The sequence below is a fragment of the Patella vulgata genome, chromosome 4, assembly GCF_932274485.2.
Source record: "Patella vulgata chromosome 4, xgPatVulg1.2, whole genome shotgun sequence".
NCBI lineage: Eukaryota > Metazoa > Mollusca > Gastropoda > Patellidae > Patella > Patella vulgata.
In genome coordinates this window covers 78,901,448-79,033,085 of record NC_065882.2, presented here as the reverse complement: position 1 = coordinate 79,033,085, position 131,638 = coordinate 78,901,448, and the positions used below count along the sequence as shown (strand labels likewise).

The 131,638-nt window shown below is 35.6% G+C and overlaps 4 protein-coding genes across 7 annotated transcripts; 3 read left to right on the top strand and 1 right to left on the bottom strand.

Moving 5' to 3' along the window:
- Nucleotides 1-35,494: 35,494 nt before the first annotated feature.
- Nucleotides 35,495-43,091, top strand: LOC126819363 (N-acetyllactosaminide beta-1,6-N-acetylglucosaminyl-transferase). Its single transcript, XM_050547367.2, has 4 exons — nt 35,495-35,723; nt 37,899-38,668; nt 40,172-40,413; nt 41,220-43,091. Exons 1-4 carry the CDS (start codon nt 35,697-35,699, stop codon nt 41,537-41,539), a joined length of 1,359 nt encoding a protein of 452 aa, XP_050403324.1. The 5' UTR covers nt 35,495-35,696; the 3' UTR covers nt 41,540-43,091.
- Nucleotides 43,092-44,426: 1,335 nt separating this feature from the next.
- LOC126819377 (nucleotide sugar transporter SLC35D1) lies at nt 44,427-73,999 on the top strand. Of its 2 annotated transcripts, XM_050547388.2 has the most exons (13): nt 44,427-44,676; nt 47,041-47,074; nt 52,285-52,371; nt 53,024-53,091; nt 56,898-56,969; nt 57,597-57,665; nt 58,257-58,359; nt 59,413-59,505; nt 61,108-61,254; nt 62,584-62,666; nt 62,878-62,969; nt 65,524-65,551; nt 70,849-73,999. In XM_050547388.2, the coding sequence occupies exons 1-13, from the start codon at nt 44,555-44,557 to the stop codon at nt 70,877-70,879; spliced, it is 1,029 nt and encodes a 342-aa protein (XP_050403345.1). In that variant the 5' UTR covers nt 44,427-44,554; the 3' UTR covers nt 70,880-73,999. The 2 variants fall into 2 exon arrangements, with proteins under 2 accessions (XP_050403345.1, XP_050403346.1); XM_050547389.2 differs by lacking the exons at nt 65,524-65,551; nt 70,849-73,999 and having other exon boundaries at nt 62,878-63,717.
- A 4,632-nt stretch (nt 74,000-78,631) lies between these two features.
- Nucleotides 78,632-92,978, bottom strand: LOC126819359 (mesoderm induction early response protein 1). Of its 2 annotated transcripts, XM_050547360.2 has the most exons (11): nt 92,957-92,978; nt 92,606-92,633; nt 90,975-91,102; nt 88,751-88,994; nt 88,158-88,258; nt 86,603-86,672; nt 85,180-85,245; nt 84,504-84,601; nt 83,758-83,934; nt 83,493-83,620; nt 78,633-82,936 (listed from the first exon to the last, which is right to left on the bottom strand). In XM_050547360.2, the coding sequence occupies exons 1-11, from the start codon at nt 92,960-92,962 to the stop codon at nt 82,450-82,452; spliced, it is 1,533 nt and encodes a 510-aa protein (XP_050403317.1). In that variant the 5' UTR covers nt 92,963-92,978; the 3' UTR covers nt 78,633-82,449. The 2 variants fall into 2 exon arrangements, with proteins under 2 accessions (XP_050403318.1, XP_050403317.1); XM_050547361.1 differs by lacking the exons at nt 92,606-92,633; nt 92,957-92,978 and adding an exon at nt 91,365-91,459 and having other exon boundaries at nt 78,632-82,936.
- A 339-nt stretch (nt 92,979-93,317) lies between these two features.
- On the top strand, nt 93,318-130,925 carry LOC126819350 (dynein axonemal intermediate chain 4). Of its 2 annotated transcripts, XM_050547339.2 has the most exons (24): nt 93,318-93,458; nt 96,287-96,479; nt 97,054-97,164; nt 97,661-97,734; nt 99,024-99,106; nt 100,640-100,821; nt 102,554-102,661; nt 103,324-103,393; nt 104,190-104,318; nt 105,366-105,392; nt 108,891-109,015; nt 110,420-110,522; nt 110,962-111,101; nt 112,191-112,277; nt 112,878-112,955; nt 113,933-114,006; nt 117,329-117,483; nt 120,336-120,462; nt 121,670-121,757; nt 122,894-123,022; nt 124,001-124,098; nt 124,621-124,696; nt 127,151-127,228; nt 128,758-130,925. In XM_050547339.2, exons 1-24 carry the CDS (start codon nt 93,421-93,423, stop codon nt 128,878-128,880), a joined length of 2,496 nt encoding a protein of 831 aa, XP_050403296.1. In that variant the 5' UTR covers nt 93,318-93,420; the 3' UTR covers nt 128,881-130,925. The 2 variants fall into 2 exon arrangements, with proteins under 2 accessions (XP_050403296.1, XP_050403297.1); XM_050547340.2 differs by lacking the exon at nt 105,366-105,392.
- Nucleotides 130,926-131,638: the final 713 nt, after the last annotated feature.

Here is a 131,638-nt window from a genome sequence, read left to right as displayed (position 1 = left end):
GTCCCGAAATGACCTAGTTTGTGTCGAGTGGACGTTAAACACACACTCTCTCTCTCTCTCTATCTCTCTCTCTCTCTCTCTCTCTCTCTATCTCTCTCTCTCTCTGTATCTCTTTAGCTGGAATGGTACGAACTCAAAACTACGTCACGGACGATATTATGAAATCATACAAACGTAATAAGAATGTCATACACTGTTTTATTGTAGCATATAACAAATTGCAATTTTTAGTTCGCATTGTTGTGGGCTTTCTAAAAATCTAGATTACACTCCCAACCCCCACTCCACATTTTCAAAAATCCTCTAATCGGCCCTATCCATTATTATATCAAACATTAAAAGTATATTAGTATATCAAGCTTCCAAGAGCTAGAATGTATCTATTTAATTTTCAAAGCTCGACTCTCTTTTAATTGACTTCGCTGTGGTTTTGTTCTCGGGAAAACTCACTAGAAAATCTCCCTAAACAGTGTGAGAAAGAAGCACGCCAATCAAATATGGAAGACCAAACAGCTCTTTATTCAGTGTTCTTATAGTTCTTTATTCATAGTCCTTAATTTTATTTCTCCATTTATTGCCGTGTTTCGATATGTGTACACTAAAATTGACCTTTTTATCTTAAAATTAATATTTGTTTTACAAATCAGACATTAGTCATATTATCAGATTTGTAAATTGGATCCAAGGGTGGGGGGGGGCGAGAGGCGCGCACCACCAACACCCCCCCCCCCCCCTAATTTTCGACAGTGCCCTTTTTTACTTGAAAATGCCTTTTCTCAGACCCAAACACTTGGTTTACGGACCACATCGGTCACTTATTTCCAAACGTAACGCGAGTTCTAAGCATCATGTTGACTACATGCGCCACTAGTGCTACCAGGAAAGGTCGAATTCTGCGCTCTGTTTTGTGAAGTCAGATTACCGTTCAATGATGTCCGAGGAGTGATTCGATGCCCTTGTACTTCTTTATGTACACCAGGATATAAAACTCGATTACCAAAAAATAATCGACAGTTATGCGTCGAAATTTGTACGCGGGAATGTATCTTTAAGTACCAACTTTATATATTCCGTATTTAAGGAGTGAAATATACCATTTTAACAATGTTCAACTGGCTTTTTTGCTCGATTTTAAGGCTCTTTTTCAACGATTTCCGAACGTTTACTTAGACGAAAATATCAGCCAAATAGCTCTTGGAATGGCTAAAGACGCAAGGAAATGACGGATAATTTTCTTGGGGGAACCCCCCCTCACCCCCCCTCGCCCCCTCAGCGACCAGTTCCCTCATTTTGCGGCGCCCCCCCCCCCCCTTTTCAAAATTCCTAGATCCGCCCCTGATGAAGACATGAGCGGAAATCAACCTGGCCTCAAATCAGAAACATACAATAATGGGGAATCGAGCAAGTATATATACAATAAGAAAAATCGCTCGATGACCGTGGCTACAGTGCAACTACGTGACGTACGTGGTATAGCTAACCGGGCCAGGCCTTCGATAAAGGAAACGAATTGAAATTGGTCTATTTTCTGTAATTTGGTTATTGTCTGATAGCAACATATTTCTTTGCTCAAACGAGTTTCCTTTTACTTCTTAATTATGTAATCATGAATGTGCCAGGGAATAACTAATATATTGAAAGGGCGATAGAAAAATAATTTCATGCGATGAATTAAACGATTACCTGTATTTTAACTTTTACCCCCCCACACACACACACACACACTGAATAGTGTTCAGTGCGATATGAATTGTATCAGTTCAAGGTACCGTACGTTAATGTGCCAGAAAATAATTTACAATTTTGAAAAGAACAATAAAAATACTTTCCTGTAGTAAATGAAAAATCATCAGGAATTTCGTATGAAGACCTGAATTTGCTCCTAGCAATAACCTCAAATGCCAGAAAATGCCTGATATTTTGAAAATTTTCCCAGGCAATTTTAAACACATGGCAATATCCCTTTAAAGATGGATTTTGTTACAATTAGATAAATAGCTGGCAAATCTCGCTGTAATAGTTTAAAATTCGATGTTAAAAAGGGGGTTTATTGGAAAATATTAGTCAAATTACGTTATTCTGAGCGACATTATGAATGTCTCGATTTGCATTGCTACCATTGTTACGATAATAAACTAAGTTTTAAATTAAATCGCATTTCAATCCATTGAAAATCACGAGCACCCAATGCTATAGGGTTTATTTTATAGACTTGTCATGTGAATAAATGGAATAATCCATGGAGCCAACAGAAAGACCTGCAAATGGCAAATATAGCTCTTACATAATGTCAATCTGTTTCACAGAGTATTATGAAATATCTCTGTAAAAGATGACTGCCTTCAAATTATTACATCATATCACCCGGCGTCAATCATTGGCTCAATGGAGCGTGCATTGTTTACATAAGGCGTTACTGATTCGAGCAGAAAGGCGCCCTTTACTCATTTTAATACCCATTAAATACACTAAAACAGGAAATAATTTTACCTAAAAATACTTCAAACGTCTTTATTTATTTTTGTAATAAATAAAAAAAAATGTTTTGGAATTTAATTTGTCAGAGGAAAAAAGTTAATATTTGGGGCTCATTAATTCGCATCGATGTCATCCCTATTAGTGATCAGGGATGATCAGTGTGACATAATCTTTAATTAGTTTTTGAAAGAGAAAATCGTCCTTTACAGGAAGTCAAATGGACAAAACAGTGGAAGAAGTTAGCATGGGAATATATGTAAGATACGAACTTTTATTTAAATAAAGTTGCTAATATTTATTTGAAGGGTATTTTATTATGATAATTATTTGACGGGTAGTTTTCTATTATTTGCAAATTACAGTATTGTGAAAATTCGGTCATTAAACGGAACATCAGTGCAAAATGGATCAATTCTGTTCAGGGGGATTGGATGGCGTGGTTTCGAATCCCCGGTTGTACGTGACAAGGAGTAGGGTGGCCTGTCCAACCTCGTGGGTTTTCTCCGGTTTCTCCGGTTTCCTCCCACTGCTAAAAGACTCCTACGCGCAAGCAAATTAATGAAATAAAATTAAACCATGTTAGTCCCGAAATGACCTAGTTTGTGTCCTGTGGGCGTATAACCCCTCTCTCTCTCTCTCTCTCTCTCTCTCTCTCTCTCTGTTCAGTATTTACAAATATATTATGGACATTGTGTAACATTCGACATCTATGCAGCCACTGCTATGTTGGTTACACCTTTTGATAATTCCGATTGAATCCAAGCTGGCAGATTTTATACATCTGTGAAAATTTATGATGATTAATCGTAGAAAAGATCCAGTCGTCGAAAGACTAAAGACATCCAATTTTCTGACACCAGAATAAATTTACCCTTCAATCGTGTTTTTCTTTAAAATCATTATTATAACAGGTCAGAATAAAAAAATATTATATGTTATACCACCCACACAAAACTTATCTAATTTCCTGACACCCGGGCTAAAATGACCCTTCCGCGGTTTCTTTAAAACTTTTATCATGATATAATGGAATAAAAAAAAATATTATTTATACTTCAAGAAACTCAAACAAAAACTGTCTAATTTTCTGAAACCCGGGTAAAATTTAAAAAACAAAGTTATTTTTCTGATTTTCTGAAGGGGGGGGGGGTAGCCGAATGGTTAGCACGTGCGCGCTGTATCATAAGGACTGTCATTGAGTCAACTGGCGTTGTTTCGAATCCCCGGTTGTACGTGACAAGGCGTAAGGTCGCCTGTCCAACCTCGTGGGTTTTCTCCGGGTCCTCCGATTTGCTCCCACTGCTAAAAAGACCCCTACGCGCAAGCGAATTATTGACATAATTAAACCATATGTTAGTACCGAAATGACCTAGTTTGTGTTGAGTGGACGTTAAACCCCATTTCTCTCTCGCTCTCTGATTTTCTGAAGCCCAAGTTAAAATCACCAATCTACTGTCTTTTTAAAATCCATGGAATAAAAAACAATGTTACTTGTCTAATTTTCTGGCACCCGCGTTAAATTGACCTTACTTAGGTTTTCTTTAAAACTATTATTATGAAATGAAATTGGGTTTAACGTCCTACTGTTCTGGGCTAATGAAGACGACTTTTATGCATAAAAATATAAAAGTTTTTGAAAAAAGAACTACATTATTTGTCGATCTTTTTTCAAAAACTTTTATATTTATGTGTATCTAATACCTAAGAGTAGTTATATATATATATAGTAGAATAAAAACATCTCTGTCTGTAACTTCTTAATAAGGCATATTAAAAAATATATAACATTGTTTGGACAAATGTCATACATCGTAGGTCCCCACACTTGGATACACGGGGTACCGAAATATCAGAATCAAACTTTGATGATGTTAATATTCTTCTAAGATTTTGAGGTTGTTTTAGACTATTTATAATATTTGAATTATTTAGGATATATTAGAAGGAACATTTGTCCAAATTATTAAAGATGTTATATATATATATATATAATAATTAATACTAATGGTACTTGTCACCCCTCACACATACGTGGTTTCCCCTTGTCAGTGATGCAGGACGGAGGGTCTGACAAGGACAGCTGTCTAGTCCTTCGGATTGGAATGCACGTAAAAGATCCCTTGACAATTGGAATTCGATATAAGAGAAGGCGATAGTGCCGCTGCCCGGGCAAAATTTCCCTCATAGCACACTGTATGGCGTATGCCCGTCTTCATTAGCCCAGTATAGGAGCAGAACAGTAGGACGTTAAACCCCATTTCATTCCATTTCATTTCCCCTCACACATAAAAATGTCTACGTTTCTAACACCAGATTAAATTTAAAACCGGATTAATATGTGCAAATAACTGAACAAAAATGTCCCCGTTTCCCACACCAGATTAAATTTATAAACCGCATTAATATGTGCAAATAATTGAACAAAAAAAGCGAGATATGTACAACCCAACTTACCCACTGCGTCGGCCAGTAAAACAAGGATTTAAAATTGTCTAGTATATACAACCGAGTGTAAGTAGAATACTTCCGTTAGAAGTTAAATTTGGTATTCCTACATTACTCATATAGGTTACATTTAATGTCTTGTTATAGAAGAGTCCTGGTTAGATCATAGGGTTTGTCATTGAGTCAAGTGGTATAGTTTGTGTAGAATGAACATGAAACCTCATTTCTCTATCTCTAGCTTATTCGTTTCTGTTTCCCTGTATATGATGATTAATATAATGTTTAAATAAACTACAGACGAATATACGACGAGCATGGGATGGAGTGGGGTGGCGTGTATCCGATCGTTACTACAGCTTTAGATGAGCTGTAAAGCGAACAAATGAATATCTTTATTCTGCAAGTTTATCATTAAATATTGCACACAATTATACAACTTAAAACATCTCGAGCGCTGGACTTATTATCTCGAGCGCTCAACTTTATCATCTCAGTCGCTCGACTTAATTATCTCAAGCGCCCGACTTAGTATCTCCAGGGCTCGACTTAGTATCTCCAGGGCTCGACTTAGTATCTCCAGGGCTCGACTTAGTATCTCCAGGGCTCGACTTAGCGTTGTTTGGGGTTTTTTGGGGGGGTATTGTAAATCAGCCATCGTAAAATAAAGATACAAGTAGAGAGATATTATTTTCTTTTGGAGTTCCTAATGCTTCGGTAGTTAGACCCCTAGCCTTTTCAATATCTATCTTACTAACCCCAATCGGATATTTATTTATTTTTTTTTTTTTTAAAAAATGGATCTCAATTCATCAAGTCGCCGAATTCTGAGATCTTCGTCTATAACTATGGTGCATAGTTTTCTGGTAAGAGAAAAGTGTATATTATTTTTAAAACGACTAGTATGACATCGCTTGTTAGATAAATAATTTTTAGCATCCGTCTAGTTTGAGTACATATCTGTAAAGATTCGATTATTAAGTCTCTTAATGAGAACATCTAAAATTGCAATTTCCTTATAACTTGTTTCAATAGTGAAATTAATATTAATATTCAGGTAATTTTAAAATCTGTTATTTGGCCAAGACAAGTTTTCTAATTGATAAATAAGTCGTCTAAATATCTTTTTTTTAAATTTCTCTTCGATGTAGTTTCTATAGTTAATACCACTTCTGTTTTCATTTATTTATATAATTTTACTTCTAAAAATCCCACAACGAGGTTACTAAGATCTGGTGAAGAAACCGAGTCCATAGCATAGCCTCTAATTTGTATAAAATTACGTTTTCCAAATTCTAAAGTATTATTCCTAAGAATAATATTGATAGCTTTTAGAATAAAAGTTTTAAAAGTAGCGGTAATCTATCTATCCAAACACTAACTATGTGTGATATAGAGACTACAGACATCTAACGTTATAAATATTTCATCATCGTTTATTTCCTGAGGCAGTTCATTGAGGAAATCAATGTCGAATCTCATCCGTTCTATATGATATAGGTTAGCGATGCCATTGAGAGTTGATTATTATCTGGATAAATTAATAATTAATGTCTAATTAATAATTAAGATAACATTCAGGCCTAAAGAAAGACCTGCAATGCATGTTTAAATGAACTTATAAACCTGTAACGGTAAATCTCTTTGATCTTTGGGGTATATTCTATGCCCTGAATAACTTGCGGTCTGAAAATATACAGGGAAATTTGGGGTCATTCTTCTGAAAGTTTTTCTTTAAACCTGTACCGGTTTATTCTTCCAGGGTAGGTTTTTTTTCCATAAGAAAACGTGATATAAGGTTTTTCTTACGGGAATTCTGGGATATTCTCATTTTGCGTACATGTAAACATAGACGGTTTATAAGCAAGATAAAGTCCTCGGTTTTCTTTTTCTGGTTTTTTTTTTCTGGTTTTTTTTTTCTCCAGTCTTTCTTTCCCCAGCATAACCCCAGTCTCGTGCTTTATCCTACGCAGAACTGTCGTCTCAAATCTGATTTTATCAAATTCTCGGATAACCTCCCCAAACGTCGCGCAAAAATTGTAGTAATGTCGCGTAAAAAAATGTCGTTTTATCGTGTTAAAATGTCGAGATGTGGGGTTGTCGTGATATCGGGTTAAAATGTCATAATATCGGGTTGTCGGCCATACTCCTGGTGTCGGTGAAGAAAGTTCCCCGGAATTCTACGCCAATCGGACTATGGAAGATAGGCATAAGCTATGCAGAGTGCTATGACGGAAATTGTCTATTGACTGACATTTCTTCATCGAATTCCAAATGTGTAGGGTTCTTTTATGTGCACACCAATTTGTACACAGAAGTTTGTGTTTTGGTCCCATCTACACAACTAGACACTGTTCTTTTCCAGACCCTTTGTTCTGCACTACCCACAGTGAGAAAGCACGCTGCAACATAACGGGTAATTGTCTTGACCAACACCAGGATCAGTGTATATAATCATATTGTATAGTGTGAGAGAAGCATGACCGACAACCCGACAACCCGACAACTCGAAAATACGACATTTTAAACCGAAAATACGACATTTTAAACCGAAAATACGACATTTTAAACCAAAAATACGACATTTTTACGCGACATTATGACATATTTTATGTCATGGTGTTGGGTGGAAATGTCGTATTTTCGGGTTAAAATATCCTGATGTCGGGTTGTCGTGGTGTCAAGTTGTCGAGTTGTCGCCTTATGAAGGACGACACCACGACATGATACCAATCAGCCACCATAGTAACATGTTATATTTTATTATTGCTTGATAATGACGAGAGAAGCCTAGTCGAAACGGCACTCAGTTATAAGAAGTAATTGTATTCCATAGAACTGTGACCCGTATATTCCAATTCAATTACTAAAAGTCATGGAAACAATTTACATAAAAGAAGTAGGGGAGTTGTCTTGATTGTTATTTATTGATGTATTAATATATTGTACTTTAGCTCGTTACCGTGGAAACGAGGGCTGTATGTGTAAAATGAGTTTAAAGTCGCAATACGGCGGAAAGGCGGTGAACATCCGCGTAAAATAATATTGTAATTGTATACATAGCATAAATACTATTCATCAACGATGATATCAGTTGACAACTGAATGGTTTTCATATTAAACAGCATTTTGCAGTCATGAAAAAAGAAGTAGGTTTAATATGAACAGTGTTCACTGCATTCTATCTTATTTTGTGTGTAATTATAGTGTTCTTCCTATATTCTACTTGTGTAATGTATATGTTTTGTAGTTTGGGAGTGACTTCCCTAACTTCCCACTTTAAAATGCTATTGTATTTCAAATGATTTTGAACTTATCCTGATATTACATGTATATATGTCTTTGTAGCTTACGAGGGGCCTATGGAAGATTAGTTTTTCTTGCAAACTAAATACGTTTTTGTTATTATTATTATTATTTTCAATTAGCAATTTCTTCTCGTTTTGAAGGGGTGGGCTACGGGGGAATGTGTATGTCTTTACTCTGTTATGGGGACGCCTTTTAGGACTTAACATTAGGATGAGCAATAAATGTTTACGAAATTATCATGATATTATTGTACCCATTAACTTGTAATATCACCATGCTTTCTATAAAATAGGGACGCTTTTCAGGATTAAGATTAGGATTAGCAATAACTTTTTTCAAAATGAAGACGAGCAAATTTGTTTTGTGAATATAACTTCACTACAAGAGAAACGCCTCCGAGGATTAACAATGTTTACAATAATATCCTCATCAATCTGTTTATCAACTCGCTATAAACTTACATTGTCCCTATTCTGCATTTATTTATCTTCTTTAGCCCACATATTTCTTGTTTAGGTTTGCTGGAATTTTATGTACGACTCAAAAATGACTTTCGGCGTCGAAAAATTATTTGGATTTTATATATACTATTCAAAAAAAGTAGGGGATATTTGATTTTGGGGGCATAATACTAAAATATGCAAATGACTACGAAAAAAGTCACTATAGAACCTAACAGAAGAAACATTTCCAGTTACATGTGACGCCCAAACGCACCAATAGCTACCGCATGGAATGCAGGTGATGCTTGGGATCATCATGGGGGTCCAACCCAAGATTTGCACGACTCTGACTTTGAATGTTACAGTCATTGTGGCATTGAATTCCAGGGTGGAAACATCAGTTTAATTGTTTTAGTGACCAGAAAACAAATTTTGATATGCGTCGGCTTACCCAAAATGAAAGGTTACGTGCCCTTGGCATGCTACAGATCGGCACAACACAGGCGGTTGTGGCGCGGACGATGAATGTTTCTCAGTCTGTCATAAGCAGGTCCAGATACCGTGATACACAATCTGTACAGGACAGACCACGCTCAGGTCGACCAAGGGCGACAACTCAAGCCCAGGATCGATTTATCCGTACCTTGGCCTTGAGAAATCGTGTCATCACAGCAAATCAGATCAGCGCTCGTCTTCAAACAGACACTGGTGTGAGAGTGAGTGGCCAGACGATTCGGAATCGACTGCATAGGGGTCACCTTCGCGCCCGACGTCATCGCGTGATCCCTTGTTTGAGAGATCATCACATTCAGGCAAGACGTCGTTGGTGTAGGGATCGTCAACACTGGGATAATCGACGCTGGAGCAATGTGATGTTTTCAGATGAGTCAAGGTTCACTGTTGATTTTTTGGACAGACGTAGGAGGGTGTGGCGTCGTCGAAACGAGCGCTTCCAAGACGTTAACGTCATCAGACATGATCGATTTGGGGGTGGTTCTGTTATGGTGTGGGGAGGCATCACTGTTGCTGGAAGAACGGCTTTACATGTTGTTGCAGGGCGTGTTACAGGCCAGTACTACCGGGACAACATCTTGGCAGTCCATGTTGTGCCGTTCGCACGACGTCATGGCCGCCGTTTCATCTTCCAGGATGACAACGTAAGATGTCACAGGGCCAGGATCGTTACAGGTTACCTCCAACAACAGAACATCACCACATTACCTTGGCCAGCACTGAGTCCCGACCTCTCCACCATCGAGCATGTCTGGGACATGCTTGGACAGAGGTTACGTCAACGTCAACAACGTCCTGCCAATGTCCAAGAACTTGCTGCTGCGTTGCAACAGGAATGGGACAATCTGGACCAAAATGACCTTAGACGTCTCATTAGGAGTATGCCACGTCGGATCAATGCTTGTTTGGCAAACAGAGGAGGATTTACCCGTTACTGACTTGGTTGTGATGCTGTGGTAACTTTGCTGTTTGACCCCGGGTATCATTTTACCCTTATAATGGTCAGTCTGTGCCTTACTTAGTCTAACGATCATTTAGAATAAATCGATGAATGTGAACTTCATTTCATTTTGTCATTTGTTTCTTCGTCAGTTTCATTAGGTGACTTTAATAACACTTAAAAATCGAATATCCCCTACTTTTTTTGAATAGTATATATATATATATATATATATACAACAATAATAAAGAAAATTGTTTGGCATCATTGCTGGAATTTTATGTACTACTCAAAAAGGGTTTTGGGTGTCAAACAAATAATTGGATTTTTTTTTTTTTTTTTTTGATATACAACAATTAAAAAAAAAAATGTTTGACATCATTTACATTTACTATACCTGTGCTTGGTCTATTGGGGCAGAAGAAATATGCAGTACTACTGATTGGCCAAGATATTATATAAAATGTTATAAAATCTCAAAACGCACAATTAACATTTTGTTTATAATATAAAAAGTTAAAAAGGATATTTGCATGTCAAGCTTCAAAGAAGTAGGATAAATACATTTCTCCGGATCAGTTCGTGGTTCTTTATATTCTGTTGTCGCTTTGCCTGGAATTATTTTTTTTTTTTTTTAAACAACATTTTATTTCATTTGAAAATGGATTGGAGAATATGCTGAGCCTATGTTGACTCCTCTCCAGAATTTACAAAAATAAGTTTAATTTATGTACACAGAACTTATATACAAGAACATATAAAAATACAAAATATAAAATTATTTGAGATTTAAATATAAACTAAACATTTATACATATATACAGTTGCCTGGAATTATTGATGTTTCCACATATCATAGCTACGGCACGGCAGATATTGGGGAACAATATAATATATTTCAATAATTCGCTTGCGCGTAGGGGTCTTTAGCAGTGGGAGGAAACCGGGGGAGCCGGAGAAAACCCACGAGGTTGGACAGGCGACCCTACTACTGGTCACGTACAACCGGGGATTCGAAAACACGCCAGTTGACTCAATGACAGGCCTTATGATACAGCACGTACCTGCTGTCGGAAATATTTCAGAAACATACACAAAGGCAATAGCATTTTATTGTCCTTTTAGTTGAATTTGCTGTAGGTAAGGTCCCTATAAAGCGTAAAAAAAAAGGTTTTTTTATGGGTTTTTTTATTTTTTTGTTTTCGTTTTTTTTTTGTTTTGTTTTGGGTTTTTTAATAAACAATATATTCTTATATATTATTAGTGTGTAATGACATTATTATTTCCTTCGATGTTCACCTGCTTTGATACTTATAGTTTTAAAAATTGCAACTGGAATAGGTTTTGGAAATCATTACTTTTAGCAATTGTTACGATAGTGGGTGGGAGGCTGTGGGGCTCCGCGACGGCATTATGTCCTTCGGTATTCACCTGCTTTAATACAAATTCTTACAATTTGAGTGAATCCCTGAAAAATGCATCATCATAAACTACGTTTCGAAAAAAACCCTTAAAACCGTCCTTTTTCCGGAGTGTTTTATATGTGCCATAATCGCTTGTCTCTATGTGCAAAATGTGTAAATTGTATTATGTTTGTGTATTTTATTATTTTTTTTTATCGATTTTACAAATTGTGTTTGTAATGCGCCACTGAGCAACACCTGTGTTGGATATTCGGCGTTATATAAATGATAAATCATTATTATTAATTACAATTTGAATAGGTTTTGGAAATTATTACTTTTAAGAACTCTTACGAGGGGTGGGTGCTCCCCGCTATAATATTGCTATGCAATCTAAACGAAAACATTTAAAATTCTGTCATGTACCTAGCTCCATATTATTGTAGCTGGTTATGTGATATAAAACAGATAGAATTATGTCGTGTATGAGGCTCCATATTATTATATCTGGCTATGTACTCTAAACTAAAGTCGTTAGAATTAAATCGTGTATCTCGCTCCATGCTATTATAGCTGGCTATGGAATCTAAACGATAACAGTCAGAATTTATATCTTACACTCCGCTCCACGTTATAGTTGGTTATATATAACTAAAACAGAATTATGCCGTGCATCTCGCTCCATATTATTACAGCTGGTAATAAACAGTTAGAATCGTCTCCATAGATTTTTATGTGATAAACTAACACAATTAGACTTATGTTGCACATACCGCTTCATAATATTGTACCTATAGCTTTCGAACTACAGCAGTTAGGAGCCACGGTGGCTAGGTGGTACGCTGGCTCGCTAGCCTGGAGGTCGGGTGTTCGATCCCTGTATTGGCCGCGAAAGTTCATCGGGATTTTCCGACGTGATTCCCCCTTGTCAGTAGTGCAGAACGGAGGGCCTGACAAGGACAGCTGTCTAGTCCTTCGTATGAGACAAAAAACGAGGTCCCGTGTATACATTGGAATGAACGCAAAAGATCCCTTGGCAGTTGGAATTCGATATAAGAGTAGGCGATGGTGCCACTTCCCGGGCAACATTTTTCTCATCGCACACTGTATGGCGTATGCCCGGCTTCATTAGCCCAGTATAGGAGCAAAACAGTAAGACGTTAAACCCCATTTCATTTCATTTCACTACGGCAGTTAGAATTGTGTCGCACGTGCCGCTCCATATTATTATAGCTGGCTTTGTAATTTGAACTACAACAGTTCAACCTGTGTCGTGCATACTGCTCCATATTATTATAGATGGCCTTGTAATTTGAACTACAACAGTTCAACCTGTGTCGTGCATACTGCTCCATATTATTATAGATGGCCTTGTAATTTGAACTAAAACATTTGGAATTATGTCGTGCACATCGCTCCATATTATTACAGACGGCCATATAATCTAAACGAAAACAGTTAGAATTATATATAACTGGCTATATATTTAATCTAAATGAAAACATTTAGGATTTTGTCGTGAAAACCGCTCCACATTATTATAGGTGCTTATGAAATCTAAACGAAAAAAGTTAGAATTATAATGCCTGCGACATCACTTCGGAGGAAGCGGGCGTTAAATAAGCTATTTCGCACACAAAATTATGTCGTACATACCGCTCCATATTGTTCTAGCTGCGTATGAAATCTAAAAAAAAAAGGAACAGATGGGCTTCCAATTTAATGATAGTATTTAATAGGCTATACCTTTTTACAACAAATGAAATGTAACTGTTTCATATATTTATAGAAAATCGTTATATTTGTTTGTACAGTAAATAAAGGTTGTGATGAGCATATTGTACAGCTGACAGAGAGTAGACTATATTTTACAAACTTTATTAAACAACCGAAGTAACCTGTTTTGCGTGACTTGCCCTTTGAGCTGAATAGGACCGAGGTGATTTATATTATACGGTACGTGTATTGTATTGATTTATTTCATTTAGAAATCTCCACTTTCAGTGGGGTATGGCGGGTGGTCTAGCAGCTGAAAGTGCCTAGTCGTTCGCATGGGACGACAAACCGAGGTCCCGTGTAGACATTGGCGTGCACATGACAGTTGGAATTCAAAAGAAGAATAGATCGTAGCGCCCACCCCCAGTCCATATTGTCATCATAGCACACTGTTTCAGTTCCATTATCCAAACTGCTAAAATATTTAAATAATATTTCTACTACATATTTTCTTTCTAGCATCTGTATATAAAGCCATTGCCATAATTTCAGTGGAAGTTCTTGCTTATATATATCCATTTAAAGTCTATTGACATCACTCTCCAATCGTAAACGACTACCACTCCACTGAAAATAAGGGCCATGTCTTTACCGATTGGTCTGCTTTAGATCTTCCCTCATGCGATTTTTCAACCCCATACACGGATTTTAAATCCTGTATAAATATGTTCATTGATGGCAGCTGACAAATGGTCTTGACATTTTGCCGACACAAACAAACTTCATCACCTTAAACCTCTCTTTAAATGAAATGAAATGAAATGGAGTTTAACGTCCTACTGTTCTGCTCCTAACCTGGGCTAATGAAGACGGGCATACGCCATACAGTGTGCTATGAGGGAAATTTTGCCCGGACAGCGGCACACGGCCTACTCTTATATCGAATTCCAACTGCCAAGGGATATTTTACGTGCACGCCAATGTGTACACGGGACCTCGGTTTTTCGTCCCATCCGAACGACAAGACAGCTTTCCTTGTCAGCCCCTCCGTCCTGCATCACTGACAAGGGAGAACCACGCCGGAAAATCTGGATGAACTTTCTCGGCCAATGCAGGGATCGAACACCCGACCTCCAGGCTAGCGAGCAAACCTCTCTTTAAAGACTACCCAACAAAGTCTGTATTGTAACATACTAGATTGTCGCATTGTAATTGAGGATATATTTTTCTTTGTTCATTGATTTTGTGTCCGAAACGATATGGTACACGAATCGTGTACAACATTTTAAAGCGTACATTGTGTCTTAAATATTGGATATTAGGATCCCACATTTTCACGGCAACATAACAACATCAATATGGATTATATTCTAATTTGTCTTTTTAATTTCGAATATTATTTAAAATATTAAGTGAGAGACTTAGCTCCTTTAAACATTTGTATGCATTTCATGTTGTGATATTTATTTCTATTTGTTTTTATTATGGATATAATTATATTTGCTTTGTCGTATGATATACCCTGTCTTATAACCCAGATAATATTTGGCCCAATTAATTCCATTTCATTTATTTATTCTTCACAGATTGGATTGTTGATAAAAGCTATTGTTTTGCTGATTAGAATTGCTTTTCTATTTAGTTGTGCCGGTTAACTTGATGATTGCGAATCAGTGTGTTTGGGACTAGTAAACGTTAAGGAAGGGCACTACCCCATATCCAGTGAACATAATTACTATGACGCAGTCTTGCTTGAAATGTTTCACATATTTTGTACTTTTAATAATGGCATTTATAAGTAAGTATAATTCATAGATAAATTCTCATAAAGGAGAGAGAGAGAGAGAGAGAGAGAGAGAGAGAGAGAGAGAGAGAGAGAGAGAGAGATGTGGTTTAAGGTCCACATCACACAAACTACCGGTAGGTCATTTCGGGACTAACATATGGTTCAATTTTATTTCAATAATTCACATGCCTGCTGAGGTCTTTAGCAGTGGGAGCAAAGCAGATGACCCAGAGAAAACACATGAGATTGGGAAGGCCACGTTACTCCTTATCATGTACAAACCTGGTATCGAAATCAGGCCAGTCAAATCACTCGACCACCCCCGATCCCACCCATCCCATCTCGATATCAATAAAATAGTAAGTCAAATGTGAGGTTTTGTTACTTGGGTTTTGATGTTTTTAGCATTTTTCAAAAACTATTTTTCGAATTGTGTATTTTTATTAATTTGATAGCTATGACACCAGGTCCGGTGATGGATCTAGCAATTAGGCACATGACTTGCATCGAGTTGCTATATTTCTTAATCGCCGGTCTCCTAATAACGGGCGTTCGTCCCATACGAACGACTAGACAGCTGTCCTTGTCAGGCCCTCCGTCCTGCATCACTGACAAGGGGAGTCAGATTATAAGGACTTCTTTTAACCGAAGTACAATGTAGTAGCAGGCCCGTAATGGCGATTTTAAAAGTAAGGGGATTGAGATTAAAACAAAGACAATGTAGCTGAGCATTGCTGACCGCAAACTTTTTTTCATTATCAGCTTTGATTTTGTGAGCCATGATGGTGTATATAAGAATACTACCACCGAAATGATCAAGGGCTTTTTTCCCGATCATTTATCATGTTCGTATTGCTTAACCATTCATGTTTTCCAGGACTGTCATATAACAAAGTTTGATGCGTTAAATTTATTTGTAAATTTGACATCGCGATGACATTCAGTTGTAGATTTCAGCAAATATTAATACGACCGCAAGAAGCAAGGCACGGTTTTATTTTACAATTCATTCCCATATACATATTTGAAGTTGTGACTGCTACATGTTCTTGTCTTCGTTTGTATTAATTTACAAATATATGATGATGACTGCTGACCAAAGCGTGTCACCAATGATTTACAATTAATTTCTTGTGTTACCTATTGCGTTTTAATCGGTAGTATTCATTCGAGAAGAAAAAAAGCGCCACGTGCATCTTTTGTACACGCAATATACCGTCATGGCCAGGCTTTTGGGATTAAAGGACTCTATATTTAGAACCTTGAAATAGAAAAAAATGGTTCTAAAAGCACTTATTAATGTAATATGAATGTATGTAAAAGGATTTATATTCAATTTTTGAAAACAATATTGCAATTTCTAATCAATTATGTTTGGTGAGATACGTGAACAGTTCAAACTGAACGGCAGTCGTTTACGCCTGCTTAAATTATTATTTTGTCGTTTGTGAATCAGCCTTTACTAATTACTTCCACATTGTGTTGTAGGATATGTTTTTATTTATTCATTTTAAAATAGGTACACGACTCGTGTAGTGATTATAAAATGTTAATTGCGTCTTAAATATTGGATATTACGATCCTATAGTTTCAAGGCAAGATAACGACGTCGATATTGATTGAAACTGGTCAAGCTTCCCCTGCACACCGGGTAACCCGTTCCCTGTTCGGGATCATCAATTTCCATCGGTAGTATATCGCCGATGAAAACAATGCCCAGTAGGACTTAGGCATAAGTGCCGACGATATGCCACCACGCTAAAGACTGAGATCTCCCTACATGAATATTCACCCGATGATGTTGATTATCGGCGAAGGTACCCCGGAGCTTTCCCGATTATTGGGAGCCATCCCCAATGATTTACGGTCATTGCTCGGGGGTGGGTATGGGGGAGGGGGAGGGGGCATTCCCAGAAGTTTTGTGACGATAGCTAAAGCATCAGTGCTCATTCACCAGACCAAAACGTAGTTGCCATGTTTTTGGAACCAGGTATTTCGTCCAGAACGAGGCAGGGTAAAAATGCCACATTAGCTGTATTTGCTATCAACAAACAGAGCCAAACAAATTATTTTTCGACCATCACGTGACAAATTGCAGATCTACAAATTAGAATATTTATTTCGGACATGATATGGTTCATTATTGTGGTTTACTAACTGGAGTTCTATCGTGTATTTATTTTATTATTTCCATTTCACCATTGGTTTGGCATATTTCACTGTTAAGTTATATACATTTAGTAAGAACCTTAGAACGACATAATTGGGAATAATTTAACATTCATCTTAAACACCTCAATACACACTCTGCTAGCAGTAGGTGCTAGATAAATGATTACAACCCCCAGTTGTATGGTTGTGTAGGCCTCCAAGACGTGCAGTAGAACGGATATGAGCAAAAAAATATAGAATATTTCCGAATGAAACTTTTAACCTCTGTAAATATATACAAAAAGCATTTCGAAATAAAATTTTAAAAAAGTAATTTCGAAAAGTAAAAACCAAAGGTATAGGAACCACCCCAGTTTCAATAAAATCATGCATTATAACTATTTTTATTTATTTATCTTTGCTTTTTCAAATTTAATTTGGTTCTTCGTGTGTAACAAGTTATACATATTTATTTTATATATAGTGCCAATTTTTAAATTAGGGAATAAATGTTTTTACAGCTTTAGATCATAGTTAGTTTTTATATATCTCTGTACCATAAATAATAGCCCGAGCATGTCACCGAATATTATGCATGTTTAGTGCTGGAAGGATTTGAACTATGAAATTATCTTCGCTAGTACGGAGTTGAGAGTGAAGTGCATGTGCATACTTGTTAATGCATAGCAAACACAACCAGAAGAGTAATCATCCTCATTCGCTTTTAATTTTTGCAGACAAATCGTGCCCGACGCTCAATGGTAAGATGCAAGACCCGGCGTCGCTGATGTAGCCTTGCCCCCCCCCCAAAAAAAAATAATTAAATATTAGCAACAGAAGATCACGAATACGAATGCATATGAATGACCTTCACATCGGCTACTTATGTGCATTCAGTGTGGCACGTTTTAATTTGAATTCAATCCAGGCCGGTCTCCGGAATTCGTACTAAATGCGCATGCAGTGTGAACGCAGCTTAAGTCGAATCATCCTATTTTACTGTTTTCGACCTCCATCCATATATAAGTCGAAGCGGTTTAAAGATGAATGCGAATTAAATCATACATTGATATGACAGGAAATAATAACAAAAATTCTGTAAACAATGTTGTGCACTATCATGATATGCCGGTTTGGCGTCGTGATACTCGTACTGATTAACACATACGTAATTCCGCATAATTCAGCTGAACAAAAGCACAGATTTTTCACGATTTTGATAATTATCACAAAGATACATTGCGCCTAATTGTCGTGTTGCACCTGGAATAACACTGAGCGCCATGGAAAACGCATCACTTAGTTTTTCGTATAACAAAATGATCCTGTAAACATATCTTATTTATTTTGCTTCTTATTGTGAACAATATTCAAATGAGAACACATCAATAACAACACATTTGTACACTTATGGATGTTTAATCTGTAATTAACGGTACAAAGTCAGAGGGGTCAAAACCAAAAGTACGACACAGATGTCAGTAGCGCGCGTGTTCTCCTCGGGCTCTTATGCACGTCGCATGGAATTAACCAATGTTTGAAGGAAGGCCTGGGGCAAATTGTTCAATTCTTGGACAAGAGCAGCTTCTAAAGCAGCAATGGTGTGCATCTGTGGTCTCCGATACAGACGGCGTCCAATCTCATCCCAGACATGTTCTATCGGTGCCATGTCCGGAGACATGGCTGGCCAGTCCAAGACATTGATGTTGTTAGCAGCCAGGTCGTCCATACTAAAACGGGCGGTATGCGGACGTGCATTATCCTATTGGAAGTGCTGAAGTTGTGGGTGCGCTCGAAACATCGGAACAACAATTGGTTGAAAGACATCTTCACGGTAGGCTACAGCATTATCGCGACCCCTGCAAATGTATAGGGCGGTCCGTTTCGAAGACGTAGCAGTCTGCACGACGTTCTCCAAGACGTCTCCACACACGTTGACGGCCATCAGCGTGATAAAGATGAAAGCGAATCTCATCACCGAAGAGCACACTTTGCCAGTCTACTCTTCTCCATGTCTGGTGTCCTTGAGCCCATATCAAACGCCGCTGACGGTGATAATCCCTGAGGATAGCTCCAACATAAGGTCGTCGTGCATGGAGTCCTACTTCTCTTAGACGAAGTCTTACGGTGTTGGCACTTACTGGTCCTTGTCTTCCGACGACTGCTGCACCTGAACGCAGATGAGTGACCCGGATGTAGTGGTCTTGAGCCTGGGTTGTAACGCGTTGTGGACCAGGACGTTGACAGTCACGTGTTGATCCAGTAACTCGAACACGTTCCACCAACCTTACAATAGTGGACTGATGACAATTGAAGTGTCTGGCAATAGCACGTGTAGACATGCCAGCCCGGGACATTCCCATAGCTTCATTCCGTTGATTTTCAGTAAGTCTCGGCATCTCTAGCTCGATTCCTTCACACGTCCAACAACAAATTACGACAGATTGACGTTTCACAGTTCATGTACTGCACATTAAGTTGAAAACATGCTTTTAAAGGGCTCACACACAATGCTGCACGTGAATATTGGGTTTTTCATGTGCATCTCGTGCAATTTTTTTCCAACGATGATTTCTACAGAGCTTTGCAAAAATAAAGCCACGTAACTATTGCTACACATATCGATCGCTAGGCCCCTGATTCAAGGAACATAAAAGTGAACAAGAACATTGGTCTGTAATTTATTGTTAATTGTCATAGACCGTGTGTATTGAACGCTTTCTAGGGTATATCCTGATTAGCAAAACTGATCTCGTGGCTATCTTACCAATTCATCAAAAACGAGGTAAATCCAGGACTGAAACACCCCACCCCACCCCTACGGCCGACCCGCTAAAAAAGTTGGAACAATTATCACCACCGAGTCACTCAATTTATTACTTTGTAAGCGCCCACATGGAAATATGGTCGTATATTGCCGTCGATCATATTTGTCATTTGATCGTTTTGTAATTGATAATGTTCTTTACATCAGTTAGGAAAACATAAAGTTGTTTGGACAGGTGTAGAGAGATTGGTGAACCATATTGGGGCTGATATTTTCATTAGAGATTCAATTCTGCAAGGGTTTCCTATATCACTCAAATTACGAGATTTTTAAAGTTTGCAGAATAAAAATATCTGTTTCTTACTAATAACTGCTTACTAAGTCAATCTGGCAGACAATAACTTGCCAAGTCCTCGATTGTTCACATACAGTCTCTAAGACCTCAGTCAGATTGGTTTAGAAAATTAAAAGTTTTTAGAGGCTGAATTAATAAAAAAAAAAAAGTTCTTTTAGTGGGTTGCTTCTGTGGTCAAAGAGGGTCTGTTCTCGGATATAGAGTGTTGAACCCACTCAATTTATATTATTGATATACACTTATAACGTCCTCGGATGTGAGTGTGTGTGTACTCGGTTGCTGGTGTTCACCATACACAAAGTCCCCATTTGTCGATATTAAAACATAATATGCGTCCTCGGATGATCACATTAATAAATGACTGTTGTATCGCGATATTGTGCCATACATTAATTTTAAACAGTTATATTGTATTTTTTCCCATGTGTGGTCAAAGGGGGGGGGGGGGAACGTAGTTATTTGCAGGTCAAAGACCACAATAAGTGTCAAGTCCACAGTATGGTAGTATAGAGCAAATGACCTCGTTTGGCGGCGTTCCCAACTTACACCATGCGTGTCCTCGGTTAGGCGTAACTAGCATAGGGACTCGGTCGGTCGTGTTTCCCCAATTATTTGCAAACTCCTGCGTGTCCGCATTTCTTCCGTAAAAGGCCAAATGCATAAAATATATAAATTGAGGTATAATTTATAACTTTTCATAATCGTTTAATGTAATAGAGTTCGGGAATAACGGTGGTTTTGAGCTACATGCAGTATTTATCAAGACCTCGATTAGGAGGATCCAGTCAAAGTCCTCGATTTACACCATATATGTATGGGTTTGTGTGTAAGGGTGGGGTGCGGGCAGGCCTTTGAAGCTAACTGTATTTTATCTTCAGTTAATTTACAAACCATTGAAAGATTTTCGCCTGTATCCTACATATTTCTCCTTTGATTTTCAGTAATTGTTGTGAGATTTTCTGGTAGTATCATAACCCTAAATCGTCTGACCTTAAAGGTAAATGCTTTAGTATACATATTCAGAGGAGCGTCGTCTTACCAGCATTATTCGTCCCCGAGAAAAGTAGTGCACTGGGGTCCCTACCAACATAACCACTCACAGGAATAAAAATGCAACTGAATGATAAAATTATTGGTATTGGTACTTATAAAATCAATGTATTAAACATGAAAAAAAAATCTTTATTATCTGACAGGATGGTGTCTTAACAGGATAAAACAAGTTTAAACATACATTATGCAAGATCTAAATCTGCCTATTGCAGATCTTTCTTTAGGCCTGAAGTGTTATATAAACTATTAATTAGACATTAATTAACATGAAAATACCTTAATCAACTCTCGATGCTATCTTATGCGCCGGATTTTCACTGGATTTGAATCCGATCTGCTGCTCAACGCTCACTGATGATTAAATCCAAATATGGACAATCGAGGCTATGTTTTACATCGCAATTATGATCAAGGAAATGGACGTAGGTTGGGTTTAACGTATCCTCTATTACAATATTGTCCATGACAATATATGCCCCTAACGATCTGGATAACAGAGACTACCGCAACCTGGCAATGTCCATCTCCGAAGCATGTATATAACAACATGATAGTATTGGGATATTAACATAAGGTTTCAAGTCGGGATAGTTTTTCAAATTAAGAATATTTCCCGGGTAAAAATAATTACTGATTGACTTAAAATCAATTTCTTACTTTCAGAAAAGTAGTGATTTGATGGTAAATTCACGCGGGTCATCATGGACGATATCAGCAGCAGATGAACAAAGGAAGCGTTTACAGCATATTGGTGATATGTGTTCATTAGGAATGATGAAGGGACAAGTGACTAACAAGCTTTTCATGGCTAGAAAAATTGGTCTGTCATATTGTCCAGTGCAGAAATCCGGGTGTACCTTTTGGAAACGAATATTTCGATTTTTCAATAAGGAACGCATGGGTCTGAATATAAAATCACCATTTGAGATTAGTCGTAATTCTGCACATTTCGACAGCTGGCCAGACGATGTGCGGGTTCGATTTGATCCAGTTACCATGAGCAACACAACCAGAATGATGTTTGTCCGTGATCCTTATACACGTTTATGGTCGGCATATCTGGACAAATTTTATCTTAACGATTTTTGGTACATGGGAAAGGAAATTGCGAGACGCCGGCCCAACCCGAAAAAGCATTCGTCGCAGTGTGGCCACGATATCACCTTCCCCGAATTTATTCATTATGCACTGAGTTTTGATAGTAAGCTAGCGGATCCTCATTGGCGCCCAATTGTCCAACTATGTGATCCGTGTCAATTTTTGCCAGATTTTGTAGGTAAAACTGAGACTTTTAATCGAGACGCCAAAGAAATATTAAGGAATATAGGACAAGGCGATATTTTAAACAATTATGGTGGTGATGATCATGTTAAAGATGAAATTAATCTGCTGGTGGATGATTATTTTTTACAATTTCGCAACAGACAAAAATGTATAAACAGCAGTGAGTTTAAACAAAGAATTTGGACTCTTTTCCAATATAATGGTTACATCCCAAATCATGTTGGACTTCCAGAGATACGAGATAAAGAGCACATGAAAGAGCTGATAATTTCTATCCATAATTATAGTACACAGAATCGAGATGCATTGAGGAAACAGAAACACGATGCTAGAATAGCAGCTTTTAGATCTTTGCCTGCTAAATATCTGGAAAAAATTCAGAAGACCTTCGCGGGCGATTTCCTAATGTTTGACTATGAGCCAAAACCAAAAGACATTTTCAAAAATCTGCCATGAGCATGTACCATTTTGTTCTTATACTGGCCAAAATATTTCTCTTTAGGGCATCTATAATAGGACATTTATCTTTCATTAGCTCGAAACAAATGGTCTCCTTGGCCTAGGCCAAACCGGCAGTAGAAGTAACCACCGCACTGCTAACACGATTTTCGTACTGAAAGCTGTTATAAATCGTTCGACACAATATGAAGAGTTCAGGGGAAGAACGATCTTAAGTCACATTTTTATCTTTTTGCATAAAAGGCAAAACAGACTTTTGGACGAGAATGCTTGACTCGAACAAAACAACGAGTGGGTTTAATTACAACTTCAAAATGATGTTTCATACGTATCATAATTACCAGTACAACAACTGACTTCCACTGCTCAGCCAAATTAAGGTCAAATAAAGGGTAGGCCTACGATTGACTTGTATTCGTCCGGGAGGCCATTTCAGAGGGGCCTTGGTTCGATGTGACTCCGATCGTATTTACCTGAAATTGATTGTTCCACAGAAAGCTTATACAATTTGCTACCAGATGGCGCCATTAACTGGGGTTAATTGAAAAAGTGACTTAGATCGTTCTTCCCCGGGGCTCTTCATATGGATAAACGGTCTCTTGCTAAAACTCTTTTAACTAACTTTACAATGCGTTCTAAAACCCCTTATCTTGTTAAAACTAATATAAAGCCCTTATATTGTAAACTAATAGGGGCTATCTCAAACCCCTTGTATTGTTAATGTGAACTTATGACGGGCTATTTAAAACCCCTTATGATTGTTAGAACTAACAAAGGGCCATCTAAAATACCTTATATTGTTACAACTAATGCCAATCTAAAATCCCTTATATTATAATCTAATGATGGGCCATGTAAAATCCCTTTAGTGATGAACCATCTTAAATTCATTCTATTGTTACAACTAATGACAGTCAATCTAAAATCCCTTATATGGGCCATCTAAAACCCCTTTTGATGTAAACTAGTGATGAACTCCTTCTTCTTCCTCTATTAGCGTTTTACGTCCGCTTCCACCACGTCCCTTTTTATTATGATTTGCGTACGCGCAAGGTCCTTTCCTGTGGCGATAAACCGAAGTATACGGAGAAAATCCACGAGGTTGAGCAGGCGCTCCTATCTCCAAGCTACATACCCTCACACCAGGGCTCGAAGCGCGACACACTAGTGATGGACCATCGAAAAGCATTTTAAATTAAACTAAAGTAAAGATGGGCCATCTTAAACTCCTTTATGTTGCTAAAACAAATGATGGGGTATCTGAAGAAAGTAACAATTGGCTTGAAATAGGTCTGCCAGAGAGAGATAGAAATGGGGTTTAACGTCCACTAGGTCATTTTAATGGTTTTAATTTTATTTCTCCTGGTCCTCCGGTTTCCCCCCACTGCTAAAGACCCCTACGCGCAAGCGAATTATTGAAATAAAATTGAACCATGTTAGTCCCGAAATGACCTAGTTTGTGTCGAGTGGACGTTACCCCCCCCCCCCCCCTGTCTCTTGTTTATTTCGTCTGCAGATGATGCAGAACGAAGATGAATCACTTCATCATATCTGTGTAAAATAATGTAGTTTGCAAGGAATTAAAAATACCTTAAATGGCGATTACACATTGGCATGCACGCGAAAGATCTCTTGGCAGTTCGAATTCGATATAAGAGTAGGCATATGTCCGTCTTCATTAGCCCAGTCTGAGCAAAACAGTAGGACGTTAAACCACATTTTATTTTCATTTCTTAAACATAAATTATTCAAGAGCTAAATCTGCCTATTGCAGGTCTTTCTTTAGGCCTGAAATGTTGTCTAAAATATTAATTAGACATTAATTGACTTATCCAGACCATAATCAACTCTCGATGTCATTGCTAGCTTGCGATATATACTGGATTAGGATCCGATCTACTACTCAACGCTCATTCATGATTAAATCAAAAAGTGGATAATCGAGACTATGTTTTTTTATCGTGCCGACTTTAGTAATGATGATCGAGGCTTCGCCCAAAATTCAATCGCTAAATTCGCGGTTCAGAGCGGATCAATTTTATTGAAATTTTCAGTAAATTATCTTTACATTATCTAGTTTTTAATTATTATAGTGAGAACTGCCAGCTCTTCATCTAATCTTCTATAATGTATCTTTAAAGAACGATGAGAAACTTTAAACCTGGCATAGGATGCCATTAATGTACCAATTCTAAATGATTTGTTTTTATTATCTACATCATCTAGTGGTCTTCAACACAGATCGAATATTTTAAAGTAGCTAAGTCCGTAACTCAATATCATCCAAAATCTTCGACATTGAAAACACGAATTGTTTTGCAATTTAAATCAGCATTGGTGTTGTAATCTTACATGGAAAAGATGGGCTTCTGATATCCAATATTTAAGACAAAATAAACATTTTACCATTGGTACACGAATCGTGTACCATAATGCGTTTCAGCGCCATTAGTAACAAGGTGCTCAAAGAATGAGGCTAGACATATTCCACAAGTCATGTCAAACGGTGATATCATTTTCTTATGGGGAGAGCATGCGCAATAAATAATATCGGTGTTGACTGGAATAACCAGACGCTAGAAACTGACTTGCGGTTGAGACTTCTGACGTATTTCGCCGAACATAACTGATGACAATTCACAGTAAAACGGACACGATAGGGCCGCTAAGTCTCGCGACGATTTCTTCGGTAATCTACTTCCGGTGACATGCACCGCGCATGGCGGAAAATACGATGCTTCGCAAGGCATTGAATGTGAATCAATGATGTGTTTACGGCACCAATTACTTTTGTTTTACAAAAGAAAAATAACAGATATTTCAATTTGTTTATCAAGGTATGTAAATCAATTATTTAAACATATATCTTAATAAAATATTTCATTTTAATCTCGAAATAGTAGGCCCTACGGCCCAAGCCTTGGTTTTACAGTTTTAGCCTTTTTCGATCGGTAGCGGTCTGAGTTAGATTTGTTCACAAACAAACCCCATTACCAGTACATTATTCCTCCGCCTGCACATTAGTGCTTCGTGAAATTTAAATTTTAATTTCTTGATTGTTATATAAAGTTAAAAGAATTATTCCCATGGGTTATAATTAAAAGTACCGGTAATGCCAATTTGGAAAATATATTATTATTAGTAGGCCTACTTGTGTTTTAAAGGGACAATAATACTCTTGCTGGCTTGAAAGCTCCAGAAAATAAATAATATCTCTATCTAAGTACTAGATGTTTAAGTGTCCTACCTGTTGTGTAAATTATCCATTACATCCTATTTTACTTGTCCAGAGGGTTCGAAAATATTTTTAAATCGAAGTTTCATTTGAAAAGGTTTACGTTAGACGTTTCAAACCATTATTTTGAATTTTTCAAAAAGTTTAAATAAGGTGTGTTAAGATGAAATTTGTATCATCAATTAATTGAAATATTGTAAAATAGTACAATTTGTTGACCAGAATAAAGATTGGGACATATTATTCAGTTACAACAAGAGTGGTATTGAGCCTTTAAAATAAAAAAAAAACCTCGAGTACATACGCTCACGTATTAGTATTACGATCTCCCTTGAATTTTTCGACAAATTAAAACTTTACTTAGTTAGATGTGTTTTATTTCAGCAGATTGGTGGATTATAATATGATGGTGAAGAAATGTTCAAGTTTTTAGCGCAGAGAGAATGGGCGAAAAACGGTCTTAGCACACGTGGAGGGTGTTCTGATTCAAGAAGTAGGTAATTTGTCAAATAAATAAAGAATATGGACGAATATTAATATTAAAATATTTAATTTTACTTAGTCTAGGCCTATATTCAGTATAATTTAGTACCATTTTGCATTTTATGGTTTTACTTGACAGACCGATCTCACGGCATTTTCCGAAGTAAAAAAAAAATAATACTAGGCCTCATGAAGATTTTTCATTTTGTGAAGATTTGTAAAGTTTAAAAATTAAATATTTGGTCTCATGATCTATAGGGCCTGCCTTTTTGAAAAAAAATGATCAGTTCTCAAAAAAGTCCCGATAAGCAGGCAGAATATCTCCCTGCATTTTGTGAGGATTTGTAAAGTTAAAATAATATAGGTCTACTAGGCCTCATGATATAGGCCTACATGTACCTATTTCTAAAAACCGTGATCAGCTGTCAAAAAACACTGTCACAATATATAGGCAGAATTCTCACAGCATTTTATGAAGATTTGTAAACTAAATTTAAAATAATACTAGGCCTTTGGATATAGGCCTATATATTTCTAAAAAAAAAAGGTGATCAGCTCTCAAATAAAAACTGTCACAATATGCAGGCAGGATATCTCACAGCAGTTTGTGAAAAAAAACCAATGATGAACTATCAAAAGATAGGTTGCCAGGCAACAAAACATACGCCCACAGCAGCTAAATCATCCGAGCGGTCGTCAAGGGTTGTCGCATATTTATTTCTTTGTAGGTAATTGGGGGCCTTAACAAGACAGTTCCATACAGATCAGATTATAAATTTTGTCGTTTGAGGGTTTACAAGGTTCTACAAACTGAAACAAGGGTCTCAACTCTGGAAGTAATCTACAGAAATTGTTGAAATTTGACAGGCTTTTTCATTTTACTAATTTAAATAATGCATATAAATTTCATACAGATCACATGATCACTTTTGTCATTCAAACGTTCACAATCGCGATAACTCTAGAAATTATTGACGGAAATTGCTGAAATTCAATAGACCTGTTTCACAAATTTAAATGATGCATATAAATTTCATACATATCGGATGATAATATCATCAATCGAGCATTAACAAGGTTTAACAAAGTGAAACAAGGGCAATAACTCTAGAAGTAATTATTGTAAATTGCTGAAATTCAATAGGCTTTTTCGTTTCACTAATTTAAATCATGAATATAAATTTCACAAAGATCGGGTGATAACTTTTTGCGTTAGAGCGTTCACAAGGATCAATAAAGTGAAACAAGGGCCATAACTCCAGACGTAATAAACGGAAATTGCCGAAATTCAAAAGGCTTCTTCGTTTCAGTAATCTAAATAATTCATAGAAATTTCAGAAAGATCGGATGATAACTTTTGGCGTTAGAGCGTTCACAAGGTTCAATAAAGTGAAACAAGGGCCATAACTCTAGAGGTAATAAACGGAAATTGCTGAAATTCAATAGGCTTCTTCGTTTCACTAATTTAAATAATGCATGTAAATTTCAGAAAGATCGGATGATAGCTTTTGGAGTTAGAGCGTTCACAAGAAATTGTGGACGACGGACGGACCGACAGACCGACGGACGGGGGCGACGGCAATATACGTCCACATTTCAATGTGGGCGTATAAAAAAGTAAATAAGGACACACGATATGCAAGATCTTTAATTATATGGCAACACATTTGTCTAATTATTACATTCTTTTCCTCAGGTGAACAAAAAGGGAAAAACATTTGTGACAGGTTATACCAGAATTAGAAAGAACTTGGTGTCCTGTTAAAGGTAGGCATATACGGTTCTAATTGTGACGGAATTCTAACAGGAGTTAGGAAATGAAATGAAATGAAATGGGGTTTACCGTCCTACTGTTTTGCTCCGAACTGGGCTAATGAAGACGGGCATACACCATACAGTGTGCTATGAGGGAAATTTTGCCCGGACAGCGGCACTACGGCCTACTCTTATATCGAATTCCAACTGCCAAGGGATCTTTTACGTGCACCTCCAGGCTAGCGAGCCAGCGCCTTACACACTTAGCCACTTGATCCCCACATGAGTTAGGCATTCATAGCAACATCCACTTACCTTAGCAGTAATTACATGATGGCACTGTTACATTGGGAAAGGAATACCTTTAACATGATTCTTTTTACCTGTATAACAGTGCCATCATGTAATTATTTAACATGATTGGGGAACCACTGTGGCTAAGTGAGTAAGACGCTGGCTTGCTAGACGGGAGGTCATTTTGGATCCCGGTGTTGGCTGCGAAAGTTCGACATTTACCGATGTGGTTTCCCCTTGTCAGTTGTGCAGAATGGAGGGCCTAACAAGGACAGCTGTCTTAGTCGTTTGGATGGGACGAAAAACTCAGGTCCAGTCTACTCATTGGCATGTACGTAAAAGATTCCTTTGGCAGTTAGAATTCGATATATGAGTAAGCCGTAGCAAAATTTCCCTCATAGCACACTGTATGACGTAAGTCTGTCTTCATTAGCCCAGTCGGAGAAGGATGTTAAACCAAATTTCATTTCTCTAACATGATTGCCTATGGTTGTTCATTTAATTCAGAAAACATTCATTTCCACTTCTGTGGTTCCCAATCAACAATTGATGCAAAATTTCATGTTTTACACTAATTGACATTTACAGTGAGTAAGATTTTAGCCCACTAACAGGGGTCACGGTGGCTAAGTGGGTAAGACGCTGGCTCGCTAGCCTGGAGGTTGAGTGTTCTATCCCTGCATTGGCACACTGCATGGCGTATGCCCGTCTTCATTAGCCCAGTTCGGAGCAGAATAGTAGGACGTTAAACCTCATTTCATTTAGCTCACTAACAAGGAAATTTGGAGTTTGATTCCGGTATTATCGAGAAAATTTCCTGGCTTCACCCTTTGTCAGTGGAGCAGGACCACGCATCCGGCTAGGAACAGTGTCTAGTCATTCTGATGGGATGAAAAATCAAGGGTCTGTTGGCATGCACGTAAAACAACCAATGACATTTGGCATTCGAATTAAGCGTAGGCTGTGGAGCTGCTGTTCCATCAAATATTGCTAATTTAATTTCAATTGCATTTTCTACATTTCAGGTAGCATTGTAAATATTATAGAAGTTACAAGACAACTGATGTTTGAAAAGAAGACTATTTTAAAATAGAGATTGAATTAGATATCAAGACTAAGTTTGGATTGGCACCAAGTTCATTTCTCATAGACTACCAAGAACATTTGTCATATGCGAATCAGAACGAAATAATTAATATTGTTTTTTAATGGAAATAATAAATTTGAAATGTGAATAGTTGTGGATTTACTTTTGCAATATAATAGACCCAAAATATCCAAAGACATCACTATGCTGATCTATCCTTATACTTATAGTTCAAACTGTGTAAAGCTAAACTTTTTGTGACCTCGAAAATTTGCTCATGTACTACATGCAAGTCTTACCTACATTTAAAGGCAAAAAGAAATGTTCTTTAAATTAAAGGAAAATTCTGAGATTTCACAGGATACCTATATAAAAGTTACAATAATCGGTTTTATGCCATCATAAAGGGGGGTGGGGGGGTCAAATTCAATTCAAAATCGATAATATTTGCAGTTTACTGAATACAGGTTCATTTCATTGAGTGAGGAAAATTCATAATTTCATGAGTACCGTAGATAGTCTCTATACCTAGTACATTCCCCGAATATTCAGTTAGATAGAAATATTTCACAATAATCCAATGATTTCATTTACTATATTTATTGAAATTATTTCAAAACAAAGAAATGTGTAACTAAAAGTGGCTAATGTACAGTTGAGAGTTAAATGTATTCCAATCCTTTACAAAATTTCTTTACAAGAAATATGCATTTCAAAGTCATTCAGGCACTCACATAACAAGCCTGGTTATTGTTCAATGTAAACAACTTTTTTAAAATTAGGATTTATGGATGAATCAATCGCCAGTGGTTATTTAAGCATTATATTTACATTGTCCTTCCATGTTAGAAATTTATCAGTTTAAAAATCCCTGTGGTCATCAAATGCAAGTTCTTCATAAAAGTAAATACAGAGGCTTCTATATTGGTGGGCTGAAAAAAAAAATACATATTAATTATTAGTATGTTTGAACATAATATAATGTTTCTTCAGGCAATTTCAGTGTCCACAAATAATTTTTACACCTGAATTAATAAAAATTCAGTTTTTGTTATAAGTTATGTCTAAATTAAAGGCAGTTCTCAGATTTCATAGGCTACGACTTTACAGATTGATTTATAATCAAATCAAACTCAATGCCAAGAAAGTACAACAGAGTTCAGGTAGTTCGAATTTGCACAAGACTTTGATAAAGGTTTTTAAAGAGTTCCTTTAGGCTTCAACCAGCATCTTTGTATTTTCCCAAAAAGGCCCTAATTTATGTACAAATCCACCCCTTTCATGACACCAATCTGATATTCATTGTAATGTTATTCTTCTCACAAAGAAATAATATTCCAAATTCCACTGATATTCTGCTTAGCTGCACATTATTCTCCAATGGCAATTGGTTAAAATTATTTAAATTTAATTTAAAAACAAAATACTCAGCTAAATCTACATCTTATTATTTTGCTTTTTATTAATTCCAAAACTTTGTAAAATAATAAGTATAAGGGTGCTCACTTCAATATATTACTTAGAAACACTTTTCGAAGTTCAGTGGTTTGGGAAGTGGATGAATGTGTTTATGACTATTCCAAGTCAAGAGACAATCCGTAATATATTATGCGTGAATGAATGCAGTAAACAATAGTGCTTGGTATGTAAGCGTAAGCCGCTCGATGTGACAGCCCAAGCCTAGTGCTAGTACTGTTTTGTATTTAACTTTATATATTAACCAGTCACTACATTATTATTATTCAATCGCTTGATTTATATGGGTGGTTGGATGACTGAATGGTTAGCGTGCGCGCGCTGTATTATAACGTCTGTCATTGAGTCGACTGGCGTGGTTTCGAAGCCCCGGTTGTACGTGGCAAGGAGTAGGGTCGCCTGTCCAACCTCGTGGGTTTTCTCCGGGTCCTGCGGTTTCCTCCCACTGCTAAAGACCCCTACGCGCAAGCGAATTATGTAAATAAAATTAAACCATATGTTAGTCCCGAAATGACCTAATTTGTGTCGAGTGGACGTTAAACCCCATTTCTCTCTCTCTCTTTGATTTATATTTTCTCAAATAAATGAAACGATGACTAGATTGTACAAATTATAGGCCTAACTAATGATAATGGATTTTCAACATACCTGCTTGCAGGACTCAACGGAGTTTAATCGTGCAGGCAGACGGCAGTCAGTCGATCGTCGCTTCGTCATTTTTACAGCTAATAAATCTCCACAACTCTCCCTTTTGCATATTTTATGACATTGTTTTTCGTATAAATAATTACTGGTGAGCGAAGATCACAACATTGTTTGGAGTAAGGCACAAATAAATAAATATTTAACCCGATTCACTCGCTTGCTTTCACCGTGTTATCAGGCTAAAAAAAATCGCGTGATATTGACACATGTCACCGGAAGTTCATTTTCTCGTGAAATCTCGCAATTTTGCGGGATTTACTTATCGGCCCTATTGAATGTAAAACAGTTTATATAAATTCATATGACATTATTATACGTGTTGCGATCCATTTGTGCCAATTTCTAGGTCCAAAGGGGGGGTGGGGGGGGGGGTGATAGCTGAATGGTTAGCGTGCGCGCGCTGTATCATAGTCTGTCATTGAGTCGACTGGCGTGGTTTCGAATACCCGGTTGTACGTGGCAAGGATTAGGGTCGCCTGTCCAACCTCGTGGGTTTTCTCCGGGTCCTCCGGTTTCCTCCCACTGCTAAAGACCCCTACGCGCAAGCGAATTATGTAATTAAAATTAAACGATATGTTAGTCCCGAAATGACCCAGTTTGTGTCGAGTGGACGTTAAACCCCATCTCTCTCTCTCTCTCTCTCTCTCTCTCTCTATCTATCTCTCTCTCTCTCTCTCTTGCCATAATAGTTTAAAAATAGATAATAATAAATAAATATATTGAATATATCATCCAAAGTACTTTTATTATGAGCGAAGTTATCACTGTTTGAAGTTTTTAAAAAAGGTGCCACAGATTGTTATCGTACCAGCGGTAGTTGTTTTTCGAGTTTGGAGATTTAACATCGATTAGCCATTTTTAAATTAAATCATTAAATGGCGATTGAAAATCCAAAACTATACTATAAACCGATACCTGATTTTCATTTCGCTATATGGTTTGCACCGCAGGTTAGTGCTAAATGATAAGGCCAGCTCAATTTTTCGTCATAGGTCACGAAATATAAACAGGGCTAGCGCTAATCCCAACTCTTACCCTAACCCCAATGCTTACCATAACCTTAACCTACAATCTCGCCAACAATCACGTACCCTAACCTTATTAACATCTCAGCGACTTTGACAAAAATTGAGCTGACCTTAACAAATAGATTTAGCATAGGTACTACACCGATTCGTATGATTATTAATTTATAGATTTGACTGTGGTAAAATAAATATGTATTTAGGCTTCTGATACCTGGAGAGTGAAAGTTTCATATTTTAGTCTAGATAGATAGATTATTTTTATTGCTTGGGACAATTGCCTTCACGCATATCGGGGGAGGGGGGTGTCTGGTTTGGAAATAAGATTTTAGGCCAATTAGGTATCCTGCAAATAAACTGGGTCAGTGACGAAACAATATCTGATAATCCATATTTGATCAAGGTTTTGACACCCACCATTAGTCGCTCCCCTACTGGCCAATTCTTAGTAACATGCGCACACACGCAGTGCCCATATCTATACATTTTGTTGGTAATTCACCGTATCTATCACCTAAACGTGCATCGCCGATCTTGGTCGATGTTTAAAACAGCTGAGCGGGCTCCAGTACGTCAGCTTTGCTGTGTTACTACATGTTATCTATGAATCGCGGGATTAGCGGGGAAGCTACAATGTCCGTTGAATGGGCAATGTTTTGTTAAATTTATAACTAAAACAGTGGCCGTTGGTCGCAATAGCAACAAGTGCCACTAAGGTTCACGAATCATCGCAATTAGCAATTTCAACGGAACCTCTGTAAGTTATGGAGCTGACACCAACGATGCATTATGTAAAAGCTAAATCTGTCTAATGCAGCTCTTTCGCTCGGCTTCAAATGTTATATAAATCATTAATTAGACATTTATTCACATGCCAAGCCCATAAACTCTCTAGACTGTCGGAGGTTTTTGTTGTCAATTAACACAATTGCTAGTTAATAATTTTATTAAAATATTGGATAATGGAAAACAAATTTTCTATCGTGTAAACGGTAGCAATGACAATCGAGACTATGCTGCTCTTCAAACCGCTACAACTCTACCCAGAATGAGGTAATTTGAATGAAATATTCAACATATTCCCTTTTCATTATCTTATTTTTAACTATTATAGCGAGACCTTTCGGCTCTTTATCCAAATCTTACATAATATATCTTTAACATAAAGACTTGCCCAACTGTCTCGACTATCCAGTTTCTTCTTCAAACACAATTTAATAATTCAAATTTAAATTCGCGTTTTTTTTTTTGTCTTAAAATATAAAATCCCCAGACACTGTATTTTATAATTCAAATCATATCAAATATATCATTGATTTTAACAGATGTTCGATTTTCTTCTGGTCAAAAGAATTCTCGATTTATTGAACGCGTATAATTTATACACTAAAAATTAAATTTACATATTATCTACCAATGGATCTTTTACGTGCACGCCAATGTGTACATGGGACCTCGGTTTTTCGTCCCATCCGAACGACTAGACAGCTGTCCTTGTCAGCCCCTCCGCCCTGCATCACTGACAAGGGGGAACCACGCCGGAGAATCGGGATGAACTTTCTCGGCCAATGCAGGGATCGAACACCCGACCTCCAGGCTAGCGAGCCAACGTCTTACGCACTTAGCCACCTTGACCCCCCCCCCCCCCATAATCATGAAGACTCGTATACATAATCTACAGATATGAATAAAAATAAGCAGCACTATATTAAAAATATATAAAATATGTCACCACACTGAATAAGGAGAATAAAGATCGATCTTGAAAATTGCAAAGAAAAACCAAACATCTGTCGCTGTAATCCAAATTTTGAAAGTAAAATATTATTCAGCTCACAAGATCAACCAATGAGATTTCTCAATCCTTTCAAATTTCGGACAGGGATCGATTTATATCGATATATTATATGAATATATATTCGCAGTATAGCAACTATTATTTGTTATGTCTACTTCAGAACAATTAGAGTAGTGGAATATATGTTTCATGTATATATGGATTAAAATAAATAAAGAACAAGTACTTTTATGTTTACGGAAGAAAAGTACATAAAGCAAATTAGATTAACCATGTTTTTAATTATACACCGGATGTAAAATATTTTATCATCATACTTCGAAGTCTAATTATGTAACGGGTCGAAATATGAAGTAGCGAATGTCGAGTTTTTAGAGGACACGTGAATTTAAATGTGAAATAGTAAATCGTGTTTTAGAGGACACGTGAATTTAAATGTGAAATAGTAAATCGTGTTTTAGAGGACACGTGAATTTAAATGTGAAATAGTATATCATGTTTTAGAGGACACGTGAATTTAAATGTGCAATAGTAAATCGTGTTTTAGAGGACACGTGAATTTAAATGTGAAATAGTAAATCGGGTTTTAGAGGACACGTGAATTTAAATGTGAAATAGTAAATCGTGTTTTAGAGGACACGTGAATTTAAATGTGAAATAGTATATCGTGTTTTAGAGGACACGTGAATTTAAATGTGAAATAGTAAATCGTGTTTTAATTTAAAGAAGAAATCTAAGGATGTCTAGAGAATTAGGAAATTATAATGTGAGTGTTGCCTAATTAGGTTTTATGTTACTCAGTAATACAGACCTTTAATTATCTAATTGTTTATAAAATTTACGTTACTCGGTAATACATACCTTTAATTATCTAATTGTATATAAGGTTTACGCTATTCGGTAATACAGAGCTTTAATTATCTAACTGTATATAAGGTTTACGTTATTCGCTATCACGGACGTTTAATTATCTAATTGTATATAAGGTTTACGTTATTCGCTATCACTGACCTTTAATTATCTAATTGTATATAAGGCTTGAGTTACTCGGTATTTACAATAGGGTTTTTTTGTAACTATTTAATTGGTAATTATGTTTTTGTTAATATATACAAGTTAGTTTTTATATATAAGAAATTAGTAATTTGGGTCTTTATATAACTTCTGCAAAGAAACGACGACAAGCGAGCTAGTATATGCCTGGCTTAATGGCCTCCCCCCTTAAAATTTCGAAAACTAGATCTACCTTTGATTGCTGCTGGAATTGTTGAGCTAGTCATAAGGAAATCTGCATCATATGTTCGTGGGAGTGATTGTCCCCGTCAACGAAACCGTGTACGCTTTCATTATAGATCAATCCTTCCGGTGGATCGAGGGCTATGACATCAATTAGTTTATTTGTTTTACTGGGTTATTAGAAATATCACCCTTTCGGTTGCCACCAATCTGATTAAAATACAGATCTATATTTCGTTTCGTTTTTTTTTATATACTTTCGATGGCCTAAACTACACGAAGATCTGAGCGGTTGTACTGGAAGGTCGTGTCATTGGTCGTACGAGCGGCTTTTGACCCTATGACGTCAGACATTAATTAATCAATCAACGTTGATGTTTCTAGTGGTTTACTCACAGTTCCGTACAACGCACGCCAAGAACTCGCCGTAGCAGACCGTTTCATTGACCAATCCCTCACTTCCAGATCCTAGTGTAGTAAAGACAAGTAAAACGATATTTTGAACTATAAAAAACAAAACGAAAAAGGATCTGTGTTTAAATCAGGTTGGGTTGCCACCAGTTTTAAGCGTCGAACAAGGGGATCGTCTTACACTACAGCATTATAGGTTCCCAGGTAAAATAGTTCACTGGACGGAGCCACGGTGGCTAGGTGGTTAAGACGCTGGCTCGCTAGCCTGGAGGCTGGGTGTTCGATCCCTGCATTGGCCGAGAAAGTTCATCCCGATTTTCCCACGTGGTTTCCCCTTGTCACTGGTGCAGAACGGAGGGCCTGACAAGGACAGCTGTCTAGTCCTTTGGATGAGACCAAAAACCGAGGTCCCGTGTATACATTGGAATGCACGTAAAAGATCCCTTGGCAGTTGGAATTGGAATTCGATATAAGAGTAGGCGATAGTGCCGCTGCCTGGGCAAAATTTCCCTCATAGACACTGTATGGCGTATGCCCGTCTTCATTAGCCCAGTATAGGAGCAGAACAGTGGGACGTTAAACCCCATTTCATTTCATTTCATTTCAGTTCACTGGAGCTCCTATCTACATAACCACTCACAGGAATAAAAACTTGATGCCCGTTGATTGTATTTTTACTTCGAAAAAAAAAAACAATTAAAACATTAAAACATGCTGTTCAACGCTTTATCAAGTAAACGTTTTGAACAAAAATTAAACTCCGTGGAACATGCTTTCAAGGGCATATGGCTTTAAATTTGGAACCTTGAAATAGACAGAAATGGTTCTAAAAACACATATTAATGTAATATGAATGTATGTAAAAGGATTTATATTCAATTTTTGAAAAAAATATTGTAATTTCTAATCAATTATGTTCGGTGAAATACGTGAACAGTTCAAATTGAACGGCGGTCGTTTACGCCTGCTTAGTGCATTCTACATGTTTTTAAATTTATATTTTATCGTTTGTGAATCAGCCTTTACTAATTACTTCCACATTGTGTTGTAGGATATGTTTTTATTTGTTCATAACCGTGGGGTACACGAATCGTGTACTGATTATAACAGGTTGATTGTGTTTTAAATATTGGATATTACGATCGTATAGTTTCACGACAAGATAACAACATCAGTATTGATTAAAATTGACCAATATTGAATTCTAATTCGTGTTTTAATTTTCGAATATTATGGAAAATATTGGTTAGAGACTTAGCTCCTTTAATTTCCAGAATTTTATTTTTTATTACAGAAACCAAAAGAGAATCGGATATGGACTAAGGGTAAACGTATAAAGCTAGTTATGTGTGTAACGATTGTACCCATCTGGTTAACCAGTATGCTCTACAATCTGGCCTCTCTTCAACGAGTTATGTTCGCTACTAAATTAGCTTCAACATCCAAACACTCATTTTCCCTATCGCATGATCTTCAAGTAATAGAGCCTCAAGTATGTGACGTATTACTAAAGAATACAAGTTTGACTAACCGATTCATAGATAACGTTATGAGCTTCATGAAATTCCATCCTAGAAAAGCAGTTTTACCAGAAGCCTACATACCTTTAACTTCAAGCTGTTCAAAATATATTTCCAATAGGGGGTTCCTGGTTCATAACAGTACAAAGAGGGAAGAGAGTTTTCCAATCGCCTTCACCCTCATGGTTTATAAACACGTGGAACAGGTAGAACGATTGTTAAAAGCTATTTATAGACCCCATAACGTATATTGTGTTCACGTGGACAGCAAATCGTCATTGCTCATTTTTAAAGCTATAAGATCCATCGTGAAATGTCTTCCTAACGTGTTCTTGGTTTCTAACAGAACCAACGTAATCTGGGGAGAGTTCAGTGTCCTGGAACCAGAGATAAATTGTCTTAAAGAACTTGTCCTGCATAAAGTAAAATGGCGCTATGTGATCAATCTAACTGGTCAAGAATATCCATTAAAAACTAACTATCAACTAGTGAGGATTTTACGGTCATATAAAGGAGCTAATGATATAGATGGATCCGCAGCAAAGTAGGTACTACCATTAAATTATCAACCAGTAATGTATCCAAGTCGATGTATTTAGCTATAGATCGAAGTGTATTGAGTCCACACATATATATATAGAGAGAAAGAGAAATGGAGTTTAACGTCCACTCGACACAAACTAGGTCATTTCGGAACTAACAAATGGTTCAGTTTTATTTCAAAACCTATTCCTTGTCACATACAACCGGGGAATCGAAACCACGCCAGTTGACTCAATGACAGAACTTATGATACAACGCGCACGTCCTAACCATTCGGTCATCCACCCCCACCCATCTGCATCAACAGTGAAAAGGGGGCATATTCCGTTTCATACATCCTGGTTGCCTTACCGTAGATGCGAAAGGTTATTCCCCAGTTTCAAACCTCTAACGTTACATATGGCTTATTTATTTATCGTACAATGTCTTTTTTTTAAAAACAAATTATGAGGCTCTCGCGGCCCAATCAGCGCCACCACCCCAACGCTCTTGAATCCGACATTTCTAACACCCATACTCCTCGCAGTGTTTCGTTTGATTATACCTAATCCAACTAAACACTGCTTTAAGGAAAGCAAATTATGAGGCTCTCGCGGCCCAATCATCGCCACCACCCCAACGCCTTTGAATCCGACATTTCTAACATCCATACTCCTCGCAGTGTTTCGTTTGATTATACCTAATCCCACTAAACACTGCTTTAACGAAAGCAAATTTATGTTCCAAATTATGAATGGTCAATGGTCCGATTAACAACCAATAGCTAATTGCATTACAAAAGTATTACGCTTAAAACAGAGCTCCAATTTGGACCAAATATGTTTACATAACGTTACGTCATGACTCACGATTTTATTATGCCAAATTAACCAGTGCATAGCAGAATATTGCAGAAAAACTAATAGCGTGACAAACGAGGCTATCGAATCGAAAACAATGTAAACAATACTGTTTGGAGACGAACATACTTTCACCGTTTTTAATACCTTAAATCACTGTCCAAAGTTTTAGGGAAGACCCAGATTAAACGAAGGCCTGCCATGTTGCTGTACTTGGGATAGATTTGATTGAACGGGAAGAATAGACAAACTCCCTCCCTCAAAAGCTGGGGGGTTGGATGGCTGAATGGTTAGCGTGCGCGCGCTGTATCATAAAGTCTGTCATTGAGTCGACTGGCGTGTTTTCGAATATCCGGTTCTACGTGGCAAGGAGTAGGGTCCCCTGTCCAACCTCGTGGGTTTTCTCCGGGTCCTTCGGTTTCCTCCCACTGCTAAAGACCCCTACGCGCAAGCGAATTATGGAAATAACGTTAAACCCCATTTCTCTCTCTCCCCTCAAAAGCTCAAGTATCAGAAACCAGTCCAGCAATGACCAGAGAGGGATTTCTCGGACCATTGCCTCAGAAATATGCTAACACCATGCTATGTTACAATTAAAGAACGATACGTATTACCAACCGATCAGTTTAATATCACTAATCATTACTTACCCCTTCCACTTTCAGGATGGGATCAAAAGGTTACTACTACTCCCGAATTAAAGGTCGACCTCCTCCTCCTCATGGAATAACTCCGTGTAAAGGACTGGTACATTTGGCAGCTTCAAGAGAATTTGTTGACTACGTTCTACATAATAAAACGGCTTTAGACTTTCTAGAATGGTGTAAGTCAATGAGCATACCTGATGAAACCTACTTCACTTCTTTAAATAACAATAAACACCTTCAAAGCCCAGGATCTTACACAGGTAAACATATAATAGAAATCTGATGAGTGCTGTTATATAAACGCCATCTCTGGCGACCAGTATTCATCCAGAATTTCTCCGTCGTCAAGAGCAGTAGTATACACCGTAACCGTAAGCCACCCAAATCATACAGCTATTAACTTCAATCTGGCAAGTCAATAGGTAACTCTGGCATTGTGACGTTGGCAGCAGTGTGCCCTCTACTTGCTTTTCATATGGGGCTCGAAGTGCGTATGCTTATATCATATCTCAAAGATGTTCTAGTTTCTACATTACTAGATTCATTTAAATTTAAGCATCTCAAGCAGGGGCTTGATTTCCTCGTGACATAAATCGCCCGGCCTATCAAGGCTGTTCGCTTGTCACTTCACCAGTTCAAGAAAAGCCCTTTCTGAAAATGTGAGTTGATTTCCTAGTGACATAGAATCCCCCGGCCTATCAAGGTTGTTCGCTTGTCACTTCACCAGTTCAAGAAAAGCCCTTTCTGAACATGGCAGTTGATGACAGTCAATAATTAATGCTAGATATTTCTTGTCTGTCCTTATTTTGTCAAACACCTGGGTTGTGTCTATAGGACTGTATTTTGATTTTAGAATCCAAAGCTACATATAAGAGCAGGTGCCCTCGGCCAAGTTACAAACTATTGTTAAATACAAACTTAAAAGAAAACTAGAGTTACGTTTGGGCCACTGTTTATTGATTTGCCCAGCTACTAAATGCACGTACTAGAAGATAATTTAGAGTAAATTAATTTGCATATTTGCCTTTCTGGGATTCAGTATTTTTGAGGATTGCTTTTTTTTCAGGAGACATAGAAGATGAGACAAGGGACAGTTTTATTCGTTACAAGATAGTTGATAATGACTATGGTAAATGTGGCAGCAAATATACCGTTCGAGGTGTCTGTATACAAGGCATCCCTGATTTACACCTAATGACAACCAGTAATAAACTATTTGTTAATAAATTCCTTTACGAGTTCCAACCTCTTGCCTACGATTGTTTGGAGAATTGGTACTTCAACCAAGTGAAGTTAGAAATGGCGGGAAAATTAGAGTTTAATACAACTGTGTATGAAAAAAGTACAATTGTAAGATATCGCTATATACCACCGGATGTTGTTTGAATTTTATAAGGTGTGTGGATATTGTCATCAACCCTGTCCAATGTTTGTCGGGCCGTCTGTCGTTACATGTGTCATACAGCTGGATATCACAGATATTTTGGTGTCATGAAACTGAACAGCAAGATTTCTGTAAGTTCGTGGTAAAACTTTCAATAACAACAAAAAGATTAGTAGCATTTTGCGTCCAGTTTCTGGGCCACAAATACATAAACCCATTAAATTACTGAACAGCGTCATGAATAACTAGAATTTCCATGGACTGGGCGCCAGCCTACTGTGCGTTTTCAGGAACGCGTTAATAAACAACTAGAAATAAACAGCCAATAAAATGCACAGACCACCATTATATGAAATACATTTACTTTTTATTATTTGGGGGTTGGGTGACCGAATGGTTAGCACGTGCGCACTGTATCATAAAGACTGTCATTGAGTCAACTGACGTGGTTTCGAATCCCCGGTTGTACGAGGCAAGGAGTAGGGTCGCCTATCCAACCTCGTGGGTTTTCGGCGGGTCCCCCAGTTTCTTCCCACTGCTAAAGACCCAGGACGCGCAAGCGAATTATTGAAATAGAATTAAATCATATGTTAGTCCCGAAATGACCTAGTCTGTGTTAAGTGGACGTTAAACCCCATCTCCCCCTCTCTCTCTCTATCTCTCTCTCTCTCTCTCTCTTTTATCTCCGATATTGAATAGATTAGAACAGTTCAGCAATATTTTGATTCAAGCTAAAAATGGAGTCCGAGCGAGACTTAGCTTCGAACAACCAGTACGGTGGTTGAAATTATTGCACACGTCTTATCAAACCTTCAAAGACTAATATCTTCATTTGAATGAAATTTTCAAATTATTCATTTTACATTATCTATTTTTGAACTATTATAGCAAGAATGGCTGGCTCTTTATCCAAATCTTACATAATTAATCGGGGGTTGGATGGCTGATCAATGGTTAGCGTGCGCGCGCTGTATCATAACGTCTGTCATTGAGTCGACTGGCGTGGTTTCGAATCCCCGGTTGTACGTGGCAAGGAGTAGGGTCGCCTGTCCAACCTCGTGGGTTTTCTCCGGGTCCTCCGGTTTCCTCCCACTGCTAAAGACCCCTACGCGCAAGCGAATTATGTGAATAAAATTAAACCATATGTTAGTCCCGAAATGACCTAGTTTGTGTCGAGTGGACGTTAAACCCCATTTCTCTCTCTCTCTCTGTATGTCCTTTCACAGAGTCATTAAATTTTATTTCAATAATTCACAGACCGCATGAAAACGGTTCAGGTTGGACAAGCACTTTACTCCTTCCCACTTGGAATCGTGAATCGAAACCACGCCGCTTGACTCAATGGCGGACCTTATTATCTATGACAGCCTCTGTATCCCCGCCACTCAGTAATAAGCAGTAATTGCATTCTATAGAAGCTCCGTAATAAGCAGAAATTGTATCCTATAGAATTATGACCAGTTTCATTACTAAATGCCATTAAAACAATTTCCAACTAATGGAATACTTGGATTTGGTGGGGCATGGGTGTTTGGGTGGGGGCATTTTATTCAAAATCGGATTAATTGTGATTTTTAATTTGTACATAATTTGTTATTCTGTGATACAGAACTACCTAATAAACACAATTAAAATATAAGGTGTTTGGTTTGTTTTGTGTGTGTGTGTGTGTGTGTTGTTGAGGAGGGGGAGGGGTACCCCACCAATAAGATGGTTCGTCTTTAAAGGACTTTATACACTGCACTGGAATTAAGTAGATTCATGTCGTGTTGTTGACGATAATCATGACTAATGGGGTTTAACGTCCTACTTTTCTTCACCAACTGCAATGGGCTAATGAACACGGGCTTACGCCATATAGTGTGCTATGAGGGATGGGGGGTGGGGTGGATAGCCGAAAGGTTAGCACGTGCGCGCTGTATCATTGAATCAACTGGCATGGTTTCGATTCCCCAGTTGTATGTGACAAGGAGTAGGATCGCCTGTCCAACCTCGTGGGTTTTTCTCCGGGTTTTCTGGATTCCTCCCACGGCTAGACCCCTACGCGCTTGCGAATTATTACAATAAAATTGAACCATACATTAGTTCCGAAATGACCTAGTTTGTGTCGAGTGGACGTTTAACCCCGTTACTCTCTCTCTCGCTATGAGGGATATTTTGCACTGACAGCGGCGCTACGTACAGTGCCAATCCTTATTTCAGGTTCCAATTATCAAATTATCTGTTACGTACGTGTATTCGAATATGTAAGCGGATCTAGTTTTTCGTCCCATCCGATCAACTATTTAGGTCCTCATTCCTGCACCACTGACAAGGAAAACCCCTAGAGGAAAATCCCTCAAAATGACCCTCAATTTAATTGTCACATAGTTGCTTGAGCACACTAATTTTATAGGCAAGTACAATTGTGGTTTTTTTTCCTTTTCGGGGCGGGTGGAATTAGGGTTCTGCATAAGATCAGGGGCGCGCAACTTTTTTTTTTTTACACATCCAATCAATCCAAAATGAGACCTACAATATTCAATCAATCCAAACTGAGACCTACAATATTCAATATTCAACTCCGGCTTGATGACGCCCCCACTCTGCGAAAACATGTTTGTGCGCCCCTGCTTATAAATGATAAGATCAAACTATTTTAACACCTTATTTTAAAATTAAATAAGCTTATCCATAAGATATGATAAGATTTTATTGTACCAAATCACCCATGGAGGATAGCATACAATAGAAACATACGGTCCATATAAATTATAGTGCACTTTATCAGAGAAAGCAGGAAAAATTGTCTGGATACTTTAAGCAAAGGGGATAACTCTGTTGGTAATTTTAAGGAAGGGAATTAACTCCGTCGTAAACGAAAAAATTTAAAATAAAACTAGACTAATGTGTGGTGAATTCAAGATGACATTTTGTCGACAGTTATAGTTATTTATCTGCAACAGCTGAATGACCCATTTTCATGTATCAGTTCAAATGATCTTAAGATACTGAATAGTTCCACATTTTGTTCAAGAATGCAAGAAGTTACTAAAGATGAGCCAGTCCCAGTTATTTTGCGACTTTTTGCAGCTTTATTTTATGGAGGCGCATCGTTTTTGATAACTGTTGTCAACAAAGTAACTTTGACATCATACAAGTAAGTTATCCTTTATCATTAAAGATTTTGAAAAAATGAAGAAATTAAAAGGGTAGCCAGATGCCTAGCCTGTATGGATATAGTTTATCTTTGATAGTTTAAATAATTTTGACACTTCATTCATAAGATAAGAACTTACAAACTTCCTTTGTCGTCCTTCCTCCCCACCCAACCTTATCCTAGTCTCTCGGTTGGCTCTGCTGGCAAGAATCATTTGTCTATCATATCACCTCGGTGGAGCGGACCTTCATACCTGAAGCCCCTTGAAAGATCATGACATTTCTCATTCATGGCCCCTTGACAGATGTGGAACAACTAACTAGATGTTGGTGGCAAAAAGTGGGTGTGGGTCAGTTCATCCCACAACCGTTTCCCCTCGGCTGTTTGTTTCATCCCAACCTATTTTTTTATCGGGCTTTTTCATCCCAGGCTGTTTCATCATAACTGAGTTGTACTTATTGTTAAATAAACTGTTAAACACTTACTTATTGTTAAATAAACAATAATGTATGGAATAAATAAGTTTTACTCGTCGTTTTTTGTTGATTACCGATCACAACCGAGATCAGTTCATGCTGTATATTCGTATTGTTTGTTAATTGGCGTTATGATTTTAGATATTAGGCCAGTTCACCGATGTTTTTGTAGTAAAGTATATTCGGATTATTAGTTAATTGCCGTTATGATTTTAGATTAGTTCACCGATGGTTTTGTAATAAAGTATATATACTCGTATTGTTTGTTAGTTTATGATGTTTAACATCATTTATCTTCTTTATAAAAAGGTATTTTATAATTACATATTGATAGCTTAATCACTCGCCAAAATACATCATGGACTCTACGTATTATCCAATAATCAACTAAATTGCGCAGTAGCCCGTGGTTTTTACGAAAAATCACGTTTTTAGCTTGTGGACACTCTATCTAGAGGTCACAATTTTGATCGGATTTTGATGAAACTTGAAATGCTTGTTTATAACCCAAAGATCTTGGTTCCTGTCGTTATACGCGCATATCGGATCGTAACTTCCTGAATTATGGCCCCTGATTATACTTTTAGCTTGTGGTCCCTCTAGAGGTCACAATTTTTATCCAATTTTTTAGGAAATCACCGTTACACTCTAATGATGGTTGAGTTCGAATCTCGTGAAAATCGGACCAAAACTGCTGGACAAAATGGCCGCCCCTCGTACGCAAATAGTGTAAAATATGGTATATCAAGGTTATGGGCCCGATTTTGATGAAACTTTAAATATATATTTTTTTATCATAAAGATCTTGGTTATGGCCCCTGATTGGTCGAAAAATCACATTTTTAGCTTGTGGATTCGCTAGAGGTCACAGTTTTTTTTTCCGATTTTAAAAACCATTTAGATATATCACCATTCCACCATAATGAAGGTTGAATTGGATCTTCCGGAAAATCGAAATGAAACTGACCGACAAATGTACGCAAATTGTGTATAGTATGTAATACAAAGGTTATGGACCCTCTAGAGGTCACAATTTTTATCCAATTTTGATAAAACTTAAAACATTCCATTATATTCCAAAAATCTCAGTCCCTTTTGATAATTGCGCATTTCAGACCATAACTTTCGGGATTATGACCCCTGATTGTTCAAAAATTCGTTTTTGGCTTGTTCTCTATCCATCTCTGCGTGGCAGCTGCTGGTTAAATTTGTGGGATGAAACGACCCGATATAAGTGGGATTAAGGGACCCGTGTAAATTTGGGATGAAACAGCCCGAGATGAACCGGTAGTGGGATGAAACGATCTCTCCCGCAAAAAAACAATATCATATGTCCGCAAAAAAGTTAAAAGTTAGAATAGAAATTCCTATCACACTCTGACAGAAATTGTAAAAATAAGATTGACCAGGCATGATTGGAAAGGAAGATAATATAAGCTTTCGACTGAAAAATTTTCAGTATTGCATTATCTTTTTTTGAACTATTATAGCAGCTCATTATCAAAATGTGGGGTTGGATGGCCGAATGGTTAGCACGTGCACGCTGTATCATGAGGCCTGGTTTCGAATCCCCAGTTGTCCAACCTCGTCCGGTTTCCTCCCACTGCTAAAGACCCCTACGCGCAAGCAAATTATTGAAATAAAATTAAACCATATGTTAGTTCCGAAATGACCTAGTCTTTGTCGAGTAGACATTAAACCTCCATCTCTCTCTCTCTCTCTCTCTCTCTCTCTCTCTCTCTCTCTCTCTCTTTATTGAAATATTACATATTGCATCTTTAATATGGGAGTAAGCACTTGCTGTTTTTTCATCTGAGTTTTGTGTGAGTCTCTTCATTTAAATTATATAGTTCATTATTATTTTTTGGAAAATTATTTTTTATTGCAGATTTCCTTCTTTCCGGTTTCTTGCATTTGGTCAGGTAAACAATTTAACAATATATAATATTCTGTTATTACTGATATGATATAACTTTGCATAGAAAATGATCTCAAACCAAAAGAAATACAGATTAAGAGCAGTTAGTATTAAAAGACAATATTGGTGCCAGTCATTATCACATATGTGATAGAGCAGGTTAAACAGATTCCAAATATATCCTCTCACAATCTCACACAACAACTTTTGGTCTTCGAAGAAATTATTAGTGAGCAGAATTTTGCCCATATATCCGTTATCACTCGTCACATCAGTCAGTTATATAGAGAGATGACTCTGTTTTCCTTTGGTGTTTGTCACTTCCGATTCAGGAAACCTGTATTACTCAGCTATCGTAGCAATGATCTCTGTGTTAAAATTATATTTGGAATGTGTTTAACCAGCTCTATCACATATGTGACCAATATTGTGTATGCAATGTATTCTCCTCTGACTTTGCCCTACTGAGAGAGGTAAGTCATGTGACACAAACATGACCTCTTTTGATCGATTTTTTTATAGTAAGGGTATTCCTTGGCAATTGCAATATTTTGAGAAGGATTTGAAGCAAAATTATGATAAATTGATCAGTTTTAATATGTTTTTAGTTCAAATATATCATCAAATCACCCAGTTTGTACGCGGGAATTTATCTTTAAAGATGCATGATGTAAGAGATAAATCTGCCTATCGCAGGCTTTCTTAAATCAATTATGAATTAAACATATGACCAGCCTGTAATCAACTCTCTATCGGATGTATTTACACACGTGCAATATTGAAAAATTTAAAGATAAAATGGATAATCAAAACTTAGTCTTGGTTGACAAGTACCTTTGTTATGGGGGGGGGGGTGGATGGCCGAATGGTTAGCACGCGCGCGCTGTATCATACGGTCTGTCATTGAGTCAACTGGTGGGGTCCTCCGGTTTCCTCCCACTGTTAAAGGCACCTACGCGCAAGCGAATTATTGAAATAAAATTGAACCATGTGTTAGTCCCAAAATGACCTGGTTTGTGTCAAGTGGACGTTAAACCCCATTTCTCTCTCTCTCTCTCTCACCTTTGTTACGATAATATACAATCTATGCTTCATTTTCAAATAGTGATAACTATGCACAAAATAAAGTAATTTGTATAAAATTTCGATACATTCATTTTTCATTAATCTATTTTTGAACTATTATAGCAAGACTGGCTAGCACTTTATTTAAATCTTACATAATGCTTCTTTAATTAATACACGACTTGACATATGTATATCGAAATGGTATGAAATGGGGTTTAACGTCCTACTGTTCTGCTCCGAACTGGGCTAATGAAGACAAGCATAAGCCATACAGTGTGCTATGAGAGAAATTTTGCCCGGACAGCGACACTACAGCCTACTCTTATATCGAATTCCAACTGTCAAGGGATCTTTTACGTGCATGCCAATTTGCATCACTGACAAGGAGGAACCACGCTGGGAAATCTGGAAGAACTTTCTCGGCCAATTCAGGGATCGAACACCCGACCTCCAGGCTAGCGAGCCAGCGTCTTACCCACTTATCCACCGTGACCCCCGTATATCAATGGAGCACTATTGACTGTGCCTATAGCCTACTGGTTAAACATGTGCGCAATAGCGTACGTAACTAACGTAAGAAAATTAAATGGTCGCTGGCTTTTTTTTCGCACGTATACAGTGAATGGCCATTTTGCTCAGTAATCCCAGCCAGAATTTGGCTATTTTTTTAAAATTGCGTTAAAGTTTTAAATTTTTGTTTAGAAGTGAAATAAATTAACTTTTAGTCAATGCCCACGCTAAAAACATTAACAGAATTGATTGTGTATATCTGAAATAGACACGACCGAAGCACAAAATAGTGCCAATATGCCAACGTCAAATCTAGAGTTGTAGATGATGTTTTTTTATGAAAAATCATTGGAAGAAGCGATAAGACGTTTTGTACGGATTATGCAGTCCTTAAGGCTGCAAGAAGGCTATTGTTTACAATGTAACATTGTGTCTTGTAAATGTTGATAATGATCGTAATGATGGTGTTTACATTTGTTTGTTGATGTGACCTCATGACCTGTGACGTTTAGATAACGTCATATGGATATCATGGCTATTCACTGTGTCAGAGTCACTTCTCTGCAGGTAGGGTGAGTCTGTTGTTCAGATTGGTGCGATAGATCACAAAGTGATGTGGACGATGTGGTTTTGATTCCCCGCTTGTACGTGACAAGGAGTTGGTCGTTTGTCCAACCTTTTGGGTTTTCTCCGGGTCACTGCTAAAGATCCTTATGTCCAAGCGAATTATTGAAATAGCATTGAACCATATGTTAGTCCCAAAATGACCTAGTTTGTATCAAGTGTGTGTTATACCCCATTTCTCTCTCTCTCTCTATCTCTTGTAAGGCTCAAAAACTTGAAAATTATTCATCACTTTGTAAATATACATGTATATCATATTGAATAACCAGAGGATGTAAATAGCAACAAGTTTAGTCAGTATGTAAGTGATTGGCCATCTCATTCATAATAGACCCGGATACATCAATAATAATATCTATTCAATTAGATAGAAATGTGAAGTCTTTATAAGTTTCAATAGATAGGTGTTAAGTCATACATGTAGCTTGTTACAGTAAGCATGCTTGCATATTATGTAATTGAATACAAAGCAAACAGAATCAGATTTACGATCAGGAGTAATGCCTTTTTTATAGATAGTAATATGAAATTCAAGTTAAAATTATATCTTACATTTACGCCCTTATTATTTATGATATATTAATTATAGAATAACATGGGGTTTAACGTCCACTAGACACACACAAACTAGGTCATTTTGGGAATAACACATGGTTCAATTTTATTTCAATAATTCGCTTGCGAGTAGGGGTCTTTAGCAGTGGGAGAAAAACCGGAGGACCCGGGGGAAAACCCACGGGGTTGGACATACGACCCTACTCCTTGTCACACACAACCAAGGAATCGAAACCACGCCTTTTGACTCAATGACAGAATAACATTGGATTTAGCATCCTACTTCTCTTCAACAGCATGATTGCATGCTGTGTACATGTTGCGGAAGCTTTGCACTGACAGTTGCCTTTATCACATTTTAACTGTCTAGAATTCTTTTACAAGCACACCTATACACAAGACCTTGTTTTCATCTCATACATGTATGAAGAACTGAGACATTTAGCAGATCAACGTTAGAAAAAAACAAATATAAAATAATAAGTGACTGTGAAAATGAACGAATACTTCTGCTTAAAATACGGATGTGACGTCATCCATAGATGTTGACGTACCATTATTTCAAATAATGGTACGGGCAATGTGCCAAGCGTACTAGTTGAAATTTCGGATGCGTGTGACGTATTTCTCTTTTTTTAAGTTGTTTAAGGCATTGTGTAATATATTGAAACAACAGCTCGGGACTAACGTCACTCAATGTCTTGCTCTCAACCATTAAACCACACATAAGATATATTGTGTCAGATGCGAGAACTGTTTCAGAATCTGTAAGTGCTTTATATAAGGGTTAGTGCTAAATGATAAGGTCAGCTCAATTTTTCGTCATAGGTCACGAGATGTAAACAGGGCTAGCTCTGTACTCCCAACCCTAACCCAGGACCTAGCCCTAATGCTTACCCTAAACCTAACCTACAATCTCGCTAACAATCACGTGCCCTAACCATATTTACATCTCAGTGACCTTGACAAAAATTGAGCTGGCCTTAACAAGTAGATTTAACCCTAGTATAAGAGTATAAGACTAAACAAAAGCGCCCTTTTGTTACCCAAAAACATGTGACACAATAGCTGGCCATAACGGCTCTGGGTGCAGGGATAGATCTTCAGAAATTTTTAATAGGCCTAGAATGACCAGCATTTGCGAAACATGCAGAGATAATGTTACAGTCGTAAGATATACATTTCATAAATATTGCTAATAAACAGGATAACCTTAACATCTGGCGTGTTTACGGGTATATGTGGTGTTATTATTAATGAGCTTTTCCACACATATAAGACAGATGTCATATATCTAAGGACTTGGTAATAATAATAATATTAATAATAATAATAATAATAACTTAATTTAAGAAGGGTAAAGGATAAGGCTGTAGAAGCCTTTCTACCAGTACCATCCTGCCCTTCATGAAAAAAATATAATACAAAAGATGATAGCACAACATATATAAGAGAAGGATGAACACAGGAGTATAAAATAATCAGGATGAAATTATAATACAAAAGATGACAACACCAAAGGAGAGAGATGTCAGATATAATAACATATAATAATAATAATAATAAATAAAACTTACGATAGCAAAGGCATAAAAATGTGAATCAAGGAAAAGTTCCCTATACATTATTTTTATATATGGACATAGAGGGTACCAGTATTATTCTTTGACAGTAAAATATTTGAAAAGTTGTTTCTTGAAAGAATTTAACAGATGTATACAGAAAAATGAATAGCTAAATAGTTCAACGCATGAGCTTTGGATTATAAGGCATATCATTGAGACCAAGTGACGTGGTTTTAATTCCCCGCTTGTACATGACAAGGTGTAGGGTGACCTGTCCAACTTCGTGACCTTTCTCCTCTGGTTTACTCACACTGCTAAAGACTTCTTGCACTCAAGCAAAGTATTTACATAAAAATGAACCATATGTCAGTCCCAAAATGACTAGTTTGTGTCAAATTTCGTGGTAATCGGACAGAAAGTGCTCGACAAAATAGCTGCTCCTTGTATGCAAATAGTGTAAAAGTATGTAATACAATGTTGTGAACCCTCTAGAGGTCAGAGTTTTTATCAGATTTTGATGAAACTTAAAATATATATTTATATCTAAAACATCTTGGATCCTTTCAATATTCACGCATATCAGACCATATTAAGTTCCAGGATTATGGTCCCTGATTCTACGGAAAAATTCGCGTTTTTAGCTTGTGGACTCTCAATAGGTCACAATTTTTATTCGATTTTGATGAAATTTAAAATATATGTTTTTATCCCAAAGATCTGTGTTCCTTTCGATACTTATGCATATCGAACTGTAACTTCCTGGATTATTGACCCCTGATTGTACGTAAAATCGTTTTTTAATTTTTTTAAGCTTGTTCTCTGTCCATCTCTTGCAAAATATAGGCGTATCATGCATGGCAACTGCTTGTTAATTGTTATATTTGTTTTGTAGATGCTGATGGGTATTATAGTTTTATATATAGTGAAAAAACTTAGTATTATTCAGTTTCCTGATTTTACAAAAGGCACAATTAAAAAGGTAAGGTAACACAATAGATGTAGGTATACAGGCTTTCATATTTCGTGTTTTTGGGTATTCATTTTCTATGTGTTTAGCGTAATCATCATTTTCAGTTTTGTAACCATTTTCTGTGTCAGAGTTGTAATCATTGCAGTGTCAGTTGTAATCATTTCGGTGTCGTAGGGTAGCCATTTCCTGTGTTTTACATAATGTAGTTGTAACCATTTCTTGTGTTTTAGTTATAACCATTTTCTCACACTGATCAGCAGTTAATACAGTGAATATTCGCTAGGTCGCTACAATCACTTAATGAACCTCAGATATTAACTTTTTCCTACAACAAATTAAATTCTAAAACAATTTTTTTATGTATTAGAAAAATAAATAAGACGTTTGAAGTATTTGTAGGTAAAAATTATTTCCGATTTTAGTGTAAATGGGTATTAAAATGAGTAAAAGGCACCATTCTGCCCGAGCCAGTAACATCTTATGAAAACATTGCACCCGCCATTGAGCCAATGATTAACACTGCGTGATGTGACGTCATGTAGACAGTCATCTTTTACAGAGATATTAGAAGACTTTCGTAATCCTCTATGAAACAGATTGGCATTTTCTGTGTCTTTGTCATAATCATTCACATTATTATAATGTCGACATTTTATTTCAGGTGTGGCCATTACCACTTATATTCCTAATAAATCTAGTAACAGGTCTAGGAGGAACAAAGAAACTCAAGTAAGAATTCAATCTTTTCAAATTTATACTTCTATCATACTGTATATATAGTAAGTAGTATGTACAGGATTACTTCATCACACATATATAAACAATTACACAAGACAGAACCAGTGATGGGATTTCAAAAATTTTCTTGTCAGACATTTTTACCGAAAATAAAGGGACATAACTCTTATCGTTATTTAAGCAGGCATGTTTTAGACCACACACAAAAATCACGTGTGGACAAAATATTCAAATTTGTACGTAATAAAAAATAGGTGCATCTCGTTATTTTTCATATTTAATGCCCGTACGGTATTCAAATTTATGTCAGTAATATTCCTGCAAAATTACGTGATGTCGTAATACGATAGAATGAAAGCGTGCCGACTACTGGCATACTGCCAATCCGTACTGTTTCGAATTCCTCTAAAGTTACCGTATTTTTCGGGTCATAAATCGATACAATTTTCAACAGAAGTCCGGCATTTGTCTTATACTCCGTTTCGACTTATATATGGAGGTTAAAAAAATAACATCCAGAAATTTATTTGGCAGTAAACGTCGCTCTAACACAACGAGCGAGTGACACCATTTGCTAAATAAACCCTTGACAGGACACAGGCATTTCAAACAGACAAATATATCTTAGCAAGGAAATGGATCCTGGGGCTAGCCGTAATCGCTCAATGTGCAAACTAATAATAAGGGAAGCAACCAAAGAAAAAAGGAAATGGAATGGAGTTTAACGTCCTACTGTCCCGCATGACTGGGCTAATGAAGATAGGCATACACCATGTAGTGTATCTTTTACGTGCACACCAATTTTTTTGTCCCATCCGAACGACTAGACAGCTGTCCTTGTCAGGCCTCTATCCTGCACCACTGATAAGGGGAAACCACATCGGAAAATCCTTATGAACTTTATTGGCCAATGCAGGGATCGAACATGCGACCTCCAGGCTAGCGAGCCATCGTCTTACCTACTTAGCCACCGTTGCTCCAGAAAAAAATGGGTAGAGAGAGAAAAGTGTTATTGTAAAAGAGACAATTTTCATGCAGGTTAATTAGTTTGTCTGATTGTACCACTAACAAATATTAATATTCAAATGGTCTTTATATATATTAAAGTAGCTAACTCAATATCATCCAAAGTCTTACACATTGAAAACACGAAATATTTGTCAATTCAAATCAACATTGATGTTGTAATCTTCTGATATCCAATATTTAAGACAAAATAAACATTTTACCATTACATAGTGCGTTTGAGCGTCATATGTAACAAGTGACCAGAAAGAACGAAGCTAGACATATTCCATAACTCATGTTATGCGCAATAGACTAGAATAACCAGACGCTAGAAATTGTAATTCAGTTGAGACTCCTGCCATATTTCGCTGGACATACTGATTTGAAATTAGTGTCAAAATGGAAACAATTGAATATAAATCAGTTTATATACAATCAGATTACATTATTATATGCATTTCGACCCATTAACGTCAATTTCTAAGTCCCAAAGATTAGCGATTTACCTCCTTTAATCTGAAATCCAGTCCAAAGACAATAGAGAGGTTTCACAACTTTACATTTACAGTAGAATCTGCATTAAGCAGCCACCCAAGGGAATTTTCACAACTGACCGCTAAACGGGAGTGACCGTTGAATAAAGAGATGAAACAACAGAATTTCTACGGGGGGAATTTATCGTGACCGCTTACAAGGAGATGTCGCTGAATAGGAGTGGCTGCTCATACAGATTCTACTGTACATGTAGCATAGTCTGAAGGTTTCTTGTTCAATCCCTGCATTGGCTGAGAAAGATTATCAGGATTTTTCGGTTTTGGTTTCCCCTTGTCAGTTGTCTAATGGTTTGGATGGTACAAAAAAACAAGGCCCTGTGTATACATTGGTGTACATGTAAAAGATCCCTTGGCAGTTGGAATTCGTTATAAGGACAGGCCATAGTGCTGCTGCCTGGGCAAAATTTCCCTCCTAGCACAATGTATGGCGTATGCCCATCTTCATTTGCCAAGTCGGAACAGAACAGTAGGACGTTAAACCCCATTTCATTTCATTTCATTTCTTTGGAGGCCTTACATAAAATCCTTAAAGTTGCATTGTGTAAGAGCTAAATCTACATGTCTTTTTTTTGGCTTAAAACTGGTTTAGGCATTTATTACCATAGCAAGCCTAAAATTAGGGCTGTACGATATTCTTGTTATAGTCATTTATCGCGATATGGTATTTTCAGACCCAACTACGATATCATGTGGCCAAAAATCGTTGATATAGTGGTTTATCGAATATCGCCAAAAACTTCAAATATCGAAAAAAATTATCATAAAAATAGATAATAAATACACTATACAGCAGTGGAAATTAGTCGACGGCAATAAACTATAATAAAACTAATGTTTTGAGAATCGTTAAATGTTGAAAACACTTGCGCAGTGTCCACATCCGTTTTTCACTGCATCGTGTATGCGTTACTTTTACTTTGTTTTTAGTCGACAATAAATTGTCAGTTGTTACTACATGTAAAGCTTAGGCCTACTCAACGCCTGAAATTTCCCACAACCGCAGCTAATTACCAGGCTATAAATAGGTTTTCATATTTTTAAAAAATGAATATTTTTAGAAAACTCTACAAAACTAAATTTCTGAAAGCAAGAATAAAACGATCTATAAATAGATTACTGTCACTGTTAGGCCACGAATACCGCAGTCAATCGAATGCTTGAATGGAAGATAGTCCGGATCATTTAGTATTTTAAACTGTTTGAGCTTACAATACAAGACTTGAAGACCGCACCTACGTACTTCTGCTGCAGGTGATATTTGAGAATTTTCTTACACAAGGTCACAAGCAGACGCTTTTTAAACATCAGCGGTTGTATTTAATTTTTATCCAAAAAGGATGTTGTTTTGCTCATTTTAATAAATCTATATTATAAAAAAAGCAAAGTTTAAAGTGTATGAATAAAGCAATTCTTACCCACAAGTCTTACTCACACTGTAGTCAGCTTTAATGCATTTATATTTAATTTATTTAATAGCAAAGTGACATTATTATTAAATATCGCGATATTTAACTATATCGTTGAAAAAAATACCAATATCGATATCGTCCCTTTTGCAATATCGTACAGCCCTACCTAAAATCAACTGTCTTGAACATCAGATGGCCGACGGATGACTAAAAATTTAAATGGATTTAAACATCTGCATGATTATAAGATTAAATGATAAAATGGACAACCAAGGCTGAGTCTCAGTTGTCCAATCCCTGCATTGGCCGAGAAAGTTCATTCAGATTTTCCAGCGTGGTTTCCCCTTGTCAGTGATGCAGGGCGGAGGGCCTGACAAGGTCAGCTGTCTAGTCGTTCGGATGGAACGAAAAACCGAGGTCCCGTGAACACATTGGCGTGCACGTAAAAGATCCCTTGGCAGTTGGAATTCGATATAAAGGTAGGCCGTAGTGCCGCTGTCCGGGCAAAATTTCCCTCATGGCACACTATAAGGCATATGCCCGTCTTCATTAGCCCAGTATAGGAGCAGAACAGTAGGACGTTAAACCCCATTTCATTTCATTTCATTTCAGTCATTGCTACAATAATGAACGATCTACGCTATATCTACAAACAGTCATCACTTCGCTTAGAATAAAGTAATTTGAATGACATTTTCATTATTCATTATTTATTTAGGAACTATTATAGAAACAATGACCAGCTCTTTATCTAAATCTTACATAATGCATCATTTAAGTCATGATTTACCACTATATATGTTTATTTTTTTATTTTATTTGACAGTTTACCAATGTTTACAGTTTTAAGACGTTTTTCTATTTTATTTACAATGATAGCAGAATACTTAGTTTTAAGGTGAGTGTCACGGTTTATTGCTCTTGTCAGTTTTTTATGCAAGTATTTATTAGTCATTTTATACTTACAAGGAGGAGTTGCAGTTCCTGGTTTGTTGTGCAGAACGGGGAAACCAGCACGCAGGGACAGTTTTTGGCTCATTTGACCAATTTCCCCAAATGTGTCCCTGCAGCTCACCAACTTAAAACTTTTGCAGGCAATATGGCAGCAGGACTGCCAAGTGGGACTACTTTTAGGTATTATTAATCAATTACTAATTGTGAAGTAAAGATTAGTTCGCCTTAAATATGAATGGCTTATAGGCTTTGTTAAAGTTGTTGATATCTTGCAATGTATTTCATATCCTGTAACTTTCGACCTCCCAAATTGGGCCCTGCATTTTCTACAACTGGCCCTGTCAGCAAGTGTCTGTTTGTTCAAATGGGTAAAAAAAACCTGAGCCTTAGAGGTCCTGTGTGCACATCAGCATGCACGTAAAAGAACTCTTGACAGTTGAAATTCAATTGTTGTGACTCTATACAACAATTAACGTACACTCTTAAGTAACATAAATATGTTGAAAGCTGCTGATGGGTATAGATTTGTTACCAGACTGTACTATATTTAACATCATATTGTTTATTTCAGAGTAAGGGCAGATTTATTTGTTCAGAGTACTGTTTTTCTCATGATATTTGGTGCCTTAATAGCTGTTAGGTGAGTAATATTCATTATTTAGATGGCTTTGTGTGCTTTTTGTGGGTCAGTAGGTAAGACATTGGCCAATAACTAATCAGGAGGTCCTGGGCTTGATTCGGTTGATTCCCCAAGTCCACGTTACAGGATGGTGGGCTTGGCATGAAATATGATGAAAAACCGAGGTCATGTGTACACATTGGTGAGCCAATAAGAGAACCTTGAGGGAAAGAGAGATAGAAATATGGTTTGACAAAACACTCGACACAAACTAGGTCATTTCGGTACTAACATGTAGTTCCATTTTATTTCAATAATTCGCTTGCACGTAGGGGTCTGTAGCACTTTAGCAGTGGGAGGAAACTGGAGAACCCGGAGAAAACCCACGAGGTTGAACAGGCGACCCTACTTCTTGTCAGGTACAACCGGGGAATCGAAACCATGCCAGTTGACTCAATGACAGACCTTACAATACAACGCGCACATGCTAACCATTCGTCCATCCAGCACCACCTTATAGTTAGAAGCCAGTGAAGAGGATGTTGAAACCCCACTGCCTGGTCCAAATATCCCTTATATCACACTTATATAGCGTAATGTTTGTTATTTTAGTGATGATTTAGCGTTTGATGTATCAGGCTATTGTTATATTTTAATGAATGATGTTGCTACAGCTGCTAATGGTGTCTACACAAAGAAAAAATTAGATTCAAAGGTGAGTTGAAATGAAATGAAATGGGGTTTAATGTCCTACTGTTCACAAAGGTAAGTTGAAATGAAATGGGGTTTCACGTCCTACTGTTCACTAAGGTAAGTTTTTATCTCAGAATTTATATTATTTGAATTAAACAATGGTTAAAAAAATATGACCTTACTGTATTAATGACAGCGTGGTGGATTGGATGTTATTCGTAATCAGATTTTGATGTGTTGTAGATGTTTTCATTAATGACAAACGAAAAAATATGCGACAACCCTTGTTAGCTACCCAGACGACTAAGCTGCTGTGTGCATATGTTTTGTTGCCTGGAAACCTATCTTTAAATGTTGTATTTGAGAAATGTTGGAAATTGCTTGTATATGGCCATATGTATGGTTCAACTCTACCCAAAGACTGGACTTGATTGGCTTATAGAAATTAATAACTAAAGATACTTTCCCAGAAAAGTATTTATCGGGTGGTTATTTCCAATAAAAGTATGGTAATTTTGGAATATATGGATAGTAGACCATCCAGTCTTCCTAGAAAAATACTGGATTCCCTGAAAATTAGGAATGTCTGGTCGCGTGACGTCAAAGGTTGCACGCGCAGATTGTCTGATCTCCCAGCGTTAGTGAGCATTTGATGTATATGTTGATAAACTTGATGAAGAGCTTAAACGTACAACAGTTTCTGATATAAAAACTACAGAAAATGACTTGGGCAGTGAACTTAATTTGCCTTTTGGGCAGTGAACTTAATTAGGCTTCGATATTTATGATAAATGGACAGCGATTCAAGACAACATCGTCCTCCGACTTCACACCCGTTGCTAGATAGTGCATCAGCTAAGTCACTTGACACAAACATGACTTCTTTTAATAGACTTTTTATAGCAGGAGTATTTCCTTGCAAAAACAATGATTTGAAGCCAAATTTTGATAGATTAATTATTTGGAATATGTTTTTAGTCCAAATATATCATCAAATCACCAAGGTTGTACGTGGGCAGGTATCTTTAATATGGTGGACTAAATTACTAATCATTTTACTTGTATTTGATTTCAGGAACTAGGAAAATATGGTCTATTATTTTATAATTCCTTGTTTATGACTTTACCTATGTTCTGTCTCGTTTATTTTCTTGGGGATATAGAAAAGGTTTGTTTATATTTTTTTTACTCTTTTACATATTTTTATAAATTATTCATCCAGATTTCTTTTGCATTACAATTTTAACACACAAAAAAAATATGAACAAAGAATGAATCTGGACCAGGTTTGCATTAATCCCAGCGATTATAAACATTGTGACGAAATAAGTGCAGTCATAAGTTTTCTTTCTGCGAATGATTTTAAAGGTTTGAAAAGATTTGTTGTCTAATGTGTGCTCATTAGATCATTACAGTCTTGTCATTGAGACAAGTGACGTGGTCTTGTTCCAAGATTTGTACATGGCCGGGTGTAGGGTCTGCTACCAATCTGATTAAAATACAGATCTATATTTCGTTTCGTTTTTTTTATACTTTCGATGGCCTACACTACATGAAGATCTGACAAGTTATAGCGATAAGTCACGTCAGAGGTCAAAAGACCGACTTATGACCTTTTTGACGTCAGACATTTGATTAACCAATCAGCATTGATGTTACTAGTGGATTACCCACAGTTCCGTGAAAAACACACCTAAAGCTCGCCATAACAGACCGTTTAATTGGCTTATCCCTGACAACATTCAGAACACGAGTTAAATAACAACTCTTCCAGATCCAAGTGTAGTAAAGACAAGTAAAACGAAATTTTGAACTATTAAAACGAAACGAAATAGGATCTGTGTTTTAACCAAATTGGGTCTTCTACCAAACCCCTTTGGATTTCTCTGATCCTATTTTGTTATAACAGGAATATCAGTCCGAATATCATTCAATTCCATTCAATATTAACAAAGTTATGATAAATCAAAATTTCACCAGTGACCAATCTGTGCTGCTCGCTGCTACCAGAAAATGATGCATCCATCATTAAATTTATAAATGGCTATTTTTCTATCATCAAGACCCCAAAGACCAGAAAATCAAATTAGTGTGACCTTGCACTTTTTTAATGGATGATGCCACAATAAGAGTTATGCCCCTGTATTTTTTTGTAATAATGTTTGTATTCAACAGACTAGAGTGATTATATTTTTATTATTTAATACATTTATCTAGCTGATCTTTCACTGAAGTGTTCAGATGCGCTTAACCATTACAAAGTAAAAATACAATTTATGATAAAAAGAAAAGTTATAAAAATATCAAAAAACAGTAAAAAGAGAAAGACATGTCTTTTGCTTGATAGGTTGTCAACTCACTATTATACGATCATAGGTGTCATTCTCACACTTAAAACTCATTTACACCGGAAATAATAACACAATTACCTCCCTTGTTTTATATACTCCACCATGGAGTAGCTAACTTCAAACGTTTGAATTTGTTGATGAAAATGATATTTTTGCCAATTTCTCAACTGGCAATAGTGAATTAAAGGATTAATAGGATTATTCTTTAACAAGGTAGGACTGTTTATAGATACCATCTATTTTAAGGCTTTATTTTAATAAATTTTAAAAATATAACTTAAAAATATGAAATTGCAACTTTAACTACACATAAAACAGTCAAATGTATAAAATCAGTAAAAAACCTGTTTGAATAAATGAGTTTTCAAGTGCGATGTGAATGTAATGATTATATATCATGAATGTTTATATTGTTTCAGGCGTTAGAATTTGATGGCTGGAGTAACCCATATTTTATAATTAGTTTTACCATGTCATGTTTTATGGGATTTGTTGTAAGTTATTCTATCATATTATGTACCATGTACAACTCAGCTTTAACTACCACCATTGTTGGGGTCCTAAAGGTAAGTACTTAAAATCATCTAAATTGTCTTGTCATTGTAGGTAAAATGTGACATTGCTATCATGGGTCTAAATTGGCTGTTTTTTGTCGGCTTTAGCCGCTTGAAGTTCAATCAAGCCGATTGGTAAAACAATGAACCGGCCACTATGGTATCATAAATCTACTTTCGGCTAAATTACAACTGCATTGTAATAGATAAATTGTGACATTGCTACACCCCTTCAGAATGCTTAAAATCCTCTGTATTGTCTTGTCATTGTAATATATTAATTCTGACATTGCTACACCCTTTAGCATGCCAACCAGGCAGATTCCACCTTCAGCATACCACGGATGTAAATTGCACCCCTTCATCATATCACCTATGTAAATTTAACCCATTCAGCAAATCACCTATGTAAATCTCACCCATTGCTACACATGTAATTCTCACCCCTTTAATGACATTCAAGACGATACTGTGTACAGATCTTACTATACATTTCAATCTCGGTGTTGGCCGAAAATGTTCATTAAGATGTTCCGAAGTGGTTCACCCGTGTCAGTGGTTCAGTCATTCGAACAGGATGAAAAACTGAGGTCCTTAGAACACATTGTCGTGCACGTAAAAGAACCCTAGAAGTTGGAATTCGAAATAAAAGAATTCCGTAGCTCCGCTGCCTGGGCAAAATTTCCTTCTTAGCACGCTGTATGGCGTAAACCTGTCTTCATCAACCCAGTTGGTGCAGAACAGTAGAATATTAAAAGCCATTTCATTTTAATTTTTGCATATTTTCGTGTCACACTTAGTTCTCAGAATCTGTTACCCCTATTAATGGCGTCAATTGGTCATATAGTTAGGTCACTCGGCAAATCTCAGCAGATTCCAGTACCCTACAGCTAGCCTCAGCTGTATGACAAAGTCCGCCATTGGAACTACTTTCAAGTTCACAGATTACCAACAACGTTGCCCATGATGATGGCTTTGAAGAATGTTTTATCATACAAATATTTCAAAGTCTGAAGCTGTTTTTCTTTCAAGTTCATCCGATTTTCTTCAAACAAGGACTACTTGGCACTGAAAATTCTAAACACACTTCGAATGACGCAATTTTGATAACTTCTTTTTAAAAGCTGCAAGTTTTCCTAATAAGTAAACCAGTGCCGCATCACAATTGTATAGGCGTAGGTACATATCACTTACCGTCATACAGCCGAAGCTAGATGTAGAGTAACGAAATCTGCTCAGGTTTGCCGAGTGATAGTTAGGTAACTGAAAGTCTCATTATATGATTTATCAATCTAAAACTGATCATGTTTACATAGACTCTTTATTTATCCTTTATTTCAGAATTTATTGGTTACATATTTAGGAATGATTTTGGGTGGTGACTACATCTTTTCATGGGTGAATTTTACAGGATTAAATATAAGGTAAGATTTAAACAATATCATTGTTTCCTATGATTTTTTATTGTTTATCAAAGTGTTAAAAGTTCCGTAGCAGTAAAACCAGAATAAATTACAGTTCGACTTTTTTAAAGATCTAAACATGTTTTTTAGTGTCAGGAAGTATATTTTTTTTGTATATTTTTCATGTTTGGGAAGTATATTTTATAGAAAATATTTTTTTGTGTTTTTTCAGTGTTTTGGGAAGTATTTTTTATACAGTTGTAACATTTAGAAGAGTATCAAAACAACAAGCTAATGAAGATAAAGCCAAAACACAGACAATAAGTGTGTAGACCTCACTTATTCTTTTTTTTATATGTCAACATCGTATTCATTATCACCCTAGACACCCATCACGCAATCCCATTTTACTGCTCACTCAAATTTTTGAATATTTCGCGTCTGATTTTTTAATATTCATTATTCGAAGTACGGAAATTGATCTTGTATTTTTGTCTTTTATTAAATATGCTGATATTAATTCAACGATATCAAAAATAAATAAAATATATTGATTTGATTGAATGATTTACATTGTCAAGAAATCTGAATAATGCATCAAAAACGGTCCAAAAATGTTTTATTTCAGTTCAAACAAATATTTGAATGAATAGAATTTCAATTAATGACTTGGAATATTATATCTGTTTTTTGTTCTCGTCTTAAATATGCTGATATTGATTCAATAAAAACAAGTAAAAGATTTCATTGAAAGATTCACATTATCAAAAAATCTGAAAAAGCATCAAAAACGATCCAAAAATATATTATTTCAGTTTAATTGAATATTCACATTAATAAAATTTGAATATTTGAATAGTAATATCAGTATTCAGTGTGAGCCCTATTCCATTTAGTTGCAATACAGTGATGGGATAGGGTATGCTTATCCTTTCTGGAACACTTTATGTCATTTGTTGTTTGTATGGGCTTTTATGTTTACATGTAGCTATCAAATTTAGCTTGGCTTTTGTTTTATACCTCAAAATACCTGTATCTGTTGGTAGTTGTGATAAAAAAATATTGTTACCAATTCTTAGAAAGTATTATTAATTTTTTTATGTATTATTTTATATTATGAAATGTAGCAAGAGATTTGAAGCCCTCCCAAACCATTAAGATTCTCTTGGTTATGTATATTCTTTATGACATTGTATAAATCTTGAACATGGAGTAACATATTTTGTAACATGGATGGGAAATCTTCCTTTGTTCTTTTTGTTGAATAAGCAGATTATTTTCCCTCTAGTAGATTGGGTAGAGCTTAACCGTACAATAACTAGACATGTTCAATGTTATTGCACACTTTTGCTGGTTTACACTAGTTTTAGTAGAAATCATATAGAGAAGTGGGGTGGGTTTTCTGTGCAATAACAATAAGCATGTTGAGCAGTTGTCAATGTTACAAGTCATTTATAGCACGCTTCATTCGTTAACAGGTTTAAGCCGTGCTATAAATATAACCAATCTAATTAAAATATTTATCTATATTTCGTTTCGTTTTTTATACTTCCGGTGGCCTACACTACATGTAGATCTAACAAGTTATAGTTGGAGTTCACGTTCTATGACGTCAGGTACCAAGCAACCAATTAGCGACCGCCATGTATTTTTTATCTACTTTTGCTTTGTTTTCATTTCTATTGCCGCTAATGTCTACCCACAGTTCCGCGCAAAAAAGGTCACGCTCGATTTGACAGACCATTTGATTGGTTGACCCCCTCATTTCAAGCAGAATACGAGTTAAATAACGCTTCCAGATCTGAGTGTAGTAAAGACAAGTAAAATCAAAATTTTGAACTATAAAAACAAAACGAAATTGGATCTGTGTTTTAATCAGATTAAAATATAACATAAACACTCTGTGATCGGAATATGCTCAATTTATTCCTATAAACAAATCAAACCTATTTTTTATTTTTCAATTTTAAATTAATCAAATTCCCAAAGTGATGTGATTTATTGTTCATGTCACTTATAGAAATTCTGAGCATGTTTCTATGTTCATTCTATTCATGAACACCTTGGACTTTGGGTGGTTGAATGGTTTAACCTGTACGCTTTAGATCATAAGGTCTGTCATTGAGTCAGTTGGCGTGGTTTCGATCCCACACTAATATGTGACAAGGAGTAGGGTGGCCTACCCAACCTCGTGGGATTTCTCCGAGTTCTTCGGTTTCATCCCACTGCAACCTCATGGGTTTTCTCCGGGTCATCCAGTTTCCTCCCACTGCTAAAGACCCCTACAGGCAAGCAAATTATTGAAATAAAATGGAACCTTACGTTGGTCCAGAAATGACCTATTTTGTGTCAAGTGGATGTTAAACCCCATTTCTCTTTCTGTCCCCTTTCCTCTCGCTGCTGAAGACCCCTACGGGCAAGCGAATCATAGAAATAAAAGTGTGGAGTGGATGTTAAACCCCATTTCTCTCAATTCACCATCTTTAATCAACAACAGGAGTTTGTTTCTTTCACTAAGTGTTTATCTCCTAAGGGGGGAGGGGTGTTGGATGGCTGAATGGTTAGCATGTGCGTGCTGTATCATAAAGTCTGTCATAGAGTCAACTGGCGTGGTTTTGATTTTCCAGTTGTACGTGACAAGGAGTAGGGTCGCCTGTCCAACCTCATGGGTTTTCTCAGGGTCCTCCAGGTTTCCTCCCACTGCTAAAGACCCCCTACGCGCAAGCGAATTATTGAAATAAAATTGAACCATATGTTAGTCCCAATATGATCTAGTTTGTGTCCAGTGGATGTTAAACCCCATTTCTCTCTCTCTCTCTCTCATCTCCTAAATGTTTATAATTTTTTGTACAATGTCCTTTGTAATATATTTTTGTAGGAAATGTGTATGGTGCAACCCAATATAGGTATAATTTAGTATCAATATGGTTGAGTTTTTAAATATGGACCATGTTTATAGAGATTGTGGGAATTATTTATTTTATTTTGTTTCACTCTGATTAAAATACAGATCTATATTTCGTTTCATTTTTTAATACATTCAATGGCCTACACTACATGAAGATCTGATCAGTTGTACTGGAAGGTCGCGTCAGGGGTCGTACATGTGACTTTTGACACTATGACGTCAGTCATTGATTAATCAATCAGCATTGACATTTCTAGTGGTTTACCCACAGTTCTGTGCATGGCACTCCAAGAAGTCGCCTTAACAGATGATTTCATTGGTTAATCCCTCAGGCCATCCAGAACGTCTGTTATATAACAACTCTTCCAGATCCTAGTATAGTACAGACAAATAAAACGAAATTTTGAACTCTAAAAAATGAAACGAAATAGGATTTGTGTTTTAATCAAATTGGGTTTGTTTTTATGTCGTGATGTTTATCTTTATAATTCTTATATATTTGAAGGACTATGATCAGGGCTCTCGATTCAGTCATACTGGTCAGTCTTGACTGACTGGTAGTCATTTTGACCAACTAGAAAACATACCGGTCAGTCAATTTGCATGCTATAAAATAGGAATTTCAAAAAAATTAACCTTCAGATATAATAAATGCAGTTAAATTATTAGTTTTTATGTTTAAAAATTCTTCAAAATGTATACAAAAATCAGGATAATTGCTAATATTTAAGAAAACAATTGATGCTAATCCAATGTCAATATTTGACCGGTTGACAAAATTTTGAAGTGAGAGCCCTGACCATGAGTCAGTATAGTTTGCACTGTCACCTACATTTAAATTTGTTCTCAGTCTGTCAAAGAAAGCAGGGACCTATTAAAATGGATTTGTTCATCAGACTTATTGGGACTTTGGTGGTGAATTGTTGGAAATTTATAACCCAGGTTTATAAGAGTGGATCTGATGGGTATACTATAATATAGCGTAGAATCAGCTAAAATAAACGTAATGAAAATAATCATTGATCAATTCACAAATGTTATATTTATAGTGCCATACTGTACGAGAATATATGTACCTTAACATATATGCAGAGGTAAGCGCATGTGTAGATGTTAAAAGTACTAGAATATATCGATGTCAAATCTCCAAAATACCAGTGGAATAACAGTTAAATATAGATTTTGAGACCATACAGTATGATTACACAATCAAAAGTACTTTCAATAAAGATAAATTATGGGAGATAAGATAAACAGCTGGCAGTTCTCACTGTAATAATTAAAAAATAGATAATGTAAAGGCAATTTGCTGAAAATTTCATTCAAATTGATCCACTATGAACCAAGAACTAAGCGATTGAAATTTCCGGCTATTGATTTTACATAGCCATTATTTAGTGTCATAATGACTATATTTTTTTTCGTGCAAGCCACCCAATTCGTTGTGAAGGTTGTAATATACTTAGACATAATGGTACATATTTTTTACTTTTTAAGTGTATTTTGAAGATCTTGCATGTTGTGTTTTTAATATTGAAATTATATAGTATCAGTTATCTACCCTTACTTATGGCATGCTTCGCCTGTAAATCTTATTTTGTAGATTTCATATCAATCTGATTACAATATAGATCCTATTTCGTTTCGCTTTTATAGTTCAAAATTTCAGGGGGGTTGGATGGCTGAATGGTTAGCGTGCGCGCGCTGTATCATAAAGTCTGTCATTGAGTCGACTGGCGTGGTTTCGAATCCCCGGTTGTACGTGACAAGGAGTAGGGTCGCCTGTCCAACCTTGTGGGTTTTCTCCGGGTCCTCCGGTTTCTTCCCACTGTTAAAGACCCCTATGCGCAAGCGAATTATTGAAATAAAATTAAACCATATGTTAGTCCCGAAATGACCTAGTTTGTGTTGAGTGGACGTTAAACCCCATTTCTCTCTCTCTCTCTCAAAATTTCAATTTACTTGTCTTTACTACACTGTTATCATTGACGTGTTCTGAATGATGTGAGGGAATAGCCAATGAAACAGTCTGTTACGGCGAGCTTTAGGCGTGTTTTGCACGGAACTGTGGGTAATCCACTAGTAACATCAATGCTGATTGGTTAATCAAATGTCTGACGTCATAGGGTCAAAACCCGCTTGTATGACCTCTGACGCGACCTATCACTAGAACCAGTCAGATCTTCATGTAGTGTAGGCCATCGAAAGTAAAAAAAACAAAACGTAATATAGATCTGTATTTTAATCAGAGTGGTTTCATATCTGTTTTAGTTAAATATTCATTATGCAAGAGCTAAATCTGTCTATTGCAGGCCTTTTTTTAGGCCTGAAATCTTATCTAAATTATTAATTAGACATTAATTAACTTTTTCCAGACCATAATCAACTCTCGATGCCATCATTAACGTAAAAATGGATAATCAAGACTTTATTTATCATCGCACCAAAGTTAGTAATGATGTTCGAGGCTAGCCTAAAATTCACAGTGAAGCAATTTGACATTTTTAGCATATTCTGTTTTCATTATCTATTTTTTAACTATTATAGCGAGAACTATCAGCTCTTTATTGAATCTTACCTATTGCCCTATTAAAGAGGCATTATGTGAGAGCTAAATTTGCCCCTAGCAGGCATATTTCTGGCTTTAAATGTTATAACGATTATTATTTAGACATCTATTCTATTCATATAATCAACTCCCTGGGCCCATAGATGGCTTAGATATTGAGTTTATTAGACTATGCCTCCCATATCTGTATTAAACTTGAATGTCTCCAACCAAGCCCAAATTTTTAGAAAATGCATGACCTCACTCACTCACTCACTACTCACTGCTGATAAAAGACCTGACAATAGAGTTAAATACAGTGTTCTATATATATTCTTATATAATAAAAGTCTTAATTGTATTAAAAGTATCCATTTATAAACTTTGCACAGAATAAAGTCATTTTTCATTATCTTACCTTAGAGATAGATTATGTAAGATTTAGATAAAGTGCTAGCCATTCTAGCTATAATAGTTAAAAGAATAATTTGAAAATTTCATTCAAATTACTCAATTGCAAGCGAAGATATTAGCCTTTGAAGGTTTGACAAGATGTGTTCATTAATTGCAACCACCGTACTGGTTGTTCAAAGCTAAGTCTCGCTCCTCCATTTTATGTTAAATCAAAATATGGCTGAACCGTTGAGTTGATTATGGTCTTGTCATGTTAATAAATGTCTAATTAATAGTTTATATGACATTTCGGGCCTAAAGAAAGACCAGCCACAGGCAGATTTAGCTCTTGCATAATGTATGTTTTAACAAGTATTGCAAGAACGACCACCTCTTTGTCTCCTGACTAGTTTATCATAATACTGAATTAAAGTTATGCTTACACTCAATGTTCAATCTTTATTTTTTAACATAAGGAATTATATTTTAAAATCTAGTTATTTTAGCTGATGGGTATTTATATTATTTTGTTTATATTTGCATGCATAGTTGTATTAGGCAGGACTGCATCTCTCCCACATGAGAACAGACGAGTGATGATTTTTGGGTAAATGGGCTATTTTTAGACAAATATGACCTAATTACCAATGTGATTAAAATACAGATCTATATTTCGTTTCATTTATTTATACTTTCGATGGCCTACACTACATGAAGATCTGACAAGTTATAGCGATAGGTCACGTCAGGGGTCAAAAGACCGACTTATGACCCTATGATGTCAGACATTTGATTAACCAATCAGCATTGATGTTACTAGTGGATTACCCACAGTTCCATGCAAAACACGCCTAAAGCTCGCCGTGACAGACCGTTTCATTGGCTTATCCCTGACACCATTCAGAACACGAGTTAAATAACAACTCTACCAGATCCAAGTGTAGTAAAGACAAGTAAAACGAAATTTTGAACTATAAAAACGAAACGAAATAGGATGTGTGTTTTAACCAGATTGACCTAATTGCCAACAATAATCAATGGGTTTTCTGGCAATTTTCGTTGATGAGTTTGAGAAACTATTTTAAAATTATAAAGTCGTCACTGTGATACAGGGGCCTGTCTGTACACCTATGTTTGCATGTAGCATTTATTTCATTTATTTAATTATACTGCCATTGTTATCACGAAAGTAAATAGAAATCCAGTACTACAGTTTACAGGTAAATTATACCTGTCAAAACTGTAGTTGATGTTTTGGTGTTCTTTGTCCCACCCCCTTGTTCACAGTGGGCATTATTCATAAGGGACAATCTCAAACTTTCAACACTTATGTCCAAAGATAAACCGAGGTCCTGTGTACACATTAGCCCAGTTGGAGCAGAACAGTAGGATGTTAAACCTCATTTCATTTAATATTTTCCACTTCTTTGAGTGGCATTTAGTAAATGAAGTGAAATGGGGTTTAACGTCCTACTGTTGAGTGGCATTTAGTAAATGAAATGAAATGAAATGGGGTTTAACGTCCTACTGTTGAGTGGCATTTAGTAATTGAATAGTAACGCCCAACCACCAAGTTTCACATGTTATTCTTTTGGATGCAAGTGTTGAAATTTTTCGACGGCCCCTTGCAATGTCTGTGTTTTTGTGTTGCTTTTGTCTGTTTTGCTTGTGTTTTTGTCATTTTGTTTATTTTGGAACACATGGCTTATTATCAAAATTAGCATGGTTTAATTATATCATGGTAAGGATGAACGCTATCAACTATATAAAGGCAGCCCATCCCCATGTTTTTGTATTTGAACTAGTGCTGTTACTAGCATTTTGTTTTTCAAACATAAGTTTTTTTTATGTCAACAATATATATATATATATATAGAAATGATATATCATAGTTACAAGCGACGATTTTGATATCACCTTCACAGAGATACGAATCAGTGTCATCATTTAATGAATGTTAAGAATTAATTAAATACACCTTTGAGATATGTCTAATTAAGCTCACAATATTTAGATATTTAATTCACCATGAACTGCCAATTTTTATATTTTATAGTAAATCTGCCCTAAAACTACTGCTTTCGAATGATATGTTCCAGTTCTGGGAATACTAAGGCTAGTTATTCGTTCCTTCTTCCCTATTACAAAAATCTATAAATGTTACCCTCCTATCTGATTACACTATTTTGATTGAATACACTATTTTGCCTATAACGTTTTTTAGGACTTCGAATTCTGTCTTATGGTTTGGATTGTTCGTACTTGGTTTTATTTTAATTCTATTTTGGCTAACCATTTAAGCAATTACTTCATCGAAATAATCACCACCATTTGAAATTCTCTTGGTATTCCAGACGAAAAACCCTTGGTATCAACATTTGTTAAATCTGACTGCCAAGATTTATCCACTTTGAATACTCTGTCAGAGGATATTGACAAGGATCCCAAGCAAACATCTTGTGAACTTGCTCTTGTCCACAAACTTACTGCTGACAATTGATCCTGAACCGAGACAGTGTTACAATGTGTTGTTCCCCAGGGTCCTATACTGGGCCCATCACTGTTTACAATGTTTACCAGCTCGAATACCTCTTATTTAAAGTTACTGACTCATACTTCTTGGTTCTTACATGAAATGACATACTACATACAGAATGCAAAATCATGGTCAAAATTAAATTAAATGAAAATAATACAGAAGCACTTATTTACTGACATGATCATGACTCAAATAGTATGACTGCAGTACAACCAAGTTCAGCTGTTCACATTGTAACTGGGTGAAAAGCTGAAAAAAACTAATTGGTTGCCTGTTCAAGCCAAGTTTAAGTTCAAAATATTATCTTTAGCCTATCAGTATCTGAATGGAAGTGTTCTGACCGAAGTAGCTGTGCAATGTTTTTAGATATTACTGCCAATTCTTAGTGAATATTATAATTTTTGTGGTCAATCTTTCCAAGTTGCTGCATCCACAAAGTAGAATAAACTACTATCAAACGTCCACTGAAATCCAACCCATTTAAATCAGTTTCAATAATATTATTAAACACTGGTGTTTTGTGAGCCATGACGACATTTTGTGGATTTAGTACATTGTAAATGGACATATGATTATTTGCTGACAAAAAATAATTAGGTCATGTGAGATGAATACATGTGAGCTTCTGCTTGTTTTGAAATCCATTATAACAGTATTGTATACACTCATGACGTCCTCAAACCAAAAGCATATTTGATGGTAAAAACACTGGGTTACCAGTTGTCTGATTATGTGTTAATCCTAGCAAGTTATTTCTATTGTATATTGTTTATTTTAGATTGGGGTATATTAACTATATTTTGTAGATTTTTTAAAATATTTTTATATAAGGCAATTGATTCAATTATTAATATACTGTAACCCAGTCCACTATATTGACTAAATTATTTACAATTGATGACCCAACACTTACATTAAAGTTGTGATCATCATTTGCTTTTGACTGCTTAGTCACTAAGATTGAATATTTAGTATTTAAACATACATTATACAAGAGCTAAATCTGCCTATTGCAGGTCTTTTTTTAGGCCTGAGATGTTATCTAAATTATTAATTAGGTATTAACTTATCCAGGCCATAATCAACTCTCGATGTCATCGCTAGCCTTCGATATTTAGAGGATTGGAATACATTTTGTGATGGATAATTTAACTTACAAATGGATAATCTAGACATGGTTTATTATCGCACCCAAGTTAGTAATGACGTTCAAGGCTAAGCTAAAATGAAATCGCTAATATCTTGCTTCAGAGTGAAGCAATTTGACTGAAATTTTCAGCATATTCTGTTTCCATTATCTATTTTGGACTATGATAGCGAGAACTGTCAGCTCTTTATCTAATCTTACCTAATGCCCCTTTAATCCATTTTTAAACCAACATTACATCGAGAGATTTAACTTCAGCATTATTGTAGTTTGAAAGGGATTAACAATCAATTAATTGATTCTCAGAGGTTTTAAGACTAGTGATTTTGATATATTTATTATTTTTGCTTTACATCATTTATCTTAGTATTTTGTATCCGTCCTGCCTTACTGAACATTTATTTCTCTAAGGGACTGTTGCAAAAAGTCAACACTTGTGTCCAAACAACCTGTGGAACTGGATGGATGGGTTCAACAACAACCTGGATAGAAAAACAAAAGCTAAAGTAACGATGTGCTATTTGCATAAAATTTCTCATGGATTGATCTAGGTTTATGTGTACACAGCTTGATTAATTAAAGTTTAATTTAGTAAACAAATTCAAAATACCAACAGCTACATAATGTCCTAACTTGGATTCACTCAGATTTTAAAAAAAAAAGGCCTACCAATAAATTTTCGTGGACAATGAAATGATGTCTGGCTTATTACATAGCGGAGGAACATAGATCGATGAAATTTTAATTCTACATATATTTTCGTAAATACTAAACGAATTTGGACCATTTTTAGATTTTTTGAGTGATTCCTATAGCACTAAAATGGCACATCAGGCCTTGTTTATTTTTAGTATTATTGAATGATTAATGGATATATGTGAAGTCTTACTGTGTCGCACATTGATCATCAGTGATTGGGATGACATCGATTCAGCTTAATGAGCCCTCAATATTAAACATGCATTATGCAAGAGCTTAATCTGATTATTTCAAGTCTTAATTTAGGCTTCAGATGTTATAGAAATTATAAATTAGATCTTTATTTAAACAACAAGACCAAAATCAACTCTGTAGACCCACGGATGGCTCGGCTACAGCTCGGATTTAAATAGGATTTCACTAATTGATTAAATCAAATAAGGGGTAACCTGATGAAAATACGTCAGTTAGATCGAGGCTAAATGATAGAGTGTACTTAGCGAGGCCGCTGTAAAGCGTTTCCGTATGCCATTGAAAACTTTACTTGATAATCGATATATGTAGGTGGAGTTAACGCCTGTCAATCAAACGATCGGGCGAAGGTGAAGACACATTTCGCTACCATTTCTAGGCAAATATTACAACGATGATAACTTTGTTCAGAATGAAGTAATTTGACTGAAATTTTCAATATATTCTTCTTTCATCGTCTATTTTTGAACTGTTATAGCATAAATGGCCAACTCTCTATAAAAATCTCCCATAATGTATCTTTAATATTTCCCTTTCTAGAAGATTGTTTATAAGACTAATGCTTAGCCAATGATTGACGCCATCATCTTTTACAGAGTTATTAGAAGACTTTCGTATTACTCTGTGAAAAAGATCGACTCTGTCGCTGCAAGTGGGTTGAGATCTATCGGCATGTTATTTGTTTTGACACAAGTGTTGAAAATTTTATTATATGTAATCTTGTCATGTTCACATTTCATAAAATCAAAACCATGTTGTTATCATATTGTTCAGATGCAATTTAGCTTGTTATAAAATTATACTTAATGGATATGTATATATTTTTTTATTATGTTTGTGGGAAAAAATAAATGAATGCAAATGGGTTTTAATGGTGTTATTTGTTGAAAATTTGAAAGAAATTTAATTAACTTGGGTCATATCACATGATATTGGTAGACTTATCAAATTATTGATGAACCTGGGTCATTTGATGACTAAACACGGTTCAATTTCATTTCAATAATTCGCTTGCGCGTAGGGGTCTTTAGCAGTGGGAGGAAACCGGAAGACCTGGAGAAAACCCACAAGTTTGGACAGGTGACCCTACTTGTCACATACAACCAGGGAATCAAAACCACGCCTGTTGACTCAATGACAGACCTTATGATACAGCCCGCACATGCTAACCATTCGGCCATCCAACCCCCTCAGACCTTTTAGAACGGAGGGACTGGCATTCATGTAAAAGAACCCTATGGAATTTGTAATAGCACACTGTATGGCGTATGCCCGTCTTCATTAGCCCAGTCGGAGCAGAACAGTAGGATGTTAAAACCCCATTTCATTTCATTTCAAACGAACTAGAGTTTGTTCAAAATGGTTCCTCATTAGGACTAGCTGAACAAAACCAGTAAGTTAGAGTAAAACAACCTTTCAAAGCTGATTTACAAAAATTGTGGACAGGTGAACATGGGTTAGACAATATATACTTCAACATGAAACAGGAGAGAGAAATCACACAAACTAGGTCATTATGGGACTAACATGGTTCAATTTTATTTCAACAATTCACTTGCGCATAGGGGTCTTTAGTAGTGGGTGGAAACCGGAAGACCTGAAGAAAACCCACAAGGTTGGAAAGGCGACCCTACCCTTATGATGCAACGTGCACGCATTAACGATTTGGCCAACCAACCCCCAAAATATGATGCCACACTGGCTCACATACAGGAAATATTCTCAGTATTTTTCAGTTGTGCATGACTGGAAAGGATAAGTGTAGCACTTTGGATGGTATGAAAAACCAAGGTCCAGTGTACACATTGACGTTCTTGTGATATAACCCTAGTACCAGCGTCCAAATTTCCCACACAACACAATGCTTGGTAATATGCCTGTCTGCAAAACAGGAGGACTTTAAATGTGTTGTTGACATCGATTAGACATAATACCCAACTTGAAATGACAAAAGAGAGATAAATAGGGTTTAACATCCACTCGACACAAACTAGATCATTTTGGGACTAACACATGGTTCAATTTTATTTCAATAATTGGCTTGCACGTAGGGGTCTTTAGCACTGGGAGCCTGGGAGGAAACCGAAGTTGACTCAAAGACAGACCTTATGATACAACATGCACACGCTAACCATTCGGCCATCCGAATACGCTAAGTGCGTAGAGGCCTTTAGGAGAAATCCCATAAGGTTAGACAGGCGACCATACTGTACTCATTGTCACATACAAGCTGGGAATCGAAACAATGCCACTTGACTCAATAACAGACATTATGATACAACACACAAACGCCAACCATTCGGCCATCCAACCCCCAAAATAACAAAAGACAAAGCAGTAATTGTTTTCATTTTTAGTCAGTATGTATAACTAATCATCTACATATATAATATATGTACAATAATAAATAAATAAACTGAACATAATTCTTACAAATCTCATATTATCATCATAATCATACCTAGCGGAATATTCAACTGGGATGATGGACTGTACACATCACTGTACAATCTATTTATAGAAAAATATACATTACGCTTTTCATATATATTACACGGTTTTATAAATCAATCATTCTTATTATGTATCTTAAAGACTACTGAGTGCATATCTGAGGGAAATATTCTACTAATAGATAAAAATTTATTCATTTTTAGCATTCATGGACAAAAAACCTTTGTGCTGGGTGTAAAAATCCTTCTTGCACACTTAACTAATGAGTTCCTGGTTTAGGGTTGTAAACCAAGAGAATTCCAGGGTTAGGGTTACAGAACAATGAAATTCCTGGCTTAGGATTGTTTATCAATGTAAGTCTCGGCTTTCGGGTTGTAGACCAATGAAATTCCAGGCTTAGGGTTGTGGACCAATGAAATTCCAAGTTTAGGGTTGTAGACCAATGAAATCCAAGATTTAATGTTGTGAACCAATGAAATTCTCGGCTTAAGGATTGGGCTTTGATTTGATCATCCTATAAACGACCTGGAAGACAGGTGGTTATTTTACACCAATCAAAAACAAGTCTTTTTTATGACTTCCATGGCAAGTACCTACATGTACAGAAGCATGAATCTACTTTTCCAAAGATACATTATGTAAGATTTAAATAAGAAGCTGGCCTTTCTTGATACATGTATAAATGGATGAACATATGGAAAATTTCAGTCACATTAGGAATTATGAGCGTTTTAAAGCGGAAATTGCAAATTTTCAAGTTATATTTTTAAAATGTATTAAAATAAAGCCCTAAAATAGATGGTATCTATAAACAGTCCTACCTTGTTAAAGAATAATCCTATTAATCCTATAATTCTCTATTGCCAGCTGAGAAATTGGCAAAAATATCATTTTTAACTTCAAATTCCAACGTTGGAAAATGGCTGCCCCATGTTGTCAATAGCAAAACAGGGGAGGTAATTGTGTTGTTATTTCCTGTGTCATAGATTTTTAAGGGTGGGAAATAATGCCCATGATCATATAATAGTGATTTGATAACCTATTGAGCAAAAGACATAGAAATAATTATGTTTTGACTTTCTTAGAAAATTTCAAATTCTTGCTTTAAGTGGATTTACAGAGTAAAAACACAATCATACAAACATAAGGCCACACAAATTTGATTTCCTGTTCTTTAGAAACTGTCTGTTAAAATTTTTTTTTTTAATTTCTTAGGGGAAAAAGACTAATTTAAAAACTGAAAGTATTTGGTTCAGCTTTTCATAGGTCTTATTTCCAAATTTTAAGATTTGAAGTGGCTATTTATTTATCCAGACCTCCCTCCAGAAGAACAGGAAATATAATTGGTGTGGTCTAAGACACATACATGTAGACCGGGTGCTAGTTTCATGAAAGATACAATGGCGATTATAACACTTTCTACTACTATATCTAAGGTACTGGGCCCTTATTTACGAAACTTAAACTAAGATACAATTGAAATTTTAAGAAATACTGCAATTCGATTGGCCGACCAGTAAAATCAATTTGCATATATCCAATGAAGTTGCAGTATTTCTTAAAATTTCGGTTGTAACTTAGTTTAAGTTTTCGTGAATAAGGGCCCTGTTCACAATATTTCACCACTTGCATTCAAACGAATAACCCGCAGACCTGGGTGAGTATGTTGAACAACACAGCAGATAGAAAAGGAGAAAGAGAGAGAGAGAGAGAGAGAGATGATTTAATGTCCACTGGACACAAACTAGGTCAATACGGGACTAACATATGGTTTTTAATTTTATTTCATTAATTTGCTTGCACATAGGGGGCTTTAGCTGTCGGGAGGAAACCGGAGGACCAGGAAAAAACCCATAAGGTTGGACATGCGAGATAGAAAACGACAAATTAAACCTCGGTTGTTATTGAATCAAGAATGGAAATATGTCAACATTTTTTAACTCTGTTGACACAGAGGGTCATGTGGGTGGATGTGTCGTTTGGACACCGAAGTGTTGAAATTGTGCGACTGTCGCCTAATATATCTAATCAACATGTAGTTTTATAGTACACCATTCAAGCAGTGTGTACACTATCAACTTCTCGGCAACTAGTTGATCAAATTTTTGGTCAACATAAATTTGGGTCAAATTTTTGGTAATATGATGGGAAAAATCTCAGTTTTCGGACATTTGAGTCCATTTTAAATTTTGTCTCAATGTCACATGACTTCAGGTGAGTCAGCCGATTTTTGAATCATGATAACCGGAATTGTATTCGTATTCATTCGGCAACATGTTGACGCACTTTTTACAGTGTATACACTTGTCAACCGTTGATCAACATAGTGTTGGATTTAATATGTTGGTCAACATGTTGCCAAGAATTTGATAGTGTGTACAGACCTTCATATAGGTCTAAACAAAGTTAATAATAATAATCAGGGGTAATTTCACAAACACTGAAATGTCTTCAAATACTAACATGTACAACAAGTATTAAAAGTTTAACTATAGATTTAAAGAAATTTGAGTGTTTGTGAACATAGCCTTGATTGTTTTTCGGACTAGTAGGTGGACTAACTTAAAAAAAAAAAAATATTTTAAACATGCAACTTTCACCTGATATTTCACAGTTACTGAATTTACATGTAATGCTGGTAAAAAAATAAAGACGTTATCATAAAATTTAGATAAACGGAGTTTATATAACAAAAAATATCATGAGCTTACATTTCACATTTTATAACTTTTTAACCTCATGGAATACAGATAACTTTTTCTAATTGGATTTCAATTTCATGTACCTCTAGTACATTTATGCACCTTTCTTTATTATTCGGCCAAAAAACAAAATACCTGTGTTTACAGTTCATTACTGACCGACCATATTCTTTCATGCCAAAATCACCAACCTAACCCCTTTTTCTCTTATTTTCCTTGCCCTATAAATCTGTCTTGGTGTGATATTCTCAAGACAAATTGTAACATTGAAAGTTCAATAGTATTTTACAGAGTTAGGAAACGGATAATACAAAAACAAACGGAGGAAAAAAAAAAAAAAAAAAATCTTTGTCTTTGTTTATTTCTTTAACTAGATTTTTGTGACAGATTCAAATCACAACAAAACATGGATAAATTTAATGTTTTGAATTTTAAGTAATATTTTAATTTTTATTTGACCGCAGTATAAAGAGAATGCTGACCTGTACTTGAGACAATAAGTAAGTAAATATATTTAAATAGATGAATATTTTATGGATTTTAGTGTATGCGTGTAAATACGATTTCTACAACTATTTTATTCCGACTTGCATGTATAAACACCTGAACTAAACTAAAGACTACGCTAATGTGTATTAACAACTGTACAGTAGAAAAATACAATGTACAATTTTAATATTCTTTTGGTACAATTGTGAAACTTACTCTCTAAATAAACTCTTAATAAACTAAATAAAACTAAAAAAAAGCACTATGTCAATGATTTCATATTGAATAGATATTCTATATACATGTACACAGATGAAATAATATACAAGATGAATAGCATCAAATATAACCTGTATGGTTTAAACACCATTTCATTTAGTAATTAAACACAAATTGCTACTTTACATTAAACAAAGTTATTCTGCCTCAAGTTATAAGACGAATCTCAAAACACACTATTTTAATATGCCTTTTAAACCGATTCCTACTTTCAAATTTTAAGGAGTGTTTTAAGTGATTTTAAACATTAATCTGTGCACCACTGAGCAGTTTTACTGAATGTACCAGAGCTGTACAAGATGGATTATTATTATTAAAATAAATACAACAAATCTAATGATCTATTGAAAAAAAATTACTATATTTTAATTGTAGCTACATGTACCTTAGTATTTTTGTGTTTGAAAATGACAAGAGAATAATACATGTAGCTCAATATTAAAATATATTAATTGTTTTCCAAAGAACTGTGGCGTTTGTTTTAAATTCAACATAGATACATCTATTATGTGGCTAATTGACTTAAAGTTGCTGATGACCATTTGAAATTTTGAAGTGGACCAAACATTCATTATCATTTATTTTTAATCCATTACAAATTACAAGGTTCCAAAAAAAGGACTTTAAACGGAATATCAGTCTTAAAATTGTATAATTTCATTCAGTTTGTACTGAAAATTTGACATCTAATCTACTGTGAGAGAGATAAATGGGGTTTAATGTCCACTCGACACAAACTGGGTCATTTCGGAACTACATATGGTTTAATTTTATTTCAATAATTCACTTGCACGTAGGTGTCTTTAGCAGTGGGAGGAAACCAGGGAACCTGGAGTAAACCCACAAGGTTGAACAGGTGACCCTACTCCTTGTCAGGTACAAGCAGAGAATCGAAACCCAATACGTGTTGGGTTAATTATTTTGATGGGATTTTTATAACCTGATGGAATCTAAGGCAGGAAATTATCTACATGTATCATTGATATCTTGGTTCCGTTTTCTTAAATAATGAATATGGGTTAAACCATGAAATATTAAGATGTTTTCGGAAAAAAGGACTAAAGATAGTGACTAGCACATGTATCTGTAAATACTGTCCAAAACACACTTCAAAAAAACAAAACTAAATTTAATAATTGAACTAGAAACAGACGAGGTGCGTTCTACTGAATATTTCAACTGTTTATTTCCGAGCGGTTTTATCCTCAAGATGATCTATTTTACTTGATAAAAACTGACTGAAATGTTGTCGATCAACTAATACACCATTCAGACGCTTATCTTTAAACCAGTTCAAAATCACCGGGGATTTTAAGACAGGATCGAGTTATGTTCACACATACTATAAGCCAAACCGGTTCAACTATTCTGACCTCTTCGGTTGAATTTTAGTGTTAAGTACTAATGGGTAACAACAAAACACATACTTTAAAGAACATACTAATGGGTAGTTTCACATTCTTTATTCGGTTCTTGCACGCTTTCGATAACACTCGCACTGCCTGACCGACATTTTCCCAGGAATGTTACTTACTGCATACTGCGCATGCCCAAAGCGAGCTGGAGCTGAGGTTTTTATTTTACGCCAAACCGATCAGGCAACAAAGTTAAACTGGTTTAACAATCCCCTGGGTTTTTAAATCAGTTCAACGTAAGCGTCTGAACAGGCTATAAATCTATGGCAATTTTGTTTTCCACTTTTTGTTTTCTCAACATATTTTAAACTACATTGTAATTACAAGAAACTAACTTTTCAAAAGTATCGAGTTGGGATGGAGGAGCACGATCTCCCCATTCCTCACCATGGAACATCACTGATCTCAGAACAAAATATATTGGTACTTAATTTACTAAATAACCAAATTTTAGCATGCAATAATTTGAATAAACCCAGAAAATATGACTGATAAAGCAATCCCTTCCATTTTGAAAAGTGGACTATTAATATCTACTTAGTACATGCACTTCTAATTGGCAGTTAATCATTGTAGATACACTTGTATCTATGTATGTGACCCACGACAGCAAATTGAGTCGGACATTGCAACATTACTAAATGCCATTTAAAGAATATTGCAACTTATCGTTTAAAATAGATAAACAAAAATGTCAAAATAGGCTAAAAATAAAACAAAAAATTAGTTTGCTGTATTTGTCAAAACCCTACTTCCACCATTTGTGTGTTATATCATTAAAAATATATATTTAGCCTATTTTAATGTTTTAGTTGACATAATAAAAGACTTGCGACTTCCAACTCATTTTGATATCCCAACTCACACCCCCAAGTATAAATGAAGTTCAATATAATATGAATGATTATGGATTTACATCATGAAATGTCACATTAATTATAGGCATAAAATAAAAGTAGAAAATATGATTTCAAAAACTTAACAATTCAAACAAAAATATACATTTATACATATTTCTCTTGTATTCATCAACTTAAACAATTAATATTATTAATATAATCCTTTAGTGGCATTTAGCAATTGGAAACATAACAAAACTGACACAGTTATATGGGACAACAATCACTGGTTTATTATACATAAGCACAACGTTAAGCTTGATAACGATAAGAGAATACTTATCGAAACGTTGTGCTTGTGTATAATAAACCAGTGATTGTTGTCCCATATAACTGTGTCAGTTTTGTAATATTATTAATATCACTTCTTCGTGATTTAGACTAAGTATACCAACTCACTGCACTTCTTCGTGATTGAGAATAAGTATACAAACTCACTGCACTTCTTGGTGATTAAGAATAAGTATACAAACTCACTGCACTTCTTTGTGATTTAGACTAAGTATACAAACTCGCTGCACTTCTTCGTGATTGAGCATAAGTATACAAACTCACTGCACTTCTTTGTGATTGAGAATAAGTATACAAACTCACTCTGTTGTTTAATGGCAGATAACTGAACCATTCTAAAACTATGATGAAATGGATCATGGTATTCTGGTACTATGATAGTGGATCAGAACACTCATGCAAGATGACAGTTTGTTAACTAATAACATCCGTATTATTAAATAACTCACTTTAATTACGAATAATGAAATCTAAACATCTGCACACACTATGCTGCATCGTCCATCTTCCATGCTACTAACATATCACCTACCCGGTATGGTATTTGTTTTGTTTTTTTAAGCCTGTAGAAAAGCGCAATAAAAACACAAATTTGCAGACAAAAAATTGTCAAAAAAACGCTGGCCTTTAGAGGAAGATTGGATATTATTCACTATTATAACATTGACGAAATACTGGAACTGTATTTGAACAAATCTTCAGCTTTGATCACTCAAGTCTTATGTTTGATTCTGTACTTAATGACGAGATGCATGTATATTGCACAGTTTATATAACAGTTTAACCACGTCACTGCGCTATTGTTTCGGGGGTTGCTTTATTAATAAGTACGTTTTCCGGAACCAGGAGATCAAGAGAACCTACATTCGGGGCTGATATATTTTCAATGGTGGCCTCGACTGGTAAACTATCAGCTGGATGCTCAGCCGGCGAAACAGGAAACGAATGTTTTGAGTCACTAACATTGGATTCAGTTTTTACTTTTTTAACTACAGGTTCACTACTGACATTTACGTTTTCTAAAGTACCGTTCACAAATGTTTCACTTGATTGAGACCTTTTATGGGATAATGAGGAGATTGAATTGTCTGAGTTTGTTGATGCTGTAATCGTCGCGGTAACATGAATGTTTACGTCCCCACCTGACTTTGTTTCATTTTCTTGTTTTATATGAGATCGTTTTAATTCCCCGTAAACCAGACTACTTAAAGAAGGACTATCCGACCTATCTCTAGGGGGTGGTGTACTGTCATCTAGAAAACGGTCCATATAATCTCTGGAAAAAAAAAAAAAAAATTAAACCGAATTAGAGAATATAATTCATCAAGCTACTTAAGCTTTGATTATTACAATTTCTGTACCTGGAACAGTAAACTGGACATTTGTGACACGATTTCAAGAATCGTTGTTGACACGATCAGACTAACTCCACCAATTTTTTCAGAATAGGGTTTTTTCATTATTAATTTTCCGACAGATTTCTTTCTCCAAGTAATAAATTAACAATTTGAAATGAAATGAAATGAAATGGAGTTTAACGTCCTACTGTTCTGCTCCTAACCTGGGCTAATGAAGACAGGCATACGCCATACAGTGTGCTATGAGGGAAATTTTGCCCGGACAGCGGCACTACGGCCTACTCTTATATCGAATTCCAACTGCCAAGGGATCTTTTACGTGCACGCCAATGTGTACACGGGACCTCGGTTTTTCGTCCCATCCGAACGACTAGACAGCTTTCCTTGTCAGCCCCTCCGTCCTGCATCACTGACACCTGTACAAATTGTAAATTACAATAGAAATAAAGTGAATAATATGTAAACTGTACTTACGTTACACCAGGATGTAATGCATATTTTCTTTTTTCTAATCGGGTTTTATTAGCGAAGGCGTCATGTCTTTCTGTTTTCTTCCACAAATAATAAAACTGAACTAATTCACCTACCGACCTCGTTCTCACCTAAAATATATACCAGTATAATACAAACAATTTCTAGAATTATTAATTAAATCACGATCATCGAGTCCAATGTATATGTTATTCTATAAAGAATAAATTATGGATTTCATTAATCTTAAATTTTGAACTCAACTCACCTTGTTTTGTTGAATAAGATAAAAGTTTTTTCCGTAAGTTCTGATGCCATTTTCAAAATTTCTACATTCTTCCTCTGACCATAAGCTCATTGGATCGGATGTTGCTACGGCTGACATTTTTCTCCGTCGTAAAGCTTCATCCATGTTATGACCGCATTGTAATAATAAATATAAAGCCTGTAATATAAAACAAACAAATCTATCTTAAACAAGTCTACAAATAAAGTACATGCTGTCATAGACAATGTCAGTCATTCAGCCATGACAGAGAGAGTTAGATGGGGCTTAACGCCCACTCAACACAAACTAGGTCATTTTGGGACTAACAGATGGTTAATTTTATTGTCATTGGGATCGGACAAAAACTGAGGTCTTGTGTACACATTGGCATGCACATACAAGAAAGAGAGAGAGAGAAATGGGGTTTAACGTCCACTCGACACAAACTAGGTCATTTCAGGACTAACATATGGTTTAATTTTATTTCAATAATTCGCTTGCGCGTAGGGGTCTTTAGCAGTGGGAGGAAACCGGAGGACCCGGAGAAAACCCACGAGGTTGGACAGGCGACCCTACTCCTTGTCACGTACAACTAGGGATTCGAAACACCGCCAGTTGACTCAATGACAGGCCTTATGATACAGTGCGCACATGCTAACCATTCGGCCATCCAACCCCCCCTCTTGATAATAATAACACAGGATAAAACTGAATGAACTTATAAAATTAGAAAGCAGAATAATTACCTGTTCATCATCTTTAATATGTACACCTGTTGGTATAGAATTAACACCAGTTGCTGTGGCTAAATTCTCCTTTTGCACTTCTTTTAAATATGTTTCAACTGAAATATAATTACATAAATTCCAGTAAGTTAATCCTCAACATTTTTAAATCACTACAAAAACTTCATTCATGTAGCATCTAACTTAAAGATAGATTACGGGAGATTAGATAAAGGGCGGACAGTTCTCACTATAATAGTTAGATAACAGATAATGTAACTGGAATATGCTGAAAATTTCAGTCAAATTACTTCACTCTAAGCCGAGAAATACTCATTATAACATTGTAGCCTTGATTATCATTGTTACCACTGTAACAATAATAATAATAAAAATCTTGATTTTCCATTTTTGGTTTAGCCATCAATGCTGTTGAACAGCAAATAGGATTCAAATGTAATGAAAATCGGAAGCATCAGATGGCATCAGGAATTGATTATGGTCTTGTCATGCTAATAAATGTCTAATTAATAATTTATAGAACATTTCAGGCCCAAAGAAAGACCTGCAATAGGCCGATTTACATCTTTTCTGCCCTGACTGGGCTAACCGTTCAATATATATTGCAAAACTCCAGAAGTCAGTACATAATTTCTTATCGACATTAATATCTTCTTCAATAATACGTCAAACTTACTTATATTATCTTTATCACCGTCAAGTTTACTAGGATCCCATAATAATCTATCTTCATTTTCATAGGCTGTCATATAAAATAAAACTGATTGGTGAAGTGGTGAAATGAAATGTTATACAGGGCCCTTATTCACGAAAACTTAAACTAAGATACAATCGAAATTTTAAGAAATACTGCAATTCGATTGGCTGACCAGTAAAATCAATTTGCATATATCCAATGAAGTTGAAGTATTTCTTAAAATTTCGGTTGTAAATTAGTTTAAGTTTTCGTGAATAAGGGCCCAGATTTAAATGGACAAAATGAAATGAAATGAAATGGAGTTTAATGTCCTACTGTTCTGCTCCTAACCTGGGCTAATGAAGACAGGCATACGCCATACAGTGTGCTATGAGGGAAATTTTGCCCGGACAGCGGCACTACGGCCTACTCTTATATCGAATTCCAACTGCCAAGGGATCTTTTACGTGCACGCCAATGTGTACACGGGACCTCGGTTTTTCGTCCCATCCGAACGACTAGGCAGCTTTCCTTGTCAGCCCCTCCGTCCTGCATCACTGACAAGGGAGAACCACGCCGGAAAATCTGGATGAACTTTCTCGACCAATGCAGGGATCGAACACCCGACCTCCAGGCTAGCGAGCTAGCGTCTTACCCACTTAGCCACGTGATCCCCTTTAAATGGACAAAATGAGAATAAAATACAATATATTAATGTTGTATAAATGCTATTAAACTTATTTACATTCAATTATTTATATTAATTTCTAATCAGTTATGTTCGGCGAAGTATTTGAGCAATCTGAATTGAATGGCAAGTCGTTTGCGTCTGGTTAGTTCGGACTGAATCGGGAGTATGGTTTGACATTTCACTTTTGCCCCATAGTTTTTCCACTCTCATCAAAGCATATCATTTCAAATGACGCTCAACGCCTAAAGAAAATGATGTCGCATTAATTTCAAAATGTTCACTGTGTCTTTAAGTAATGGATATTAGGATCCCATATTTTCACGGTTAGATATCAATATTGAATGAAATGGGGAGAGAGAGAGAGAAATGGGGTTTAACGTCCACTCGACACAAACTAGGTCATTTCAGGACTAACATATGGTTTTTAATTTTATTTCAATAATTCGCTTGCGCGTAGGGGTCTTTAGCAGTGGGAGGAAACCGGAGGACTCGGAGAAAACCCACGAGGTTGGACAGGCGACCCTACTCCTTGTCACGTACAACCGGGGATTCGAAACCACGCTAGTTGACTCAATGACAGGTCGTATGATACAGCACGCACGTGCTAACCATTCGGCCATCCACCCCCCTCCCCCTTTGAAATGGACCAATATTAAAGTCTAATTCGTGTTTTTAATATCATAGATTACGGATAATCCTGCATGATAAATAAAACATTGTATAATAACATACCTGGTGCATCTCCATATTTACATAAACCTTCTGGTACTTTAACCTGATAATCTCCACCAACTTGTATAGTCTATAAATAGTGTTATATAAATACTGAATAAAAGTTGAATAGTCTGTAATAAAACTTGTATTAGTCTGTAATAGACATTATAATAATAATGAATAAAACTTGTACTAGTCTGAAATACTGAAAACAAAGCTTGTATTAGTCTGAAATACTGAAAACAAAACTTGTATTATTAGTCTTTAAAGGGACCATCCCGATTTTAACACAGTCTCAGAAATAAAAGTCTGTGTCCGTGTACTTTGTCTCAAAATTTCAGCTTAAAATATTGAGTCACTTGGACGCGAACGTCAAAACCACTTATCCTGACACGTAACCCTTTTAAGATTTCGGATCAATTTTTTCGTTGGGTGACCCGATAATTTATTGCCATTCCTTTTGGGGTCTATATACAGTGCATGACCCTCGAAACGTTCTGTATTTGATAACGAAAGGTAAATTTCACCTACACGTTATTTTTATCAAATGAAAGTCTGGTTTTTATAATACAGCTTGGGAGACTGGTCTCCATTTCCAGATGAAGACTGACGGGTTTAAGTTGTTTGAAAATGTATCAAATATATTGAGTTAGTTGCTCGGCCCTAAGGTAGAGGATTTAAGAGCTTTAACACAAAATTAAGGCAGGACACTACCTTATAAAACACTCTGTATAGATTGATCTGTCAAATTTTGATATCAGCTAAAATTGCCCAAAATAGTTAAAATTTGTTGATTTTTCAAGTCGTGTCCAGCCTTTATATTATAAAGTGTTAAATATTTAGTCATTTGTATAGGTAAATCAAATTTTTAACTTTTAACTTGCTTTTTTCCGTACTCAATTTTTCACCCATATCAGGTCTTAGAAAACCAAATTCTCAAAATCTATGAGAGATAATGGTCTCATCTTTGGAATACGATTAGTGCTATAGCTACTGTTTGCAATAAGGTGATTTTCAAAGTGTTTGTTATACATTTGCACATTTTATTGTACAAAATCCTTTTAGTGGTGTATTCGGCCACACCCACTTGTTTTATGTGGGATGCATAATGTTCTTTATTAACATTCAAATAGTAAAATTTATGCCTTATTGCACTCTTTAATGCCTATATATGTTATTCCAAATCACAAATAGTTTGTTTCAATAAAATTGTTGAAGATTTTGATTTCCTAACCATAGCCACCGTGAATATATAAAAAATCCAATATGGCCACCATTTCCATGACAACAAATAAACATTTTGCGCTCAAATTATCAAATCTGATTTGGGACATCATATACTAATATTACACTAAATGGCAAGTTTCTGTTATCAATGTAAAATTCTTAGGTAGTGTCCTGCCTTAAGTAGTTGTATTCTCCAAAATATAACCAAGATTGGCCCCTCAATAAAAGTTATAATACGATTTATACCGAATGAGGGATTTGTGATTGGCTATCAGACTATACCTATAATAGGTCTATTTAAATTCAGTCTAAAATGTCTTTGAAGAAAAATTGTATTCTTGCTCACCTTTTTCCAATCTTCTTCAGCTATTGGATGATAATCAACGTCATCTTCGGAATCTGTGACATCATCATCATCATGTACACTACTGCGATGAGGAACTTTAGCTGAAAATACAGGTTACATTTATTAGAGAGACAGAATTATCGTCTCAAATTCAATTTGCTTATCTCTGCTGAACCCACATCAAACACAGTCAAGGCATTCATCTAATGAACATCTACACCAAGTTCGAACACTCTACCTTCATTAAAAGTTCTAAGAGTTCTTGTGTTCCAAAAGATGGGACCACCAGACAAGGGATAGACACAAATGGGGTTTAACTTCCACTCGACACAAAGTAGGTCATTTCGGGACTAATACGTGGTTCAATTTTATTTTAAAAATACGCTAGTGCATAGATATCTTTAGGAGAAAATCCATGAGGTTGGACAGGCAGCCATACTCATTGTCACATACAAGCTAGGAATCGAAACCATGCCACTTGACTCAATAACAGACTTTATAATCTAGAGAGCACACCTTAGATCATTCGGTGACCCAATGTACCAAGAAAATATCTTTTCCAAAATGGACACTGAATAGAAATGTATACTTACATCTAAGAAGACGCGGAGTGTGGGAGGACGTCACGCTTTCTAATAAATCAGTAACAGTCGTCTCTTTGTCATCGTCATCACTATTGTTTTTTAACACATCTCGAGCGATTTCATCTTTATCTAAAGTTAAATCATGATTACTGAGAATCTCCTCTTCACTACTAGAACGTGTATTATCCTGATTGTCTTGGTTTTCACTGTAACCATAAATAGCCAATAAATCTTCTATTGGCATCTCCCCCTCCTGCAACAAAAAATTAAAAACATCAAAATTGTCCACCGGTTAAGAGTAGTTCCCCCCTCCCCTACATGTACATGTACATTGACGATTTTAACCAGGACCAAAGGTCTTGATTGCCCACTGTTAAAGAGCAGCCTACTTCTTGCCACGTACAACCGGGGAATCGAAACCACGCCAGTTGACTCAATGACAGACCTTATGATACAGTGCACACGTGCTAACCATTTGGCCACCCCCACATGTCTGTCCCTTTGAGGTCAAGTAACTTTATTTTAAAAAATCGGACAAGCATCCAATTCAACATACCGGTATCTACGAAATTTGATGGGAGAAGAGGTTGAAAATGCACAAATCTGAGAGATCAAGGAGCTTATCCGGAAATGTAACCCCTTTTAGATTCCGGGTCAATTTTTTCGTTGGGTGACCTGATAGCATATTGCTGTCCCTTTAGATGTTTATACAGTGCTTTACCCACGTCTTGAACTTGATAACGAAAGGCAAAATTCACCTACATGTTATTTTTATAAAATAAAATTTTGGTTTTTATCCAGACACCGTATAATACAGCTTGGGATATTTCCAAATTTCCACTTGAAAACAAATCATGTATATTGAATTAGTTGCTAGGCCCTAACGTAGGGGATTTCAAGGGCTTTTCACACAAAAATAAGCAGTTTTATTCTCCAAAATATAATACAGATTGGCCCTTTAACTATATTTAGTGATAGTTTTATAAGCTTAAACATACATTATGCAAGAGCTAAATCTGTCTATTGCAGGTCTTTCTTTAGGCCTGAAATATTATCTAAATTATTAATTAGACATTAATTAACCTATCCAGATCATAATCAACTCTAGATGGCATCGCTAGCCTGCGATCTTTAGAGGATTATGAGTCGATTTACTGCATGACTTTCCTTCACGATTTAACGATTAAATGGATAATCGAGACTATGCTGTTTATCGTACTGACTTTAGTAATGATGATCGAGGCTAGGCGGAAATTTCAATCGCTTAGTTCTCCGTTCATAGTGGATCAATTTGAATGAAATTTTCAGCAAATTGCCTTTACATTATCTAGTTTTCAACTATTATAGTGAGAACTGCCAACTCGTTATCGAATCTCCCATAATGTATCTTTAAGTATCAGATATCGGTTTTACTGATACAGTTAGCGGCTCCTACATAACAATAACATGTCACAACATCCCAAAAGTTCACCTCAAAAATCTCAAGACAGTGACTACAAGATTTGGATGACAAGCTTAAATCAGTAGGGTTCGATAAAATTAGGAAGTTAATAAATTCTCATTTAAAAATTACTATGTGGACTATTTTGTTAATCTCAGAGAAAATAATCGACAATGGTACAGTTCATTTCAAATTACTAACAGAAAAGATTGATTCCAAGTGATTATTTATGGAGCCAGTCATCTAATTCTGGGTCAATTTTTTCGTTGGGTATTGCCGTCCCTTTAGATGTTTATCAGACACAAATTTATAATAATATTTATAATCATATTTTGTGTGTGTTTTTAATGCAAAATTTTACTTGAAAATAGTATTGAATTATTATAAATTGTGTCAGCTGTGGCAAGATGTGATTCCTTTGGCAAACAAAGAAGAATCACGGTGAAAAATACATGTAGAAGATAAGGATTCCAAAACAGCTTTAGAACATAGGTGGAGAAGAGAGGTATTTCAATATTGCAGCTATATAGGGACGGATCGGAACTGTCAGCGGACATCGTCCGATCAGAGACAGTTCCTAAAGGAACAAGTGATACCCACGACTGTACATTACGTCATAACGTGCGAAATTTATTATGCTTAATAAACCATTCCATAGCAGAATATTGCAGAAAAACTTATTTAGTGACAAATTTAGGCCATCTGAAATGGATACAAATGTAAACATTCAGTAATCACCACATTTTATTGTTTGTAAAAATTGATTCTAATTAATCAGGTATGGTACTTCACCTTTTCCAAATCATTGAGCTCGTTTGAACAACTGTCACCACTCATATTTTCTTCTTCTTCAAGAGTTTGTTCGTCATCAAAGTCATGAACTAACATATCAGCCGACGGATCAAAGTCACGATCTGTATCTAAAATAAACACAGAGATCAACTTAAACATGGTTTATATTGTATTATGACAAAGCCATGGTAGCTTGTCGATGTTGAAACAATCAAATGACCCCTTTGGACAAGTCATATCATACGTAAGTCATAACATTTATCAATTTACTACAGAGAAAAGTCATAGCACAAGTTATGGCATTTATCAATACTACTTACATGTGCAGTGACAAGAGTCTGTGGATAAACCAAGGAAAGTAACATTAAATTTTGTAAAGATTTAACTAACCATTTAAAACTTTTTCTTAAATTGTTACAAAACCATTTTTCTGACACGCACATAGCCTACAAAACACTATAATAATTGATTGAAATAGACTAATACTTGATAGGCTACATGGGCCAATAGTTACCGGTCTTCTTGTATAAGTTTCTAAATAGAGAGAGAAATGGGGTTTAATGTCCACTCGACACAAACTAGGTCATTTGGGGACTAAAATTATGTTCTATTTTATTTCAATAATTCGCCTGCGCGTAGGGGTCTTTAGCAGTGGGAGGAATCTGGAGGTCCCAGAAAAAACCCACGAGGTTGGTTAGGAGACCCTACTCCTTGCCACGTTCAACCATGGATTCGAATGTCAGGCCTTATGATACAGCGCACACACGCCATCCAACCCTGTTTCTAAATAAAATAAAATGCATCTAAGACAAATAATACATGTCATAGTCACTCATAGTATTGGGACCTTTCATTTATAACCCTAGGCATATTGTACGATATAAAAAAAAAAAAAATAATTAAAACTGCTAAAAATCAAATTGAACTAAAGATAAAATGAAAGTTTAAAGTAAAAACACAGGAAAAAAATACAAAAGCAGAGTTTTATCTAATAAGCTTAAATATATATACAGTACTAAACTTAAAATTTATTAAATACCAGTAACCTATTCTAAGTTTTGGGATCTTGGTCAAATGGTCAAAGTTTAAATTACTTGAACATTGTAAACTTAAATTTATTAAATAGCCTATTCTAAACTTTTAGATCTTTGTCCAAAGTCTAATTTACTTATGTTTATTCTTTTTAAATTTCTTTGAAGCTTATTCAAATGCACTTTAACTAATGTTCTGTAAACTTATTTATAAAACACATGATTTAAAATATAGGAAATAAATAATTCTAAAGTCCAAAAATGCCTCCTCTCTGTCAGAATAATTGAAAAACGCGAACAAGTAAATTGTCTAATTTCAATTTTGTTCAAATCATCTGTCAAAATAAATAACAAGTTGAAGTTGATATAAAGATTAGATCAAAATCCTTAACATGTAAAGTAGTAATGAAAACGGGATGGAAAATGTTTTTCCTAATACAAATTTTTGAAGCTTCAAAAATGACAGAAAAACGTGAATTTTTGGAGTTTCCCCAACCTCCAATCATAAGCTTCACATTGGGCTATCCCAGCTAGGTTGACCTAATTTGCATAAGCTAGGGCGCGCGGAAGTTTCTTCATTAGTATGTAAAATGCGCTCACCAGGGCTACTTGATCCGCTTCCAGCACCCTGTAATAGAAATTTTGAATTATAAATATTTATAATATTTCGCTAAAATGTCCCATCTAACCGTATTTATGTTGTTTCGCGGTAAAACAACCCTTGGACCATTTTTCCTCGAGCCGTCAGTCATGTCAAATTTCCCGTCTAAAAATCTTCGAAATAAAAAGCGACTTAACTTAGTCCAATTGGCATGCAACAAAACAAAATTCACAATAAATATGTACGGGGTAACTATACACATAAATCTATCACCTATTTTAAAATAATCAAGTTGTACAATAGCCTATTCAAGAAATTCCATCAAATGATCTGAAAGGGATAACACAAACCTCCATTTTTCATGAAATTATGGGATACGTAAACGATAACCAAAACGAGGCTGGGGTCGAAAAAGAGGGGAAATACCTCTCAAAAACAGCCATTTTGATTGGCTGTGACAAAATTAGATAAATATTTACAAATTGGTTTAATATATTTTTTAAACAATATAAATGTTAGTTATTTGTGTAAGTTCAATCACCAGTGATTGTTCGTTCGCACTGATATGCTCTACTTGCGCTGTGAAGCAGGAACAAATTCGAACTGAGCAAAAAGGGATTTTAAGCCCATATTATGTCCGCCAATCATGTGACAGGTAACAACCAGTGCTCGTTGCCCCAAGTAACCATTTAGATTACTAATGGACGATAACTCTTGGTGAAAGGTCCAGGGAAGATTTCTTGAGCGATAAGTTTGATGAATTTCATTAATTTTGCTGAACAACATACACAGAAAAGACAGTAAACCATACACGATGTCAACAAGTAAAAACAAGAAGCATTTAAATGCTCCGTAAGTTATTGACAAAAGTTCTTCAGCTGGACCAGTGGTAATAATATTATTGACAATTGACATTGGTCATCAATCATATTCTGACAGTCATTTGTGTTCTCCGTTCTCTATCCAGTCTCAAATTTATAAAAATTGGCTATTTCAATTTCCTCTAAATCTGAGCAATAAACTGTTATAAAACTCACACAACTACTAATCTTGTTGTCATCTCCAGTTTTTTGGGTTTTTTTTAATAAAATCTAATCTATTAAAGTAGCTAAGTCTCTAGATCTAACTCAATATCATCAAAGATTTTCGACATTGAAAACACAAATTATTTGTCAATTCAAATCAACATTGATCTTGTGATCTTACAGGGAAAACTCAAAAGGTGGGCTTCTGATATCCAATATTCAAGACAAAATAAACATTTTACCATTGGTACACGAATCGTGTACCATAAAATCGGCATAATGCGTTTCAGCGCCATTTGGAACAGGGGACTCAAAGAACAGGGCTAGACATATTCCACAAGTCATGTCAAATGGTGACGCTATATTCTTATCTGGAGAGCATGCGCAATAAATACCATCGGTGTAGACTGGAAAAAACTGACGCTAAAGATTGCCATTCACATGAGACTTCTGGCGTATTTCGCCGAACATAACTGATTAGAAATTACAGTAAAAACAGTAACAATTGAATGTAAATCAGTTTATATACATTCATATTACATGATTATATGCGTTGCGACCCATTTTTGTCAATTTCTAGGTCCCAAATATTAGCGATTTAGCTCCTTTAAGTTGCAATGTCAAATAATTCCCATCATAAACAAATAAAAAAATCTCTGAACCATCCATAATTTTAAACAGATTTCTTCGATTATGAACAAACTACTTAACTTTGGTTATTTTAAACTTACTTACTTGTATGTTTGAAATCACCTCCCGTTGAATAAAATCTGTTGTAAAATTGGTTATTTTAAACTTACTTACTTGTATGTTTGAAATCACCTCTCGTTGAATAAAATCTGTTGTAAAATTAAAGATTCCAACGAAAAAAAAAGTTCTCTCTTGAAAAATTTGATGTATTTTCGATTGAGTACAAGACAACATGGATTTCGTCACGTGTTGAATGAAACCAGTGAAACTGTTGCTGGGGTGCACATGGTTTAACTTTGACAGAGATTTTGATAACCAAGTGTTGCAATCAAAACAAAGCGTGATCAGTTTGAGTTTGGGCAATGAAAAATATCAATTAAACTTTAAGACAAATACAAGTTTCTGAGTGTACCGGTATTGTCAATTTGATATCATTCTTTCAATCCAATAATAACCATTTTAATAACATCTATAAGCATGATGCAGTAGCCCTGAAAGTGCCTATTGAGCATATAAAATGTACAAGCATGTCTAATTGGATATTATTGTTTCAAAGTTTATTATCAAGGTTCGGAAACATTCGAACAAAGAAAAGTCGAAATGCTACGAATCTTGAGTGAGAAAATTCTCCGCCGTTTGTTTCACTATACCAAAAGGCCCTAAAGTGAACGTAAGCATCTCTTACAAATGAAATTGATATTTCTATCATTCTTCAGTGATTCACATTCTGATACCCTTTACGGTACCTGAAAATAACATGTAGACGCAAAACCTTAGTTTTTTAGTTCAGTCGTGTGACGAAGATAACAGAACGCACATAGCTGTGACGTTTTCTTTGATAGTTAAAGAAATTTAACTTGATTACCCAATAAACAATTTTAATCTCTTGACCACTAAAGGTGCTAATTAATTGATGATATTAATAGAAGTTATAATTCTCATAAAAGTTATGATATACAAAACATGGGTTACTAAAGTATGGATAGTATTCTCATTTGTTCTAAATTGTAACACTGTCATAGGAATTTTTTTTATTAAACCACTAAGTAAATAGCAAATAAATTGCCTGGTTGCTATGTGATTTTGTTTCGGAACATACCGTCATTTTTAACTTGCTTTTTCTCAAAACTTATTTTCCCGACTTGGGAAGTTTCAAACCGACACAGCTCAGTCAATTTTTACCCGAATCAAACCACATCATTTTCAAGGTATTGGATTGGAGAATGTTAAAACATCAAAAACTCAATTTTCAAAATTTCCTCATTGCGACTCATAATCCCAGCACGGGTCACATATGATACATTTTTCAATTCAGATGCTACGATATGATTTGTATTGCGATTCATAACCAGGTCATTATTTACGCAGAAAACAACAGAATAATGAGTAATTGAATAATTAATATTTTTATTAGTAATAATAGTAGCGTCATTAAAACCTGGAAAGAAAATTACAAACACTGTGTAGGATTTGAAATGTTCGAGTATCTACTTGTGGCTAACAGACAATTTTTATGTGTGAAGGGGTGTAAGTAAAGGTGTACTGGATTTTATATATAATATCAAGTAACCTGACTCAAGACCACATTATTCACATATCAGTGTATCACATCAGATATATTTAATTATTCCTTTCCATATAAGAATTAACTACCAGTACAAATACTTCGCCGAATGGTTAACATGTGCATGCTGTATCATAAGGTCTGTCATTGAGTCAAGTGGTACGTGACAAGGAGTAGGGTCGCCTGTCTAGCCTCGTGGGTTTTCCCCGGGTCCTCTGGTTTCCATCCACGAGGAAGCGAATAATTGAAATAAAATTGCACCATATGATAGTCCCGAAATGACCTGGTTTGTGTCGATTGGACGTTAAACACTCTCTCTTCGGTTTTATTTATGTGTAGTGTGCTTACGTTGTTTTGAAAAATTGTTGACCAAGTACCATATTTACATATTGATATTGCAGAACACCAAATCCCAATGCTAGTATGAAAAAAGGGACACTGACACATTCAGTTACTCGCAGTAAATATGGTGGTGGAGGTGTAAGGAATACAACGTTTGCTAGTTCCCGATCCAATATTGTATCATCAGCCAGTAGAAAGAGCATGGGAGCACAAACCGGAGACAAATCTAGTCATATCAGACCTCCAGTACAGGTAAATTAATGTTGAGAATATTTATAAAAAATAATTACGTTCAGTGCACGGCAAAAAAGTTGGTCGTATACGCATGCAGATGTACATGTAATGGGATTGTTTCCATGTTACCGACGAAACCTAGCGCAGAAACACTGCGTAAACACATAAATGTAAATATTGTATGACAGAGGATGGTTGGGTAGCTGAATGGTTTAACATGTTACCAATCGGGTCTTGTCATTGAAGCAAATGGCGTGGTTTTGATTCCCCTCTCATACATGACAAGAGTTCGGTCATATACAATTTTGAGTAAATTCTTGACTTAGGTCTAAGAATACTTTGTGAACTTGGAGCCAGGTTGGTCAAGTTTCTAGGCAAATTTAATATACATTTGATGTCAGAAGAAAGACAGAAGCATAGGCCTGACTTCCACTCATCAATGTGATTTTGATGGAAGGTAAACTAATATAATACCATTTTTTATTTCATATCATTGTCAATATCTGTCATCATTAGCCCAGTCAGTGGAGAAAAGTTTCATTTTATTTCCATTAAAAAAAAAGGAATTAGTTTAATATTTTATCTGTTTTAGGTTTTTGATGAAACTGGAATTGATGTCACCCCAATACCTTTACAACAAACAGATCCAAATGTAATGAAGAAAAATCAGAGTAATATACTAGGAGACAGTACTGCTGGCACTGTATGTTTATAATACATGATATTCTCATATTCATAAGTGTTGTAACAGTGGGGCAGGAAACTATGTGTCCATTTTATTCGGGTCGGCGGAAGACTGGGGGGGGGGGGTATATATATATATATTTGCCACACAAAAGATAAACTTTACAAGGATCATGTAGTGAATTTTTTTCTGTTGTCAATAATCGACACACGTCCATGCTTTTCGAGCAAAATGCAACTCATAGTGCACTGGATGGTGTATGCCCATCTTCATTAGTCCATTTGATGGGTGCAGAAAAATAGAAACTTAAACCCTATTTTATTTCATTTAAGAAACTTTTGTTGCCATTTTTAAGATTAAAATTCACACCTGACAATTAAAATGTTTTGAGTTAGTTTGAATATGTTTTTAGTTCAAATATATCATCAAATCATCCAGTTTGTACGTGGGAATGTATCTTTAAGAAACTTCTGTTGTCATTTTTAAGATTAAAATCCACACCTTTCTTTTTCAGCCATCTGATTTACTATCACAGAATTCCTTCATGTATACAACCGGTACAGCCAGTATTTATGGAGGATTTTCAAGGTAATGTACAGGAGCTTATTTAAACATACATTATGGAAGAGCTAAATCTGTCTATTGCAGGTCTTCCTTTAGGCCTGAAATGTTATCTAAATTATTAATTAGACATTAATTAACTTACCCCCAGACCATAATCAACTTTCGATGTCATCGCTAGCCTGGGATATTTACTGGATTAGAATCCGATCTGCTGCTCAACGCTCATTGATGATTAAATCAAAAAATGGATAATCAAGACAATGTTTTTTTATCATACCGACTTTAATAATGATAATCAAGCCTTAAATTTAATTGCTAAATTCTGGTTCAGAGTGGATCAAATTGACTGAAATTTTTAGCAAATTTCCTTTACATTATCTAGTTTTTAACTATTATAGTGAGAACTGCCAGCTCTTTATCTAATCTCCCATAATGTATCTTTAAACTCTTGATGCATCATTTCACGGGTCATACTGGCGACTTTTGACCCTATGACATCACGCATTTGATTAACAAATCAGCATTGATGTTTCTAGTGGGATACCCACAGTTCCGTGCACCGGCGCCGCACACCAAGAATTCGCCGCACCAATCGACAAAGTAAAAAATTCCAATATAACTATAAGTAGTTGAATTAATGGGTTTATTAATATTTGTAAAAACTGTAACTAACCTGTGATTCTGTGATAAAAGGCATACACTCTTTCTCTTGAAGCACCAATCGACTCCGTAAAAACAAATTCCAAGTGTATGAATTATTATTATTACCTAACTTGTAATTCTGTGATAAAAAGAAACATTTAAGCCCACATACCTCTTTCTCTTGATGCACCACTCGACGAAGTAAAAAATTCCAATGAATGAATTAATATTTGTCAAAAGCATATACCTCTTTCTTTTGAAGGGGGTTGGATGGCGAATGGTATCATAAGGTCTGTCATTGAGTCAACTGGTGTGGTTTTAATTCCTGGTCTTTCGCGACAAGGAGTTGGGTCCCCTGTCCAACCTTGTGGGTTTTCTCTGGTTTCCTCCCACTGCTAAAGACCACTGCACACCAGTTGACTCAATGATAGACCTTATGACTGAGTCAACTGGTGTGGTTTTGATTCCTGCTAAAAAAAAAAAACCTACGCGCAAGCTAATTTTTGAAATAAAATTGAACCATATGTTAGTCCCAAAATAGCCTAGTTTGTGTAGAGTGCACATTAAACCCATCTCTCTCTCTCTCTCTCTCTCTCTCTCTCTTGATGCACGAATCCACAAGTAAAAAATGCCCATATAAGTGTATAGATTAATGTGTTTATTATTTTCAGATCTGTATTTAGTCAGTCATATGATACAGGATCTGGTATGGATGAAATAGCTGAACCATCACAAGAACATTCTTCATGGGCTGGTAATAAATATATACTTTAATAAATATAGATTTCATTCTACAGTCAAAAATCTAGGCCTGCTGTGGCCGACTTTCTGTTCACACATAATTTCGGAAGCAACGACTCCGTTGAAACATAATTGCTAGGATCTAACTGAGACCTCTACTGTGCTTCAGTCCCCAACAACTATATAAAGGGAACAACCCCACAATCTGATTTCGCGGTGGGCCCTATAGGACCCGGCTGACAGTCAAACCTAAATTTACCTACCAGTTACCACACCTAATATGGTAGCATTATGGAAAAGCGGGCCAGACTGCGCATGCTCGCCATTCTTTCTTTTCTTGAACCCATAGCCTCTCTTTTGGATGACATATACCTTCGGCGCTTTCCTGCAAAGACATTGTATCTTCTCCAAATAAGCTGGATCAATCCTTCTTTATGACTTCCTCTGGCAAGTTTCTTAAGAAACACTTGTCTACGATATCTCCAGGAACAAAAGAAGGAACAGTTTATTTCACAATCTGACTTAAGCTTGAAGAGTTCACATAAGAACGAAACTACTAGCATAGCTTCATGGGTGAAATCAGGAACGGCTACCCACCACTTTTAGATTTCCAATTCTACTATTTATGAATCATTTTTAAAAAATTCACTCTAGCTCTGCTTTTAAATAGATGTTGAGTCACATTTTTTTGCTTGATTCCTTTTTATTGTGTGTCTAGTTGTTCAGATGGTACAAAAAGCTGAGGTCCAGTGTACACGATGCCGTGCATGTAAAAGAACCTGTAAATCATTTAAAAAAAATTCACTCTAGCCCTGCTTTTAAATAGATGTTGAGTCACACTTTTGGCTTGAACTCCTTTTCATTGTGTGTCTAGTTGCTCAGATGGGACAAAAAGCTGAGGTTCCGTGTACACGATGCGAGGCATGTAACAGAACCCTTGGTAAGGTTAGCACATGCGCGCTGTGTCATAAGGTCCGTCATCGAGTCAACTGGCATGGTTTCGATTCCCCGGTTGTACGTGACAAGGAGTAGGATCACCTGTCCAACCTCATGGGTTTTCTCCAGGTCCTCCGGTTTCCTCTCACTGCTAACGACCCCCTACAAAATTGAACCATATTTTAGTCCCGAAATGACCTAGTTTGTGTCCAGCGGAAGTTAAACCCCATTTCTCTCTCTCTCTCTCTCTTTTTATTGGCCTAAACTTGAAGTCAGGAAACAGCCTTTTTTCCCTAGTAGTTGATAGTGCATGACATACTCCAAGTTCATGCAATAAACCCTGATGTTATCTACTTATAAATACCACCGAGTAGATTATGTGACATTTTACACGGTCACTATCCTTGATCAAAAACCATCACATCGTATAATATAATGATAAAAATGTCTAATTGTCAAAATTTGGAAACAGAAACCCTGCTTCAAATATAATTGTTTTATATAATTTGTCGGACAAAAATATCGTTTGTGTAAAAGATATAAATTTAATGAAATGCATCGATGTCCATTAGAAAGTTGACCAATAATCTTTAAACAACTAATATTTCAGATATACAGTTTAAAAGAGAAGAAACGAAAGAAATTGTAACGGACAGTGACCTGGAGAAAACAGTAGACCTTAATTTAAGTGAAACAGAGACAATATGGCTACTAGATATGCCAGATATTTGTGTTTTTACCGAATCAGAAGAAGCTCCATCAATTAGAACAAGAAATGAAAAATACTTAGAGGTAAATGTAATTGTAACATGGACGGGAAATCTTCTCCCTTGTTCTTTTCATTAAATAAGCAGATTGTTTTCCCTCAAGTAGATTGGGTGGAGCTTAACCGTGCAATAACTAGACATGTTCAATGTTATTGCACACTTTTGCTGGTTTACACTAGTTTTAGTAGAAATCATATAGAGAAGTGGGGTGGGTTTTCTGTACAATAACAACAAGCATGTTAAGCAGTTGTCAATGTTACAAGTCAATATAACTTATTAAATGTGGTATTGAAGATAGTGGGAATAGAAAATGTTGTTCTCGCTGAAGACCTCTTCATACTGGTCTTATTCATGATTATAAACCTATTACAGTAAATCTTTTTGATCTTTGGGGTATATTCTATGCCCGGAATAACTTGCGGTCTGAATATATAGAGAGAAATTTGGGTTTTTTCTTTAAACCCGTAACGGGTTATTCTTCCAGCGTAGGTTGTTTTTTTCCATAAAAAAACATGATATAAGGTTTTACTGACCGGAATTCTGGGATATTCTCATTTTACGTACATGTAAACTTAAACGGTTTATGAGCAAGATAAAATCCTTGACTTCGGTTATGCTGGGAAAAAAAGACTTCAGAAAAAAGCCTCAAAAGAAAAACATTGGTTTGCCGGCCTCAGTTTTTTTTCTTTTTCTCAGGCCCCAATTTCACAAAGCATTTTTAGACTTAAGTTAAGAATTGACTCAAAATTGTTTGCCCTACTTTAAGTAAAATATAGCCCTTTATAAAGCTTGTGTTGCTTTAATGCATCAAATACATTAATAAGGAACTATATGCAAAGTTTTGTGTTTCTGGATCAAAGATTTTTATCATAAACAGTGATTGAAAGTTGAGTAAATTCTTAACTTAAACATACATTATGCAAGAGCTAAATCTGTCTATTGCAGGTCTTTCTTTAGGCCTGAAATGTTATCTAAATTATTAATTAGACATTAATTAACCTATCCAGACCATAATCAACTCAAGATGGCATCGCTAGCCTGTGATCTTTAGTGGATTATGAGCCGATTTACTACCTAACTTTCCGTCACGATTTAATGATTAAGTGGATAATCGAGACAATGCTGTTTATCGTATTGACTTAAGTAATGATGAACGAGGCTAGGCGGACATTTAAATCGCTTAGTTCTCGGTTCATAGTGGATCAATTTGAATGAAATTTTCAGCAAATTGCCTTTACATTTACATTGGCGTGCACCTAAAAGATCCATTGGCATTTAGAATTAGATATAAAAGTAGACCTTAGTGTCACTTCCCAGGCAAAATTTCCCTCATAGCACACTGTATGACGTATGCCCGTCTTCATTAGCCCAGTTGGAGCAGAACAGTAGGATGTTAAACCCCATTTCATTTCATTTCGTTATAGTTTATTGCTCTATCCAGTTACAAAATTACTCTGAAGGATTATTTCAGTAATTTTTTTACTAAGGGTAGTTATCCCCCTTTAGTCTCCAAATTTCTTCCATATGACAGATGCTCGAATTGACAAAATTGCAATCGAATGATATGGAATTCAGTCCTGTCAAGGTTCTTCAGTCCCGACAACGGAAGTGGTATGAGTAGAATCGTGACGTAATAAAACTATAAAAAGTTGAATACATGAATATCTCTTAAAAACTGGTATGTAGGCCCAATTGCTATAACATAACTATTTTCTTTTTCCAATTTTTTTATGCATTGTCTTTTTTTTTATTTAAAGCTGACTAAAAGTCGAGCTGGTAATGACAGATATGCTGAAAGAGGAATGAACACATTTAACGAACCACCAAAATTGAAACAAATACAAACAACTAAAATACAGAGCAATGTAAGTATAGTTTATATTAGTGATAAATAGGGTTATATGGCCAGGTTAGTAATTCGGATGGGACGAAAAACCAGGTCCCGTTTACAAATTGGCATGCACGTAAAAGATCCCTTGGCAGTTGGATTTCGATATAAGAGTAAGCTGTAGCGCCGATGCCCGGGCAAAATTTCCCTCATAGCACACTGTATGGCGTATGCCCGTCTTCATTAGCCCAGTTTAGGACCAAAAAGTAGGACGTTAAACCCCATTTCATTTCCAGATTAGTAATTAATAGGGTTACTGTATATGGCTGGATAAAAACAAGGCTTTTAGTTATTCATTGAAGAGGAATTAGTTTGTCCCAAAAAGATCTAGCACCTATTGCATTCCCTGGTGGATTGAATAGTTTCGCGATACAAATATTATCATCATCATCATCATCTGTAAGTGTGATATTGACAGAATGGTAATTGACAATGATGTAAGGTTAAACTTGAAAAATTATCAAAGTGTAAAGTGGACAAAATGAGCTTTAAGGATATGTTCCTTCACCAAGGTTTATTAGGGAATCCCTAGACCACCTTTTTTGCATTTCTGTAATTTTGGGAAATTATAAATTAAAATTATGTTAAATATTCAACATAATATTGTATGTATAGATTCTTTGCTTATATTTTATACAGGATATTGGTATAATGGCAACAACATGGGATATGCATGATACATATGAAGCATTAGATAAAGAAAATAAAGGTATATATGTCTCTGGTTTAGAACAGGTTTATCAATATCAATTAAATTATAATTCTGATTCAAATTTTCTTCCCCAAAGGCTTTTTGTTCAGAGTGAAGCAATTTGGCTGAAATTTTCAGCATTTTCTGTTTACATTATCTAATTTTTGACTATTACAGCGAGAACGGCCAGCTCTTTATCTAATCTTACCTAGTGCCCCTTTATCTGTATTTAATGTGTTTTAAGTTTAAAATCTTTCAAATTCTAATTTTATGATTTGTAAATTGACTGACAGGAGAGGCAAGTTTTCTAGTAGGTGAATTTCACTGCCAGTCAATCAAGACTGGAAAATATGACTGAATGAGAATTGAAATGAAATGGTGTTTAACGTCCCACTGTTCTGCTCGGACAGGACTAATGAAGACACCATACAGTGTGCTATGAGGGAATTTTACCCAGACAGCGGTGCTATGGCCTACTCTTATTTCAAATTCTGTCAATGGTTCTTTTACCTGCATGCCAATGTCTACACGGAACCTCGTTTTTTTTTTTTGTCCAACCCGAACGACTATACGTTTCTCTAGCCAGACCCTCTGTCCTACACCACTGGCAAGGGGAAACCATGCCAGAAAATCCTGCTGAACTTTCGCAACCAACACAGGAATCGAACATGGGACCTCCAGGTTAGCGAGCCAACATCCTGCCCACTGATCCACCATGGCTCCCAAGCTGAATGAGACCTTGTGTTCAATTGCCATTGAGAAATTTTCCTTTTTCATTATTTGTGCTAAGACATTATTTTATTTATTTGATTAGTTGGAAATGAAGATGATGAAGAAGAAGGTACAATCAGTCGACCATCGACCCCTAAATCTGGCGAAGAGAAAACAGATGCTGAGAAAGAAACAGAAGGAACAACATCTCGTGGTAGCAGTGCTAGAATGGGTGAGCTTATTTTTAAGTTAATGAAGTCACTTAAAGCTGAACTCCGATCACAAAACTACAGAATTAAACATGCATTATGCAAGAGCTAAATCTGCCTATTGCAGGTCTTTCATTAGGCCTGAAATGTTATCTAAATTATCAATTAGACATTAAATAACTTATCCAGACCATAATCAACTCTTGATGGCATCGCTAGCCTGCGATGTTTATTGGATTACGTTCTGATTTGCTGTTCGACTTCCATTCATAATTTTAAAAAAATATGGATAATCGAGACTATGTATTTTATTATACCGACTTTAGTAATGATGATCAAGGCTAGCCCTAATATTCAATCGCTAAAATCTCATAGTGGATCAATTTGACTGAAATTTTCAGCAAATTGCCTTTACATTATCTAGTTTTCAACTGTTATAGTGAGAATTGTCTCCCATAATGTATCTTTAATTAAATAAATAAAAAAAAAAGTTATCGGCCTAAACAACTGCCATACTTTGTAGAACAAACATGGTGATCGCTTAGGGGGTAACAAAAACGCAGGCAGGCCACCCCCACATCCAGTATATGCCGTGTCAAGCGAACTGTCCACATCGGATTCTACAAATTGAAAACAAGTATGACAGTTGTTTAGGCCAATAACTTTGTTTATTTAATTATTTCTGTAGTTTTGTAATCAGAGTTTAGCTTTAAGTCAGATTGTTTGGAATATATTTGAGGCATTCTTTGTTCGTGAGATATTAGCAATAGGGCATAGTCTTTGTTTTCTGGAATATTTATTTAATGTTCTGTTTAAAATACATAACTGTCCTGTTTGCAGTGGACACTTACAGCTAGCCCACCAGATCCATTCACTTGTTTGAGGTGTCTGTGTATCTTCTGTCCTGTTGATCTGTAGGTTTGTCTTGTCTATTCGTTTATGTTTTGTGCGGTCCCACTGCCCTTACTATTACTGCTGAATGAAATATGTACTATCCGAACTGGATGTACAGGTCCATCTTCGACCATGCCATCGCCTTAAAATGAATGTTTTATTTGAAAATGTTAAAGGTTCCATGAAGAATAGTACAATGATGGGTAAGTAAATAAGTCGACACTGCCTAAAATAAATCTGTACAAATTCTACCTGTGTACTATATTATTCATCTTTTCACTGCATGAATAAATCAACCCAAACCTATATATAATCTTTAGATACTGTCTATCTGTATTCATCCTTTCACTGCATGAAATAAATCAACCCAAACTTACTTGGTAGTTACCATCTGAAATGAAATGAAATGGGGTTTAACATCCTACTGTTCTGCTCCGACTGGGCTAATGAAGACGCATTTACCATCTGAATTTAACCTTTTACTGATGTATTTATATAAGCTTACCTACCTGTATTCTACCTTACCTACCTGTATTACTATCTGTATTCAACCTTACCTACATGTACCTGTATTACTATCTGTATTCAATCTTTCACTGCATGAAACAATTCTGTACAACTCCTCTGGAAGTTACTATACTTATTCAACCTTTCACTGCATGAGGGGTTGGATGACCGAATGGTTAGTAGGGTCGCCTGTCCATCCCCGTGGGTTATCTCCGGGTCCTCTGATTTCCCCCCTCTGCTAAAGACCCCTACACTCAATCAAATTATTGAAATAAAATTAAACCATATGTAAGTCACAAAATGACCTAGTTTGTGTGTGTGTGTCTCTCTCTCTCTGGTAGTTACTATCCCTATTCAACCTTTTACTGCAGGAAAAAAATTAGTACAGCTCCTATATCACACTGATCCGCAGTGAATATTTGCTTGGCCGCGACAATCACTGATAAGGATGACATTGATGCGGCTTTTCCTGTGACAAATTAAATTCTAAAACATTTTTTGTATATATTGGAAAAATAAATAAAGGCGTTTGACGTATTTGTAGTTAAAAATTATTTCCGATTTAGTGTAAATGGGTATTAAAATGACTAAAATGCAGCATTCTCTCTGAAGCAGTTATGTCTTATGTAAACAATGCACGCGCCATTCAGCCAATGATTCACACCGCGTGCTGTTAAGGCAGTCATCTATGACAGAGATATTATACGAGACTCATAATTCTCTGTGAAACAGATTGCTCCTATATACCTGGTTATACTATCTGTATTCTACTTTTCAGTGCATGAGGGGGTTGGATGACCGAATAGTTAGCGCATGCACACTGTATCACAAGGTCTGTCATAGCGTCAACAGGCATGGTTTCAATTCCCCAATTGTTGGTGACAAGGAGTAGGGTCACCTGTCCAACCTTGTGGGTTTTCTCTGGGTCCTCCCATTCTCCCCCACTGCTAAAGACACCTATGCACAAGCAAATTATTGAAATAAGATTAAACCATATGTTTGTGACGAGCGGATGTTAAACCCCATTTCTGTCTCTCTATCTTTCTGTCTTAACCCTATCCTACAATTTTATTTGGCTGTGGTTACTGTACTTGAATAGTTCTCTCTTTTATCTATGTATTCATCAGTCTTCTGTTTCAAACTGAATGAATAATTCCACGCAGTTTTCATCATTTTTTCTTCCGGGGTAATGTTATATTTATTTAATGAATATTTTATTTAATTCCATGGCAACCAAAAATTGAAAATTGTTTTTAGAAATGGTTGTTTATGTGTGCGGTTTCACTGACATGAGATTCAAATTGTTTGCTTAAGTACCGGTACCATCAGAGTGATGTCACACACTCCAGTCTTTCTACATATCAATACACACAAGTCTGTTTGTTTCTTTAATTAAAGATATATTATGGGAGATCAGATAAACAGCTGGCAGTTCTCACTATAATAGTTAAAAACTAGACAATGTAAAGGGAATTTGCTGAAAATTTCAGTCAAATTCATCCATCCTGAACCGAGAATTTAGCAATTGAATTTTAGACCTAGCCTCGATCATCATTACTAAAGTCAGTATGATAAAAACATAGTCAAGATTATCCATTTTTTTGATTTAATCATCAATGAGCGTTGAGCATCAGATCGGAGTCTAATCCAGTAAATATCACAGGCTAGCGTTGACCTTGAGTGTTGATTATGGTCTGGATAAGTTAATTAGTGTCTAATTAATACTGTAGATAACCTTTCAGACCCATGAAAGACCTTGAAATTTAGATCTAGATGTTTAATTGGTGAATAATCTATAATTAAAACATAGATATGACGTCACCCTTTGTTTTTTTTTAACCAGTATATAGGAGAATGTTTGCTTTTCTTAAACAATCGTCTCTTATCTGAAAAATGAACATGTATTTTGGGATAATTTATTCTCTGAACTAATTAAATTACAGAACATGAAATTACTTTAAAACCTCATAGTTATCGAAATGTCACATGACCGAATGTTGATTTCACATGTTTGTCTACATCAAGAATTGCACTCAAATCCGTTGGTTATATGTCACTTGTCCGTTTAACAGTACGTTCGGCACTAGATCGATGACACGATTTTATACGCCCACATTTTCACACCTTTGTGGACACTCTACAGGTCATAACTTGAAATATAGGTATATATCCCAAAAATCTCGGTTCCTTTCGATATTGGCTTGTATGGGACCGTACCTTCATGGATTATGACTGTACACACTAGAGGTCATAATTATTAGCCCATTTTGATGAAAATGAACATGTTTGTTTATAACCCAAAGATCTCAATTCCTTGCGATTTTGGCGCATATTGGATCGTGCCTTCCTGGATTATGGCCCATGATTGAACAAACAAAAACGTGTTTTGAGCCTGTGGAACCTATACAGGTCACAATTTTTGTCCGATTTTAAAAAAAAGTTCAAATATATCACCGTTACACCATAATGACAGTTGAGTTTGAATATCGTGAATTGGTTTGTGCCTTTGATCCTGTGTCCTGTCACTTATAAATCAAAATCAAAATTTGGATGGCTAGTAAACCTCCATATTAACCACAGTACCAAGAATATTATCAATACCTAATTCATTCCCGTGAGCAGCCTTTCCATCACAACTTTGATGGCTATTATTCCCCCATATCAAGAACATCACAATTTTTACGGCTATTATCTTCCATAACGAGTACATTACCAATGTAATCAGTATCCAAATGCTTATCACATATATTCTCATTATTAATATTTTTTTTTTCGACTGTGTTGTAAACATGTCGTCTCCATGTAGAATATTTTTGACTGTCTGTGTGACTGGAGTGTTTTGTCACATGCATTCATGAGGATGTGTATGTTGTTTTAAGAATATATCTATTATTTTATGGCTTGTTGTTTAGAAAACTATCCATTATTTGTATCTCTGGTGCTATGTTTTAAGTTTGATAATAGCCTCAGACTGTCCATTGTGTAAATACAAAGAAAAACTTCGGGGCTAACACCCCTCAGTTGTTCTTTCTATTTACATAATGGACAGTCTTCGGCCATTATCCATCACTTAAAAGCCTCTGGTATTAAATCCGATTTATCAATAAAGTTATTATTATTTTCTGTATTTATGTCGCTAAATACCCTCCAAAATCGGATTGTTGTTTATCATACTTGAACTATTATATTTACAGACAGTAGAGCTACTATGGTATCTAGTACAGCAGGATCTGAAAGTGTTTTTGCAGGTGGAGATACCAGTTTATCAGCTACAATACAATCTGAACTACAAGCAATGGAAGAAGAAAAAATAATGAAGGTAAGACATGTTTTGGACACCATTTTCTAAATAATCTAGTAGGACTTTAAACTCCATTTCATTTCATTTCTAAATAATCTAGTATGATGTTAAACTCCATTTCATTTCATTTCTAAATAATCTAGTATGATGTTAAACTCCATTTCATTTCATTTCTAAATAATCGAGTACGACGTTAAACCCCATTTCATTTCATTTCTAAATAATTTAGTATGACGTTAAACCCCATTTCATTTCATTTCTAAATAATCTAGTAGGACTTTAAACCCCATTTCATTTTTAAATAATCTAGATGCACATTAAAACCCATTTCATTTCTAAATAATTTAATATGACGTTAAACCCCATTTCATTTCATTTCTAAATAATCTAGTAGGACTTTAAACCCCATTTCATTTCATTTCTAAATAATCGAGTACGACGTTAAACCCCATTTCATTTCTAAATAATCTAGATGCACGTTAAACCCCATTTCATTTCATTTCTAAATAATCTAGTAGGACTTTAAACCCCATTTCATTTCATTTCTAAATAATCTAGTAGGACGTTAAACCCCATTACATTTCTAGATAATCTCATAGGACGTTAAACCCCATTTCATTTCTAAAAATCTAGTAGGATGCTAAACCCCTTTAGTAAGGCTTATGATAATTATTTATTAATTAAATATTCATTTGTATTTAATCTATTGTAACTGTAAGGATCATATTCATATAATTGATCTTGATATTCCCCAAAATTTCTTCATTTTGCCTATCAATAATATTTTCTATACAACATCAATTATCTGTCAGTAATATTATCTCTCGATGACATCATTTATCTGTCTATGATATTCTTTCTGTGACATCATTTATCTGCCTATGATTTTCTATCTATGACATATTCTGTTTATAATATTCCATCTATGACATCATTTATCTGTCTATAATATTCTCTCTATTACATCATTTGTCTGTCTATAATATTCTATGACATCATTTATCTGTCGATAGTATTCTCTCCATGTCATCATTCAATTGTCTATAATATTTTCTCTATGACATAATATTTCTGTCTATAATATTCTCTCTATGACATCATTTATCTGTCTATAATATTCTCTCTATGACATCATTTATCTGTCTATAATAATCTCTCTATGACATCATTTATCTGTCTATAATATGCTCACCATGACATCATTTATCTGTCTAAAATATTCTCTCTATGACATCATTTATCTGTCTATAATATTCTCTCTATGACATCATTTATCTGTCTATCTATGACATCATTTATCTGTATGTAATATTCTGTTTTCAAAAGTTTATAATATGTGATATAATGAGATTAACTATTTAATTTCTTAGTTTCCATGAATTGTCTATATTATATTATGTGATTGTTGTTTTTGTCTTCTAGTCTGAGAATTTAAAGAGGGATTTGTTTAATATGGAACGAGTTATTAATTTAAATACATATCAACCTAAACAAGCACTATACAGAGGATTCAGTGTCATGACAGGTATAGTTTAAATATATTTAACATTCCTTTAGAACATGAATGGTGACAGGGGTGTTGATTTTACCCGTGCGCTGCAGATCATAAGGTCTGTCATTGAGTCAGGTGGCATGGTTTCGATTCCCTGAGTGTACATGGGAAGGAGTAGGGTCGCCTCTCCAAGATTGTGGAGTTTTCTCCGGGTCCTTTGGTTTCCTCCCACTTCTAAAGAGCCCTATGCGCAAGCGAATTAATGAAATAAAATTGAACCATATGTTAGTCGCAAAATGACCTAGTATGTGTCGAGTGGACAATAAATCCCATTTCTCTATCTCTCTCTCTTCACTTTTTAATACTTCAATTGACAATTTCAAGATGACAGAAATTATGTCATGGTTGGTTCCTGGATCGTATAGTATGGTCGTACTTGGTCAAGTCCATATTCAATTTTTTTATTTTTCAGATATAGATAAAGAAGTATCTAATGTTAGTACAATAACAGGATCGGATATGGGTCCGAATCTGGACAGATTATGGTCGTACACGTGTCCATTAACCAAAGGTAGAAACGTCAGCAGTATGTCGTGGAATAAAGTCAATCCTGTAAGTTTTCTAATTTATAAAAATTCAGTTGTACTTTAAATGATTTGCTATGTATAATTCTAAAAAAAAAGGAAATTTGTATAGATCCACATTTTATGTGGATGTATTGCGACCACACAATCTGTCAATCAGTGTTTGTCCACAGTTGTTGTAAACATTAATATCCTAAATTCCCAAAAGTAAAATTTTTAAAATTAAAAGGAGAGAGAAAGAAATTGGGTTTAACGCATGGGGGTCTTTAACAATGGGAGGAAACTGGAGGACCCGGAGAAAAAACATGGAGTTGGACAGGCGACCCTATTCCTTATCACGTACAGCCGGGGAATCGAAACCACGCCATTTGACTCAGTGACAGACTTTATGATACAGTGTGCATGTGCTAACCATTCGGTCATCCACCCCCACCCCATCCCAATATAAAGGAAATAGATAAATGCTACCCGCCTTACTTAAAAGGAAATGTATATATAGATTTGTTGGAATACGAATAAAAGAATTGAAATTGTTCTTATTGTGATTACTGGATTGACTGTTCTGGGGCCATGGTGGCTAAGTGGGTAAGACGCTGGCTCGCCAGCCGGGAGGTCAGCTGATCGATCCCTGAATTGGCAGGGAAATTTCCTCCAGATTTTCTGGCATGGTTCCCCCTTGTCAGTGATGCAGGACGGAGGGCCTGACAAGGACAGCTGTCTGCTAGTCGTTCGGATGGGATGAAAAATCGAGGTCCCGTGTACACATTGGCTTGCACATAAAAGATCCCTTGACAGTTGGAATTCGATATAAGAGTAGGCCATAGTGCCACTGAGCGGGCAAAATTTCCCTCATAGCACACTGTATGTAGTATGCCCTTCTTCATTACCCCAGTTGGAGCAGTTCAGTAGGATGTTAAAAAAAAAACCATTTCATTTCTTGTTTGGCTGTCATAAGGAGGAGATTTATAGTTCACTTTATTACTTACTTACAATTGCTCTGCCTCCCTTTAAAAAGCCACCATTGGTCGCATTTTGATTTTCTGGCAATACTGTGATCATGGTATGTTTTTAAAGGTTATCATCCTATATTATAAGTTCTTCTCTATTCTTTTTATAGGATCTAATTGCCATTGGTTATGGTCAGTTTGAATTCACCAATCAAAAAGCAGGTTATGTGTGTTGTTGGTCTTTAAAGAATCCAGAGGTATGTAATCACAATCTTTTAATGAAATTATTGATTTGAAATAAATACTACAATTTGTTTTTATTTGAATGTAGAAAATTCTTCTGATTCATCAGATAGTTATTATGGCATTTATATTCATTATTCCTGCAATCAGGACATTCAATGCATCCTTTAATTTTAACATTGAATGAAAGAATTCGACTTAATAACAAATGGGGAGCCACAGTGGCTAAGTGGGTAAGATGCTGGCTTGCTAGGCCGCATGTTCAATGCCTGCATTGGCTGAGAAAGTCCATCGGAATTTTCCGACGTGGTTTCCCCTTGTCAGTGGTGCTGGACGAAGGGCCTGACAAGGACAGCTGTCTAGTCATTCAGATGGTATGAAAAACCGAGGTCCCATGTATACATTGGCGTGCACGTAAAATATCCCTTGGTAGTTGGAATTCAATATAAGAGTAGGCCATGGTGCCGTTTCCCTGACAAAATTTCTCTCATAGCACACTGGTTGGTGTATCCCCGTTTTCATTAGCCCGGTCAGAGCAGAATAGTAGGACGTTAAAACCCATTTCATTTTATTTCGTTTTATAACAAATGTTTTGATAATATTTATATTTATAGTTTCCAGAGAGAGTGTTTACATGTAAAGAGGGTGTAACAGCAGTAGATTTCTCCACAGCAAATCCTAATTTGTTAGCAGTAAGATTTTTATTTCTTTTGACCATAAATTTGAATTGGTTTTGACATGAGTATTGTAGTTTTTAAAAATTTGACTTGTGTGAATTTAATATTAAACATTAAATCTGCCTATTGCAGGTCTTTCTTTAGGCCTGAAATGTTATCTAAATTATTAATTAGACATTAATTAATTTATCCAGACCATAGACAATTCTCGATGTCACCGCTAGCCTGCGATATTTACTGGATTACGATCAGATTTGCTGCTCAACTTTCATTCATGATTTAATCATGAAATGAATAATCGAGACTATGTTTTTTTATCGTACCGACTTTAGTAATGATGATCGAGACTAGGCCCAAAATTCAATTGCTAAAATCTTGGTTCAGAGTGGATCAATTTGACTGAAATTCTCAGCAAATTCCCTTTACATTATCTAGTTTTTAACTATTATAGCAAAAACTGCCAACTCCTTATCTATTCTCCCATAATGTATCTTTAATGTTTACAGTCTTGGAAATAAAGCACCCACCACAGCCATTGTCAGACACAAATTCAGGTTTTGTCAGGCATAATCCCACAGCTGCCTGTTATGTTCGGCACAGATTTGCTGTTTTAAATGTTTTTATTGATATGTTTAATAAATTTCTAGAACATCAAGTTAAAGATACATTATGTAAGATTTAGATAAAGAACTGGCATTTCTTGCTATAATAGTTCAAAAATAGATAATGCAAAATGAATATATTGAAAATTTCAATTAAATTACTTTATTCTAAGCCATGATATCACTGTTTGTAGTTTTGACAAGATGTGAGCATTGATTGTTTATTATCGTAACAACAGTACTGGTATATTTGAGTCTTAGCCCTGCTTCTCCATTTTTAAATTAAATCATTAAATGTATTTATATATCAATTCCTGTTTTATACATAAAAGAATTGATAATTTAGTGGAATGAAGTTTGAATGAACCAGTGATTATTTTATTATTGTAGGTAGGTTTTTATGATGGTAGTGTAGCTATATATAATGTTAAATCTAATCTAGATGAACCAATAGTTGAAAGTGTGTAAGTATTAATTCAATTATAATAAATATGCTCATCCAAAATTATCAAATTTTATGTGTTCCTTTTTAAACAAAAAGTAAATCTTAAAATCTGTTCTCCAAATTCATGATTAATCGCAAAATTCCAAATATCATGTTGGTATCCTGAGGGGGATATTTTATTTTACATTAACCCTTTCACTGTGTATACCCGGTAGTACCGGGTATTATAAAATGTCGGTAAAATGCACGTACCCGGTATTACCGTGTACTCAGTAAAGCCCTCGCTAAAATTAGTACCGTAACTGCAAGTGCCATCTATTGTATTTTCTATACACTAGAACATATTTCCATGTGTTTCAAAGCAGCAAACTGTAAAATGGCGGAGTGCATAGTGACAACGTAGACGATGCACTCTCGACGAAGTCGTGAATGACGTCTTGCTGACCAACACGTGGACAATTTCGAGGCGGGTGATACACATAATTCGTTTCCAGTTACTTGATAATGATAGTAGTCAGGACAGTGATTGGTATTATGAAGTGTGTGATTTGTTGCGCGACGTTCCGCCCATGGCTAGCTATGTCTCCCGTGCATGATGAACAATCCCAATGTGAACACGATAGCCCTGTGTCTGCAGTAGATTCTGACAATAATTCTGATGCTGATAATAATGCTGGCCTGCTGGATCGTAAAAGACGTAGGCAATTCCTGAGTCCCGAACGTGTAGATCTATTGACTGACTATATTGATAATGATATGGGACTTGGGGATGAAAGTGAAAGTAAAAACAAGGTATTGCAATCCGCACGTGGTCATGGCAGCGGGAGACGTGATGCGCGTGTTCGTGATGGCATTGCTCATGGCTGCTATTGATATTTTTGTTCATTTTATATATCTTTATCAAAATCCAGTGAAAAAAAACAATATCTTTTAAGTATTTCATGGAGAAAAATTCGTTTTCGTGTTAGCTTTAGTGAGAAATGAGAAATCCAAGATGGCCGCCATGACGTCACGTAACTACATTATTATGCAAATTTCCAAAATTTTATTTTTTCCTCTTAGCCCAACCTCATGCCCATCCCAACAGACAAAAAGATTTTTCATAAAAGCTTCCATAAGTACTGCTTGGCATTCAGTTCCAACCTCCCTTTTTTCCTCAAAAAAGGGTCTAGCACAGGCAGTGGATTTACGTCTAGCATTGAAAGGGTTAATATAGATTCACTATTTTGAATCTGGACTTATTTATCTGTTGCCTGGAGTAAGAAAGGAGCTGGCTCACTAAGTAGAGGTCCTGGGTTCAATCCCTGTTTTGGTTTTTCAAGCCTGGTGTTTCCCCTTCTCAGTGGGACTAGCTAGACAAAGGGCCTGGCAAAAAAAAAATGTCTAGTTGTTTGTATGGGACAAAAAACCTAGATCCGAAGTGCATTTTAGAGTGTATCTAAAAGAACCCTTGACAGTAGGACGTCAACTTATTTTCATTTAACGGTTGCTGATTTGAATTATTTTTATATATGAGTTTTCCAGCGTGGTTTGCCCTTGCCAGTGGTGCAGGAAGGAGGGCCTGACAAGGACAGCTGTCCAGTCGTTCGGATTAGATGAAAAACCGAGGCACTGTGTATACATTGGCGTGCACATAAAAGATCCCTGGGCAATTTCAATTTGATATAAGAGTAGGCCATAGTGCTGCTGCCTGAGCAAAAATTCCCTCATAGCACACTGTATGGCGTATTCCCGTCTTCATTAGCCCAGTCGGAGCAGAAAAATAGGACTTTAAACTCCATTTCATTTCGTTTCTGTTTACCAGGGTAAACATACAGTAGGCCATTATGCACTTATCACTGGCTTCCTATAATTTTTAGAATTGAATATAAGATTTTATTATTAGTTTTTAAATGTATAAATAACATTGCACCTAATATATATATAATTATCTTAGTAATGTTTTATGAACCTAGTCGATCCCCGGTTGTACGTGACAAGGAGTAGGGTCGCCTGTCCAACCTCATGGGTTTTCTCCGGGTCCTCCGGTTTCCTCCCACTGCTAAAGACCCCTACGCGCAAGCGAATTATTGAAATAAAATTAAACCGTATGTTAGTCCCGAAATGACCTAGTTTGTGTCGAGTGGACGTTAAACCCCATTTCTCTCTCTCTCTTTGAACCTAGTCGACAATTACGGTCTTCTTAATGAGAAAAATGCTACAACCCACCTGTTTAATAGGGCGTTTAATTAATCATCTCTGTGATAATTATATCTATAATTTTATACATTAAGTTATGTTTATAGCGCCGCTTTCATGATTTAACAGGTTTAACCAGAGGCCAACGGCCGAGGTGTTAAACCTGTTAATGAATGAAGCGTGTTATTAATAGCTTGCAACATTGACAGCTGCTCAATGTGTTGTTATTGCACAGAAAACCCACCCCACTTCTCTATATGGTTTCTACTAAAACTAGTGTAAACCAGCAAAAGTGTGCAATAACATTGAACATGTCTAGTTATTGCACGGTTAAGCTCCACCCAATCTACTAGAGGGAAAACAATCTGCTTATTCAACGAAAAGAACAAAAGAAGATTTCGCGTCCATGTTACAATTCCTTTTACTCAACTTTTATGTATATTATTCACTTTTTATGTTTGAATCCTATATTTGTTTTGTCAATTTTTTAAATATCATATTATGTTTAAAAACACAACACAATTTATATGGAATACAATCACTGGTTTATACACATATAGCACGACGTTTCGACAAGTATTCTCTTATCGTTATCAAGTACAAGTAATCATTTGTACTTGATAACGATAAGAGAATACTTGTCGAAACGTCGTGCTATATGTGTATAAACCATTGATTGTATTCCATATAAATTGTGTTGTGTTTTTTAATGTGCTCAATCACTAAATGCCACTCAAGGATCATATTATGTTTATTGTAAAGCGGGGGGGTTGGATGGCTGAATGGTTAGCGTGCGCGCTGTATCATAAAGTCTGTCATTTAGTCGACTGGCGTGGTTTCGAATCCCCGGCCGGTTGTACGTGGCAAGGAATAGGGTCGCCTGTCCAACCTCGTGGGTTTTCTCCGGGGCCTCCGGTTTCCTCCCACTGCTAAAGACCCCTACGCGCAAGCGAATTATGTAAATAAAATTAAACCATATGTTAGTCCCGAAATGGCCTAGTTTGTGTCGAGTGGACGTTAAACCCCATTTCTCTCTCTCTCTTATTGTAAAGCGCCATTGAGCACTTTTTTGTATATGGAAATGGCGCTATATCAACGCTTATTATAAATAATAACAATAAATAATTATCTATTGCCTAATTAAAGTTATTTCTATTAACCAGAGAATGTCAGGGTAAACATACGGCACCAGTATGGCAGGTGAAATGGATAGAGAAAGAACGAGGATCAGGAGAGGAAGGTACCGAGGTTATTATATCTGTATCAACTGATGGTCGTGTTACACAATGGTCTGTTAGAAAAGGTTTTGAAAGTTACGGTAAGAAAGCACAAATACACATTATTTGAAAAGAAATGTACATTGAAAGATTGAAGCATTATATCTTCTTTGATTGACGACAAAGTAATTTTAAGAAATAGATTGACACACTGTAACTTCTATAATTGGAAGCAAGGTAATTTTAGAAATAATTACTTTCATAGCATATTCTCCGAAGACATTAAATTTGTTATTGTTATTGACATTTGGGTACATTGGGTAAGTGTGTTCAATCCCTGCTATGGCCAAGAAAGTTCATCAGGATTTTCCAACGTGGTTTCTTCTTGTCAGTGGTGTCCCGTCTTCATTGTCAGTGGTGCAGGACGGAGGGCCTGATAAGTACAGTTGTCTAGTTCAGATGGGCCGAAAAACCGAGGTCCTGTATATACATTGGCGTGTACGTAAAAGATCTCCTGAAGGTTGGAAGTCGATATAAGAGTAAACCGTAGTGCCGCTGGTCAGGCAAAATTTCCCTTATAGCACACTGTATGGCTTATGCCCGTCTTCATTCGCCCAGTAGGACGTTAAACCCCATTTCATTTCGTTAGCGACATTTATAAACAGGGAAACAGCACAAGAGTTAGAAAGCTAGAGATCAGTAACCACATAGTTGTACGGTCCATCCTCAGTCTAGCTGTGTGTTGAATCCTTGTGTCCTTGAATATACCCATCTTCATTAGCCCAGATGGTTCAGATAATTAGGACATTAAACCCCATTTCATTTTTCATGTCATTTCTTCATATCATTTTTCATTTCATTTCATTCCTTTGAATAAAACACTTTATCCATGTACTCCCACCTACACCCAGCTTTAGTTGGGTACAGGGAGATCAAATTAATGTAGCACAAAAATTCTGTTTGATGATGACAAATATGAGCTTTAAAGGGAGGTAAGAATGATATAGTATGTTCTGTCAGGAGACTGGAGAAATGAAATGTTATCTAATTAGCTCCCTTTTATTACTCCTCAGGATTTTCAATTCAGGTTTCCTCAATTCTGCACACAGAGAATTATCTACTCTTCTTCATGAATAGATCTCTGCCCTAGATGGATGTCATATCCTAAAATTATTATACTCTTTTTTTAATGCGGTCCTACTCCTCCGGTTCACATCTGTTATACACAAAAAGACTAATTAAACCTTTCAATTTTATTATAATATATACTTCTCAAAATAAACTCAGTGTTTTTTGACTAAAATTGTCGATTTAGGACTTAAAATGTCGGATGATTAGCTTAGTGTCTGTTCTCGAGTGGAGCTAATTGTAGACGGACAGTATAAGTTTAGTATAAGGTTTCCCCATGTCAGTGATACAAGATGGATGGCCTGCCAACAAAAATCATCTAGGCCCTATGTAGCCTTTAAACAATTGACAGCAAATAAAAGATCCCCTTATACCGGTAGTTGGAAATTAAGCAAGAGTAGTGCTGCAGTGCTGGCAAAATTTGCCTCATAGCACACTGTCCTGTCATTTACCTGTCTTGATTAGCCCAGTTGGTGTAGAAAAGTAGAGTGCTAAACCACATTGCACATCATTTCATTTCATTCATCTATGACATCATTCATCTGTCTAATTATAATACTCTATGACATCATTTATCTGTCTATAATATTCTCTCTGTGAGATCATTTATCTGTCTATAATATTCTCTCTGTGACATCATTTATCTATCTATAATATTATCTCTATGACATCATTTATCTATCTATAATATTCTCTCTATGACATGATTTATCTGTCTATAATATTCTCTCTATGACATCATTTATCTGTCTATAATATTCTCTCTATGACATCATTTATCTATGATATTTTCTGTGACATCATTTATCTATGATATTCTCTGTGACATCATATATCTATGATATTCTCTATGACATCATTTATCTATGATATTCTCTGTGACATCATTTATCTATGATATTCTCTCTGTGATATCATTTATATATGATATTTTCCCTATGACATCATTTATATATAACATTCTCTCTATGAAATCATTTATCTATGATATTCTCTCTATGAAATCTTTTGTCTATAATATTTTGTGATATTTATCTTATTCTCCCTACGGCATCATGTATCTATGATATTCTCTCTGTGGCATCTTTTATCTATGACATCATTATCTAAGACATTTATTTATGATATTCTCTCTATGGCATTATCTCTGACAAATAATTAACATATTCTCTCTGTGATATTATTTATCTATATTCTCTATGACATCATTTATATATAATATTCTCTCTGTGATATCATTTATCTATGATATGACATCATTTATCTATGATATGACATCATTTATCTATGATATGACATCATTTATCATCATTTATCTATGATATGACATCATTTATCTATGATATGACATCATTTATCTATGATATGACATCATTTATCTATGATGATATGCTGTCTATGATATTCTATATATGACATCATTTATCTATGATATTATTCTGATATGACATCACTTATCTATGATATGACATCATATACATATGATATTCTCCATATGACATCATTTATCTATGATATTTTCTATATGACATCATTTATGTATGATATTCTCTATATGACATCATTTATCTATGATATTTTCTATATGACATCATTTATCTATGATATTCTCTATATGACTATATGACATCATTTATCTATGATATTCTCTATATGACATCATTTATTTGTCAGTAATATTTATTAATTACTTTTTTTTTTATTACATTACTTTTACTATATTTGTAAATTACTGTGAATATGGTGAGGATTATTTTTGTATTTCAATCAGTTCTGGACACATGTTTTTATACAGTGGTGTTTATTTTTATATTTTTTGTTCAAGATTTAATGAGATTAAAGAAAATGCCAACAAGAATGGCCGGTAGAACACGAGAGAAGAAAGGTGGTGCTTTTATCTGTGGTTTTGCTGGTGGTTTGACTTTCGACTTTCACTCTAGAGATACAAATATGTAAGTTAAAATTCAATCCTGTATTATTATTTTATTATTTTAAACGGTTACTGTTATGAAAACGGTGACTGTTTATATCTCAAATAGAATTAGTTTGTGATTTTCCAGTAAAAATTTAGAATTTAATTTTTCTGAAATGGCCCATTTATATCTTGTTTCAATAGTCAAAACTGTGTATCAATTTATTTTCTTGAGAGAAGCCCTATTGACTCTAGTTTTCTCTTTTTTTCTCATGTCTTTTTTGTACTTGATAACTCAATTGGGATCTAGTATATTTGGTATATGTATTCTGATTTTAAAAAATCTATTTGAATTTAGGCTTTAAAGTTTTCCATGTTTATCCTTAGATATAATATGAAATTTTATCCCTTAGATATTTATCCCTTAGATGTTATGTGAAATTTTGTCCATGGATATTGTTATATGGAATTTTATCCATGATTATTACATGTAATTAATGAACCTTTAAGCCAGGAATCTTATGTATTTATAATTCATGTACAGTGTTTATAATTCATGTACAGTATTTATAATTCATGTACAGTATTTATAATTCATGTACAGTATTTATAATTCATGTACAATGTTTACAGGGTTCCCGCAGTCCTTGAAAGTCCTTGAATATCCTTGAATATCCTTAAATTTAAAATTTCATTTTCAATGTCTTGAATATCCTTTAATTTCGCGGAAATAGGAAAATATCCTTGAATTTCAGTTGAGATCCTTAATTTTGTTTCAAATGTCTTCAATTCTTTTTAAATATGAGATTATAACGATAGATGGTAATGTTTTGGTTATTTTTAAGATGAAAAATTGTAACTTTAGGCTAAAAAATGTCCTTGAAAATCCTTGAATTTGACGTATATTTATCCTTGAATATCCTTGAAAAAATGTTTGACGAAGCCGCGGGAACCCTGGTTTATAATTCATGTACAATATTTTGATATTATGTACAATGTTTATAATTCATATACAATGTTTATAATTCATGTACAATATTTTGATATATGTACAATGTTTATAATTCATGTACAATGTTTTGATATATGTACAATGTTTATAATTCATGTACAATGTTTTGATATATGTACAATGTTTATAATTCATGTACAATGTTTATAATTCATGTACAATGTTTATGATTCATGTACAATATTTTTGATACATGTACAATGTTTATAATTCATGTACAAATATTTCATTACAGTTATTTAGCAGGTACAGAAGAAGGTTACATACATAAATGTTCCTGTTCTTATAATGAACAATATTTAGAGAGTTACACTGGTCATACGGTATGTTACTATTCATGATAAATGCAAATTTTATTTGCTGATTATTACATCCATATGTTAGCCCCGAAATGACCTAGTTTGTGTCAAGCGGACGGTAAACCCCATTTCTCTCTCTTAATTTGCTGATTTTTACGTCCAAATTCTTGTTTATGATATTATATGAGTGTATCATATCAATACATGTCTTCATAAACAAGTGGGGGGTTGGATGGCCGAATGGTTAGCACGTGCATGCTGTATCATAAGACCTGTCATTGAGTCAACCGGCGTGGTTTCGAATCCCCGGTTGTACGTGACAAGGAGTAGGGTCGCCTGTCCAACCTCGTGGGTTTTCTCCGGGTCCTCCGGTTTCCTCCCACTGCTAAAGACCCCTACGCGCAAGCGAATTATTGAAATAGAATTAAACCATATGTTAGTCCCGAAATGACCTAGTTTGTGTCGAGTGGACGTTAAATCTCATTTCTCTCTCTCTCTCATAAGCAAGTTTCGTGCAGAAAAGTAGGACTTTAATTAATCCCCATTTAATTTATTTCAATTACATATCAATTTATTAAGGTAAATGAAATGAAATAGGGTTTAATTGGCTGAATTTTAATTTTTTAAAAACTCAATCTAAAATTTGTCCCTATGTCTGAAATTTTAATCCATAGTGTTACCAAGTTGGATTTTTCTAATATTGAGCTTTGGTAGTGATATATATTTAAATCAGTTTGGAAGTCAAGTGTTCTGATACACGGTACTTTGTTCTTATCTAATTATTTGGTGGGGGTGGGGGGATGGTCGAATGCTTAGCGCATGCGCGCTGCATGTTTAGGTCTGTCATTGAGTCAATAACTAGATTGGTTTCGATTCCCTGGTTGTACATGACAAGGAGTAGGGTTGCCTATCCAAGCTCATAGGTTTTCTCCGGTCCTCCGGTTTCCTCCGACTGCCAAAGACCCCTAGGCGCAAACGAATTATTGAAATAAAATTGACCTAGTTTATGTCAAGTGGACGTTAAACCCCATTTCTCTCTCTCTCTCTCTCTCTCTCACTCTCTCTCTGTCTCTCTCTCTCTCTCTCGCTCACTCTCTCTGATCTAATTATTTGAATAAGTAACAAATGATGCATGGTTTATTTGTATTATTATTTTACAGGGTCCTGTATATAAAATACAATGGTCGCCATTTGTACCTGATATATTTTTAAGTTGTAGTGCTGATTGGAGTATTAGATTATGGCATCAAGATCGAGTTAAACCTGTTTTAAGTTTCTTTTCATCTACAGTAAGTAAGCTTATATATTTATGTGAATTATTTCAATATTTGAAGTGCATGATTTTAATTTCTGTTCTGTAAAAAAGATCCAAGGAATCTCTTCGCAAGGTTTGATCTCGGTGTTGGCCGAAAAAAGCTCCTTATAATTTTACCATCTAGGGTTTGATCTTTAAAATTTGGTTATATAGTCTTTTTGTATCCTTACAATTTGGTTATAATATAGTCTTTTTGTATCCTTACAATTTGGTTATAATATAGTCTTTTTGTATCCTTACAATTTGGTTATAAAATAGTCTTTTTGTATATATTTTCTGTTATATAGCAGAGAGGTAATATAGGCCTAGCCTGTTCCTCAATTCTTTTCTGTGAATAAAATATTATAAAAAAAAAAAATCCTTACAATTCTCTAGCTAAGTTTCCCAGGGTTGAGAAAAAACATCCAGTCATTCAGATGGAATTAAAAATCACAGTCCCATATAAACCATTAACAGCACATTAATGAACCCATGACAGTTTAGAAATCAAAATAAGAATAGGCTGTAGTGCTGCTGTTCGATCAATAGCACAATGCATGGTGTAACCCTGTTGGTGGAGAAAAGTTTCATTGAATTCATCTAATATAGTTTTACTGTCGGTGATATTATCTCATGGACGTCTTCTCTGGGCTATAATATTTTCTCTATGACATCACTTATCTGTCTGTAACATCATTCATCAGTCTGATATTCTCTCTATGGCATCATTTATCTGTCTGTAATATTCTCTCTATGACATCCTTTATCTGTCTATAATATCCTCTCTATGACATCGTTTATCTGTCTATAATATTCTCTCTATGACATCATTTATCTGTCTATAATATCCTCACTATGACATCATTAATCTGTCTATATCATTTGATTATAAAGAAAATTGCCGACCATAGTATTACTTGTAATTTGTAAAACAGGACCAAGATATTAATGTATAGATATTTATTATTAACAGAAAGCTGTAAATGATTTATGTTGGTCACCCCGATCATCAACAGTATTTACTTGTGTTAACGAAGGTGCTGTAGAAGTCTGGGATCTTAATACTAGCACGTAAGTTTATATTATTTATTCCTCTGTACAAGAGCCTCAAGAGAGCAAGTACAGCTTCGGGTCATTATGGATGGGATAAAAATGTTGATGTGCACTTAAAAGACTCGTTGGAGGTTAGAATTCGACTTAAGTGAAGGCACCACGCTGTATTCATTACCCCAGTCAATGCAAAAACATAAGATGTTAAACCCCCTTTAATTTAAATTCCATCTCTAGTCGTTTTGATGGGAGGAAAACCACAGGTCCTGTGTACTTTTGACATTTGGCAATCGATATACATGTATGAGTAGGCTGTAATGCCTCTGTGCAGGCAAAATTTGCCTCATAGCACAATGTATGGCATATACCCGTCATCATTAGCCCAGTCATAGCTGAAAAGTAGGACGTTGTTTACATTTAGCAGGTTGTTTGGTCTATTCTTCAAATCAATTCACCAGACTGTAGTGTATTAATATTTATAATTTTTAATGTCTTTTCAAATATTCCTAATTAAACATTATTTATCTTCTCTTCTATTTCCAGACTCGATCCTTTAATTATTAATAATCCTACATCAGGTGCTAAACAAACATCTGTTACATTTGCTAGAAACTCAGAGGTAAGCTCATCTCATTATTTATTGATTATCATGTTGGAAGACCAATAATTTAATTTTTGTTTAATCTTAGGCCCATCAAAAGATTTCAGTGAAACTTAAAAAAGGGCACCGGCTTGTTTATGACGTATATAGACAAAGCAGCCTCAGAATTATTGAAATAAAATTAAAACCATATGTTAGTCCCGAAATGACCTAGTTAAACCCCATCTCTCTCTCTCTCTCTCTCTCTCTCTCTCTCTCTCTTCAATGCAACCATAAAAGGAATCAAAACAATCAATTTATTATTTAATAAGAATCCGTCCTGTTATTCAGACCGGCGGGTCTGACAAGGACAGCTATCTGGTCGTTCGAATGGGACAGAAAACGGGGACCATGTACACATTGGCGTGCATGTAAAAGATCCCTTGACAGTTGGAATTCGATATAAGAGTAGGCAGTAGTGCCGTTGTCCGGGCAAAAATTTCCCTCATAGCACACTGTATGGCATATGCCCGTCTTCATTAGCCCAATTCGGAGCAGAACAGTAGGACGTTAAACCCCATTTCATGTCATTTGTTATTCAGACTAATTTTGACCACACTTTTGGTCGTTTTGACTAAAGTAAATATCGGATGTTTACCGTTTACATCTTATCCAGTTTTTAATATTTGCTGTGGCTGTCGAATGTTCCAAAATTGTTATTTCATCATATTTTTGTGAATACTGACTGGAATTGAACCATTTTTGGTCTGATATTCATTAAACAGATATACAGTCGCTCAATTAATGTTCAGAGACTTTAAAAAAGTTTAAGGCCAAACCAATGTAATTTTCAGTTCATCTTGGGATCTTGATCAATAAACAGCCATTTGAATCATGTGATAGATTTTTTTTGTCATGTAAACAATATTTTATTTCATTTGAAAGATGCAACATAGTATCAAAGGATGTAATGATAAGGAAAACTGTGGAATTGACGTCTTTATTTTAACAATACAGGAACACATATTACAAGTTATTACATCTATAATTTTAACAACCAATACAGCAGATCATTTATAGCAGTCAAGGTGTTATCAACAACCTTATTAGTATTTAACAGCCATTCACGCGTTATAATACATATATATTAGTATCTTTCATTTAACGGGCAATCCTATAATATTATCTAATAATATTGATGTGATGTCTTTCTAAATAACTTAATTTTAGATGTGTGATACACCTGCCAATATGGGGATTGTGTGGCCAAATGGTTAGCATGTGTGCGCTCACTGCGCTGTATCATAATGTCTGTCATTGAGTCAACTGGCTTGGTTTTGATTCCATGGTTGTCCGTGACAAGGTGTTGAGTAACCTTTCCAACTTCGTGGGATTTCTCTGGGTCCTCCTGTTTCCTCCCATTACTAAAGACCCCTACACGCAAGTGAATCATTGAAATAAAATTGAACCATATGTTAGTCCCAAAATGACCTAGTTTGTGTGAGTGGACATTAAACCCCATTTCTCCCCTCTCTCTCTCTCTCTCTCTCTCTCACACACACACACACCTGCCAATACCATTGTCTTACAAAGATGTTTAGTTTAAGATTTCAAAAGACAAAACTTACAAACTTGTAACTAAAAGCTTTTAATAGAACAGCGCAACCAAGTATTATTCTCCCCAAAAAATAAGACGAAAACAGGTGTTCCCAAAAAACAACAAATCAAATTGTTGTGGCCTAAATGTTATTTTCTATGGTTTATTTTACTGTGTATATTAGTTTATTGTTTATTTGTTATTTTTTACTACGGGAGTCACAGTGGCTCAGTGAGTAAGATGTTGGCTCGTTAAACAGAAGGTCTCATGTTCGATTCCTTTGTTGGCTGAGAAGGGGGGTGGGGTTTGGATGGCCGAATGGTTAGCACATACGTGCTGTATCATAAGGTCTGTCATTGAGTCAACTGGCATGGTTTCGATTCCTCGGTTGTACGTGACGAGGAGTAGTGTCGCCTGTCCAACCTCGTGGTTTTTCTCCGGGTTCTCCTGTTTCCTCCCTCTGCTGAAGATCCCTACACTCAAGCGAATTATTGAAATAAAATTGAACCATGTGTTAGTCCCGATTTGGCCTAGTTTGTGTCGAGTGGACATTAAAACTGAAGGTCTCATGTTCGATTCCTTCGTTAGCCTAGAAAGTGCATTAGGATTTTCCAGCTTGGTTCTTCCTCATCAGTGGTGCAGGACAGAGGGTCTGGCATGGCACAATGTATAGTTGTTGCGATGGTACGAAAAACTGAGGTCCTGTGTACACATTGGCATGTACATGTACATAAAAGATCCCTTGGAATTCGATATAAGAGTAGGTCTTAGCGCTGCTGTCCAGACACAATTTCTCTCATTGTGTGGCATATCCTCTGTCATCATTATTTCAGTCGGAAGCAGAACAGTAGGACGTTTAACCCCATTTTATTTCATTTTCTTATTTTTTTTCACAGTGTATATTAGTGGGTGATAGTGAAGGTCAGGTAACAGTTTATCAGCTACGATGTATGCCAACACCACCTGAAGATCCGGTAAACTTTTCTACTTTTATTTTTATAAGTTATAGATATGTCAAATATAATCACAGAAATTGTTAACCCTTAAACGGTCTTTGTAGACTAGAGTCACCATAACGTTATACAGCTAAGTGGTCGACTACAGTAAGAACCTTTTTTATAAGCCACATTTGAGTATTTAGTTTCGTATTTAACTGATATGGCCACGCATGTGTGTCAGACAGTAACTTGTCTTGTCAAGGGCATTGAGAAAAACATGTCTTTGTTCAACATTTTTTGACAAAAAAACGTAATTTTTTAACGCTGTCGAGAAGGTTAAAGACTAGCAAAGTGGTTGAAATGCTTATGAATGATTCTGACTCGGATTATATCGATGAAACCGATTCTGAAGGCGATATTTCTGATGAAAATGATTTAGAAAACAAGAGAGAACCTGCAAATTATAGATCAACTTATCCCCTTAAACTTTTTAATTGGTGTCAAGGGTCTATCACTTATAATTATCCAGCAGTAGTCTTTTGAAATAGGCATACAAAATATTTTTCACTTGAGCCTTTATTTAGTCTGACCACTTTACTTCATGACGTCAAACTGACGTCGACCAGTTAAGGGTTAAAGACATAAAATAATTAATTATCTGCATCGTTCACTTATATTTCAAAAGTCAAAAATTGAGACTATGTTAAAGATGCATTAGGTAAGATTTAGATAAAGAGCTGGACGTTCTTGCTATAATAATGCATTATGTAAGATTTTGAATGAATGAATGAATAAATGAATGAAATGTGGTTTTATGGCAGTAAGATTTAGATAAAAAGCTGACCATTCTTGCTATAATAGATTTAAATAAAAAGCTGACTGTTCTTGCTATAATTATAGTTCCAAAATAGATAATTCAAAATTAATATTTCGAAAATTCCATTCAAATTACTGAATTCTGAGCAACGTTATCACTGTTTAAAGTTTTGACTTAGATTGTTTATTATTGCAGCAACATCACTTATCAAGGCTCAGCCTCGCTTCCTGTTTTCTAAATTAAATCATTAAATAGTGATTATATTTTAATCTGTTTACATCTCTGCCATTCGATGATCTAGAGAGTTGATTACAGGCTTGTCATGTGAATAAATGTCTAAATAATAATTTATATATAATAATAATAATAATAATGAGGGAACATATTTAGTACACAAGTTCTAATTTTCATTATGTCCCTCCTACTCTATAAAACAAGCAACTTCACAGTAACAATATTTACAAAGTGCATATATATCATTTATAAAGGAGAAATATCAAACAAACAAGAAAGAATAAAATGGTAAATATGCATTCAGAGGACAACAATAACTAACAAGGGTTAAAAGATTTGACATGTTTTACGAACTTCCTTTTTTCACAGTTTGAGGCAGTGAATTCCAGAATAAACTTATATTTTGAAGCCAAAATTAAAACCCTTCTATATAGGAAGATTTAGCTGTTACATAACACATGTTTAATGTAGAGATTGCGTTGTTATTAAGAGATTTATATCCCTCTTATTTCAGTCTGAAGCTCTAATGAAAGTAATCGGGTCTTCAATAACCATAGCCAATCAACTACAGTCACAAGAAACATCAAAAGCACTGGCAGATCCAGAAGATGAATTCTCGGCTGAAGATAAAGAATAAAACAAACGTAATATAGAGACACTGTAATTTAAAATATGAAATATTCTACAGTGGGATTTTCTCACCCGAAAAATATTCAACACCGGGGGTTTCCTACATGAAAAAAAACAACAAAATATTCTACAGTGGGGAATTCCCTACCCTAAAATATGAAACTTCACTACAGGGATTTTCATACATGAAAATAGACAAAATATTCTACGGTAGGGAATTCCTACCCTAAAAAATATGAAACACTCAACGCAGGAATTTTCTTACCCTAAAATATTCTACATTCAATATAGGGATTTTCATACATGAAAAAAGACAAAATATTCTAAAGTGGGGAATTCCTACCCTAAAATATGAAACACTCAACACAAGGATTGTCTTGTATAACAAAAGACAAAATATTCTACAGTAGGGAATTCCTACCCTAAAATATGTGGAGAGTAAGAATCTGTAACTAAACCTACATAGAGACACTTTAATTTAAAATATAAAATATTCTACAGTGGGGAATTCCTAATCTAACATATATGGAGAATAAGAATCTATAACTGAAATGTAGACAATCACATTGTTTCAGGAAGTAAGCTTTAGAAACAGCAGAATAAAAGATTAGGACTGTATCCACAGCCAAAATTACAAGCATTGGGGGGTTGGATGGTCGAATAGTTAGTTTGTGTGCGTTGTATCATAATGTCTGTCATTGATTCAACTGGTGTGGTTTCGATTCCCTGGTTGTCCGTGACAAGGCCTCTACGCGCAACCAAATTATTGAAATAAAACAAAAAACCATTTTAGTCCCAATCTCTCTGTAAAATTATCATTTTAATTTCATTTTGTAGATTCTGTTTTTTGGCCGCTTTAATAAAGATAATTAACTATAATTGTTTATGAGAAATGTAGTAGACCTAACTCACTGTAAACTCATTCCTAACTTCACTAGGCCTACATACCATCATATAGCCACTGTCAATCAAGGTGATCTGCTATTTTAAAGATACATTATGGTAGATTAGATTAAGAGCTGGTAGTTCTCACTATAATAGTTAAAAACTAGATAATGTAAAGGGTATTTGCTGACTATTTCTGTCAAATTGATCCACTCTGAACCTAGATTTTAGCGATTGAATATTGGGGCTAGCCTCGATCATCATTACTAAAGTCGGTAGGATGAAAAAACATAGTCACAATTATCCATTTTTTGATTTAATTATGAATGAAAGTCGAACATCAAATCGGAACCTAATCCAATAAACATCCCAGGCTGGCGATGCCATCGAGAGTTGATTTATGTCTAATTAATAATTTAGATAACATTTCAGGCCTAAAGAAAGATGTTCAATAAGCAGATTTAGCTCTTGCAAAATGTATGTTTAATGACCGATTCATTTGATTTGGGCTATAGGAAAAAACGTCTTTCCTTTTCTAGCAAAAAATGAAATTTATGTACGTGGATAAGTTATAACCAAATTACCCCACTCCATCTACCTCGATTCAGGTCGTATCTACCAGTATTAACTTGACTATCAGTGAAATTGATCTGAATTCTGGAATGATGTAAATGCCTGAATCCTGAGATGATGTAGGTGTCTGAATCCCAGGATGATGTAGGTGTCTGTTTTTTGCTGGTTGATGTCATATTTACAAGTCTTGACTGACTCTCAGTGAAATTGATCAGCTAGAGAACAGTTAAATTTATAGTTTTTATTGGAATGTTGCTGAAAATTTTCATTCTTTGGAAAAAAGGATCCAAAGCAAACAAAATTTGTGATATATTTATCAGATGGGAAAATTTTTGAGTTAAGCATTGCCCCAGACTGAAAATAAATAAATATGGCAATGATTCAACTGTCTAATTATTGTTTCCTTCAAGAAATATTTTATTTTTTATTTTTCTCTATCTCTTATATTGTTAGTGAATTGTTAACTATATTTATTTGTATATATTATTAATGTAATTATTTATTAATTTTAGAAATGAAACCATTGCAGCATTCTGTCATTCCATCCATATACCAGTGTATTGTATCTGATTATTAATGTATTCAATTAAATCAAATGACAAGAGTGTTGTTGTCTGTAGTTACCATCTGTCAATATGTAGCACCATGGGTCTTTTGTCTGACGTGGAGAGCGGATTAAGGGAACCGGTCGCCACATCCTACATAGAACCCATGCACCTTTTCTTACTACATATTTCTGTAGCCTTGTGATCGTCTAGAATTTGTCTCTAGCTGTCTTTACTTCTGCTTCACGTTGTGTATTTACTTCTTACAGTTTCTTAAGACGTTGTCTTACCAGGAATAACAATGCGACAGTTTGCTTCTACATTATATATATATATATAGCTGAATACAGTTATACAAGCATAATAGATAACAATACTAGCTAAAACCATTTCTCCACCCTAGCCAGCCTCGCGGCTGTCTAGGAACTCAGATGGAAGCTCTCTGGAACCTAATAGAAATCTGGCTTGAAAGGTTCAAATAGATATCTTATATAGCACCCAGGTTTATCACGCAGAAATAAGCGTGTTCATGGCCCTGAACCTGTGCAATTAACGATATGATTGGTTACTTTAAACCAAATGATGCAATTAGAATAATTCCACTCACGTGTAATTCTGGTGGTAAATTATTGATTTTTGTTTTCGATAAATAGCTCTTTTTATGTGTCAACTGTCAATTACAGACTAAGTTGATTTAAGTATTTTAAGTACATATCACATATTATGCAAATATGGTATTTCTCGAGCAAAAATTCTACTAAA

Coding starts and splice junctions, on each gene's coding strand:
- LOC126819359 (XM_050547360.2), bottom strand. Junction 86,673..88,157: donor CTGAAGAAGATTGGAAAAAG/GTGAGCAAGAAT, acceptor CACTATTTATAG/ACTATACAAGTTGGTGGAGA. Junction 82,937..83,492: donor GCATTACATCCTGGTGTAAC/GTAAGTACAGTT, acceptor TTTTTTTTCCAG/AGATTATATGGACCGTTTTC.
- LOC126819350 (XM_050547339.2), top strand. CDS start 93,421: ATGTCAACAAGTAAAAACAAGAAGCATTTAAATGCTCC. Junction 112,278..112,877: donor GGTCTTTAAAGAATCCAGAG/GTATGTAATCAC, acceptor TTATATTTATAG/TTTCCAGAGAGAGTGTTTAC. Junction 121,758..122,893: donor AGAGTTACACTGGTCATACG/GTATGTTACTAT, acceptor ATTATTTTACAG/GGTCCTGTATATAAAATACA.
- LOC126819363 (XM_050547367.2), top strand. CDS start 35,697: ATGTCTAGAGAATTAGGAAATTATAAT. Junction 35,724..37,898: donor GAGAATTAGGAAATTATAAT/GTGAGTGTTGCC, acceptor TTTTTATTACAG/AAACCAAAAGAGAATCGGAT. Junction 38,669..40,171: donor ATAGATGGATCCGCAGCAAA/GTAGGTACTACC, acceptor TTCCACTTTCAG/GATGGGATCAAAAGGTTACT.
- LOC126819377 (XM_050547388.2), top strand. CDS start 44,555: ATGCAAGAAGTTACTAAAGATGAGCCAGTCCCAGTTATTTTGCGACTT. Junction 47,075..52,284: donor GGTTTCTTGCATTTGGTCAG/GTAAACAATTTA, acceptor TTTGTTTTGTAG/ATGCTGATGGGTATTATAGT. Junction 56,970..57,596: donor GCAGAATACTTAGTTTTAAG/GTGAGTGTCACG, acceptor TGTTTATTTCAG/AGTAAGGGCAGATTTATTTG.